Genomic DNA, 144,179 nt, shown 5'->3' on the forward strand with positions numbered 1-144,179 from the left:
ATGTCCCCTATCCTCCCGGCCGGCTCGGTCCTCCCCTCCTGCTCCGTGGCTTGACGACTCACAGAACAGGGCTCCGGGCAGCCGAGCGGAAATGGAGGAAAACTAGACTCCCTGCGGACCTGACATCTTTTCACTCCCTCCTCTCTACATTTTCTTCCTCTGTTTCTGCTGCTAAAGCCACTTTCTACCACTCTAAATTCCAAGCATCTGCCTCTAACCCTAGGAAGCTCTTTGCCACCTTCTCCTCCCTGCTGAATCCTCCTCCCCCTCCCCCCTCCTCCCTCTCTGTGGATGACTTCGTCAACCATTTTGAAAAGAAGGTTGACGACATCCGATCCTCGTTTTTTAAGTGAAATGACACCGCTGGTCCTGCTCACACTGCCCTACCCTATGCTTTGACTTCTTTCTCCCCTCTCTCTCCAGATGAAATCTTGCGACTTGTGACGGCTGGCTGCCCAACAACCTGCCCGCTTGACCCTATCCCCTCCTCTCTTCTCCAGACCATTTCCGGAGACCTTCTCCCTTACCTCACCTCGCTCATCAACTCATCCTTGACCGCTGGCTATGTCCCTTCCGTCTTCAAGAGAGCGAGAGTTGCACCCCTTCTCAAAAAACCTACACTCGATCCCTCCGATGTCAACAACTACAGACCAGTATCCCTTCTTTCTTTTCTCTCCAAAACTCTTGAGCGTGCCATCTTTAGCCAACTCTCTTGCTATCTCTCTCAGAATTACCTTCTTGATCCAAACCAGTCAGGTTTCAAGACTGGTCATTCAACTGAGACTGCTCTTCTCTGTGTCACGGAGGCTCTCCGCACTGCTAAAGCTAACTTTCTCTCCTCTGCTCTCGTCCTTCTAGCCCTATCTGCTGTCTTTGATACTGTGAACCATCAGATCCTTCTCTCCACCCTCTCCGAGTTGGGCATCTCCGGCGCGGCTCACTCTTGGATTGCGTCCTACCTGACAGGTCGCTCCTACCAGGTGGCGTGGCGAGAATCTGTCTCCGCACCACGTGCTCTCACCACTGGTGTCCCCCAGGGCTCAGTTCTAGGCCCTCTCCTATTCTCGCTATACACCAAGTCACTTGGCTCTGTCATATTCTCACATGGCCTCTCCTATCATTGCTACGCAGACGACACACAATTAATCTTCTCCTTTCCCCCTTCTGATAACCAGGTGGCGAATCGCATCTCTGCATGTCTGGCAGACATATCAGTGTGGATGACGGATCACCACCTCAAGCTGAACCTCGGCAAGACGGAGCTGTTCTTCCTCCCGGGGAAGGACTGCCCATTCCATGATCTCGTCATCACGGTTGACAACTCCGTTGTGTCCTCCTCCCAGAGTGCAAAGAGCCTTGGCGTGACCCTGGACAACACCCTTTCGTTCTCCGCTAACATCAAGGCGGTGACCCGATCCTGTAGGTTCATGCTCTACAACATTCGCAGAGTACGACCCTGCCTTACACAGGAAGCGGCACAGGTCCTAATCCAGGCACTTGTCATCTCCCGTCTGGATTACTGCAACTCGCTGTTGGCTGGGCTCCCTGCCTGTGCCATTAAACCCCTACAACTCATCCAGAACGCCGCAGCCCGTCTGGTGTTCAACCTTCCCAAGTTCTCTCACGTCACCCCGCTCCTCCGCACACTCCACTGGCTTCCAGTTGAAGCTTGCATCTGCTACAAGACCATGGTGCTTGCCTACGGAGCTGTGAGGGGAACGGCACCTCCGTACCTTCAGGCTCTGATCAGTCCCTACACCCAAACGAGGGCATTGCGTTCATCCACCTCTGGCCTGCTGGCCCCACTACCTCTGCGGAAGCACAGTTCCCGCTCAGCCCAGTCAAAACTTTTCGCTGCTCTGGCACCCCAATGGTGGAACAAGCTCCCTCACGACGCCAGGACAGCGGAGTCACTCACCACCTTCCGGAGACACTTGAAACCCCACCTCTTTAAGGAATACCTGGGATAGGATAAAGTAATCCTTCTACACCCCCTTACCCCACCCCAAAGAAAATAAGAAATAATAATAATTTAAAAAAGAAAAAAAAAGAAAAAAATCATAAGGTGAATGTACCAATTTGTAAGTCGCTCTGGATAAGAGCGTCTGCTAAATGACGAAAATGTAAATGTAAATGTAATTAGTGGCCTTCTTCTTCTGTGGTTTTTAAATGGCTATTGGCAACCTACTGGTGCATTACCGCCACCAACTAAACAGTCATGAAATTCAGTGGCAGTCGGTGCCGTTTAAGATTAGGGAGGACGATTATTTTTTTAATGAGCATAGCTGTCACGATCGTTGAACGGAATGGACCAAGGCGCAGCGTGATGAGCGAACATACTTTATTATCAAAAGTGATAACACGAACAAAACAATAAACGATAACGTGACGTCCTAGGTTAAACACAACCAACAAGGAACAAACCAGAAGGAACAAGATCCCACAACAACTGTGGGAAAACAGCCTGTTTAAATGTGGTTCCCAATCAGAGACAACCAGCAACAGCTGACACTCGTTGCCTCTGATTGAGAACCACACTGGCCAACATAGAAATGAAACAACTAGAACTACAACACAGAACACAAAACACATAGAATCTACACACCCTGGCTCAACATATAGAGTCCCCAGAGCCAGGGTGTGACAGTACACCCCCCCTCAACATAAACCAAACAGGGGAGGGCTGGGTGGGCATTCCTCCTCGGAGGCGGTTCCGGCTCCGGGCTTGCCCACCACCCTCCAATAATCCCCCCGTAGCGCCCCTGGTCCGGTCTGGCCCCGCTGGCTGGAGCTGGACTGGACATCGTAGGAGCGGATTGCTTAAGCTCCGGTGTGGAGCAGCTGACCGGTACCTGACCAGGCACCGGTGACCCAGGCACGGGTTGTGCCGGACTGACGACGCACACCCCTGGCTTGGTGCGTGAAGCAGGAACGGGCCGGACCGGGCTGACGATGCGCACCCCTGGCTTGGTGCGTGGAGCAGCAACGGGCCGGACCGGGCTGACGACTCGCACCCCTGGCTTGGTGCGTGGAGCAGGAACGGGCCTTACCGGGCTGACGACTCGCACCCCTGGCTTGGTGCGAGTGGCAGGAACAGGCCGGGCCGGGCTGGCGACGCGCACCGTAGGCTTGGTGCGAGGGGCAGGAACAGGCCGGGCCGGGCTGGCGACGCACACCTTAGGCTTAGTGCGAGTGGCAGGAACAGACCGGGCCGGGCTGGCGACGCGCACCGTTAGCTTGGTGCGGGGAGCAGGAACAGGCCGGGCCGGGCTGGCGACGCGCACCGTGAGGCTTGGTGCGAAGGGCAGGAACAGGCCGGGCCGGGCTGGCGACGCACACCGTAGGCTTGGTGCGAGAGCAGGAACAGGCCGGGCCGGGCTGGCGACGCACACCTTAGGCTTAGTGCGAGTGGCAGGAACAGACCGGGCCGGGCTGGCGACGCGCACCGTTAGCTTGGTGCGGGGAGCAGGAACAGGCCGGGCCGGGCTGGCGGCGCGCACTGTAAGCTTGGTGCGAAGGGCAGGAACAGGCCGGGCCGGGCTGGCGACGCGCACCGTAGGCTTGGTGCGAGGGGCAGGAACAGGCCGGGCTGGGCTGGCGACGCGCACCGTAGGCTTGGTGCGAGGAGCAGGAACAGGCCGGGCCGGGCTGTGGAGACGGATAGGAGGCCTGGAGTGAAGAGCTGCCACAACCCGTCCTGGCTGAATGCCTACCTTCACACACTCTGTGTGAGGCATCAGCACAGGACGTACAGGGCTGTGTACCCGTACTGGCATAACAGCACGTGACACTGGCGCAGGATATCCGGGACCGAGGAGAGGCACTGGAGGCCACGAGCGCTGAGCCGGCACACTCCGTCCTGGCTGCATGCCCACCTTCGCACGACACGTGCGGGGTGCTCGCACAGGACGTACCGGACTATGCCGGACCACTCGTGGCACAGTACGCAGCTCCGCATACCCCGGAACCTGCCCAGTCTCATGCTGCCATGCCTGAGTACGGGGAGTTGGCTCTGCTCTCCATCCAGGCTCCGCCAACCTGCCTTCTAGCCCCCCAAACCCGGTGGCCTCCTCTCCTAATCTCCCAATACGCCCTGTGGCAGCCTCCTGCTGCCCCGTCGCCCATGCCGTGTGCCCCCCCCTATTATTGGGGGTGCCTCTCGCCTGTCCGACCACGGCCCGGTTGACGCCGCTTCTCCTCTCCTGCCTGGGTCTCCCCCTTCATAGCCTTCCGGTACCGGACGGCCTCCTCCTCCGTAATCTGCCCCCAACCGAGGAGGACATCCTCTAGAGTTACCTCCTGCGTGTGTTCCTGGACACGCTGCTTGGTCCTGGTGTGGTGGGATCTTCTGTCACGATCGTTGAACGGAATGGACCAAGGCGCAGCGTGATGAGCGAACATACTTTATTATCAAAAGTGATAACACGAACAAAACAATAAACGATAACGTGACGTCCTAGGTTAAACACAACCAACAAGGAACAAACCAAAAGGAACAAGATCCCACAACAACTGTGGGAAAACAGCCTGTTTAAATGTGGTTCCCAATCAGAGACAACCAGCAACAGCTGACACTAGTTGCCTCTGATTGAGAACCACACTGGCCAACATAGAAATGAAACAACTAGAACTACAACACAAAACACATAGAATCTACACACCCTGGCTCAACATATAGAGTCCCCAGAGCCAGGGTGTGACAATAGCCTTATTTCTATTACAGCATATTGGATGACTGTCATTCATATTCCATTCAATGTAACATTGATAGGTTTAGGCAATTACATGATACTCAAATTTTCCCTATATCCATCATGAGGTTGCTACAACCTAGCCTATGAATGAAAGTTAATAACAGGTCGAGAGACAAATTGGAGTAATCAAGGTAACATACAGTGACACATTCTATATCTGCACACTCTTGCCTGCATCTAGCTGATCTAGGGTGTAATCATTAGTCCAAACATTTACATTTACATTTTACATTTTAGCAGACGCTCTTATCCAGAGCGACTTACAGGAGCAATTAGGGTTAAGTGCCTTGCTCAAGGGCACAGACAGATTATTCACCTAGTCGGCTCGGGGATTAGAACCAGCGACCTTTCGGTTACTGGCACTACGCTCTTAACCACTAAGCTACCTGTCACCATAAAGCCCTGAGCTCAAACAGCTTCTATTGGACAAATTCAGGTAGGTTTATCCCCATTTCGTTCCGTTTGCTTCCGTTTAAGAAACGTTGGTAACACTTTACTTGACACCCAGCAAATGGTCATAACCATTTTTTGTAGAAAATATACTTTATGACACTGTCAAGAAACATTATGACCATCATAACCATATAAGCCAGATAGGCCTTTCACGTACATGCCCTTTTGTCAGTCATCAGTCAAAAAGAGGGTGTCTTGTCCTGCTCCTGAAATCTGCTCCTGCATTCATCCCAGTAATCAGCAACAGAGCATTGGGGTAGGTGCATGTATGACATCAATGTGTATGCAATTACAATGATAATTGAATATGTTACATTTCAGAAAATGCTATATAACAAACATACTGATCATTTAATATGTAAAATGTAAGAAAATGTTAAATAGCATAAACATACCGTTGACAAGTAGGCTATGGTGTAATGTAATGTTTTGCCTTGTGAGGTAAGTTGCGTGTTATGACATTATGTCAGCTGTTATGACATATTATGACATGGTTATGACCATGTCATAACGTGTTATGACGCTGGATGTCAAGTAAAGTGTTACCGAAACTTTTTTCAACAGAATCGACGATATGAGTACACCCCTGATGACCCGCACAATTCACTTTCATAGCAGCCACATACAAACAGCATCATCTCTTTGATAGTTGTATAATTCCTTCTCATCTACGTGCTCTCCTCCTCTCACCTTTTCCCTTCACTTAGGGACTTCAGTGGGGAGTAGTGAGTGAGTGCCCACTTCCAGAGGAAGGAGAGATTATTGGGATGGAACCCCTATGATCTCTCTCTCTGAGCTGACTGACCAACACTCAGATGGTGTTATACTCACCCCTACTGGACACTGGGGCAATATTCAGGTTGAGTTTGTAACATATCAACATATACTCGCTTTGAAAAAAGACACCTTTCTGACACAAAACAGGTGAAGTAAAAATCATTCATTAGAGCAGATAAAGAAAATAATTTGCTATCTCCTCATTAGATTACAAAAATAATATATGGATTGGTGGGAGTACAGAAATGCATCTATATGTTTATGTATTTACATGATACACAAGTAGTGGTGTGCATACAGCCTCTTTAAAAAAAACAAGAGACAAGCCACCAGGGGGGAGAATCATACATGCAAAAGCCCTGAGCTCTATCCTTGCCCTGGCATGGCCACACAGATCAAAAAGCTCCATGTGTATATTGGGTTTAGCCAGCCAAACACCTGTCCAGGTGAGAGTATCAGACAGTCTCAGATGTAGATCTCATGTCCCAACTCGGGGGCATACACCTGGTCCTGCTTGGGGAAGTCTAAGGCAGGGACACCTTTGACCTTCATCTTCCAGACCCTCTTCCTCTGTCTGTCCTGGTCCTCCTTGGTCCTATAGCATCCCTCCCCCAGCTGGTTCATCTGGTGGTTCTGGACCCTGAAGTACTCCTCCAGCTGGGTGTCTGTGTGGAGCCTGAAGGCCCCACGCTCCCTGAGTGAATTAATGAATAAATGAACAAATTAATTAATTAATTAATGGATGGATAGATTCATGAACAAATCAAGGAATACTTTAAAATGTCTCATAGGAAAATTAGCTTGGTAACATAAAGGCATACCATCATAGAGATCCTATAATTTATTTGTTCTATGTGTAATTCTATGCATATCATACCTGAATGGGTCTAGAGGGTTGTACTGGCTAATGGTCTTATTGGGCATCTCAAAGTCCACGTGGCGTCCCGACCGCTTGCTCCTCACCTTCATGAACATGCGCTGCGGGGCCTGGACATTCGACTGGGCGGTGGTAGTGAATGCCCCCACCTTACGCACCGCCAGACCCCCTATACCACAGGAGGTCTGGGGCCTCTTGTTCTCTGGCTCGGGGCATGGCTGACGCTGGGTGGAAGCTGCGTGGCTGGTGTGAGGCCGCACCATGGCTGGGGAAGGAATGGTGGAACAGACCTCACGACAGTTGAGGGAGTGCCTCGGGTTGAGGTCCAGAGCGTGGGTCATGAGGGGGACGTAGGTCTTGGTCATGCCATGTTGGAAGACCTGGTGGCTGGGTCCTGCTGGGGCCTTCTGTGACTGACTCTGGGGGCTCTGTTTTGGGGCTGCAGGTGGGAATGGTGAGGCATGGGGCTCTGGATCCATCCCCTGGACAGGTGGAGGTAGAGGTGGAGGGGAGCCCCAGGCGTCTCGTACACGGGCGTTGAGTTTCATGTTGGCCTCGGCCTGGTCGCTTCCCTGGGGCCGGTGGGTGGAGTTGACCTTGAGGAGGACATGCTCAGGGGTGACGGGCCGATGGGGGCCCCTCTTCTTCACTCGGTCTTTCACTGCCTTCTCGCTGCGCCTCAGCACCCACTTAGACGTCACAGACGGCTCCCTCGCTGTGAGAGGCCGCATATACGGTTGATTACAAGGAACAATAGTAAACATGCACTTTGTTATACAGCCATAAGGACTATAGTCTGTCTCGTTTCTGTCTCTCTCAATTACTATTCTATTCTATTACGTTCAACTGTATTCTATTCTATCCTATTCTATCTCACCTGAGCCAGTGGTTTGACTCCTGGGCGTGTGACTGGCCCTGCTGTGGGAGTCTTGGCTGTGTCCGCTGACGGGTCTTCCAGGAGAGATGACCGAGGGGGGCTTGGTGATGAACTCTGGCTGCAGGTCGATGTAGGCCCGGCTCCTACGGTGGCCCTGAAGTGCACTCCACGTGGCCGGCCTCATAGACTCCTGCTGAGCAGCTGTGGAGAGCAGAGAGACCACAGAAATAGAATTAGTACCATGGCAAGTCAGACCATGGCAATTCTATTTCTATGTCAGAGACCATGATAAAGGATAGTCACTGCAGGATGATATTAGCCTAGCCTGGTGGTCCAGTCTGTTTGTGCTTAATCCCATGCTCTATGTTCTGTAGACCACTATTATATGGTTGCTATGCCATACGTACATGAATGAATACAGAGGGGTCTGCAAACGGAATAACACACTGTTTCAGAGCAATATTCAGGGTTTAGTCTGGCCATAGGTGAGAGTGAAGAGAGACACAGGAGATAAATCATGAGGGTAGAGGAAGGTGTCTGGAAAGACAAGGGGTTAATAAAAGCGAGCGATAATGGAGCGATATTCAGGTTGGATTTAAGGCTAATCGGCCACCAGACCCAAAGAAACACTCACCCTGTGCTCGGCGCATGTTGGGAGCTGACAGAGAGCGTGCGTGGTGGGACAGCCCGGGCCTCTCTGGCTTCTTGCTCTCATGGTCGTAGATCTTACGATTGGACGAGCCTATCTTTGTCATGCGCTCAGCCCGCACGTAGGAGTAGGGGTACTTGTTTTTATTGAGCATGCTTTTAAGAGTACCCCTGAACTCGTTAAAGAACTCCCTCTCTGCCAGCACGGAGTAGTCCCAGCGCACCCTGGTGAACTGGTAGACCAGAACACTGGTCCCCGTGTTCACCACCATACTGGGAGAGAGAGACAGAGGGAGGAAAAGAAAGAGAGGAAGAATAACATAAAGTTATGACTATAACTACTGTTCCCTGAAGGAGGGAAATGAGACGTACAACATACTATGGGGAGTCGCACTCTTGCGACTTCGGTTGAAGGATCTCAAATCACGCCTGACAAGGCCATTGAAATCCGCGCCTCGCTGGAAACCCCACCTTCCACAGGTGATAAGCGTGAGACTCGGATTCATTCCTTCAATTTAATACCACTCTTCACCGAGCCCAGGAACAGGTGGTGTGGTTCCAAACATATGTTGTACCTTGTTTCCCTCCTTCAGGGAACAGTAGTTATAGTCATAATGTTCCCTTTCAGTCAGTCAACTTCGGTACAACATACTATGGGGAAATAGAATCACGCCCCATGCCGACTCCAACAGATACTAAATGAAACGGCCCATGGCAGTCCACTCAGACCTGCCCCCACAAGATGTGGCAGTCTGGGTATTGCGCACATGGCGCACTGCCTAGTAACTTTCCCCTGTCCCAGCTGTAAGCACACTGGGAGCAGTGACATCCAAGCGATAAAACCTCACAAAAGTGTGTGGTGATGCCCAACTTGCCGCAGCACAAATATCTACTACATTCAACCCTTTAAATAATGGCCAAAACGCTGGCAGGCCCCTGGTGGAGTGGGCGCGTACACCGCTAGGTAACCCTTGCTGCTATATGCAAGGGAGATAGCCTCCACAATCCAGCTGCTTAAAGAGTGCCCTGCCGTTAGCTGGATTAGCAAAACAGACAAAAAGCTGGTCATATAACCGGATATCCCTGGTCCGTTCAATGTACGTGCATAACGCTAGCACTGGACACAGGGCATGTAACCTCTGTTGCTCTTCAGAAGCAAAAGGAAAATAGCTCAAAAGCTAAGGACCTGTAGGACATAACCATGACGTCAGGGCGAAGGCCGCATTTGGACGCAACGTCACCTTAGAGTCGCCCAGGGCGAACTGAGTACAGAAAGGGTGTACGGATAACACGTGAAGGTCCCCAACACGTTTAGCTGAGGCCAAAACCACGGGCAAGGTTTTACAGGAGATGATATTTAGATCCACAGACTCCAGTGGTTCAAAAGGAGGCCTCACATAGAGCATCCAAATCCAAATAGGCGCAATAGGTTTAGAAACTGGCCTGAGACGGCGCACACCCTTTAGGAACCGCAACGCCTGGACACAAGCCCTGCTGTGGCGCCCTTCAATTCCCACATGACATGCTCAAATAGACACCATGTACACTTTCAAAGTGGAGAATGAATGATCCTGCTCGAAAAAGCTCCTCCCCAGAGCACTCTGAAAAGGAACAATTCCTTTATTTTGGGACCAAAGCAGAGGTCTGTACAGGACTGATTTCTTCCTCCCACTCCCGCCCGCATCTTTTCATACTGCACCCGCCCACACCCGCTGGCTTTCTGTCCAACTACCACGCACGCATACAGCCCCATGAAAAAAAGGTACCCTTGAGGACGAATAGTAGTAATCATGTTCGGAGGTAAACCTCTAGCCGCGAGATTGGACATCTCAGGGGCCAAGTCCACAGACCCCAAATGTCTGGCCGAGGGTGCTAAACCTGCCCGTGCGCCTGGAATAGCTGATCCCTGCGCAGCGGGAGTTACCACGGGACCCTGCCCAATAGGCGGCCGATCTCCGCGAACCATGGTTACTACGAGTAGTCACAAAATTCAACTACAAGCCCTCCAGGCGCACCCTCCCCAACGCTCGGGTCCCTCATCGAGAAAAACAGACGACAATGCGCGTTTTCTCGCGATTCATAAAGATCTACATCGGCCCTGCCGAAAACCACCCATGGGTGTATTCTCCACTCCTGAGAGAGAGGGTGACACCTGGACAAAAGATCTGCACCCGAATTAGAGGCAACCAAGGACATGCATCGCCCAATGGGAGAGCATGTATGCACTGCTCCCCAGCAACAGGGAGTGAGCAAAAGTTAGGAGGGAGAGAGACAGAGTCTCTCCCGGACTGTTGATGCATGCCACCCACTGACATATTGTCGGTTCTGACCAGCACAAGCTGGCCCGACAAAAGCAAGGAGAAGCGCGTGAGCACCAGATACACTGTTAGGACCTCCAGGTAATTGATATGCAGTGCCACCAATCGCCTACAGGGCCCATAACCTGTATCACTAGACACCTCATAGGGACTAATGAGCTACAGGCAGGAATCAGCAATGTTCCCGGGGCCACCCATATGTAAAATGTATGCACGCATGACGGTAAGTCGCTTTGGATAAAAGCGTCTGCTAAATGGCATATGGTGCATTCGGAAAGTATTCAGACCACTTTACTTTTTCCACATTTTGTTACTTTACAGCCTTATTCTAAAATTGATTTGTTTTTTTACTCATCAATCTACACACAATACACCATAATGACAAAGCAAAAACAGGCTTTAGAATTTTGAGCAAATGTATTTAAAAAAATTAACTGAAATATCACATTTACATAAGTATTCAGACCTGTTTACTCAGTACTTTGCTGAAGCACCTTTAGCAGCGATTACAGCCTTGAGTCTTCTTGGGTATGACGCTACAAGCTTAGCACACCTGTATTTGGGGAGTTTCTCCCATTCTTCTCTGTAGATGCTCTCAAGTTCTGTCAGGTTGGATGGGGAGCGTCGTTGCACAGCTATTTTCAGGTCTCTCAAGAGATTTTTGATCGGGTTCAAGTCCGAGCTCTGGCTGGGCCACTCAAGGACGTTCAGAGACTTGTCCCGAAGCCACTCCTGCGTTGTCTTGGCTGTGTGCTTAGGGTCATTGTCCTGTTGGAAGGAGAACCTTCGCCCCAGTCTGAGATCCTGAATGTTCTGGAGCAGGTTTTCATCAAGGATCTCTCTGTACTTTGCTCCGTTCATCTTTCCCTCAAACCTGACTAGTCTCCCAGTCCCTGCCGCTGAAACACATAGCCACAGCATGATGCTGCCACAACCATGCTTCATCTTAGGGATGGTGCCAGGTTTCCTCCAGACGTGATGTTTGGCATTCAGGCCAAAGAGTTCAATCTTGGTTTCATCAGACCAGAGAATCTTGTTTCTCATGGTCTGAGAGTCCTTTAGGTGCCTTTTGGCAAACTCCAAGCGGGCTGTCATGTGCCTTTTACTGAGGAGTCGCTTCCGTCTGGCAACTCTACCATAAAGGCCTGATTGTTGGAGTGCTGCAGAGATGGTTGTCCTTCTGGAAGGTTCTCCCATCTCCAAGGCCCTTCTCCCTTGATTTCTCATCAACTTCTTCCATTAAGAATGATGGAGGCCACTGTGTTCTTGGGGACCTTCAATGCTGCAGAAATTTTTTGGTACCCTTCCCCAGATCTGTGCCTCGACACAATCCTGTCTCGGAGCTCTATGGACAATTCCTTCGACCTCCTGGCTTGGTTTTTGCTTCGACATGCACTGTCACCTGTGGGACCTTATATAGACAGGTGTGTGCCTTTCCAAATCATGTCCAATCAATTGAATTTACCACAGGTTGACTCCAATCAAGTTGTAGAAACATATAAAGGATGATCAATGGAAACAGGATGCACCTGAGCTCAATTTCTTATCTTTCCCTTTTCTCCCCAATTTCGTGGTATCCAATTGTTAGTGACAGTCTTGTCCCATCGCTGCAACTCCCGTACGGACACGGGAGAGGCGAAGGTCGAGAGTCGTGCGTCCTCCGAAACACAACCCAACCTAGCCGCACTGCTTCTTGACACAGTGCCCGCTTAACCCGGAAGCCAGCCGCACCAATGTGCCGGAGGAAACACCGTACATGTGCACTGCGCCCAGCCAGCCACAGGAGTCGCTAGTGCGCGATGGGACAAGAACATCCCTGCAGGCCAAACCCTCCCCTACCCTGGACGGCGCTGGGCCAATTGTGCGCCGCCCCATGGATCTACTGGTCGCGGCCGACTGCAACAGAGCCAGGAATCGAATCAGGATCTCAAGTGGCACAGCTAGCACTGCGATGCAGTGCCTTAGACCACTGCGCCACTCGGGAGGCCCCCCTGAGCTCAATTTCGAGTCTCATAGCAAAGGGTCTGAATACTTATGTAAATAAGGTATTTCTGTATTTTATTTTTTATAAATTTGCAAACATTTCTAAAAACCTGTTTTTGCTTTGTCATTATGGGGTATTGTCTGTCGATTGATGAGGAAAACAAATAATTTAATCCACTTTAGAATAAGGCTGTAACGTAACAAAATGTGGAAAAAGGGAAGGGGTCTGAATACTTTCCGAATGCACTGTATATTATTATATAATATATTATGAGCCACCTATAGGGGAGGGTGCCCCTTGTGGACAGAAAGGGAATTGCCCAACTTATTTTTCCCATCCTGGTAAGATTGATATACCCCCTGAACACCATGAACACAATGGAATGCGGGGTACCAGAGGGGCATTAAACATGGACAAGCTTCCAATACATGAGACTGTATAGCCTGCCTGAAGCCCGGCCCCCTTATGGGCACAGAGGGCTCTGGAAATGGCTGACGTAGTACCCCGTTTGCCATAACAAAACATGGAGGCACTGTCGTCACAGTAATGTGTTTGCGGAGTGGCGCACTGGTCGCTCAGACCCGTGCTAAGGCCCCTCGTTCCGGGGTTACCCAAGCCAGCTGTTCGGTGGCTGCTTCCTCATTGGAGGAGCACGCAAGCCCCGCTTTCTACACTCCCTCCAACTTGAAATTGAAATTAGGAATTGAGACATACAAGACAACAAACGTAAGTATCTCTTTATTTATTTGGGCATGGTCGCGAACCCGAACCCGGCTTAGCCTTCGTCTAGGTTGCATTTTTTGCCATCTTACTAATTGGTATAGCCAGGCCAAGCAATCCGAAGAATAACTAATTGTTCGTGATTAGGAAACTATGAGAACCATACAAACTCCAGCACACAACATCCAGGGAGTGAGCATGCTCTACCACAAAGGGACAGTTTAGTCGGCACAACGTAAGACAGTCTTGTGTTACAATTGTTTGTTTTTTAGTCTGTTAAAAATAATAATTAAAAATAAAAATAGTAGTGAGGTGAAGAGCGTAATAATTTAAGGAATGAATCCGAGCCTCACACTAATCACCTGTGGAAGGCGGGGCTTCTCGCAAGGTGCGGATTTCACTGGCCTTGTCAGGTGTGATTTTACATCCTTCAACCGAAGTCGCGAGAGTGCGACTCCCCATAGTATGTTGTACCGAAGTTGACTGACTGAAAGGGAACCAGGAGGGGCAGAGAAGAGAGGGAGATGTCTTAAAGACATACGCTTCTGGGTAAAATCATGGTTGTCAAAGTAAAAATGAAATGAATGATTACTCACTTGTTGATTTAAGTTAAATTAATTATCACTAACTTGTTACTGTGTGTGTGCAGGGACAGTACAGTACTAACTTGTTGTTGTGTGTGTGCAGGGACTGGATAGCGCTGTGTTGACCCCCAGCCTTGATGACCCTCAGGCAGTCTCCCGTCAGGAAGTTGAAGATACGGATTTTCCCGTCCCCACACCCGGTGATGACACGCAGGAAGAGGTAGATCAGCGCCAAGACCTCCCTAGAGGACGACAAACACACACACACACACACACACACACACACACACCACACACACACACACACACACACACACACACACAGTATTCAAGGAACCTCAAGATAAACCAGTCAAAAACAGTACCAAAAACAAAAGTTTTTTAAATATTTTATTTAAAATGTTTATGCTCACTTTGGATGGCGATAGGTCATCAGGCTCTTCTTTATGTCACAGTTGGTGCTCCAGGCCATGACCTGTCCATCAGAACCACCTGACAGGATGTGCCACTGGTCGAAGAACAGACACTTTACAGAGCTGTGGTGGGCATCGATTACCTGGAAGACAAGACAGAGACTTTGGTGAGGGAGGACAGTGTCACTTTCACTCAAAAAACATTCAAATCGAAACCTACTGAAATGGGAAACCCAGTTCCATGTGCCCTTGTTTGAGTTTACTGTACATCTTTGCTTCTGACCACTAGACCAGACTCCTGAAAATATAGATATGGATGCCTTTTGTGTAAAAGGTCAATGAAGACATTGACATGACAGAGTACAGACCATCTTACCTTGAGGAGTGAGGCGGTCTCCATACCCCACATTTTGACCAGCCCTTTGTCACAGCTGCTCATCACTAGAGCCTTGTCTATCTTCACACACAGAATGGGGTTGTGGTGCTTAAACTTCATCTTCTCATAGCAATGCCCTGTCTGCAGGTTCCACACTGCCGTGGAGGTGAAAGCACACAAAGTTACTAACACACAAAACAAGGTTGCTAAATATTCAAGCAAACTGCCTGACAGCCTGACATGCTGACTACACCGGCCACGAGCGTGCGTCCGTGTGCATCGCACGCATGTTGATTTTGTCCATCCACACCAGACACGATCATGACACGCAGGTTAAAATATCAAAACCAACTGTGAACCAACTACACTGCTCAAAAAAATCAAGGGAACACTAAAATAACACATCCTAGATCTGAATGAATGAAATAATCTTATTAAATACTTTTTTCTTTACATAGTTGAATGTGCTGACAACAAAATCACACAAAAATGATCAATGGAAATCAAATGTATCAACCCATGGAGGTCTGGATTTGGAGTCACCCTCAAAATTAAAGTGGAAAACCACACTACAGGCTGATCCAACTTTGATGTAATGTCCTTAAAACAAGTCAAAATGAGGCTCAGTAGTGTGTGTGGCCTTCACGTGCCTGTATGACCTCCCTACAACGCCTGGGCATGCTCCTGATGAGGTGGCGGATGGTCTCCTGAGGGATCTTCTCCCAGACCTGGACTAAAGCATCCGCCAACTCCTGGACAGTCTGTGGTGCAACGTGGCATTGGTGGATGGAGCGAGACATGATGTCCCAGATGTGCTCAATTGGATTCAGGTCTGGGGAACGGGCGGGCCAGTCCATAGCATCAATGCCTTCCTCTTGCAGGAACTGCTGACACACTCCAGCCACATGAGGTCTAGCATTGTCTTGCATTAGGAGGAACCCAGGGCCAACCGCACCAGCATATGGTCTCACAAGGGGTCTGAGGATCTCATCTCGGTACCTAATGGCAGTCAGGCTACCTCTGGCGAGCACATGGAGGGCTGTGCGGCCCCCCAACAAATGCCACCCCACACCATGACTGACCCACCGCCAAACCGGTCATGCTGGAGGATGTTGCAGGCAGCAGAACGTTCTCCACGGCGTCTCCAGACTCTGTCACGTCTGTCACATGTGCTCAGTGTGAACCTGCTTTCATCTGTGAAGAGCACAGGGCGCCAGTGGCGAATTTGCCAATCTTGGTGTTCTCTGGCAAATGCCAAACGTCCTGCACGGTGTTGGGCTGTAAGCACAACCCCCACCTGTGGACGTCGGGCCCTCATACCACCCTCATGGAGTCTGTTTCTGACCGTTTGAGCAGACACATGCACATTTGTGGCCTGCTGGAGGTCATTTTGCAGGGCTCTGGCAGTGCTCCTCCTGCTCCTCCTTGCACAAAGGCGGAGGTAGCAGTCCTGCTGCTGGGTTGTTGCCCTCCTACGGCCTCCTCCACGTCTCCTGATGTACTGGCCTGTCTCCTGGTAGCGCCTCCATGCTCTGGACACTACGCTGACAGACACAGCAAACCTTCTTGCCACAGCTCGCATTGATGTGCCATCCTGGATGAGCTGCACTACCTGAGCCACTTGTGTGGGTTGTAGACTCCGCCTCATGCTACCACTAGAGTGAAAGCACCGCCAGCATTCAAAAGTGACCAAAACATCAGCCAGGAGGCATAGGAACTGAGAAGTGGTCTGTGGTCACCACCTGCAAAACCAGTCCTTTATTGGGGGTGTCTTGCTAATTGCCTATAATTTCCACCTGTTGTCTATTCCATTTGCACAACAGCATGTGAAATGTATTGTCAATCAGTGTTGCTTCCTAAGTGGACAGTTTGATTTCACAGAAGTGTGATTGACTTGGAGTTACATTGTGTTGTTTAAGTGTTCCCTTTATGTTTTTGAGCAGTGTATATTAATTAGGGGTCGAAACACACATAAAATATTCATGGGCATTTAGCTAGCTAGCTATTGCTAGCTAGTTTGTCCTGGGAGACGAACATTGGGTTGTTATTTTACCTGACATACGTATAGTCTTCTTTTTAGCTGGTTCTTTGCAGAATTTTGACCCAGAGTCATACAAAATCGTGTGTTTCTCTACTCCGAAGATTAATCCACAGATAAAAAGGGAAACCTAGCTAGTTTTTAGTTAGTTATCTTTAGTTAATCTGTCCTCGTTTGTCTTTCAAACATCCACGTGGGTTTGAATCTTCCTGATATCCAATAAGAAGGGAACTTGCAGCACGTGGAGCGTCTCACAACCAACTTCTATTTTAGTGCCTGGCTACGCAGACGCTCGTTCACGCGTGTGAGTGGTGTGGGTGAAATGATTAAATAACATGTATGTGTAAAAAGAATTGCAACACTCACGCACACAACGTGGCTGGTGAGGTTTATGTGTGACACTTACTTACCTTTGACTTTGCAATCATTGGCCCCTGAGACTATACAATTCCCATGCAGGTCCAGGCAGTTGATGGTACCCAAGTGGCCACGGAAGAGCATAAGGCATACGCCTGTTTTCAGATTCCAACACCTATAGTGAATGTACTGTATATATCAAACCAGTCATTCATAAAGATTCAATAAGTATGATCACCTAAATTAACAAGGTACAACTACAACTGACAGTAAATCGCAAGTTTAGCGTTAAAAACAGCATAATTTTTCATCACAGTCATTGCTGGGTTTTCAAACCAAATTCAAAAACCCATAGAATTGAGAAAAACGGGTCCAAACTACCCATTATGGTCTCATTGACTAGAGATACCCATTCTAGTAATTATATTTCTATGCCTTTACCCTCCTCCTACCTGATGCTAAGGTCGTAGCTGGCGCTGATGACCAGTCCTCTCTCCTCACAGAGCAGCAGGGCCCTGATGGAGCCGGCGTGGCCCTGGATCACCGGGGACACCTCCTTCAGTGTCAGCACGTCCAGCAGACGCACCACGCGGTCCTTGGACCCCACGGCCACCAGCTGACCTCCACTGTAGTGCACCACCCTGGAGGGGTCTTCCCTGTTGACCACAACAAAGATACATCAGTTACATCTCAAATGGCCCAAATGCACTACTTCTTTATAGGGCTCTGGTCAAAAGTAGTGCACTATATAGGGAATAGGGTGTCATTTGGGACACACCCCCAGACTTTGAACTATAGGCCTTGTTACTGTATTATTTGTTAGCAGCAGGTGCTACAATGTTACAAAGACACTGTGGTTACCGTTACTGACCTGTCAAGCAGCACCAGAACGTTGTACACTCCACAGTAGACATTCCGCTCTTCCATCTGTATGGCTCGGGTTCTAACGCCAGCATAGATGGCCTCAAAGCCCCTCTCCTGTAGGACAGACAACCACAGATAGCCAGTACAAACATCAGGGGATCATATCCTAGTCAGCAGAATATAGAATATATTGTTTACTGACCATTTCATAAGATATGGAAAATCTTCTTCCGCTTTTCACAAGCCCCAAGAGACACACACACACAAACACACATACGATGAAAGCAGCATCCCCTGGATCAGTTTTGTAATCTGGGATAAGTGGTGACATTGATTTATATGATATTAAGGTAGATACAGTAGATAGTGATTTGTTTACCTGTCTGATTTTGGATAAGATTTCTCCGTGGTGCATGTGCTTCTCATCCTCCCTGATGGGCACTAGGACCTCGCGGACTTTGGCATATGTAGAGCTGACACCTGTAGTGTTGCTCTGAGAAGAGAAAAAAGTCACATGGGTTTATATTAACATGTACTTCAGTCAAATAGCATGCCATGATGATAATGGACAACCTGTCATCTGTGTGATCCCCTAGATTATATTGAGCTACTTTTAAAATCAATCAATCAATATATTTGCTAAGTGGCATAAAAAAATCAAAATCCAAGCACTTGTGTGGGTTTGCAAGTTAAAAAGCCTTTAAAGAGCGACTGCCTTTAAAAAGCAATGAATCCCTTTGAAAATGGCCTATGTGGCATCGGTCTGAGTCAGAAACAGTTATTCTAGTGTCAAAATCTACTACAAAGTGTAAATAGGATAATTTTGGTCATAAAGTCAGTCTCGTCTAAAACGGCGTTTGGAACATCCGCGTGTCACAACGGGTAAATGAAGGTTGGGTTTTGATTTGATGATGTTCATTTACTCACTAAAATGGGGTGAATTGCTGCAGTGATTGCTCTCTATCCAATATCATAGATAGACAGTGAGACAGACCTGCCCAGCAGCTCCTACTTTGTTTACATAAAACAATACGTTGCGCATATATATATATTTTTTAAGTGAAATACTGCACCAAATACCTTAGTTAGATTTAAAATTACGCAACTAAAATATCCTCGGCAAAAACGTCAAAATTCATTGCAGATTTCTTGAGTTATCTTAGATTCATTCTGGGGATTGTGAAATAGGCTTCTGCATCATATCATAATCATATGCCATTTAGCAGACGCTTTTATCCAAAGCGACTTACAGTCATGCGTGCATACATTTTTTTTGTGTATGGGTGGTCCCGGGGATCGAACCCACTACCTTGGCGTTACAAGCGCCGTGCTCTACCAGCTGAGCTACAGAGGACCACATGGCATCTACAGTGTGGGATGGGGGACAAACATCATTAACCAAATGCAGAATTCGTCAGGAAACACACCTCCAAGACTGAAATCTATTTTTCCTAATGAGAAACAGAAAAACACACGTGCCAATCGGCGTGTTCAGTCACTCTTTAATGTGTGGGCTAGTTCATTATTGAAATAGATCCACGTGTTTCATCAAGGTGAAGGCGTTAGCTGAAACGTGTTGGAGTATTTTAATAATGAACTAGCCCACACATGAAAAGCTTTTTAACTTGCAAACCCACACGAGTGCCTGGACTTTTTTTATGTCACTTAGCAAAGATATTGAGTGTTTGATTGATTTTAAAAGTGGCTCAAGATACTCTAGGGATCATACAGATGCACACATTAAATCTAAATCTGGTGGTAAAAAAATGTGGCACTATGTAGGGAATAGAGTGCCATGTTGGACGAAGGTTGGCATTTATTGAGATGACTGCAGAGTGGTCACTAGCTGGCACAGCCATAAAGTCATAAAATCTGATTGGAAACCTAACCCTAAGCTTAACCACACTGCTAACCTTACTATCTAACCCTTACCTTAAATGAAGAGCAAAAAGCAACAAAAAAAACGATATAGCCAATTTTGACTTTGCAGCTGTCCCATCTAGCGGAAACCGCTCAGTTCTGCCTTTAGGGCAAGACACACTTAGCACTTATTTGTAGTTATTATTTTTCCATTTGCTTTTTTAGTACTATTCACCTTCAAGAGCAACTCCTGCTACTTCTTTTTCTTCAACAATCAATATCTTTATTGCCCTGAATTTTTCAAATCTATGTGCCAATGGTGGATCTAGAGTGTTGTATTTTAATAGTTACCATACAGTACCTGCATCAACATAGCTTGTTTCTCCACCATCTTCTTGGCATTAAGGTCCTCCTGAGTGTCTTCCGTCAGGTATCGCCAGTGTTGGGAGACATCCCTGCAGTGGTGCAGAGAGGCCTTGTCTAGAAGACCTGAAACAAACAGCTTCTGCACTTAAATCCTTGAGGGTATGATGACAAGCAGCCATCCCTCAAACGTTACAGCAGTCCATACTGTACATCTAACGGATATGAGGTCCATTGAAGGAGGACTACTTGAGAATATTCATAACAGAATGAGAGAATTTGGATTGAAATTCTATTCCGTCTACACCAAGGAAACCTAAGTGATGTCACAAGGTGTTTTGTGTTTAAAAGCATGGAATGAGAAAATAATTCAGCGATAGTGGTTCAAATATTGAACAGTTGTTGAAAAGGTAAGTGTCTTTTGATTGAAAAATATAAAACTATTACGGTATTTTAAAACTATTCCTGTGATATTTTTTTGATATATGCAAACACATCTCTTTCAAATGTAAATGAAGGCTATATAACGACATGTTAACAACACCTCCAAGGGAATTGTTGTACCGGTTGCTAAGCAAAGGTTTGTTGTTCTTCCATCTCGTAAATATCTAGGGAGACCAGCTCAAGGTATAAAGCGGGAGAGGCATAGAGCTTTAAAAGGGTAGCCTTGCATAACAAAGTCATCACCATGGCATAGCTATTTAGCCATGATATGTTTATCTATGGGGCTGATTCAAGGAAATGTCAACAGGTACTTCAATCTAGACAAAAGGGGACAGTGTAGAGTATACCGCTGTCCCTGAATAGAGCCAGATGAACACTGTGCATATCAGGTGGCATAAGGGGTCGGCGAAGTGCACACGTACAGGTTCACTTCTGCACACACTGAATCTGCAATATGATCGACCATATAAACGACCAACTAGGGAAGGTATGGAGCAATAATAGCTGCTGAGACCAGTATTCTTCATGTAGAATACTGGAGAGGGGGATATGCAGTGATGTAGTAGTAAAAAAATAAATAGGTGCATTAACTGATCGCTGGTCACGGTGAAAAAGGTAATGCTCCCTATACTTTCAATGCATTTTTCAGCAAAACTGTGTTTAGTTGCATTTACCCTCCACTACACCACTGAGTATATTCTCATGTAACACCACAGAGTCCACTGAATGATAGCTTAGACATGTTTTGGGGGGGTAGAGGGTGGGGGGTGCATGGTGTCTCACCTAAAATCCTCTTGGCAAGATGAACAGGGAGACCCCGGATGAAGTCTCTATATCGGCTGACCCCAGACAGAGAGGTGGAGGACTGAGGGACCACCCTCAGAGCAGGGTCGTCTGAACAGGTGGAGTCTGTGTCACTATCCTCCTTCACCACCCCTATACACACACTGCTAAAGCCCTGCAAGCCTTCTGAGGTAGGGCTGGGACCCACCACCACCCATGGAGCTACATGGAGTTGGCAGCTCTTGGCTGAAACACAGTGAGGTAGAAATTCATAGTGGACTGGATATGGTGAACTTTGAAGAGTGCACAAACATTTGACCAACCAAAATGTCAATGATCATTGTAGTCTACTTTGATTATAATAATAATAATTTGGTGGGTGTTTATATTTGTCCTATTAATCAAACATTACATTTTTATCATAACCACTCAGTAACACAGGTACCCCCACTGCAGGAGCGGATTGGGACAAGAATTAGTCCCTGGCATTTTATCCGTATCCACACCAGCCCACATCACTGCGCACGCCGCCAACTCACCATTTTGTTTGCCTCCCTGTTGTGCTGTCCATCAGTCTCAGCATCTTTTCTGCTGTCACTCTGTGCTTCTTCTTGTTCTCTGTCTGTCTGCTTATTAAGCCTTATACGTTATAAAAGCCAAGCTAACTAATTAGGCTATATTGTAAATTAGTGCCTGTCATATGTGTTCCCCTGAATCTACACCTACCCTAAGTGTTAATTAATATTACAGGACTCCTAACCTCATCCCCAGGCTATTGCGCACAGAGCATATAAGCCTGGGATATCAATGACTAAAAGTTGGCCTTGTGGGAGTGACCATAGAATTCTATGGGAGTGACCTACTGACTAAATGATTTGTCATCATTTAATTTGAGTGAATCACATGACTGAGAGGCGGAAGGTGTTGTGGGCGATGATTGGTTGGTAGATTAAGCCGATTAAGCAAGCCAAGGCCTATGCGCCGGGTCTTTCTGTGTTGGCTAACGAAGGCCAAGTTTGATGCGTTGGTCCACAAGACTCTTTCCGCATTTGGGCGGAAGTGTCTGGGAACGTGGTTAACATTTTCCCCTGGTGTCACTAACTTTTGATTCTAATTAAAATCATTCATAGTGCTTTATTAAGAAGTGTAATAAATAGACTACTTAGGTATTCAAGAAATAAGTTGTTTCATCGAACACGTCCAAGCAGGAATGGATGATTCAAGATATTTTGATGTGCTACCTAATCCAGCGATTGTCGTGAATTTTGGGTTGACAATTAGACTATAGTTTTCACTGTCAAAATAGGACTACAGAATGTTCAGATGTTTTTTGTTCCATAGAGATGAATTACATACAGTGGGGAGAACAAGTATTTGATACACTGCAGATTTTGCAGGTTTTCATACTTACAATGCATGTAGAGGTCTGTAATTTTTATCATAGGTACACTTCAACTGTGAGAGACGGAATCTAAAACAAAAATCAAGAAAATCACATTGTATGATTTTTAAGTAATTAATTTGCATTGTATTGCATGACATAAGAATTTGATCACCTACCAACCAGTAAGAATTCCAGCTCTCACAGACCTGTTAGTTTTTCTTGAAGAAGCCCTCCTGTTCTCCACTCATCACCTGTATGAACTGTACCTGTTTGAACTCGTTACCTGTATAAAAGACACCTGTCCACACACTCAATCAAACAGACTCCAACCTCTCCACAATGGCCAAGACCAGAGAGCTGTGTAAGGACATCAGGGATAAAATTGTAGACCTGCACAAGGCTGGGATGGGCTACAGGACAATAGGCAAGCAGCTTGGTGAGAAGGCAACAACTGTTGGCGCAATTATTAGAAAATGGAAGAAGTTCAAGATGACGGTCAATCACCCTCGGTCTGGGGCTCCATGCAATATCTCACCTCGTGGGGCATCAATGATCATGAGGAAGGTGAGGGATCAGCCCAGAACTACACAGCAGGACCTGGTCAATGACCTGAAGAGAGCTGGGACCACAGTCTCAAAGAAAACCATTAGTAACACACTACGCCGTCATGGATTAAAATCCTGCAGCGCAAGAGGTCCCCCTGCTCAAGCCAGCGTATGGCCAGGCCCGTCTGAAGTTTGCCAATGACCATCTGGATGATCCAGAGGAGGAATGGGAGAAGGTCATGTAGTCTGATGAGACAAAAATAGACCTTTTTGGTCTAAACTCTACTCGCCGTGATTGGAGAAAGAAGAAGGATGAGTACAACCCCAAGAACACCATCCCAACCGTGAAGCATGGAGGTGAAAACATCATTCTTTGGGGATGCTTTTCTGCAAAGGGGACAGGACGACTGCACCGTATTGAGGGGAGGATGGATGGGGCCATGTATCGCGAGATCTTGGCCAACAACCTCCTTCCCTCAGTAAGAGCATTGAAGATGGGTCGTGGCTGGGTCTTCCAGCATGACAACGACCCGAAACACACAGCCAGGGCAACTAAGGAGTGGCTCCGTAAGAAGCATCTCAAGGTCCTGGAGTGGCCTAGCCAGTCTCCAGACCTGAACCCAATAGAAAATCTTTGGAGGGAGCTGAAAGTCCGTATTGCCCAGCGACAGCCCCGAAACCTGAAGGATCTGGAGGTCTGTATAGAGGAGTGGGCCAAAATCCCTGCTGCAGTGTGTGCAAACCTGGTCAAGACCTACAGGAAACGTATGATCTCTGTAATTGCAAACAACGGTTTCTGTACCAAATATTAAGTTCTGCTTTTCTGATGTATCAAATACTTATGTCATGCAATAAAATGCTAATTAATTACTTAAAAATCATTCAATGTGATTTTCTGGATTTTTGTTTTAGATTCCGTCTCTCACAGTTGAAGTGTACCTATGATAAGAATTACAGACCTCTACATGCTTTGTAAGTAGGAAAACCTGCAAAATCGGCAGTGTATCAAATACTTGTTCTCCCCACTGTACATATTTATGTGGACTAACTAATATCATAGGCTCATTAATTTGGGGTGCAACACCTGAGGAAGTCGAAACTCAAAACACATTAACTAGATTGTTAACTCTAAATATATAATACCCACTGCTAGAAGCCATGTATTCACTCAACAGTACATTTTATGTAGGCTACAACCCATACGACCTACAGTGAGGGAAAAAAGTATTTGATCCCCTGCTGATTTTGTACGTTTGCCCACTGACAAATACATGATCAGTCTATACTTTTAATGGTAGGTTTAATTGAACAGTGAGAGAGAGAATAACAACAACAAATCCAGAAAAACGCATGTCAAAAATGTTATAAATTGATTTGCATTTTAATGAGGGAAATAAATATTTGACCCCTCTGCAAAACATTACTTAGTACTTGGTGGCAAAACACTTTTTGCCAATCACAGAGGTCAGACGTTTCTTGTAGTTGGCCACCAGGTTTGCACACATCTCAGGAGGGATTTTGTTCCACTCCTCTTTGCAGATCTTCTCCAAGTCATTAAGGTTTCCAGGCTGACGTTTGGCAACTCGAACCTTCCGCTCCCTCCACAGATTTTCTATGGGATTAAGGTCTGGAGACTGGCTAGGCCACTCCAGGACCTTAATGTGCTTCTTCTTGAGCCACTCCTTTGTTGCCTTGGCCGTGTGTTTTGGGTCATTGTCATGCTGGAATACCCATCCACGACCCATTTTCAATGCCCTGGCTGAGGGAAGGAGGTTCTCACCCAAGATTTGACGGTACATGGCACCGTCCATCGTCTCTTTGATGCGGTTAAGTTGTCCTGTCCCCTTAGCAGAAAAACACCCCAAAGCATAATGTTTCCACCTCCATGTTTGACGGTGGGGATGGTGTTCTTGGAGTCATAGGCAGCATTCCTCCTCCTCCAAACACGGCGAGTTGAGTTGATGCCAAAGAGCTCGATTTTGGTCTCATCTAACCACAACACTTTCACCCAGTTCTCCTCAGAATCATTCAGATGTTCATTGGCAAACTTCAGACGGCCCTATATATGTGCTTTCTTGAGCAGGGAGACCTTGCGGGCGCTGCAGGATTTCAGTCCTTCACGGCGTAGTGTGTTACCAATTGTTTTCTTGGTGACTATGGTTCCAGCTGCCTTGAGATCATTGACAAGATCATCCCGTGTAGTTCTGGGCTGATTCCTCACCGTTCTCATGATCATTGCAACTCCACGAGGTTAGAGCTTGCATGGAGCCCCAGGCCGAGGGAGATTGACAGTTATTTTGTGTTTCTTCCATTTGCGAATAATCGCACCAACTGTTGTCACCTTCTCACCAAGCTGCTTGGCGATGGTCTTGTAGCCCATACCAGCCTTGTGTAGGTCTACAATCTTGTCCCTGACATCCTTGGAGAGCTCTTTGATCTTGACCATGGTGTAGAGTTTGGAATCTGATTGATTGATTGCTTCTGTGGACAGGTGTCTTTTATACAGGTAACACACTGAGATTAGGAGCACTCCCTTTAAGAGTGTGCTCCTAATCTCACCCCGTTACCTGTATAAAAGACACCTGGGAGCCAAATACTTATTTCCCTCATTAAAATGCAAATAAATGTATAACATTTTTGACATGCGTTTTTCTGGATTTTTGTTGTTGTTATTCTGTCTCTCACTGTTCAAATAAACCTACCATTAAAATTATAGACTGATCATTTCTTTGTCAGTGCGCAAACGTACAAAATCAGCAGGGGATCAAATACTTTTTTCCCTCACAGTATAGGCCTATGCCCTCGCAACGGCCGGTGCGCATTTCACTCAAACGCCGCTCCATATCTCAAAGCCATATCAAATATCTTGGTTGTAAAAATTGTGTTATTGAGATGAATATTGAGAGTTAAGAAATAATAATATAAATAAAAATGGCTGCTTCAAATAGCTACAGAAAGCTGAGGCCCTCCTCTCTTCCACAAGGACAAGGGGACGAAGCTTCCAAAGATGTGGCTTTCCCGCAATTGCATTTTGAAATGTTATATGATCAGAACGTCTTTTTCTCTTGAGCATATCAAATCAAATCATATTTTATTTGCCACATGTGCCGAATACAACAGGTGTAGACATTACAGTGAAATGCTTACTTACAAGCCCATAACCAACAATGCAGTTTAAGAAAAAAAGTAGGGAGGTTATATACAGGGGGTACCGGTATAGAGTCAATGTGCGGGGGCACCGGTTAGTCTCCTGAGAGGGAATAGGCTTTGTCGTGCCCTCTCACGACTGTCTTGGTGTGTTTGGACCATGATAGTTTTTTGGTATGTGGACACCAAGGAACTTGAAGCTCTCAACCTGTTCCACTACAGCCCCGTCGTTGAAAATGTTAGTGAAGACACTTGCCAGTTGGTCAGCACATGCTCGGAGTACACGTCCTGGTAATCCGTCTGGCCCTGAGGCCTTGTGAATGTTGACCTGCTTAAAAGTCTTACTCACATCGGCTACAGAGAGCTTGATCACATAGTCATCCGGAACAGCTGATGCTCTCATGCATGCTTCAGTGTTGCTTGCCTCGAAGCGAGCATAGAAGTGATTTAGCTCGTCTGGTAGGCTTGTTTCACTGGGCAGCTCGCGGCTGTGCTTCCCTTTGTAGTCTGTAATAGTTTTCAAGCCCTGCCACATCCGACGAGCATCAGAGCCAGTGTAGTACGATTAAATCTTAGTCCTGTATTGACTCTTTGCCTGTTTGATGGCTCGTCGGAGGGCATAGCAGGAGTTCTTATAAGCATCCAGGTTAGAGTCCCGCTCCTTGAAGGCGGCAGTGCTACTCTTTAACTCAGTGCGGATGTTGCCTGTAATCCATGGCTTCTGGTTGGGGTATGAACGTACGGTCACTGTGGGGACGACATCATCAATGCACTTATTGATGATGCCAGTGACTGATGTGGTGTACTCCTCAATGCTATCGGAAGAATCCCGGAACATATTCCAGTTTGTGCTAGCAAAACAGTCCTGTAGCTTAGCATCTGCGTCATCTGACCACTTCCTTATTAACCGAGTCACTGGCGCTTCCTGCTTTAGTTTTTGCTTATAAGCAGGAATCAGGAGGATAGAGTTATGGTTAGATTTGCCAAATGGAGGGCGAGGGAGAGCTTTGTACGCGTCTCTGTGTGTGGAGTAAAGGTGGTCTAGAGTTGTTTTCCCTCTGGTTGCACATTTAACATGCTGGTAGAAATTAGGTAGAACGGATTTAAGTTTCCCTGCATTAAAGTCACTGGCCACTAGGAGCGCTGCCTCTGGATGAGCGTTTTCCTGTTAACGTATGGCCTTTATATAGCTCATTGAGTGCAATCTTAGTGCCTGCATCGGTTTGTGGTGGTAAATAGACAGCTACGAAAAATATAGATGAAAACGCTCTTGGTAAATAGTGTGGTCTACAGCTTATCATGAGATACTCTACCTCAGGCAAGCAAAACCTCGAGACTTCCTTAGTATTAGATTTTATGCACCAGCTGTTGTTTACAAATATACACAGACCGCCACCCCTTGTCTTACCGGAGTCAGCCGTTCTATCCTGCCGATGTAGCGTATATCCCGCCAGCTGTATGTTATCCATGTCGTCATTCAGCCACGACTCAGTGAAACATAAGATATTACAGTTTTTAATGTCCCCTGGTAGGATAACCGTAATCTTAGGTTGTCTAATTTATTTTCAAATGATTGAACATTAATAGGATTGATGGAAGAGGCAGTTTACTCGCTCGCCGTCGGATCCTTACAAGGCACCCCGACCTACGTCCTCAATATCTCCGTCTCTTTCTCATGCGAATAACCGGGATTTGGGCCTTGTCGTGTGTCTATAGAATATCCTTTGCGTGCGACTCGTTGAAAAAAAAATATTTGTCGAATACGAGGTGAATAATCGCTGTCCTGATATCCAGAAGCTCTTTTTGGTCATAAGAGACAGTGGCAGAAACATTATGTACAGAATAAATGACAAATTACGCGAAAAAACACACATAATAGTACAATTGGTTAGAGGGCTGTAAAACGGCTGCCATCTTCTTCGGCACCATTCTATTGACTATGGGGGGAGAGGAGAGTAGGGATGGGCATTTGACTTTTTTTACTGTTTGAGTATTTGCATAATTGTTTTCTCTCGAGTACTCAAAAAAAAAAGAAGCAATTTTTATAATACAAATATGTGTGCATTCATCTATATGCTGATAGTGAGTAACAATACCTAATTTATCATACCCAATAGAGATAATTAATCCTAATTGCTAAATTGCCTCATATACACTACCAGTCAAAAGTTTGGACACACCTACTCATTCAAGGGTTTTTCTTTATTTTTACTATTTTTTACATTGTAGGCTCTCATGAGGACCGCCACAGGAATGGAAGACCCAGACTTACCTCTGCTGCAGAGGATAAGTTCATTAGAGTTATCAGCCTCAGAAATTGCAGCCCAAATAAATACTTCATAGAGTTCAAGTCACAGACACATCTCAACATCAACGGTTCAGAGGGGACTCTTTTAATCAGGCCTTCATGGTAGAATTCCTGCAAAGAAACCACTACTAAAGGACACCAATAATAAGAAGAGACCTGCTTGGGCCAAGTAACACAAGCAATGGACATTAGACTGGAGATTTTTGGTTCCAACCACCGTGTCTTTGTGAGACGCGGTGTAGATGAACGGATGATATCCGCATGTGTGGTTCCCACCGTGAAGCATGGAGGAGGAGGTGTGATGGTGTGGGGGTGCTTTGCTGGTGACACTGTCTGTGATATATTTAGAATTCAAGGCACACTTAACCAGCATGGCTACCACAGCATTCTGCAGCAATACGCCATCCCATCTGGTTTGGGCTTAGTGGGACTATCATTTGTTTTTCAACAGGACAATGACCCAACACACCTCCAGGCTGTGTAAGGGCTATTTTACCAAGAAGGAGAGTGATGGAGTGCTGCATCAGATGACCTGGCCTCCACAATCCCCCAACCTCAACCCTATTGAGATGGTTTGGGATGAGTCGGACGGCAGAGTGAAGGAAAAGCAGCCAAGTGCTCAGCATATGTGGGAACTCCTTCAAGACTGTTGGAAAGCATTCCAGATGAAGCTGGTTGAGAGAATGCCAAGAGTGTGCAAAGCTGTCATCAAGGCAAAGGTTGGCTATTTGAAGAATCTCAAATATAAAATATATTTTGATTTGTTTAACACTTTTTTGGTTACTACATTACTCCATGTGTTATTTCATAGTTTTGATGTCTTCACTATTATTCTACAACGTAGAAAATAAATTAGTAAAAATAAAGAAAAACCCTTGAATGAGTAGGTGTGTCCAAACTTTTGACTGGTACTGTATATTCACTCAATAAAAAAAACAAGTGCCATTTAAGATGCATTTATTGAAACTGTAATATCAACTGGTTATATTATATCGTGGAACACAATCTTCAAAAAGGTAGTAACCTCAGCAGTGTGGCGCTTGTTTGTAGAAGCCTATGGCTATGCAATGGCATAGCCTTGTTTTGTTAATTGAGCAGACAAGACACGCTAATTTCCCAAGCCCTTATCACAGTCAAGACACCTATTTTATAGTAAAAAACATGATGTAATATAACAGAATAAAATAGAACAGAATAGTGTGAAGTGATTCGCATCTTGCATCTGGAACAGTTATTCTCAAAGAGTGAGCATTTGAAATGGATTAACAATTCTACATTGAACACTGCATGGGGATGAATTATGGCCAGTACATCTGTTTGATGAGTAGTGTGAGAGAAAACATGTTTACCTGCTTTGTTTAATATTAATAGTAAGACATTTCTTACTGTTTTTGTAAAGGGATGGTTTCTACTCCAGCCCCCTGCAGCTAATCTAGGTGTGTGGTCAAGGACATGGGTTTTACTGGAGATAGGGGTATCTGGAGCTGACAATTGATTTATGAATGCCTGCATTTTCATAGACTGAATTGGTGTCTGTAAGTTACCAGGGACGAGATCTGTTATGAATAGTTGATAAGAACCTTGTCTTGGGGGCCAAACCCTGTTTCCATACAATGAGAACAGTCTTCATAGCAGATACTGTGAATTATTCATTTATTTCATTCAAATCCTAACCTTTTGACTCATTCCACACATCTGCTGTTTTTCATCTAGAGTGAGAGGGGGTATCGTGCTATAAAATATATTTGTATTGTCTGTATGTCAGAGCTCTCCGCCCAACACTCAAGAGTGTTGGGTCGACCAGCCTCACTTACTACCTTGTTAATACGTTTTGAATAAAGTAATATCCTGATTGGTGATTGACCTTGTCTCTCCTCATTACTGATTAGAATGACCACGACAGTAGGCCTAGGCTTAATGAGTCTGATGAAAATCTGCTCTTTGTCTTTATCAAACTAATGTTTTTGCATATTTTCAGTGTGGAACCTGTCTATGTTTAGGGGGGTAATAGCCTAGGCTAACCAATTCTAAATGCCACTAGCAGTTTGCAAAGTGGGGTCGTCACTAACGTTAGTTACTACATCCACAAAGTCATAAACCCTGACTGTTTCTACAATTTCACTTCTTAAAATCTACACACTATTAACCTAATGCCTAACCTTAAATTAAGACCAAAAAGCAAATTCTTCTTTTCATTAATTTTTACGATACAGCCAATTTTGACTTTGCGGTTGTGGTAACTAGTGACAACAGCAAAGTAGCCTAAGCAGAAAATGACGCAATTATTCCAAAATGAATTGTTGGAACTATACTCTAAAAATCATTCATCGAGGAACCTCCTTAGTTGGTGGGGGTTCTTGCAGGAACCTAACTGCCCAACTGAAACATTTGGATTTGAAAGGACAGCAGGTGCAGGCACTTAACTGAAAAATGTAAAGATCTCCTCAATTTAAGGTAAGGGTTGTCCCTTGTATGATCTAAATTGATATTGTTTTATGATGATACCATCTATCTTTTTATATTTGTGCAAATCTTTCTAAAACAGAAAATGGAAACAATTCAATGGATATCAATCAACAAAGAGGTAAGAATATGTAGGCTTTAAGATTATGTTGAAGGCTAGCTGTATTGGATGCAGATGACTGAACTGCTCACTTTTGTGTCTGTGTCTGCAGGTACAGTGCCTTGCAAAAGTATTCATCCCCCTTGGCGTTTTTCCTATTTTGTTGCATTACAACCTGTCATTTAAATTGATTTTTATTTGGATTTCATGTAACGGACATACACAAAATAGTCCAAATTGGTGAAGTGAAATGAAAAAAATTACTTGTTTCAAAGAATGATACAAAATTAATAACGGAAAAGTGGTGCATGCATATGTATTCACCCTCTTTGCTATGAAGCCCCTAAATAAGATCTGGTGCAACCAATTACCTTCAGAAGTCACATAATTAGTTAAATAAAGTCCACCTGTGTGCAATCTAAGTGTCACATGATCTGTCACATGATCTCATTATATATACACACCTGTTCTGAAAGGCCCCAGAGTCTGCAACACCACTAAGCGAGGGGCACCACCAAGTAAGTGGCACCATGAAGACCAAGCTCTCAAAACAGTTGTTGTCACGCCCTGGCTCTGGGGACGCTGTTATGTTGAGCCAGGGTGTGTAGATCAATGTGTTTTGTGTCTATGGGTGCTATTTCTATGTTGGCCAGAGTGGCTCCCAATCAGAGGCAACGAGTGTCAGGTGTTGCTGGCTGTCTCTGATTGGGAGCCATATTTAAACAGTCTGTGTTTCATTCGTGTTTGTGGGATTTTGTTTCTAGTCTGTTGATGGTAGACCGTGAACTGTCACGTATCGTTTGTTGTTTTGATCGTGTCTCGTAATAAAGAGTATGTTTGCCTGCAACGCTGCGCCTTGGTCCTCATCTGTTCTAGACGATCCTGACAGAAAATCCCACCACAACTGGACCAAGCAGCGAGTCGAGGAGCCATCGCCAGGGAAATCCCTAGCAGATCTCCGTGGCAGCCTCGACTGGGTCAAGCCGAGTGAAGAGCAGAGAGAGTGGACTTGGGAACAATGGAGGAAGAGCTTCGACTGGGTCAAGCCAATTGAGGAGCTGAATAGCGGGAGTTGGAGGCAGAAGAGCGAGAGTTGGGCGAGAACTATAGAGGCCTGGCCCACGGGGAGGAGAGACCCCCAGAACATTTTTAGGGGGGGGGCTCACGACGTCGGGGCAGCAGGAGGCCGCCAGGTTACGGGGGCCACTGGTAGAAGAGGGGATGGAAGGTGTAGAGGCACGGCGAGAGGTACTGGGGTGTGTTACCAGTCCGGTCCGGCCCGTTTCAGATCCCGGTGTAGGGCCAGTGGTGTGTGTCCCCAGTACGGTCCGGTCTGTTCCTGCTCCCCGCACCAAGTCAGTGGTGCGCTTCGTCAGCCCGGCTCGGCCCGTTCCTGCTCCCCGCACCAAGTCAGCGGTGCGCCCGTCAGCCGGCTCGGCCCGTTCCTGCTCCCCGCACCAAGTCAGTGGTGCGCTTCGTCAGCCCGGCTAGGCCCGTTCCTGCTCCCCGCACCAAGTCAGTGGTGCGCTTCGTCAGCCCGGCTCGGCCCGTTCCTGCTCCCCGCACCAAGTCAGTGGTGTGCGTTGTCAGTCCAGCACGGCCCGTGCCTGTTCTCCACACCAAGCCAGTGGCGGGCGTCGTCGGTCCGGCATGGCCCGTGCCTGTTCCACTGGTGCCTGGTTCGGCACTGGTCAGATGTTTGACGCCGGGGCTAGAGAAATCCGCTCCATCAGTGTGCAGTCCAGCTCCGGCCAGCGGGGCCAGACCGGACCAGGGGTACTTTGGGGGGTTGGAGAGGGAGCGGGGATCAGGCCCGGAGCCGGATCCGCCGCCTAGGCGGAGTGCCCACCCGGTCCCTCCCCTGTGGTATTTGGTTGACGCGGTCGGAGTCCGCGCCTTTAGGGGGGGGTACTGTCACGCCCTGGCTCTGGGGACGCTGTTATGTTGAGCCAGGGTGTGTAGATCAATGTGTTTTGTGTCTATGGGTGCTATTTCTATGTTGGCCAGAGTGGCTCCCAATCAGAGGCAACGAGTGTCAGGTGTTGCTGGCTGTCTCTGATTGGGAGCCATATTTAAACAGTCTGTGTTTCATTCGTGTTTGTGGGATTTTGTTTCTAGTCTGTTGATGGTAGACCGTGAACTGTCACGTATCGTTTGTTGTTTTGATCGTGTCTCGTAATAAAGAGTATGTTTGCCTGCAACGCTGCGCCTTGGTCCTCATCTGTTCTAGACGATCCTGACAGTTGTGGAGAAGTACAGATCAGGGTTGGGTTATAAAAAAATATACGAAACTTTGAACATCCCACGGAGCACCATTAAATCCATTATTAAAAAATTTTAAGAATATGGCACTATAACAAACCTGCCAAAAGAGGGCCGCCCACCAAAACTCACGGACAAGGCAAGGAGGGCATTAATCAGAGGCAACAAAGACCAAAGATAACCCTGAAGGAGCTGCAAAGCTCCACAGCGGAGATTGGGCTTTTTGGCCATCAAGGTGATATGACGTGTTTTTCACCTTTATTTAACCAGGTAGGCCAGTTGAGAACAAGTTCTCATTTACAACTGCGATCTGGCCAAGATAAAGCAAAGCAGTGCGATAAAAACAACAACAACACAGAGTTGGGATAAACAAAACATATAGTCAATAACACAATAGAAAATCTATATACAGTGTGTGCAAATGTACTAAGTTATGGAGGTAAGGCAATAAATAGGCCATAGTGCAAAATAATTACAATTTAGTATTAACACTGGAGTGATATATGTGCAGAAGATGATGTGCCAATAGAGATACTGGGGTGCAAATGAGCAAAATAAATAACAATATGGGGATGAGGTAGTTGGGTGGGCTAATTACAGATGGGCCGTGTACAGGTGCAGTGATGGGTAAGCTGCTCTGACAACTGATGCTTAAAGTTTGTGAGGGAGATAAGACTCTCCAGCTTCAGAGATTGTTGCAGTTCGTTCCAGTCATTAGCAGCAGAGAACTGGAAGGAATGGCGGCCAAAGGAGGTGTTGGCTTTGGGGATGACCAGTGAGATATACCTGCCGGAGAGCATACTACGGGTGGGTGTTGCTATGGTGACCAATGAGCTAAAATAAGGCAGGGATTTGCCTAGCAGAGATTTATAGATGACCTGGAGCCAGTGGGATTGGCGACGAATATGTAGTGAGGGCCATCCAACGAGAGCGTACAGGTCACAATGGTGGGTAGTATATGGGGCTTTGGTGACAAAACGGATTGCACTGTGATAGACTACATCCAATTTGCTGAGTAGAGTGTTGGAGGCTATTTTGTAAATGACATCGCCGAAGCCAAGGATCGGTAGGATAGTCCGTTTTACGAGGGCATGTTTGGCAGCATGAGTGAAGGAGGCTTTGTTATTGAAATAGGAAGCCGATTCTAGATTTAACTTTGGATTGGAGATGCTTAATGTGAGTCTGGAAGGAGAGTTTACGGTCTAACCAGACACCTAGGTATTTGTAGTTCTAATTCAGACCCGCCGAGAGTAGTGATTCTAGTCGGGTGTTCGATTGAAGAACGTTTGATTGAAGAGCATGCATTTAGTTTTACTAGCGTTTAAGAGCAGTTGGAGGCTACGGAAGGAGTGTTGTATGGCATTGAAGCTCATTTGGAGGTTTGTTAACAGTGTCCAATGAAGGGCCAGATGTATACAAAATGGTGTTGTCTGTGTAGAGGTGGATCTGAGAGTCACCAGCAGCAAGAGCGACATCATTGATATACACAGAGAATAGAGTCGGCCCGAGAATTTAACCCTGTGGCACCCCCATATAGACTGCCAGAGGTCCAGACAACAGGCCCTCTGATTTGACACATTGCACTCTATCTGAGAAGTACTTGGTGAACCAGGCGAGGCAGTCATTTGAGAAACCAAGGCTATTTAGTCTGCCAATAAGAATGCGGTGGTCGATGAAGCCAGGTCGATGAAGACGGCTGCACAGTACTGTCTTTTATCGATCACGGTTATAATATCGTTTAGGACCTTGAGCGTGTCTGATGTGCACCCATGACCAGCTCGGAAACCATATTGCATAGCGGAGAAGGTACGGTGGGATTCTAAATGGACAGTGATCTGTTTGTTAACTTGGCTTTCAAATACTTTCGAAAGGCAGGGCAGGATGGATATAGGTCTGTAACAGTTTGGATCTAGAGTGTCACCCCCTTTGAAGAGGGGGATGACCGCAGCAGCTTTCCAATCTCTGGGGATCTCAGATGATACGAAAGAGAGGTTGAACAGGCTAGTAACAGGGGTTGCTACAATAACAGGGGTTGCTGCTAATTTTAGAAAGAAAGGGTCCAGCTTGTCTAGCCCAGCTGATTTGTAGGGGTCCAGATTTTGCAGCTCTTTCAGAACATCAGCTATCTGAATTTGGGTGAAGGAGAAGCGGGGGGCATGGGCAAATTGCAGTTGAGGTAGAGCTGGTGGCCGGGGTAGGTGTAGCCAGGTGGAAAGTATGGCCAGCCGTAACAAAATGCTTATTGACATTCTCGATTATCGTAGATTTATCGGTGGTGACAGTGTTTCCTAGCCTCAGTGCAATGGACAGCTGGGAGGAGGTGCTCTTATTCTTCATGGACTACAGTGTCCTAAAACTTTTTGGAGTTAGTGCAACAGGATGCAAATTTCTGTTAGAAAAAGCTAGCCTTTGCTTTCCAAACTGATTGTGTATATTTGTTCCTGACTTCCTTGAAAAGTTGCATATTTAAGATGGAGAGGAAAGCACTTTTAAAGAACAACCAGGCATCCTCTACTGACGGAATGAGGTCAATATCCATCCAGGATACCCAGGCCAGGTCAATTAGAAAGGCCTGCTCGCTGAAGTGTTTTAGGGAGCGTTTGACAGTGATGAGGGTTGGTTGTTTGACCGCGGACCCGTTACGGACGCAGGCAATGAGGCAGTGATCGCTGAGATCCTGGTTGAAGGTGTATTTAGAGGGTAAATTAGTCAGGATGATATCTATGATGGTGCCCATTTGTACAGATTTAGGGTTGTACCTGGTAGGTTCCTTGATAATTTGTGTGAGATTGAGGGCATCTAGTTTAGATTGTAGGACGGCCGGGGTGTTAAGCATATCCCAGTTTAGGTCACCAAGCAGTACGAACTCTGAGGATAGATGGGGGGCAATCAATTCGCATATGGTGTCCAGGGCACAGCTGGGGGCTGAGGGGTGTCTGTAGCAAGCGGCAACAGTGAGAGACTTATTTCTGGAAAGGTGGCTTTTTAGAAGTAGAAGCTCAAACTGTTTGGGCACAGACCTGGATAGGCCTCCTGTAGCTCAATTGGTAGAGCATGGCGCTTGCAACGCTAGGGTTGTGGGTTCGATTCCCACGGGGGGGCAGTATGAAAAATGTATGCACTCACTAACTGTAAGTCGCTCTGGATAAGAGCGTCTGCTAAATGACTAAAATGTCAAATGTATGATAGAGCTCTGCAGGCTATCTCTACAGTAGATTGCAACTCCGCCCCCTTTGGCAGTTGTATCTAGATGGAAAATTTTGTAGTTGGAAATTTCAGAGTTTTTGGTGGCCTTCCTAAGCCAGGATTTAGACACTGCTAGAACATCAGGGTTGGTGGAGTGTGCTAACGCAGTGAATAACTCAAACTTAGGGAGGAGGCTTTTGATGTTAACATGCAAGAAACCAAGGCTTTTACGGTTACAGAAGTCAACAAATGATAGCGCCTGGGGAGTAGGAGTGATACTGGGGGCTACAGGGCCTGGGTTAACCTCTACATCACCAGAGGAACAGAGGAGGAGTAGAATAAGGATACGGCTAAAGGCTTTAAGAACTGGTCTTCTAGTGCGTTGGGTACAGAGAATAAAAGGGGCAGATTTCCGGGCGTTGTAGAATAGATTCAGGGCATTATGTACAGACAAGGATATGGAAGGATATGAGTACAGTCATATCACCATCTGTGTTTGATATTGCGGGTTACATAGGATTTTGAGGATGAGGACATTCCATTTATTTCTGTCACTGGTGGGTGTCAGAAGGTATGCGTGCCAAGGAAGACTGGGTGGCCACTGATGTTACTTTTAGAATGAGTATGTGATGGAATGTCCTGACTAGTGTGCAAGATGATACCATCTAGGGTGATACTATTGTTGTTGGGAGTGACACCCAATAATGGTTGGCAAATATTGGATAGAATTAGCTTGCAAAGCAGTATATAAGCTGAGACATCTTGTATGCCTATCATTCAGATAGCAATGGGCAACTCACGTGTCGTTTGTTATGTGAATCCGGTACCGTAATATTGAATACATGTATCAACTCTCCATCTAAGTGTTAAATATCTTCTTGCATATTGAATTCCTTGATACCAGAGAAACTCATTATAACATAAGGAAAAATATATGCCTGGTGCAAACCCAACACCTCTCATCACCCCGAGAACACCTTCCCCACAGTGAAGCATGGTGGTGGCAGCATCATGCCGTGGGGATGTTTTTCATTGGCAGGGACTGGAAAACTGGTCAGAATTGAAGGAATGATGGATGGCGCTAAATACAGGGAAATTCTTGAGGGAAACCTGTTTCAGTCTTCCAGAGATTTGAGACTGGGACGGAGGTTCACCTTCCAGCAGGACAATGACCCTAAGCATACTGCTAAAGCAACACTTGAGTGGTTTAAGGGGAAACATTTAAATGTCTTGGAATGGCCTAGTCAAAGAACTCAATCCAATTGAAAATCTGTGGTATGACTTAAAGATTGCTGTACACCAGTGGAACCCATCCAACTTGAAGGAGCTGGAGCAGTTTTGCCTTGAAGAATGGCCAAAAATCCCAGTGGCTAGATGTGCCAAGCTTATAGAGACATATCCCAAGAGACTTGCAGCTGTAAATGCTGCAAATGGTGGCTCTACAAAGTATTGACTTTGGGGGGGGTGAAGAGTTATGCACGCTCAAGTTTTCTGTTTTTTTGTCTTATTTTTTGTTTGTTTCACAATTTTGCATCTTCGAAGTGGTAGGCATGTTGTGTAAATCAAATGATACAAACCCCCCAAAAATCAATTTTAATTCCAGGTTGTAAGGCAACAAAATAGGAAAAATGCCAAGGGGGGTGAATACTTTCGCAAGCCACTGTATGTCAATTGGTATTGATATGTTATGCTGATCACATTTATCATCCTCCTCCCTTACCTCTTCAATGAATATCCCATAGGCCTCTACATTATGGACAAGGTATGTGTATGAAAACCATTATCAAAACCGTTTTTTTCACCACAAAAACCAAGATATGAATTCTGTCATGTGCATGTTTTGTTAATCATCTGTATAATTACAATTTTGGGGATTCACAGACTTCACCCTCCCTACACCTCTGATGAATAGAACAGGAAACCTGTTCAATCACCATGCACTGCAAAATCATTCTGGCTATGTATACAGAGAACATCAACACATTAACATCAACACACCAAAGGATATACCCATTGGACTTGGGGCTCTGCTGGGAGTTTACCTCATATTTGGATTTTTAATTCTGCTTTGCCACAAAAATCATTATAAACACTGAGAACTAAAATATGGTGTTATTGTTATTATTGTTATGCGTATTATTATTATTAATAATAATATTATTTATTATAATAATAGTGGGGGGGGGGGCACTTACAAAATTCACCCAAAAGGTTATTTGAGGATCCATTTAAAGGGGTTCTTTGAAGAACTAACTTATAGGGGTTCCCCCACAGTTTGAATTTGAAGAACCCCTAAAGGATACTCCAGGGACCTTTTATTTTTAGAGTGTAGGGCTGTTGCGGTGACCGTATTACTGCCACACCAGCGGTCACGAGTCATGAAGGCAGTCAAATTCCACGTGACCGTTTATTCACAGCATTTCTATAGGTTATGCAATTGCGCAAGAAAACAAAGTGATGGCCTCTACTAAAAAGAGGAGGATCCCATCAGCTTTATATAGGCTAGGCCTACTATATTTATTTCTCAACTTTCCTAATATTAAGCACATTGTTTATCTTTACCACAGGAGTATAGCCTACCTGGCTGGCATGAAAATGAACCACGGGAAAAGCGTCCTCCATTCGCTATTTAAGTGCATAGATAACATGTATTTTTTCCGGCTGCCCCAGTTTCGAGACAGGTGCATGATAATGGTCCATTCTAAATCAAAACAAATTTCACACATATATTATTTTGTATATGTAAAGACAAGATTAAATCAAGAACAGTCTGATGGGTGACAATATTAGCCTATCATTACTTGTGAATGATGCCCAGCATAAGAAACTGCCTTTTTTTTATCATAGTCGCACACCTCATGTAGCCTAGCCCATAAGCCTGCATGTTTTGATAAGGTTTGTATCACAACTAAAGTGGCCAAATAACTTCTTAAAATTAAGCAAATTAATCCGCTTTACAAGGCGTTCAGAGCCTAACAGGCATACATAAGCAGCGTGTGAGTTTCAAGTTCAGGGAAGATAATTTTCACCATAAAAATACACCTTTATAATAAAAGCATTACATGCATAATCGCATTTGCGGTAACGTTTGATAATGGTGATTTCTCGCTAATGGAACATTCGCGCTTATAGCCTACTGCCATGTGCGCATTACTGCGCTTATAATGTGAAGAAATAGCCTAATTGTTTATCAACATTTTAAGCTAAATGTTCTGATCTGTTGCGTCAGCCACATTGCGTAAAAAATGTTGTGGGATCTATTGCATCCCACAACTGTCCCAGACTATGTTTGGAATATTTATTTCTTGCACAGAATAGAATAGGTCGACTTTTGTATTATGGGGGATAGTAGATTGACATAGGCTAGTGCTTTTGCTGTTCGTTAGGCCTAATCATCTTGATGGCTGACGAAAAGTAAATGTGGACAGTTCTTCCAATATCTTTAATATGCACCTCGGCATTGGATAAGGACGCGTGCAGTTGCGTCCCCAATGTGTCGGTCTTCACTTGTAGCCTGTGAGAAAGACCTGATCACGTGATGGAGTGCCATGTGAGTGAGAGGTGCTTAGGAGCGTGCAGCACTCAGGGAGAAGGACACAACACAGCACTCTGGGCCAAGGGCACAACGGCCACTGGCCGCAAAAGGCATGGATTTCTTTAGGGTGCATTACGGCCACAAAGGGGATGCCACCGTGAAATTCGAGGCATTGTCAAGTGCTTGTCAAATTGTGAATGAGAGACTAATGAAGAGTGTACTGCCTGCGCAAAAAACAAAGCAGCTCATGCCTTTCAAGCAACTTTTTTCAAATCATCATTAGAGTCGCATCATGCAGCCTTGTTTTTAAAATCAAAACATATAGCCCAACGTTTGTAGAACAACTAAAGTTACATTAATATCTCAAAATTAAGCATATAGGAGTACCTATTTCTTTGTTAACCGCTCAACACAGAATAGCCGCATGTGCGTACTCCCTTAAAAATCATTTGGAGAAAATATTTATATTTTATTCAGCTTTGTTCAATTGTATTCTTCATACTATAAAATAATATAAAATAATGCCATGGAATTCTAACCAAATCTTGTCTGCTAAATGAACTAGTGTAGCCAACAGCCATTTGGCATAGCCAGATCAGGACCTAACATAAGGACAACTCAGAGTATGCTATTCTGTTCTTCTGAAATAGACTACATTTTCTTCATATCATGCTTCTTAAGACCTGTCTAAAATAAATAATGGATTTATTGTGAAGGTGTAGGCTATATTACATGTATTTATTAGACTTTTTTAAATGTAGATGTTCCAAAGGTCTGCATCAGTGGCTTGTAGGCCATGTGTGGAAGCCAGGAGATGCTAAATGTGTTTATGTTAATTAACGGTCAATTACCGTGAGACCAACAGTTATTTGCTTGACAATCACCGGCTGACGAAATTTCGTGACCGCCACAGCCCTAGTTGGAACACATATTTCCCTACTTCAGTCAACCAGTGCATTTAGAATTTGTGATAAAACTGTCATCATTTGGCAATGAATGTAGCTTCAGCTTGTATATCCCATCAGTTAGATACATCGTTATAGGCATTTATTTCTGGAGGCGCACACAGCACGCGTGTGTAGAGGGAACGGTCGGAACACAATTGAGTGAGTGAGACATGGAGGGGGATTTGGGGAGCAGAACTGTGTGATGCTTGGCTTGGTTAATTTTTTGTTGTGTCCCGTAAATGCACATGTGTAAATGGAACAAAGCAAATTAACATTGCCTTCAAGACTAAATTTCAACCAAATAGTTTTACAGTATTTTAATGTTTTTTATCTCTTGTTAAAGATCTAGATTTGACATTAGTTAGAGTACTCAAGTATTCGATTACTCATTACCATCCCTAGACAAGAATGACTCGCTCATCACAGCAGCAGGCCCCAATAAGGGCACAGGCACAGGAGCTGGGCAGACACTTCCATTACGGGAATCATGAGGTTATAATGCACTTTACTGTTTGATCAAATCATGGTTTTAGCCGCCCAAAGAATAGGACATTTTGAGCGAGGTAACAATGTAGAATAAGTTATTTCTACATTTATGGGCACCCTTTCAATTTTTAAGATCCATGATCTTGGCTCTCTAACTGATGACAGAGTCGGAGCAGGTCTCTTTGCTGATGCCGCGTTTGACTTTGAATGTGAGTTTGTGTGACCTCAGCTCAGCCTATAAGAAGACCAGGCCGTTCATTCTTAGTAGAGGGCCAGCCGTTGCCCACTGATAAGCCAAAGGCACATTATAGATTAGTAGAAAAAATTAATTGAGCAAACATCTGGCCATGTCACCGGTTTAAATGTTTCATTTTTATATACAGTACCAGTCAAAAGTTTGGACACACCTACTCATTCAAGTGTTTGTCTTTATTTTTACTATTTTCTACATTGTAGAATACTAATGAAGACATCAAAACTATGAAATAAAAACATATGGAATCATGTACAGTGGAGGAAAAAAGTGTTTAGTCAGCCACCAATTGTGCAAGTTCTCCCACTTAAAAAGATGAGAGAGGCCTGTAATTTTCATCATAGGTACACGTCAACTATGACAGACAAATTTAGAAAAAAAAATCCAGAAAATCACATTGTAGGATTTGTAATGAATTTATTTGCAAATTATGGTGGAAAATAAGTATTTGGTCACCTACAAACAAGCAAGATTTCTGGCTCTCACAGACCTGTAACTTCTTCTTTAAGAGGCTCCTCTGTCCTCCACTTGTTACCTGTATTAATGGCACCTGTTTGAACTTGTTATCAGTATAAAAGACACCTGTCCACAACCTCAAACAGTCACACTCCAAACTCCACTATGGCCAAGACCAAAGAGCTGTCAAAGGACACCAGAAACAAAATTGTAGACCTGCACCAGGCTGGGAAGACTGAATCTGCAATAGGTAAGCAGCTTGGTTTGATGAAATCAACTGTGGGAGCAATTATTAGGAAATGGAAGACATACAAGACCACTGATAATCTCCCACGATCTGGGGCTCCACGCAAGCTCTCACCCCGTGGGGTCAAAATGATCACAAGAACGGTGAGCAAAAATCCCAGAACCACACGGGGGGACCTAGTGAATGACCTGCAGAGAGCTGGGACCAAAATAACAAAGCCTACCATCAGTAACACACTACGCCGCCAGGGACTCAAATCCTGCAGTGCCAGCCGTGTCCCCCTGCTTAAGCCAGTACATGTCCAGGCCCGTCTGAAGTTTGCTAGAGTGCATTTGGATGATCCAGAAGAGGATTGGGAGAATGTCATATGGTCAGATGAAACCAAAATATAACTTTTTGGTAAAAACTCAACTCGTCGTGTTTGGAGGACAAAGAATGCTGAGTTGCATCCAAAGAACACCATACCTACTGTGAAGCATGGGGGTGGAAACATCATGCTTTGGGGCTGTTTTTCTGCAAAGGGACCAGGACGACTGATCCGTGTAAAGGAAAGAATGAATGGGGCCATGTATCATGAGATTTTGAGTGAAAACCTCCTTCCATCAGCAAGGGCATTGAAGATTAAACGTGGCTGGGTATTTCAGCATGACAATGATCCCAAACACACCGCCCAGGCAACGAAGGAGTGGCTTCGTAAGAAGCATTTCAAGGTCCTGGAGTGGCCTAGCCAGTCTCCAGATCTCAACCCCATAGAAAATCTTTGGAGGGAGTTGAAAGTCCGTGTTGCCCAGCGACAGCCCCAAAACATCACTGCTCTAGAGGAGATCTGCATGGAGGAATGGCCTAAATACCAGCAACAGTGTGTGAAAACCTTGTGAAGACTTACAGAAAACGTTTGACCTGTGTCATTGCCAACAAAGGGTATATAACAAAGTATTGAGAAACTTTTGTTATTGACCAAATATTTATTTTCCACCATAATTTGCAAATAAATTCATTACAAATCCTATAATGTGATTTTCTGGAATAGTTTTTCTCATTTTGTCTGTCATAGTTGACGTGTACCTATGATGAAAATTACAGGCCTCTCTCCTCTTTTTAAGTGGGGGAACTTGCACAATTGGTGGCTGACTAAATACTTTTTTCCCCACTGTAGTAACCAAAAAAGTGTTAAACAAATCAAAATATATTTTATATTTGAGATTCTTCAAAGTAGCCACACTTTGCCTTGATGACAGCTTTGCACACTCTTGGCATTCTCTCAACCAGATTCATGAGGTAGTCACCTGGAATGCATTTCAATTAACAGGTGTGCCATGTTAAAAGTTAATTTGCGGAATTTGTTTCCTTCTTAAAGCGTTTGAGCCAATCAGTTGTGTTGTGACAAGGTAGGGGTGGTATACAGAAGATAGGCCTATTTGGCAAAAGACCAAGTCCATTTCATGGCAAGAACAGCTCAAATAAGCAAAGAGAAATGACAGTCCATCATTACTTTAAGACATGAGCGTCAGCCAATCCGGAACATTTCAAGAACTTTGAATGTTTCTTCAAGTGCAGTCGCAAAACCATCAAGCGCTATGATGAAACTGTCTCTCATGAGGACCGCCACAGGAAAGGAAGACCCAGAGTTACCTCTGCTGCAGAGGAAAAGTTCATTAGAGTTAACTGCACCTCAGATTGCAGCCCAAATAAATGCTTCACAGAGTTCAAGTAACAGACACATCTCAACATCAACTGTTAAGAGGAGACTGCGTGAATCAGGCCTTCATGGTCGAATTGCTGCAAAGAAACCACTACTAAAGGACACCAATAATAAGAAGAGACTTGCTTAAGCCAAGAAACACGAACAATGGACATTAGAGTGGTGGAAATCTGTCCTTTGGTCTGATGAGTACAAATTTTGAGATTTTTGGTTCCAACTGCCGTGTCTTTGTGAGATGCAGGCTAGGTGAACGGATGATATCCGCATGTGTGGTTCCCACCGTGAAGCATGGAGGAGGAGGTGTGATGGTGTGGGGGTGCTTTGCTGGTGACACTGTCAGTGATTCATTTAGAATTTAATACTTAACCAGCATGACTACCACAGCATTCTGCAGCAATACGCCATCCCATCTGTTTTGCGCTTAGTGGGACTATCATTGTTTTTCAACAGGACAATGACCCAACCCACCTGTGTATATATAGTGCATTTGGAAAGTATTCAGACCACTTGACTTTTTCCACATTTTGTTATGTAGCCTTATTCTAAAATGGATGAAGTTGTTGTTTTTCCCTCATCAATCTACACACAATACCCCATAATGACAAAGCAAAAACAGGTTTTTAGAATTTTAGCATATTTATAACAATTATGATAATGAAATATCACATTTACATAAGTATTCAGACCCTTTACACAGTGATTTGTTGAAGTACCTTTGGCAGCGATTACAGCCTCCAGTCTTCTTAAGTATGACGCTACAAGCTTGGCACACCTGTATTTGGGGAGTTTCTCCCATTCTACTCTGCAGATCCTCTCAAGCTCTGTCAGGTTGGATGGGGAGCATCGCTGCACAGCTATTTTCAGGTCTCTCCAGAGATGTTCGATCGGGTTCAAGTCCAGGCTCTGGCTGGGCCACTCAAGGACATTCAGAGACTTGTCACGAAGCCACTCCTGCGTTGTCTTGGCTGTGTGTTTAGGGTCGTTGTCCTGTTTGAAGGTGAACCTTCGCCCCAGTCAGGTCCTGAGCGCTCTGGAGCAGGTTTTCATCAAGGATCTCTCTGTACTTTGCTCCATTAATCTTTCCCTCAACCCTGACTAGTCACCCAGTCCCTGCCGCTGAAAGACATCGCCACAGCATGATGCTGCCACCACTATGCTTCACTGTAGGGTTGGTGCCAGGTTTCCTCCAGACGTGATGCTTTGCATTCAGGCCAAATAGTTCAATCTTGGTTTCATCAGACCAGAGAATCTTGTTTCTCATGGTCTGAGAGTCCTTTAGGTGCCTTTTGGCAAACTCCAAATGAGCTGTCGTGTGCCTTTTACTGAGGAGGGGCTTCCGTCTAGCCACTCTACCATAAAGGCCGGATTGGTGGAGTGCTGCAGAGATGGTTGTCCTTCTGGAAGGTTCTCCCATCTCCACAGAGGAAGTCTGGAGCTCTGTCAGAGTGACCATCAGGTTCTTGGTCACCTCCCTGACCATGGCCCTTCTCCCCCGATTGCTCAGTTTGGCCGGACAGCCAGCTCTAGGAAGTGGTAGACATTTTTTGGTGCCCTTCCCCAGATCTGTGCCCCGATACAATCCTGTCTCGGAGCTCTATGGACAATTCCTTCGACCTCACGGCTTGGTTTTTGCTCTGACGTGCACTGTCAACTGTGGGACCTTATATAAACAGGTGTGTGCCTTTCCAAATCATGTCCAATCAATTGAATTTACCACAGGTGGACTCCAATCAAGTTGTAGAAACATCTCAAGGATGATCAATGGAAACAGGATGCACCTGATCTCAATTTTGAGTCTCATAGGAAAAGGGTCTGAATACTTATGTAAATAAGGTATTTCTGTTTTTTCTGTTTAATAAATTTGCAAAAATTACCTGTTTTTGCTTTGTCATTATGGGGTATTGTGTGTAGATTGATGAGGGAAAAAAACAATTTAATCAATTTTAGAATAAGGCTGTAATCTAACAAAATGTGGAAAAGGGGAAGGGGTCTGAATACTTTCCGAATGCACTGTATATATAAAAACAATGTGTGAATTTCAACCAGCCCACCCAAATAAAAAATGGTCCAGCCCATCTGGCATATGCCAGAATTGCCAATCCGCCCCTGCCCCACTGCCCTTACAGGTTGACCATCGATAGGCCTACAGTTACTGACATTCATTCCTGATGGCAACAAAACACAAAAACATTTCTAACAGCAACACTCACAGAGCTCTGGATCATGGCAAGTCTCCTGGCCTCCATCGATGGTGTCAATGTCAGTCTCATGGTGCATGTTGACAGCCTCATAGAATGAGCTGGCCCGGATGAGGAGTTCCAGGTCTGGATGATCCTCCTGAGAGTTGAAAGAGTAGGTGGATTCTGGGATAGAGGAGGTGTCATCCTCAGGATCATCATCCTCCAGCACTGAAAAGAGAGGTTCAATTATTATAGGTTAAAAATACATCCAGTTTTTCAAATTTGCCTACAATTCATAAAGATAACTTTCATACTTTTGCATGGAATATCATTTCAGGTGTGATCATTATATAGGCTACAAAGATGCTCAAATGAAAATGAACTTAGTGGAGGACGTCAATAAGTTGTCATAACACTAAATCAAATGTTATTTGTCACATGCGCCGAATACTTGCCCTTCCTAACGATGCAGAGTAAATATATATATATATATATATCATAAAAAGAAAAATAGTAATACAAGAAATACAAGTTATTATATTATATTCCAGGTGTTAGCAGTATAAAGAAAAAATCCACCCAAAATCACTCATTCCTATAATTTACAGTGTTGCATAACACTAATATGTGACAACAATATTTTTTGTGAACAAATGTTTAATTTTGTCTTTATAATAAGGTTGGGTAGCAACATGTGAAAATCGTTGCAGCTCAAGTCTGTAAACTGGTCATCTCTGTATACCCCATCGCAAGACCCACTGGCAGGGGCGGTGTGTTCAATAGGGCGATATGGGCGACGCACTGCCAAACGGGAAAAGGAAGGGATTTTTTTTCTAATCAATTATATCACGGCAACAGTAGTTATCAGTGTTGTAATCTAGACGTCTGATCTGCCACAGTGCCACTAAATGTCCAATCAGGCTAAAGTCGTGCTTCAAATGCCCCCCCCCCTTTTGGGGCGATTTCAGTCAGGTTGAAAATCGCCCAGAAGTCTGTCATAGACTCCCATGTAAAATCAATTTTTTTCAAATATCAGAGCTTTCAATACAATCTCTATGGGTTTCTGAGGGCTTGCACTTACGCGCTTTCGTCATACGTAACATATAACCATGAACGTAACTAAGAAAAGAGCGGGTAGCAGCGTCAATCAATTCACTACTTCTATCAAAATGGCTAGGCTTCAGTGCAACTCGATTGTGTCTTTGAAAGAAGTTCCTTTTTGTCGCGAACAAATGAAGATAAATTGGCAACGAAACAATTAGGACCTCCCAGACCAAATTTAATAATTCAACAGGTTTCTACTAAAGGGGGAAGTCCTACACCCGAGGATTTTCCAAAAATTGGTACGAACGAAAAACCTGGCTAGCAGGCTGCGATGTAGCTAATGCAGTCTTCTGCTACCCCCTGCTTACTCTTTCACCCTGAAGGCGGCACGGCAGACAGCACCGCTTGGACAGCGACTGGTGTGTAACGGACATGCACCATCTTTCAGGAAAGATTAAGAAACATGAGCTGTCAAAGACCCACATGGATAGCTGTTTGAGATTGTCTGCTTTGGGGAGAGTGAACATTCCCACTCAACTGGATGAGGGATACAGGCTAGCTGTCCGCCGCCACAACGATGAGGTTAGTGTTGATAATCACAAGTTTACTGGAGAACTGAAACTGACAAGGCTGACAAGATAGGACCCTTTTGTCCATTGTTATTGGATAGGAACAGAACTTATAACCAGCTCCTGACCTAAATAGATCTTAGCACAACATTTTACTCAACATATCATATTCCATATTCACTATAACAAATATATTTACTACGACATTAGCAAGAACCGCCACATCCTCAGCCGGCTAATCCAGTGTGTGAAGTTTTGCGGAGTGTTTGAGTTAGCTTTGCGAGGCAAAGATGAAACTGAGGGCTCCACCAACCCTGGTAAGCCAACACTTTTGAGATCAGTCAATAAATGCTTCTGGTATTGACTTATATGCTGCCCCTGTCTTCATGTTGTTGCTGGACATATCTTTTTTAAAATGTGTGTAGGTCACCTAAATCATCAGAAAAATTGCCCCCCCTGAGAATCTTTTCAGGAGCCGCCACTGCCCACTGGTTGATGCTTATTTATAAAACCTTCTTAGGCCTCACTCCCCCCTATCTGAGATACCTACTGCAGCCCCCATCCTCCACATACAACACCTGTTCTGCCAGTCACGTTCTGTTAAAGGTCACCAAAACACACACATCACTGGGTCGCTCCTCTTTTCAGTTCGCTGCAGCTAGCGACTGGAACGAGCTGCAAAAAACACTCAAACTGGACAGTTTTATCTCCATCTCTTCATTCAATGACTCAATCATGGACACTCTTACTGACAGTTGTGGCTGCTTCGCGTGAAGTATTGTTGTCTCTACCTTCTTGCCTTTGTGCTGTTGTCTGTGCCCAATAATGTTTGTACCATGTTGTGCTGCTGCCATGTTGGTGTTGCTACCATGTTGTTGTCATGTGGTGTTGCTACCATGCTGTGTTGTCATGTGTTGCTGCCATGCTATGTTGTTGTCTTAGGTCTCTCTTTATGTAGTGTTGTGGTGTCTCGTCGTGATGTATTGTAATCCCAGGCCCCGTCCTCGCAGGAGCCCTTTTGCCTTTTGGTAGGGCGTCATTGTAAATAAGATGTTGTTCTTAACTGACTTGCCTAGTTAAATAAAGGTTACATTAAAAAAAAAAATCGACTACAAAACGCACAATGCAATAATCTCTCTATGGGGTGGCTGGCTAGCTACCTAGTACCTAGCGTAGCTACATACACAATAATACCAAAGTCAATACCAGCATGTGTAGTAGCTAGTTAGCTGTAAAATCGCCTACAAACTGCACTATCAATTTAGGAGTCTACAATATCCACATGTTCAACCTGCAGATCGATGTGCCTCAGAGTGGAGTATTATATTCGCAATAGCACCACGCAACGCACCCTGGACTGAAGAGGCAGACAAATTGGAGAAATGTGTTAAACCCTCTGTTAAATTACACATTTCTCGAGGTAGCAATATCGCAAAAACACGATCAATGGCTCATTCGAGAGAAGTCAACCTCTCGCATTATGATATCGACCAGTATTGAAATCTGACATGTATGATACACGTTTTTTCGATCTAAAAGTCGTATTCCTATTAACTTCCAGTGTAGTGAGAAAGGATTTAATACCAATGCTACGTCATTTCGGGCGAATGTCTGCATGCTTGAACGACAATAGCTCACATACACATGAAAACATGAAATGACTCAGGAAATCGTTAGAACATCGCTCACAGATACACAAATATAACATTCAAAATGGGTGAATCTTTACTTTAAGTACCTGTACCGTTATATTGGAGGAAGGCCCGTTTTGCTCTCACTATAAGTACACTTGTCATGTTTCCAAGCATGTGAAGAAGCTCGGTTTCGCAGAGGGAAAGAATTCCTAAAAGATAGTTGTATTTTGTCCAGTGGTGGCTGCGACTGAACCAGTCCCAAGTGTCAACCATCTCCATCCCAAGAAGTTTGGTGTCAAGCGCTCGGTCCTGGCTCCAAGTGGTCATATCTTCTGGAACACTTGGCTTCTGTCGTGACCTGGTATAGGTGAAATCTTTCCCAAATGTCACTTGCAGTACTCTTTGGATGGTTTCGAGAATCTCGACACTTTTGCACCGCACGAGAATGCCAGTGAGGAATCTCCGTTTGGGCGCGTCCCCTGCGCGCGACATCCACTGGGTCGAATCGTGGAGCTTGGAAGTGAAGATGCAAGATTGGCAATTTCCACAGATGTTGAAATCTGCATTCTCCTTCTTGCAACAAAGCTTGTCCATTGTGTCGACTCTATATCCAGACTGTTCTTTTGATCCAAAGCGTTTCATTGGTTAATTAAGCGTAGTTTAATTTCAAATGTTAAAAAAAAAGTTATGTTTCCGACTGGCTGCACTACAACCTGGTTGGAACTTCTTATCGCTGTTGCTTGGTTGTTGCCATGCGACTAGCCCAAGGGTTGCCTGGAAACCTGACGTTGAATTGTATTGAATTCTACGTCGGGCAGGAATAAGCGTTTGAATCTACGTCGGGCAGGAATAAGCTTTTGAATCAGGAAAGTTTCCTCTCACAAGCCAGAATGTTGAATAAATTGATATTTTAACGTAGTCTACCGTTTGTTTGTGCGGTTGGTCCTTTTTTGCGGTAGGAATGTGAGACAATATAGCCACATGTCCGGCCAGGCATACTTTACCGGTTGGCCAACCCCATGGACAACCGGTAAAGTATGTTAAAATATAATTGTATTCAACATTCTGGCTTGTAGAGGTCATGAGAGGAAACTTTCCAGCTGCTGCGGTAAAATGTTGCATATTTTGCTGATGATGACTAAACCAAGTAAACTCATCGCTGTTGTTACAGTGTGTAATCGTGCATTTAATGCACCATCGAAAACAGCACTGCAGTCTTGTGTCAAGATAGCAAAATTAGTGCGCCGCCCGGGAATCGAACCCGGGTCGAAAGAATGGGAATCTTCCATGATACCACTACACCAGCGGCGCTGATGAATATTATTGTAATTTCGGATTATATGAAGAGCTCATGCATCACGTAAGGTCATTTATGAAATTATGTACCTGTATAAATAACTAAAGTCTATGAATAACACTCTAGTCATCAAAGCATAATTGATCATTGTAAAAGGTCACAGTTTAGAGGCGAGCCATCGTTGTGGAAGGTTTTCACTTCCGGGTCATGAAAAAGGGACATCGCTACAAGCTACCCATGAATGGTTGCGACCCGCTATAAAAAAACTTAAAGATGAAGAAGTAGAAGCTTCCCATTAATTTTCTCCTCAAAAGTCAAATCAGTTTTCCAAAATTGACATTCACTAGTACCTAAATGATAACGAAGATTATTACCAAGTAATTACAGGTTTCAGGAAGATCAGGTTGTCCAGGTTTGTCAATAGTATTGTGTAACATTAGCTAGCTACCTTGCAAGATAATGCTAATTCCACATTGCTAGCTAGCATTTTTGTATGTAGCTTGCTAGCTAACAACATTGTGCATTATGACATTTAGATGTTTTATTTTCGTTAGTAGCTAATGCACTGTTAAATTAATTCGTCAGATTGATATAATATCAGGACAAATGGCTATTGCCATAGTTTATCACGCAGTGTGAAGGTTTTGCCCTGATACATGGCTGTTGTGTTGTGCTTGCTAACACTGTCATTGCTACAATACTAACCAACTATAGAGCCTACAGTGATGTCTGAAGAAGTGATCGTCGTGGAGTGGGCAGAGCCTGGTGCATCAGAGGAGGGATACCAAGTGCAACTCATTACAGACAACCCCTCCGCAGGTGTGGTACTCAGGCTACAGTAGCCGAATTCAATCAGAGTTTTAGATTGTGTTTGTCATGTACTCCTGTGTCAGGAATGTTTGTCATATACTCATGTTTCTCACTGGATCTGTGTTGTCACAGTGTTGCCTGACAGCCTCGTCCAGAATATATTGGTGAACACTGTGGTACAAGGCCAAGAGGAGGATCATCCACTACTAGATGACAACGGTAATGACCTCTGTGAGTAAGAACAAATTCTGTGTACTCTATCTTGAATTCCAAGGCCATCAATGGTCTTTGCATGCATCTTTCAAATCATAGTTGCTTAGATCTACACTTAGTAAGTGGAAGGCCTTGTTATATCCAGGTTAGCTTACCACATGATTGTACCATCTTACTTAGGCCTATCACTTTGTATTTCTATTTTTACAGATTGTGAGGAGTGTCATGCCTCCGACAAAGACCAGTGTTATGTCCAAGGTGGTCTATCCTTCATGCTGGACTCTCCCACTCCAATGGGTGTACCCCAGAGGGCCCTCCTCACCCTACCCCATGGGCTGGTGGTAGGCAGGTCCAGTATCCCAGGGGCAGGCCTGGGGGTCCTAAACCAAGGGCCAACGGTGGCCCCAGGAATGCACTTTGGCCCCTGTGAGGGGGAGGTGACTACCAGGGAAAGAGCAGTAGCAAGTGACTACTCCTGGGAGGTGAGTGAGTGCTGATATATTGGGCAATTCTGATATCTAGGGCAATTCAGATGGCTGATTTAGGACCTTTTTACTGAAGAATGTGTTTGTTTCCTATGATTGTGTTTTGTATCTCTGTTTTGCTTTTCGTAGTGATATATGTGTATATTTTTGTATTTGCAGGGCTCATCTGTTAAAGAGACCTTGGTCTCAGCTTGACTCCCTGTCAAAATAAAGGTTAAATAATGTACAAAATACTGTGTCCCAACTGGCGCCCTATTCCCTACTTTTGACCACAGCACTAGGACCCTGGGTGATATTTGGCTGCACCTATAAGCCTATTTCATGGAAATCTTAAGCATTGTGTCTATACTCTATTTATGACTATGTTGTGCCGAGTCAGCTGAGATTATTTGTCATGTTTTTCTATAAAAGCATTGCTCTTTTTTCAGGTCTGGAACAGTAAGAGTGAATCTGAGTACATCGATGCTGCACGAGACACTCATTCCAACTGGATGAGGTAACTTAGGTTGTAGGACGTACCCTCACTTATTTTACACTCCAACTCTGTCTGTTTCTCATGGAGTGCTAAGTCACATTGCGCTCTCTCTCAGGTATGTGAACTGTGCTCGTAGTGAAGAGGAGGGTAATCTCATAGCACTCCAGTACAGGGGGATTGTTTTCTTCCACTGCTGCCGCTCCATCCTCCCAGGAGATGAGTTCCTGTTTTGGCCTGGGGGCAGATTCATCGAAAGGTTCAGGGACCCCTCTGACCAAATCTGGCTCCGAAAGTGCACCCCTTCAGGTACTTATCGTTCCCAGTCTCCTTTTACGAACTTGCTCTGGCACTGGGCGTCTAGAAGGCTCCTGTGAGGGTGCATAAGGAATAATAATAGGGAATATTACAATTCTCAAACTCAAAGTCACTTTAGTAATGTTTAGTAAGACCTAACCTTTTCGTCTTATTTTCTCTCTGTTTCAGAGTTTAGAACAGATTTGTCGTCTCAGGTTTTCCTCTGCTGTCAGTGCCAGCTTTCTTTCACCACCAAGTCCTACCTTCAAAAACATACAGAGAAATCACACTCTCTGGACCTATCGCCTGCGTCTGCATTGAGTGAGCTTGACAGTCACCTTTCTAACGGCAATGTGAAGCCAGACCCTATGTCGTCATCCTCTGTAGGTGAGTTGGCCTACCGGTGCCCTCAGTGTCCTAAGAGCTTTAAGCAGAAGGGCCATGTCCAGAGACACATGCGAAATGTCCACTCCAAGGTGAAACCGTACTGCTGCATCCATTGTAGGAGGTGTTTCGCTCAGCTGTCTTGTCTGGCCAGGCACCAGATACGAGTTCATGGAAAGAAGAAGAAGCAGGGAATAGCAGAGTTTATGTCTGAAGAGGTCAGAGGGAAGAGACAGCCATCCTCTGACAGGACCCAGGAAACTGAGTCCCCCACCTCCGATGCTCCACCTACAGGGGCCTCTGTCTTATTCCCCTGTCCTCATTGCCCATTCTCTTCTACTGTGGAGAGCAGCCTTTGTCAGCACATGAAGAGCCATGACCAAAGGGAAAAGGTCATCAAAATGCAGGCTTCTGTAGAGGTCAGAGGGGAGAGCACCGACAAACCCGAACCCCCAGAACCCCCCTCTGATGCTCTACATACAGAGCCCCAGACAGATGAGTCGGCACAAACAGGTGAAGAGGCCAACAGCTGCTCTCAGTGTGGGAAGAGCTTTAAACAGAAGGGCCACTTCCAAAGACACATGCGAGCTGTCCACTCCAACGTCAGACCCTATTGCTGCCCCCAGTGCAGGAAGTGTTTTGCTCAGGGGTACGACCTGGCGAGGCACCAGCTACGAGTTCACGGAACAAAGAAGAAGCGTGGAGTAGTAGAGGTCAGAGGTGAGGAGGTCAGAGGGGAGAGTCCGCCACCCTCTGACAGCGCCTGGGAACCAGAGCCCCCCTCCTCCAATGATTCACCTACAGAGACCCAGACTGGAAGAGCTCCCTCTCAGAGACTGAGGAACCTCAGGGTAAAGTCCACCAGGACCTCTAATGCTAAAACTAAGGCAAACGCACCAAAACAAAGACAAACCAGTACCAAGAAGAGGTCCCATTCAGATCCTGATTCAGATGCTCTGGACATGGAGGGTGATGCTGTAGGAGATGAGGCCCAGTACAGCTGCACTGAGTGTCAGGGAACCTACGACAATCCAGAGTCTCTCAAATCCCATCAGTGCATCCAGGTCGTGGTGGGGCCGCCGCCGTACTCTTGCTCTACATGTAGGGTTACCTTCAAACGGTACACCACCCTGAAGAAGCACAAGCTCAACAAGCACCCAAAGGAAAATATGCGTTATTGCTGCACCCGCTGTGGAAGGTTCTTCAGTCAGGCTGCCGGTCTACAGCGCCACCTGGAGGCCGAAGTATGTAAGGACATCCAGCTGAGCTCTGAAGCTGTCCCCTGCTCCTACTGCCAATTCTCCTTCACTGAGGAGAGGTACCTCCGGAAGCACGTTAAGAGACACCACCCTGATGAGTATGTCTCTCAGGCCTCAGGCCTGGGCTCAGGCCTCATTCAGCCAGAGCAGAAGGCCGTAGAGGGAGGAGAGGTCCACCTCTGCTTTCAGTGTGGGAAGAGCTACAAGTACGTTAAATGTTTCAAATCTCACAGGTGTTTCCAGTCAGTCACAGCCAAACGGTACTTGTGCAATGACTGTGGGAAAGGTTTCTCTTGTTTCTACAGCCTTAAGCAGCATCAGCGGATTCACACGGGAGAGAAGCCATACCGCTGCTCTAATTGCGAGAAGTGTTTTAGCCACTCTGGACAGCTGAATGTACACCTGAGGATACACACAGGGGAGAAGCCTTTCCTGTGTACTGAGTGTGGAGAGACCTTCCGTCAGTCTGGGGATCTGAAGCGCCATGAGAGAAAACACACAGGGGTGAAACCATGTACCTGTCCTGAATGTGGGAAAAGCTTCAGTCGACCTCAGAGTCTGAAAGCTCACCAGCTGCTGCACAACGGAGAGAAACTGTACAAGTGTGATCAGTGTGTGAAAAGGTTTTCACGAAATTATCACCTGACAAGACACCATGAAAAGATGCACTCATAATTTGGCTGCACCACACACACTGTTGACTATTGGGTTTATTTGAAAACACTTGGTTAAGTTGATATATTACCATTACATTTTACAACAAGTAAAAGCATGTGATTTTTGTTTATTATTCATAATATGCCATTTCCAATTTGGAATAGAATATACACTATATATACAAAGTATGTGGACACCCCTTCAAATGAGTGGATTCGGCTATATCAGCCACACCCGTTGCTGACAGGAATATAAAATCGAGTACACAGCCATGCAATCTCCATAGACAAACATTAGCAGTAGAATGGCCTTACTGAAGAGCTTCCTGGCTTTCAACGTGGCACCGTCATAGGATGCCACCTTTCCAGCAAGTCATCTGTCAAATTGTGCCCTACTAGAGCTGCCCCGGTCAACTGTAAGTGCTGTTATTGTGAAGTGGAAATGTCTAGGAGAAACAACCGCTCAGCCGCGAAGCGGTAGGCCACACAAGCTCACAGAACGGGAGTGCTGAAGCGCGTAGCGCGTAAAAATCGTCTGTCCTGTGTTGCAAAACTCACTACTAAGTTCCAAACTGCCTCTGGAAGCAACGTCAGCACAATAACTGTTCGTCGGGAGCTTCATGAAATGGGTTTCCATGGCCGAGCAGCCGCACACAAGTCTAAGATGACCATGCGCAATGCCAAGCGTCGGCAGGAGTGGTGTAAAGCTTGCCGCCATTGGACTCTGGAGCAGTGGAAACGCTTTCTCTGGAGTGATGAATCACACTTCACCATCTGGCAGTCCGACGGACTAATCTGGGTTTGGCGTATGCCAGGAGAACGCTACCTGCCCCAATGCATAGTGGCAACTGTAAAGTTTGGTGGAGGAGGAATAATGGTCTGGGGATGTTTTTCATGGTTTGGGCTAGGCCCCTTAGTTCCAGTGAAGGGAAATCTTAACGCTACAGCATACAATGACATTCTAGATGATTCTGTGCTTCCAACTTTGTGGCAACAGTTTAGGGAAGGCCCTTTTCTATTTCAGCATGACAATGCATCTGTGCACAAAGCGAGGTCCATACAGAAATGGTTTGTCGAGATCGGTGTGGAAGAACTTGACTGGCCTGCACATATCCCTGGCCTCAATCGCATCAAACACTTTTGGGATGAATTGGAACGCCGACTGCGAGCCAGGCCTAATCGCCCAACATCAGTGCCCGACCTCACTAATGCTCGTGGCTGAATGGAAGCAAGTCCCTGCAGCAATGTTCCAACATCTAGTGGAAAGCCTTCCCAGAAGAGTAGAGGTGGTTATAGCAGCAAAAGGGGGACCAACTCCATATTAATGCCCATGATTTTGGGATGAGATGTTCGATGAGCAGGTGTCCATACTTTTGGTTATGTAGTGTATCTTTATTGTCCCTGGTAATTAAAAAGTAATTAGTAATTTTTTTAAATAAAATGACTGACTTCAGTATCACGGTTCACCATTTATTCCACAAAACATATAATGCAAAGCATGTGCCCTGTACAAGCCTAAAATCTTATGAAAATACGTAAAACATGCTCATGAGATATTTCTTAATTTCATAAAATTATCTAACACTGTCTTTGTGAAATCACCCAGGTCTTGCCTCTGAAATTCAACAAATATCCATTCTAGACCTTTTCTTTCCATCACTCGTATCTTTGCATTGCTTATCTTACCAGCTTTAATCCAATACCTCACATATGGCGTTTACCATATTATAAACATAACTCAAATATTTCAATCATCTTAACTACAGTGAGGGAAAAAAGTATTTGATCCCCTGCTTATTTTGTACATTTGCCCACTGACAAAGAAATGATCAGTCTAGAATTTTAATGGTAGGTTTATTTGAACAGTGAGAGACAGAATAACAACAAAAAAATCCAGAAAAACGCATGTAATAAATGTTATGAATTGATTTGCATTTTAATGAGGGAAATAAGTATTTGACCCCTCTGCAAAACATGACTTAGTACTTGGTGGCAAAACCCTTGTTGGCAATCACAGAGGTCAGACGTTTCTTGTAGTTGGCCACCAGGTTTGCACACATCTCAGGAGGGATTTTGTCCCACTCCTCTTTGCAGATCTTCTCCAAGTCATTAAGGTTTCGAGGCTGACGTTTGGCAACTCGAACCTTCAGCTCCCTCCACAGATATTCTATGGGATTAAGGTCTGGAGACTGGCTAGGCCACTCCAGGACCTTAATGTGCTTCTTCTTGAGCCACTCCTTTGTTGCCTTTGCCGTGTGTTTTGGGTCATTGTCATGCTGGAATACCCATCCACGACCCATTTTCAATGCCCTGGCTGAGGGAAGGAGGTTCTCACCGAAGATTTGACGGTACATGGCCCTGTCCATCGTCCCTTTGATGTGGTGAAGTTGTCCTGTCCCCATAGCAGAAAAACACCCCCAAAGCATAATGTTTCCACCTCCATGTTTGACGGTGGGGATGGTGTTCTTGGGGTCATAGGCAGCATTCCTCCTCCTCCAAACACGGCGAGTTGAGTTGATGTCAAAGAGCTCCATTTTGGTCTCATCTGACCACAACACTTTCACCCAGTTCTCCTCTGAATCATTCAGATGTTCATTGGCAAACTTCAGACGGGCATGTATATGTGCTTTCTTGAGCAGGGGCACCTTGCGGGCGCTGCAGGATTTCAGTCCTTCACGGCGTAGTGTGGTACCAATTGTTTTCTTGGTGACTATGGTCCCAGCTGCCTTGAGATCATTGACAAGATCCTCCCGTGTAGTTCTGGGCTGATTCCTCACCGTTCTCATGATCATTGCAACTCCACGAGGTGAGATCTTGCATGGAGCCCCAGGCCGAGGGAGATTGACAAGTCTTTTGTGTTTCTTCCATTTGCGAATAATCGCACCAACTGTTGTCACCTTCTCACCAAACTGCTTGGCGATGGTCTTATAGCCCATTCCAGTCTTGTGTAGGTCTACAGTCTTGTCCCTGACATCCTTGGAGAGCTCTTTGGTCTTGTCCATGGTGGAGAGTTTGGAATCTGATTGATTGATTGCTTCTGTGGACAGGTGTCTTTTATACAGGTAACAAGCTGAGATTAGGAGCACTCACTTTAAGAGTGTGCTCCCAATCTCAGCTTGTTACCTGTATAAAAGACACCTTTGAGCCAGAAATCTTTCTGATTGAGAGGGGGTCAAATACTTATTTCCCTCATTAAAATGCAAATCAATTTATAACATTTTTGACATGCGTTTTTCTGGATTTTGTTGTTGTTATTCTGTCTCTCACTGTTCAAATAAACCTACCATTAAAATTATAGACTGATCATTTCTTTGTCAGTGGGCAAACGTACAAAATCAGCAGGGGATCAAATACTTTTTTCCCTCACTGTATACAAACACACTGGTATGGGAGTTGACACAAATAGGCTTTTTACAGTAAGGTTCCCTCCAAACTGTGAAGAAGCAGGTGAATACTACCTGGCAGTGATTCCATGTGCTATAGTCAGAGGAATGGGGAGTGCACAATAGCTGCTGGTGATGTTTCATCACCATCGAAGTCCATGGTTGTGTTCATTAGGGTGCACAGCGGACAAGTCCAGTTATTGAACAAGTCCAGATAGGCCTAGTCCTTCCCTGTTTTAGGCAATTTTATTCTGTTTGGTTCTTAATGAACATGAACCAGTTTCCCAACACTTTCCATCACCAGTTCTACTGTCTGCCATTCAGTCAGTGTTGAACACATCTTTGATAACATCCACAGTAAAATTAAAAACAATCAGATTTCAATCTTGTCCATGTCACTTTGTGGCACAGCAGATTTGGAAGCATTCTCTTCTGGTCCTTTTTACAATTAGTTATTTTATGTAGGTTTAGTTACTTAAATAAAAAAGGGGTTATTACTGAAGGTTTACTATGCTCTTTCTAAATCGCATCAGTAGCCATTACTGGGTAGCGGAGTTGACTGACTAACAATACACATACTGTATGGTTGTTAACTCTGAAAGGTAGGCAGCAGTTGACTGAAGTTTGAAGTGCCAAACCCCTGCAAAGGTTGGATTGCTGCTCTAATTGTAGAAGGAGATGGATAGCCTACGGTATCTCCTCTTTTCTCTTACATTCCAGTGAAGCACCAAAACTTTCAATCAATCTATATCTTCTCCAGTGTCGACATTTTACATCTTCCTCAGTCACATAAGTTATCATCTGCACCAACTCTTGGCTCCATTAGTTCATATATGTTAAATGTTATACATATATTAATCAAAAATATATACAAACCAAACTTTGTTTGATAAACCACATACAGTATTACAGCTGTAAAATGACAATCCCAAAAAATAAAACGAACAAAAAACAAGGCAAATAAAAGAAAGAAAAGGAATTTGTTTTGGCAATTGAAATCAAAAGCCTGGTTTTCTAATTCACCCAAACACACTATTTTCTATCAAATGGTCAAATACTGAACACTGGAAAAAAAATTCGGAACAGCAACGGTTAGAGCTCCACAGAAGTTCTTGCCAGTATTTTTTGAATGTTAAGAAAATGGTTGATTAAACTATCAGACAAACCAGTAGCCATTGTCAATATTACCATATGGGAAATATTCACAAAACGAACATCAAAAACAGGATTAAAAGGGTTGTTAGATAAAGAGATTATATGCAGCAATACAAAGCCTGAAGGTACATGTATGCAACCGCAAACCAAGCTAAAGTTTGAGACAAGAAATACAATAACATCCTCGTATTCAATTCTTAATGTTCTTGATGAGACTTAAGAAACAAGGCTTTTATAAAGGTTCAGATTTAAGCTCCTCAACCCTGCATTCCAGATCTGCTACCTGCAAACAAAGTAACACAGAAAGTTATGGTTATGTTTGTGTATTATGATAGACTACTAGAAACTTTACTTGTCACCAAAATACATTCAATCAAGTTTCTCATACACAAATTTGTCTGCAACTGCTTCACCAATGGTCTCCCCAATGGCTGCACACAATGAAATATATAAAATAATATACTAATACATGCCATTAACAGACACTTTTATCTAAAGCGACTGACAGTCATGTGTGCATACATTTTTGGTATTGGTGGCCCCAGTAGGAATCGAACACACAAACCTTTGCGTTGGAGCCACACATCCAGCCATCAGTCTCCACTATTACCTGTTCATGGAGCTGTCCTGACTCCTCCCTCAGTGATGCCTCGGCCCCGTCCTGTACACAGCGCTGAGTCTCCTTCTTCAGGTACTCTATCTCCCTACAGATGAGACATCACAGAGAGACACTAATCACACTCAGTGTTTCCCCTATATTCATTTAGCAGCGGTGGCCCAAATTGTTGCCACCACTGCAAAAATATATTCCTGCCAGGACACGCTTTTATATTTACATTTTAGTCATTTAGCAGACACTTATCCAGAGCGACTTACAGTTAGTGAGTGCATACATTTGTATTTTTTTTCATACTGGCCCCCCGTGGGAATCGAACCCACAACCCTGGCGTTGCAAGCGCCATGCTCTACCAACTGAGCTACACGGGGCCTTTTAAATGGATAGTCATTGGCTCCATGACTGGAAGTCTATGGGAACAGCTAGCATGTCATTGCGCTAACGCTAGTAGCAATGCAACCTCTATGTGTGTATGTGTGTGTGTGGCCCGGCCTTACTTCTGCTGGTACTCCTTGATGAGGCGCTTGGCCTTGCTGTACTTGCGCTCCAGAGCCTGGTACTGGGCCTGGGTCTCCTTCAGGTGCTCGTCCACAGCCTGACACAGACTCTGGGCCTCCATCCAGTAGCCCTCCAGCTTCTCCATGCGCTCCTTGTTCTCCTGTAGGGTTTGCTCCAGCTGGTTCTTGTCCATACGCCAGCGCTGCTTGTCCTGCTCTGCATGGTTCAGCTGGGAGTGTGGAGAAGTACACACACACAGATGCGCGTAAGTACACACACACAGGTACGTAAACGGACTGGCAGGGGACGAAACCGTAAATGCCACTGTATGTTAATTAAGTAGTGGCCGTATTGTACAATTAAACATTAGGACATAATATTTAATAATCACATAATATAACTTAACCTACCTTTCTTTTCAGCTGTTGGATCTCTGCCTGTGTTACAGCATGCTTTATTTGAAGCTGAGGAGAGAGAGAGTTAAGGAAGTTGTTGCAAAATCTGTCCAAAAAGTAGGACACTATATAAGGAAAAGGGTGACGAGCCCTTTGTCTTTAACGGTTTCTCTCACCTCCCGGTACTTATGGGCCAGCTTCTCAGGGTCCGTCTCCAGGGGAGAGATGTCCTCGTTCTCAGCCAGGTCAAACACCTCGATGGCAGAGGGGTACGTGGGGCTGACCTCCTCCTCGTCATCCTCCTCCTCGTCAGTACCATATTCACCTTCCTGGGGGAAGAGGACAGGTGAGCCCGAAGTAACTATTGGATTTGGGGTTTAATTGACCTCCAGGTCTTAATTGAGAGGGCCAAAGTGTCTGCATATTTGAATAGGTTCAATGTGCTTCCATCCATCCCATTTCACAGCATTTTTATAATTGCCTGCAAGGCACATAACCCTAATTGCTCCTGTAAGTCGCTCTGGATAAGAGCGTCTGCTAAATGACAAAAATGTAAAAATGTAAATGTAATGCCTGCGACTGCTGCCACTATAACAGCATCACGGTTGGTTCTCTATTGCTACTGAGATTGGCCACTAGATGGCGTATAACACCATTGAAGAGTATCCCTAGATCAGGGGAGGGAACACAGAACAAAACCTCAACCATTATGACATCATTCTGCATGTCAACATAATAAGATGGAGAACGAAGAATGTCCTGCATCCTCATAAGATTTTGATTGGATAGAGGTAAAAAAAAAAAATCATCCTTGTGATAGGTGATGACCTGAACCAATTTTGGTTCAACCCAGAGAGGAAGAGGCAAAAACATCAGAAACACTAGGGAGTCCTAGGGAGACAGAATGTCATTTATCCTTTTTGGCCTACGCTCTCTAAACTCACCTGTTGGAATGCATCACAAATGGCACCCTATTTCCTATATAGTGCACTACTTTTGACCAGAACCCATAGGAAGAATGGGGTGTCATTTGGGAAGCAGACTTGTGTTTATACTGTCTGGAGGCTATACTAAACAGTAACAGCGTAGCTATGGATACACGCCCATTCAGCTCACTCGATACAGCCACCGGCTTTGTGTCAATTCTGACAAAGATGTGATTGGCACACATACAGTATCTTAATCCTAAAGCTGAGGGGAAAAGAGAACACAGAGGCAAAAATTAATCTAAAAAGCGTAATATTCATTTGAAAAATTCAAATAGTGACCAGGTTTCAGTTTATCTCTAAGCTAGCTGTGTTCAGGGTCATGTTCTTTAGGGCACAGAGTAGCAAAATCTTTTGCAACATAAAGCAAACAAGTTCTGGTAGTAACTCCCTGCTGTCAGGTAGTCTGTCTGTCCATCTGTACTGTACTTCTTGGTTGTCCATGTACTGGCTGTAGACTGGTTGTAGACCTACCTATACTGGTTGTAGACTAGTTGTAGACCGGTTGTAGACTGATTGTAGACTAGTTATAGACCTACCTTTTGGTCATCTATGTACTGGTTGGTTACAGACTGGTTGGACTGGTTGTAGACCTACCTCTTGGTTGTCCATATACTGGCTGTAGCGTTGTTCCATCAGCTCTCTCTGCCAGCGCTCCTGTTCCAGGGTCTGTTGGATCAGCTGGGCCACCTCACTCTGCTCACCCGGCTTCTCTCGACCAATCAGAAACCTGCATACAATTACACAGCTTTTGAAAATGGCTTTCTGGCGTCCCGAGTGGCGCAGTGGTCTAAGGCATTGCATCGCAGTGCTAGCTGTGCCACTAGAGATCCTGGTTCGAGTCCAGGCTCTGTCGCAACCGGCCGCGACCGGGAGACCCATGGGGCGGCGCACAATTGGCCCAGCATCGTCCAGGTTAGGGGACGGTTTGGCCGGCAGGGATGTTCTTGTCCCATCGCGCACTAGCGACTCCTGTGGCGGGCCGGGCGAAGTGCACGCTGACACGGTCGCCAGGTGTACGGTGTTTCCGACACATTGGTACGGCTGGATTCCGGGTTAAGCAGGCTCAGTTCAAGAAGCAGAGCGGCTCGGTTGGGTTGTGTTTTGGAGGATGCACGGCTCTCGACCTTCGCCTCTCCCGTGTCCGTACGGGAGTTGCAGCGATGGGACAGGACTGTAACTACCAATTGGATACCACGAAATTGGGGAGAAAAAGGGACAATAAAAAAAAATATTCAAACAGGAAAATGGCTTTCTATGTGGACTGCAATAAGAGGAACCTCTATGATATGGTCCCTTAGCAAGAGGTTAAATAATCTGAATTATATAACCTCTTTCAACATTTAGATTCTCGACTCAATATGCTCAGAGAGAGATGTTTTTCAGTGTAATACCCTCTTCAGCTATGTAAGAGTAATCTGAGCAGTGCAGTTTAGAATGAGTACCCATAGTCAGTCAGTTATCAAGACAACCACAACAACCTTAGAATTCCCCCCGTTAACTATCAGGTAATTAAATGCTAACCAACACAGTTCCCATCCTCATTCACCCATCCATTCCCCTAGCTGACATTTTAATGAATAGGCCTGATTGACCGCCTGCCTGCCTCAACCCTTCCTTCCCCGTCTACCCTGTTCTATAATGCATGAGCAATCTCTGAAGAGGGCTCTGATCTTTGACAAGTCACACAACACTAACAATTACACACGCACGCACACACACACACACCACACACTAACAATTACCCCCATAGCTCTACTGACCACTAGTTCCAGAATTATGAATGAATGAGCCTGTATACGATAACAAAGGAGTGTTGGGGATTGGGGAACAGGCAGGCGACTCTGGTGGCCCATTCAGTCAACCACAAAAAGACCACTCTGGCATTTCAGAATGATAATTGTGTTGATGCCTGCTGTGAGGATGATGGTGATGTTTTTATGCTCTTCCATGGTCCAAATTTGAGTTTCAACTTTGTCTGTGGTTCTACTGTGGTTCTACTGTGGTTCTGTTGCTATATCTCTGAAGGGACGTTTTCGCTCTTCATCATGTTATCATCATGGCCCTATTTGACTTCTGATGACTGACTACTCTGCATGTCCTGATCTACACAGTATGTATGTGGGAGGATGTAGTCATTTTGCCAGTCTTCTCTAGAGTCTAAAGCCGCTGCAAAACTAAGAACAAAATGTGTACAGAAAACCTTAACGGAGTCTGACGTCACGTTGTACTACAAAGAAAATAAGAGTTGAGATTAGACTTGATGGGCCCAACTTTATACAGGGCCAAGTAATTTAACCTGTCTATATTCAAGTGTTTGAGAGAGATGTCCATCAAGGCAGACTCAGTAGAATTTTTTTTTCAAAGCAGTAGCAGTTGGTGAGGAATAGAGGCCTGCTAAAAAGAAAAGTGTTAGAAGCCTCTGTGACATCAGGGTGTTGCATCAAAGTGTGTATCCCAAATAGCACCCTGTTCCTTATATTGTGCACTATATTTGACCAGAGCACTATGGACCCTAGTCAAAAGTAGGGCACTATTGTCAAAAACGTATCCTCACTTGACGGTGCCTGTGGTGTTCCTGAGGACGGAGGCAGCGAAGGTCTGGGTGACCCCCACCAGACTGGTCCCATCTACCTCCACTATCAGGTCATTCACCTGGATCCTGGATGGATAAACACAAAGCAGCACAACAACCTCAGCTCAGTACCACAGTCTGATAACATGCTTACTTTTTCATTCATTTTAAAAAATTCAACCTTTATACAGCTTTGTCTCTTTGAGATATAAATCTATTTAGCAAGCGAGACCTGCTCACGCAAGGAACCATAATGCGACCGAATTGAATCACTTTGTTATTCCAAACCTATTTGTGGAAAAGCAATAACATATCAAATCAGCAAGCTAGACAGAGATGTGAATACTACTACTAGACACACAAGTTTGGCTCATCTCACATGCTTGATTGCTTCTTAGATGTATTAAATCATGCAGAACCTATTCAGGTAAGTCTGCCAGGAGTATAGATGGAAAAGCCGTAGATGGAGGCCACCATTTTGTGACGTACCTGCCGTCCCGGTGCGCTGCTCCTCCATCGGTGACCGTCTTGACAAAGATGCCCAGTTTCTCCAGGCCCATGTCTGCCCCCGCCCCCATCCCAATGATACTGATACCCAGCCCATCGCCATCTGAGGACAGTGGACAGAGGAGAAATACAGTCTGAACTGTGAGAAGACAATAAAATCATCATAATCCATGATGAAAATGAAAAGCTCTTTTGTTTCATAATAGCTTTTTTAAATCAATGTTGTTTTCCTGTGACATTCCTTTTACCTTAGGTTAACTTCCTGCATTGTCTTTTACAAATAGGTCAATGTAAAGATGGAGTGATTGAGAATTCCCTCTTGGGAGAAGGGAGAACTGAAAGACATCATGATGGAAAAATGATGGATGCGTGCTGATTGAGTGAGGGGATTGATTGTCTGATTGTCTCAAGAGAATGGCGATACAACTCCTCTTTACAGTACTGTGAAGTATAAGTACTGTGAAAATGAGTTTTCTTAAGTGTGCAATCTGGAATGTTCTTTGTTGTTGTTCGAATCCCAGATTGCCACATTAAGGTTATGGGGGTAACTGAGCTGAGGTGTACCTTTCTCCAGCTCGACGGGGAACAGATCGAGCCTCTCCACCCTCTTCTCCAGCTCGTACTCTGCAGACGCAGCCATGGGGTCCACGTCCTCGTTCCGACGATCATAGTCCTCGTTGGGGTAGGTGGCAAACACCTGACAGAGAAAGAGAACACAAAACAGCTTATTACAACTATTTAAACATACTTTTTACTTAGGCTGGGTATGTGTAAAGCACTTTGTGACAACTGCTGATGTAAAAAGGGCTTTATAAAATACATTTTTGATTGATTGATTTACAAATTGAGCAGTAGTTGCAGGTTTACCGTTGAGTATGAGGCTGTTTCTATCCATGTTAGAAAAGGGCTTTAGTTCCATGGTGTTCAGATAGGGTGGATGGAGGTGGGACATAGTGAAAAAGGTGACCACAGTGTTGTCTTTAGTGCATTATACTGACACGTCATTTACCTCTAAAAAATGACAATTTCCATCACCAAATTTGCCTCAGTTAAAGCTTGTTTCAACTACCAAAATGCTATTATATTCAGGTAACAGACCTCAAATGAACCCCAGTATAAAACCCAAGCACCTCTCATAGAATAGATAGTGGCCCATTTCAGAGCAGAGCTTCCCACTTTAGCCCAGCTCCAACAGCATTCTTGCATCCCAAATAGCACCATATTCCCTACATAGTGCACTACTTTTGACCAGAGCCCTATGGATAGTGCACTATATAGGGAATAGGGTGCTATTTGGGACGTAAACCCATGACAGTATACATAAGCACCTTCAGCATGCTAATGCAGGCCTGGCCACTGCAGCTGCTATACACACACGTGTCCTCTCTTTCACGGCCATGGCCACTCTTCTCTCTGGTCTTCCAGGGAGGCTCAGGTCACGCACCACCTCACACGTGCACCTCACATAACCACTCTCCTACTAGGCTACACAGGACCTGCTCTGTGCTTTACCCTCTCTTCTCTTTCCATCTCACTCTTCACCCTCCCATCCGTATCACTCATTCCTCTTCTTTCCCTCCCTCCCTCCTCTCTCCATCCCTAATACCCTCTTCTCTTTTCTCACTCCCCTTTTTTATCTCCCTCTTTTGCCTCTTCTCCTCACTCCCTCAGTTCCCAATATTACCTCTTATCTTTTTATTGTTTCCCTCCAATGAATATCCCTCCTCCCCTCTGTTACAACCGTCTTTATGTTGATACCTTTTGTCATTTCCTTACTCTATATCTGTTTGTGCCTGTCTAAGAGTAGTCAGTACAAACACACCTCTTTGCTTGAACAGTGCCGTCTAAATCACATGGTCTTTGTCTCCGTAGCAACCACACAGTGAAGTGCTTGTCAGATTTGACATTGCCTCTATGATTCAACCAACCTTACCCTGAGAGAAGTAAATGGAGTATTATCTGTGAATTCATACATCATTGAATACTAGGAAGGTTGAGGTGAGGCACATTTCTTTGACTGGGTTAAACTGTATCTAGGTCTGTGCAGCTGGATCAAAGAACACCCAGAAGAGGTCTTTCATCAAAGCAGCCATTGTACAGTACATACACTGTTGATGACACATCCCATGACAACGTAAATGCCAGCTCAGAGCTACAGTTGAAGTCGGAAGTTTACATACACCTAGGATGGAGACATTAAAATTCGTTTTTCAACCACTCCACACATTTCTTGTTAACAAACTATAGTTTTGGCAATTCGGTTAGGACATCTACTTTGTGCATGACACAAGCAATTTTTCCTACAATTGTTTACAGACAGATTATTTCACTTATAATCCACTGTATCACAATTCCAGTGGGTCAGAAGTTTACATACACTACGTTGACTGTGCCTTTAAACAGCTTGGACAATTCCAGAAAATGATGTCATGGCTTTAGACGCTTCTGATAGGCTAATTGAAATCATTTGAGTCAATTGGAGGTGTACCTGTGGATGTATTTCAAGGCCTACCTTCAAACTCAGTGCCTCTTTGCTTGACATCATGTGAAAATCAAAAGAAATCAGCCAAGACCTCAGATAAAAAAAGTTGACTTCCACACATCCTTGGGAGCAATTTCCAAACGCCTGAAGGTACCACATTCATCTGTACAAACAATAGTACGCAAGTATAAACACCATGGGACCACGTAGCCGTCATACCGCTCAGGAAGGAGACGCATTCTGTCTCCTAGAGATGAACGTACTTTGGTGTGAAAAGTGCAAATCAATCCCAGAACAACACCAAAGGACCTTGTGAAGATGCTGGAGGAAACAGGTACAAAAGTATCTATATCCACAGTAAAACGAGTCCTATATCGACATAACCTGTAAGGCCGCTCAGCAAGGAAGAAGCCACTGCTCCAAAACCACCATAAAAAAGCCAGACTACGGTTTGCAACTGCACATGGGGACAAAGATCGTACTTTTTGGAGAAATGTCCTCTGGTCTGATGAAACAAAAATATAACTGTTTGGCCATAAGGACTATCGTTATGTTTGGAGGAAAAAGGGGGTTGCTTGCAAGCCGAAGAACACCATCCCAACCGTGAAGCACGAGGGTGGCAGCATCATGCTGTGGGGGTGCTTTGCTGCAGGAGGGACTGGTGCACTTCACAAAATAGATGGCATCATGAGGAAGGAAAAGTATGTGGATATATTGAAGCAACATCTCAAGACATCAGTCAGGAAGTTAAAGCTTGGTCGCAAATGGGTCTTCCAAATGGACAATGACCCCAAGCATACTTCCAAAGTTGTGGCAAGATGGTCAAGGTATTGGAGTGGCCATCACAAAGCCCTGACCTCAATCCTATAGAAAATATGTGGGCAGAACTGAAAAAGTGTGTGCGAGCAAGGAGGCCTACAAACCTGACTAAGTTACACCAGCTTTGTCAGGAGGAATGGACCAAAATTCACCCAACTTATTGTGGGAAGCTTGTGGAAGGCTACCCGAAACGTTTGACCCAAGTTAAACAATTTAAAGGCATTGCTACCAAATACTTATTGAGTGTATGTAAACTTCTGACCCACTGGGAATGTGATGAAAGAAATAAAAGCTGAAATAAATAATTCTCTCTACTATTAATCTGACATTTCACATTCTTAAAATAAAGTGGTGATCCTAACTCACCTAAAACAGGGAATTATTACTAGGATTAAATGTCAGGAATTGTGAAAAACTGAGTTTAAATGTATTTGGCTAAGGTGTATGTAAACTTCCGACTTCAACTGTATACATTCATGCACACACACACACGTTCTGACACTAGCTAAACCAGTAAACCTCTGACTGGTGTCGACCAATTGCGTGGGTTGGGCATATGGTCTAAATGGGTTGTGTGATTTAGGTTACCTTTGTATTTAGACGGATTAGGAAAATATGGATTATACGCAGACAAAAAATATGTTTCGCCTTCGTGTGAATGGATGTAGCCTGGCATTAGCACATGGCTATTCAAATCTTACCCTATGAGGTCCGGACTACTGCTGGTATTCTGTTCTACCTGATAATTAATTGCACCCACCTGGTGTCCCAGGTCTAAATCAGTCCCTGATTAGAGAATGCAAAAAAAGCAGTGGAACTGGTTTCGAGGTCCAGATTTGAATTTGAGGGCTAGTAGCACATCAACAGTTAAAACAACTGAAAGTGGTCCTCCAAAGCTCTCTTACTCTCTCACTGTGTGCATCCGAAATCACACCCTATTCCCTATATAGGGCACAACTTCTGACCAGAGCCCTATTCTTGTCTATGTATTGTATCTGTGTCTGAAGCACCGCCATAGTGCTAATAAAATTGCCCTAAGGGGACAAATCAAGTTATCTGAATTGATTTGACAAGTAGTGCACTACATAGCGAGTAGGGTGCAATTTGGGATTTAGCCACTGTCTCACATGGCAGTTCGCTCCTTGAGTTTAATGGCCACAGCTGGTGGCCCTTCCTGACCCCATTTCATGGCCTCGTGACCAGAGACCAACTAAAGTTCAGGCAGTATAGAGTGTTAAAACATGTCAAAGGAAACAAGTCCCTTACATCCGGATGTGTCTGTACTCTGTACCACCTGCCTGTGTTGGGCTGGGCTGCATCATCCGCCTGCAGATTCAGCTCTGCACACTGACTGACAAGGCAAAGACACACGCACACACTGACATGGCACACACACACACACACAGGCACAAGGCCAACACTTTCTCCTTCCAAAGTCAAGAGATTTACTTCTTCCTTATATGAGAGTATCCCACTAAGGGCCAGACAGACACTGATCATCTTACATGATGCTCTCATATCCTCCCTGCCTCCCTTCCTCCCTTCTGTACTGTATGCACACACACAGTAGATGAACACTGGCTGAGCTTGGCGGGGCAGATAAGGTGGCATTGTGGCAGTCAATGAGAGAGATGAGTCTGCCTGCCAGCCTTTCCCCCTTTCATAAGACAAACATTGGGATTAAGGTGGGGGGCTGGCAGGGGGAGGCTGGGGCAGGGGAGGGCTGGGGCAGGGGAGGGGGAGGGGGAGGATACATGCTGCTGCTCCAGTTGTGACAGATAGTAGGTCACAGTGGCTAACAGATGGCCAGGAACACCCCTCCCTCCAGCCCTCTCTGCCACCAACCAACTGACTGGGACACCCTACAAAAGCTGTGTGCAGCTAGTAGCTAAACTAAGCTAATGCCTTCTGTTTGTGTCAGAACAGGGAAACCAAACAGGGAAACCACTTGGAATGTATCACATATTAAAATGCCCCAGCAAGTGACAACCACATTTTTGTACAATGTAGTTTGCCTACCCTGAGTGAATGACAAAAACACACAAATGACTAGGTTGGTATTACGGCGGTATATAGAGGTATGCACTCATGCTGGTTTTTTTCTCCAACAATTACCACAATGGTTCCTAGGCTGCACCCTATTCCCTATGGCCCTGGTCAAACGTAGTGATGGGGAAACTAAGCTTCCTGAAGCATTGAGCATTTCCTGCCAATTGTATCAAAACTAGGTTAATTACTTGAGGATTTGATCAACACAGTGTACATTGCCTAAATTCAACATACCTGGTCTTCCAGGCCAGTTAAATCCAAAACATGAAGTTTCTGCAGCACTCCAGGACCAGGGTTGCCTACCCCTGTACTACAGAATAGGGTGACACTTGGTACACAGCCCTTGGCTGGGAGGGATGTGGTTGGCTAACAGTGTGGTCAAGTGGTTACATCCTCCTAGTACAGGTTCTCAAATTCGGTCCTTGGGACCCCAAAGGGTGCATGTTTTGGTTTCTGCCCTAGCACTACACAGCTGATTCAAATAATCAACTAATCATCAAGCTTTGATCATTTGAATCAGCTGTGTAATGTTAGGGCAAAAACCAAAACGTGCACCCCTTGGGGTCCCGAGGACCGAGTTTGGGAAACGCTGTCCTAGTAGAAAGCAGTTTACCCTGTTCCTCCTCTTGTTGCTTTCCCCAAAAACAAATCTGTGTGGATGTGGTGGTGACCGGTGATCATTTCTTACAACAGAAATAGCATGTTCCTTTCCACACAGTCTCTCCACAAGCTCAGCTGCTAACCTATTAACATAACGACTGGGGCGTTTTACACATTTTTATAACACTCTCTTAGTCGCTCTTCCTATTATATTTACTTTTTTACAAGATGTTAGTTTTCACTCTGTATACTATTTGCTCTGAATTGCATTTTCTTGATTCCTTCGCATCCTCTGTGCTGGCCTCCTTCTCAAAACCCATTGGATGAGAAGGTCAGAGATCCCTCCCCTCTGACCTTCTCATCCAATGGGTTTTGACAAGAGAGGATGTGAGGAATCAAGGCAATGCAATTGAGATTCTCCCCATGTCCCATTGAAATGGCACTTTGGTAGTTGAAGAAAGCTCTGACTAAAGTAGAATTATGGGATGGAAAGTGAATCCCATTGGTGAGCTTGGTTGTCCCATTGCTATCTTCGTTCTAGACTGCCTGTTCTGAACTATCTGCTACTTTCAGTCTCAGAGCATTTCATTTCAATGTACCGGATATCTGTTGCAATTAACCCACTATATGTGTGATAAATTGGTTTCCGAGAGCTGGCGTGTGGCTTAATCAAACTGCAGCAGCAACAAGCTCAGCACAGACTTAACGTCCCTCTGAGAATCACTCAGGTGAACCTACCTCCAACAAACACTCAATCTCCCACTAACTGTCCTGACGACAATCAAAACAATCAAACTGCAGCAACAAGCTCAGCACGTATAACAAACAGACTTAACGTCCCTCCGAGAATGATGTAGACGTACCTACAACAAACACTCAATCCCACTTAGTCTCCTAATGATTAAATCACATAAACAAGCTAAATATAAGGAAGGGATACCTCCAACAAACAATCACAGTCGGTTCCAATGCGCTCGCCACCCCTTCCCCTTGCCACTAACATGTCAATGTTTGCAGATCTGAATGGTCTGGAAAGGTATACGCAGTGTAGTGGTGAAGCTTCCACATATAGATCTGCAAACATTGAAGGGCCAAAAGGAAGGGGCAGGGAGTGAATTGGGACCGGACAACAACATGGCTCCAGTCTACACACATAACAGTGTAACAAGGTTAGGCAGTCTGGCCTAAGGGGGGGAGGTGGGTATTATTCCAAAATCCTCATAAAAATTAAAGTTAATCCCAATCCCAGAAGTGAGTCCTGTACTGCCTGGCCCTGCAGCCATGACAGACAGAAAGCTGGGATGCATGTGGCCCTACCATATCTCCTTCCTGTCATCCCTCCATCATGCTATTCTTTCATCCTCTCTATTTTACCATCCTGCCATCCATTCTGCCAACCCTCCATCCTGCCATCCCTCCTCCTGCCAAGAAAATGGATGTGGTGGCAGCTTTGCCTTTGTCATGGTAACTGTTGCGTAGCGTTAGCGAGCAGAGCATGTGTGGTTGGCAGGGCAGGCTTGGTCAGCACCGTGTCACAGTGAGCTTAGCTGAGCCGAGTTGACCCTGGGTGCGCATCAACACAGCATGACAACAAGGTCAGCCACAGAGCTGAATGACACTACGTGTGCGTCTCAAATGGCACCCTATTTCCTATGCAATGAACTTATTTTGTAGTGAACTCCTTCTAAACCCTTTAAGATGGAAAAACCATTCAAACTTTAAAATGTGCAGACAGCTCTGGAATAGGTTGCTTGCATACAACTTTTTGATATCAAAATAGGGCGTTGAATCAAAAATGCATATTTTGACCAATGGGTAATTGTGTAGAAAACCAATGGTCCAAACCTCATGTCTCTATCATAATCCATTCAAAAGTTATTGGAGTTTTTACCCTTGTAGGATGGCCAGAATTAGAAAACTTCTGGAAAATTGCATCACATCCATTAGGCTGGATTCTGTGCAAGAATTAAGGCTACTGGCTGCCTGACAGGCTCACTTTCCGGTTGAACTTGTCATCTTTCTTCTTGAATCCACATGACCTAAAACAATATACAGTGGGGGGAAAAAGTATTTAGTCAGCCACCAATTGTGCAAGTTCTCCCACTTAAAAAGATGAGAGAGGCCTGTAATTTTCATCATAGGTACACGTCAAGAAAATCACATTGTAGGATTTTTTATGAATTTATTTGCAAATTATGGTGGAAAATAAGTATTTGGTCACCTACAAACAAGCAAGATTTCTGGCTCTCACAGACCTGTAACTTCTTCTTTAAGAGGCTCCTCTGTCCTCCACTCGTTACCTGTATTAATGGCACCTGTTTGAACTTCTTATCAGTATAAAAGACACCTGGCCACAACCTCAAACAGTCACACTCCAAACTCCACTATGGCCAAGACCAAAGAGCTGTCAAAGGACACCAGAAACAAAATTGTAGACCTGCACCAGGCTGGGAAGACTGAATCTGCAATAGGTAAGCAGCTTGGTTTGAAGAAATCAACTGTGGGAGCAATTATTAGGAAATGGAAGACATACAAGACCACTGATAATCTCCCACGATCTGGGGCTCCACGCAAGATCTCACCCCGTGGGGTCAAAATTATCACAAGAACGGTGAGCAAAAATCCCAGAACCACACGGGGGGGACCTAGTGAATGACCTGCAGAGAGCTGGGACCAAAGTAACAAAGCCTACCATCAGTAACACACTACGCCGCCAGGGACTCAAATCCTGCAGTGCCAGACGTGTCCCCCTGCTTAAGCCAGTACATGTCCAGGCCCGTCTGAAGTTTCCTAGAGTGCATTTGGATGATCCAGAAGAGGATTGGGAGAATGTCATGTGGTCAGATGAAACCAAAATATAACTTTTTGGTAAAAACTCAACTCGTCGTGTTTGGAGGACAAAGAATGCTGAGTTGCATCCAAAGAACACCATACCTACTGTGAAGCATGGGGGTGGAAACATCATGCTTTGGGGCTGTTTTTCTGCAAAGGGACCAGGACGACTGATCCGTGTAAAGGAAAGAATGAATGGGGCCATGTATCGTGAGATTTTGAGTGAAAACCTCCTTCCATCAGCAAGGGCATTGAAGATGAAACGTGGCTGGGTCTTTCAGCATGACAATGATCCCAAACACACCGCCCTGGCAACGAAGGAGTGGCTTCGTAAGAAGCATTTCAAGGTCCTGGAGTGGCCTAGCCAGTCTCCAGATCTCAACCCCATAGAAAATCTTTGGAGGGAGTTGAAAGTCCGTGTTGCCCAGAGACAGCCCCAAAACATCACTGCTCTAGAGGAGATCTGCATGGAGGAATGGGCCAAAATACCAGCAACAGTGTGTGAAAACCTTGTGAAGACTTACAGAAAACGTTTGACCTGTGTCATTGCCAACAAAGGGTATATAACAAAGTATTGAGAAACTTTTGTTATTGACCAAATACTTATTTTCCACCATAATTTGCAAATAAATTCATAAAAAATCCTACAATGTGATTTTCTGGATTTTTTTCTCTCATTTTGTCTGTCATAGTTGACGTGTACCTATGATGAAAATTACAGGCCTCTCTCATCTTTTTAAGTGGGAGAACTTGCACAATTGGTGGCTGACTAAATACTTTTTTCCCCCACTGTAGAGGTAAGATAGATATCGATTTTGAGACATGACGTAGTATTTTCATATTTTGGTATAAACTTTTCATATTAATTTGAAATTCCTGTTCTTTTTCGAAGATTTCTAACAAAAACAAGTGTATCTCCATGAAATGTCAACGGAGAACTGAGCGTATACCAAACTTATTTTCAAAGCTTTGCTAATTTTGTGACTAGATATTGAAATAGTTGAAAAACCATTTAGCAGGTAGAAATTGTAGTATGTTTGCAAGCATTAGTAAAATGGAGGGGTTTTACTTGGACCACAAGGGAAGCCAGGGAGATGTAATGCATCACAATGTGGCCAGGTATCATAAAACTGTCCTTATCAGTGAATCTATTGGCCAGTCATAATCTCACACCATGTACTATCCAGTGAATCTATTGGCCAGTCATATCTCACACACTGTACTACCCAGTGAATCTATTGGCCAGTCATATCTCACACAATGTACTACCCAGTGAATCTATTTGCCAGTCATATCTCACACAATGTACTACCCAGTGAATCTATTGGCCAGTCATATCTCACACACTGTACTACCCAGTGAATCTATTGGCCAGTCACACATTGCCCATGAGAAGGGGAAGACCAAACAGATTATCAGCAAGGTCATTCTGTCCCACTTTTCTGGCTGCATATTATACAGTCTATGGGCTGCAACATATTATACAGTCTATAGGCTGCACAATATTAAACAGTCTATGGGCTGCACCATATTATACAGTCTATGCCTCTATGGGCTGCACCCCCCAACTTAATGCACACAACAGTACAGTCCTGCTGCATGCAGCCTCTGTGTGTTGTTTTTGTATGTGAAGCTAGGGCTGTGGCGGTCATGACATTTTGTCAGCTGGTGATTGCTATTCATTAGGCCTACTCATCTTGTTGGCTTACGAAAAATAAAATGTGGACAGTTCTTCTAACATCTTCAATATGCGCCTCGGAATTCAATAAGAAGGACACACGCAGTTGCGTCCCCGATGTGCCTGTCTTCACTTGTAGCCTACTTCGGAGCTGAGATACATGCCTGTGGGAAGAACCCAATCATGTGACAGGCATTGGCTAATAAGAATTTAGATATCTGAGAGAGCCATGTGAGTGAGAGGTGCTTCGGAACACGCAGCCAGGAGAAGGGAATTATAACTATTATATTCAGCCCAAGGGCACAACGGCCACTGGCCGCAAAAGGCATGGATATTTTTAGGGGGCATTATGTCCACACTAGGGGGATGCCCCCGGGAAATTCGAGGCATTATCAAGTGCTTGTCAAATTGTGAATGAGAGACTGATGAAGTGTGTGCAGCTTGTGAAAGAAACAAAGCAGAGCTCATGCCTTTCATGCATCTTTTTTTCAAATCATCATTAGTCACATCATGCAGCCTTAGAATGTATTAGAAATCTAAACATATAGTCCAATGTTTGTATCACAACTAAAGTTGCATAAATAACTCTAAATTAAACATATAGGAGTACCTGTTTCTTTGTTAACCGCTCAACACAGAATAGCCTCATTTGGCACTCCCTCAGAAATTGTTTAGAGAAAGCATCCATTCTATTTTATTCAGCTATGTTCAATTGTATTCTTCATACTATAAAATAATGCCACAGAATTCGAAGCAAATCTTGTCTACTAAATGAACTAGTGTAGCCCACAGCAATATGGCATAGCCAGATCAGGGCCTAACATAAGAACAACTCAGACCTAAGATCAAGGTTATCCTACCAACGTGACATTAAAAACTGTAATATCTTATGTTTCACCGAGTCGTGGCTGAACGACGACATGGATAACATACAGCTGGCGGGTTATACGCTACATCGGCAGGATAGAACGGCTGACTCCGGTAAGACAAGGGGTGGCGGTCTGTGTATATTTATAAACAACAGCTGGTGCACGATTTCTAAGGAAGTCTCGAGGTTTTGCTCGCTTGAGGTCGAGTATCTCATGGAAAGCGGTCAACCACACTATTTCGTAGCTGTCTATTTACCACCACAAACTGATGCTGGCACTAATATTGCACTCAATGAGCTGTATAAGGCCATAAGTAAACAGGAAAACGCTCATCCAGAGGCAGTGCTCCTAGTGGCCGGGGACTTTAATGCAAGGAAACTTACATCCGTTCTACCTCATTTCTACCAGCATGTTAAATGTGCAACAAGAGGAAAAAAACATCTAGACCACCTTTACTCCACACACAGAGACACGTACAAAGCAAATCTGACCATAACTCTATCCTCCTGATTCCTGCTTATAAGTAAAAACTAAAGCAGGAAGCACCAGTGACTCGGTTAATAAGGAAGTGGTCAGATGACACAGATGCTACGCTACAGGACTGTTTTGCTAGCACAGACTGGAATATGTTCCGGGATTCTTCCAATAGCATTGAAGAGTACACCACATCAGTCACTGGCTTCATCAATAAGTGCATCAATGACGTCCCCCCCACAGTGACCGTACGTACATATCCCAACCAGAAGCCATGGATTACAGGCAACATCCGCACTGAGATAAAGGGTAGAGCTGCCGCTTTAAAGAAGTGGGACTCTAACCCGGACGCTTATAAGAAATCCCGCTATATCCTCAGACGAACCATCAAACAGGCAAAGAGTCAATACAGGACTAAGATTCAATCGACTACACCGGCTCTGACGCTCGTCGGATGTGGCAGGGCTTGAAAACTATTACAGACTACAAAGGGAGGCACAGCCGCGAGCTGCCCAGTGACACAAGCCTACCAGACGAGCTAAATAACTTCTATGCTTGCTTCGAGGCAAGCAACACTGAAGCATGCATGAGAGCATCAGCTGTTCCGGATGACTATGTGATCACACTCTCCGTAGCCGATGTGAGTAAGACTTTTAAGCAGGTCAACATTCACAAGGCCGCAGGGCCAGACGGATTACCAGGACGTGTACTCTGAGCATGCGCTGACCAACTGGCAAGTGTCTTCACTGACATTTTCAACATGTCCCTGACTGAGTCTGTAATACCAACATGTTTCAAGCAGACCACCATAGTCCCTGTGCCCAAGAACACTAAGATAACCTGCCTTAATGACTACCAACCCGTAGCACTCACGTCTGTACCATGAAGTGCTTTGAAAGGCTGGTCATGGCTCACATCAACAACATTATCCCAGAAACCCTAGACCCACTCCAATTTGCATACTGCCCCAACAGATCCACAGATGATGCAATCTCTATTGCATTCCACACTGCCCTTTCCCACCTGGACAAGAGGAACACCATCACTAAGCTAAGAACCCTGGGACTAAACACCTTCCTTTGCAACTGGATCCTGGACTTCCTGACGGGCCGCCCCCAGGTGGTAAGGGTAGGTAACAACACATCTGCCACGCTGATCCTCAACACAGGGGCCCCTCAAGGGTGCGTGCTCAGTCCCCTCCTGTACTCCCTGTTCACTCATGACTGCATGGCCAGGCACGACTCCAACACCATCATTAAGTTTGCCGACGACACAACAGTGGTAGGCCTGATCACCGACAACGATGAGACAGCCTATAAATCAAATCAAATTTTATTTGACACATGTGCCGAATACAACAGGTGTAGACATTATGGACATTACGGAGGCCGAGCAGTTGCCATTCCACGCGGTGATGCAACCAGTCAGGATGCTCTCGATGGTGCAGCTGTAGAACTTTTTGAGGATCTGAGGACCCATGCCAAATCTTTTCAGTCTCCTGAGTGGGAATAGGCTTTGTCGTGCCCTCTTCACGACTGTCTTGGTGTGTTTGGACCATGATAGTTTGTTGGTGATGTGGACACCAAGGAACTTGAAGCTCTCAACCTGTTCCACTACAGCCCCATCGATGAGAATGGGGGCGTGCTCAGTCCTCTTTTTTTCCCTGTAATCCACAATTATCTCCTTTGTCTTGGTCACGTTGAGGGAGAGGTTGTTATCCTGGCACCACACAGCCAGGTCTTGGACCTCCTCCCTATAGGCTGTCTCATCGTTGTCGGTGATCAGGCCTACCACTGTTGTGTCGTCAGCAAACTTAATGATGGTGTTGGAGTCATGCCTGGCCATGCAGTCATGGGTGAACAGGGAGTACAGGAGGGGACTGAGCACGCACCCCTGAGGGGCCCCCGTGTTGAAGATCAGCGTGGCAGATGTGTTGTTACCTACCCTTACCACCTGGGGGCGGCTCGTCAGGAAGTCCAGGATCCAGTTGCAGAGGGAGGTGTTTAGTCCCAGGATCCTTAGCTTAGTGATGAGCTTTAAGGGCACTATGGTGTTGAACGCTGAGCTGTAGTCAATGAACAGAGCGTCTGCTAAATGACTAAAATGTAAAATGTAAATGTAAACAGCATTCTCACGTAGGTGTTCCTCTTGTCCAGGTGGGAAAGGGCAGTGTGGAGTGCAATAGAGATTGCATCATCTGTGGATCTGTTGGGGTGGTATGCAAATTGGAGTGGGTCTAGGGTTTCTGGGATAATGGTGTTGATGTGAGCCTTTCAAAGCACTTCATGGCTACAGATGTGAGTGCTACGGGTCGGTAGTCATTTAGGCAGGTTATCTTAGTGTCCTTGGGCACAGGGACTATGGTGGGCTGCTTGAAACATGTTGGTATTACAGACTCAGTCAGGGACATGTTGAAAATGTCAGTGAAGACACTTGCCAGTTGGTCATCACATGCTCGGAGTACACGTCCTGGTAATCCGTCTGGCCCTGCGGCCTTGTGAATGTTGACCTGCTTAAAAGTCTTACTCACATCGGCTACAGAGAGCGTGATCATCACATAGTCATCCGGAACAGCTGGTGCTCTCATGCATGCTTCAGTGTTGCTTGCCTCGAAGCGAGCATAGAAGTGATTTAGCTCGTCTGGTAGGCTTGTGTCACTGGGCAGCTCGCGGCTGTGCTTCCTTTTGTAGGGAGGAGGTCAGAGACCTGGCCATGTGGTGCCAGGATAACAACCTCTCCCTCAACGTGATCAAGACAAAAGGAGATGAATGTGGAGTACAGGAAAAAAAAGAGGACTGAGCACGCCCCCATTCTCATCGACGGGGCTGTAGTGGAACAGGTTGAGAGATTCAAGTTCCTTGGTGTCCACATCACCAACAAACTATCATGGTCCAAACACACCAAGACAGTCGTGAAGAGGGCACGACAAAGCCTATTCCCCCTCAGGAGACTTGGCATGGGTCCTCAGATCCTCAAAAAGTTATACAGCTGCACCTTCGAGAGCATCCTGACTGGTTGCATCACCATCTGGTATGGCAACTGCTCGGCCTCCGACCGCAAGGCACTACAGAGGGTAGTGCGTACGGCCCAGTACATCACTGGGGCCAAGCTTCCTTCCATCCAGGACCTCTATATCAGGCAGTGTCAGAGGAAGGCCCTCAAAATTGTCAGAGACTCCAGCCACCCTAGTCATAGACTGTTCTCTCTGCTACCGCATGGTAAGCGGTACCGGACCGCCAAGTCTAGGTCCAAAAGGCTTCTTAACAGCTTCTACCCCCAAGCCATAAGACTCCTGAACAGCTAATCATTGCTACCTGGACTATTTGCATTGCCCCCCGCACTCCACCCCACCCCAACCGCCTCTTTAACGCTGTTTCTACTCTGTTTATTATTTATGCATAGTCACTTTAACTCTACCCACATGTACATATTACCTCAATTGCCTCGACTAACCAGTGCCCCCGCACATTGACTCTGTACCGGTACCCCCTACAGTGAGGGAAAAAAGTATTTGATCCCCTGCTGATTTTGTACGTTTGCCCACTGACAAAGACATGATCAGTCTAAAATTTTAATGGTAGGTTTATTTGAACAGCGAGAGACAGAATAACAACAAAAAAATTCAGAAAAACACATGTCAAAAATGTTATAAATTGATTTGCATTTTAATGAGGGAAATAAGTATTTGACCCCTCTGCAAAACATGACTTAGTACTTGGTGGCAAAACCCTTGTTGGCAATCAGAGGTCAGACGTTTCTTGTACTTGGCCACCAGGTTTGCACACATTTCAGGAGGGATTTTGTCCCACTCCTCTTTGCAGATCTTCTCCAAGTCATTAAGGTTTCGAGGCTGACGTTTGACAACTCAAACCTTCAGCTCCCTCCACAGATTTTCTATGGGATTAAGGTCTGGAGACTGGCTAGGCCACTCCTTTGTTGCCTTGGCCGTGTGTTTTGGGTAATTGTCATGCTGGAATACCCATCCACGACCCATTTTCAATGCCCTGGCTGAGGGAAGGAGGTTCTCACCCAAGATTTGACGGTACATGGCCCCGTCCATCGTCCCTTTGATGCGTGAAGTTGTCCTGTCCCCTTAGCAGAAAAACACCCCCAAAGCATAATGTTTCCACCTCCATTTTGACGGTGGGGATGGTGTTCTTGGGGTCATAGGCAACATTCCTCCTCCTCCAAACACGGTGAGTTTTTGTTGATGCCAAAGAGCTCCATTTTGGTCTCATTTGACCACAACACTTTCACCCAGTTCTCCTCTGAATCATTCAGATGTTCATTGGCAAACTTCAGACGGCCCTGTATATGTGCTTTCTTGAGCAGGGGGACCTTGCGGGCGCTGCAGGATTTCAGTCCTTCACGGCGTAGTGTGTTACCAATTGTTTTCTTGGTGACTATGGTCCCAGCTGCCTTGAGATCATTGACAAGATCCTCCCATGTAGTTCTTGTCTGATTCCTCACCGTTCTCATGATCATTGCAACTCCACGAGGTGAGATCTTGTATGGAGCCCCAGGCCGAGGGAGATTGACAGTTCTTTTGTGTTTCTTCCATTTGCGAATAATCGCACCAACTGTTGTCACCTTCTCACCAAGCTGCTTGGCGATGGTCTTGTAGCCCATTCCAGCCTTGAGAGCTCTTTGGTCTTGGCCATGGTGGAGAGTTTGGAATCTGATTGATTGATTGCTTCTGTGGACAGGTGTCTTTTATACAGGTAACAAACTGAGATTAGGAGCACTCCCTTTAAGAGTGTGCTCCTAATCTCAGCTTGTTACCTGTATAAAAGACACCTGGGAGCCAGAAATCTTTCTGATTGCGAGGGGGTCAAATACTTATTTCCCTCATTAAAATGCAAATCAATTGATAGCATTTTTGACATGCGTTTTTCTGGATTTTGTTGTTGTTATTCTGTCTCTCACTGTTCAAATAAACCTACCATTAAAATTATAGACTGATCATTTCTTTGTCAGTGGGCAAACGTACAAAATCAGCAGGGGATCAAATACTTTTTTCCCTCACTGTATATATATCCTCCCTACTGTTATTCTATTTTTTACTTAACACTTTTTTTATTTTCTTAAAACTGCATTGTTGGTTAAGGGCTTGTAAGTAAGCATTTCACTGTAAGGTCTACACCTGTTGTATTCGGCGCATGTGGCAAATACAATTTGATTTGATTTGCTATTCTGTTCTTCTGAAATATACTACATTTTTGTAGATGTTCCAAAGGTCTGCATCAGTGGCTTGTAGACTATGCGTGGAAGCCAGGAGATGCTAAATGTGTTTATGTTAATTAACGGTCAATTACTGTGAGACCGGCAGTTATTTGCTTGACAATCACCAGCTGACAAAATATCATGACCGCCACAGCCCTAGCTTCACATACAGAAACAACACACAGAGGCTGCATGCAGCAGGACTGTACTGTTGTGTGCATTAAGTTGGGTGGTGCAGCCCATAGAGGCATAGACTGTATAATATGGTGCAGCCCATAGACTGCTTAATATGGTGCAGCCCATAGACTGTATAATATGGTGCAGCCCATAGACTGCATAATATGGTGCAGCCCATAGTCTGTATAATATGGTGCAGCCCATAGACTGTATAATATGGTGCAGCCCATAGACTGTATAATATGGTGCAGCCCATAGACTGTATAATATGGTGCAGCCCATAGACTGTATAATATGGTGCAGCCCATAGACTGTATAATATGGTGCAGCCCATAGACTGTATAATATGGTGCAGCCCATAGACTGTATAATATGGTGCAGCCCAGCCAGAAAAGTGGGACAGAATGACCTTGCTGATAATCTGTCTGGTCCTCCCCTTCTCATGGGCAATGTGTGACTGGCCAATAGATTCACTGGATAGTACAGGGTGTGCGATATGACTGGCCAATAGATTATGATACCTGCCACATTGTGATGCATTACATCTCCGTGGCTTCCCTTGTGGTCCAAATAAAAACCCTCCATTTTACTAATGCTTGCAAACATACTACAATTTCTACCTGCTAAATGGGTTTTCAACCCATTTCAATATCTAGTCAACAAAGTCTACTGGGCTATAATCACATCAAATACTATTTTTGTATTCTTTATTTGCAGACAGTGTAAAAAAAAGCAGATGTGTATTCATGACTGAAGCTAGCTCTGACTATTATGTGCTGTCACTGTGTAGGCTGCAGATATTCATCAGAGAGAGAGGACTGGGGAAGAATGGAGGGACGATAGTTGAATAGGGAGAAAGGTGAATTCTGTCCTTGGTTGAAAGAGTGAAAGATGCAGATTAGTTTTTTCTACACACATGGTACAAATTCAGAGATTATCAAAAATATACACTACCAGTCAAAAGTTTTAGAATGCCTACTCATTCAAGGGTTTTTCTTTATTTTTACTATTTTCTACATTGTAGAATAATATTGAAGATATCAAAACTCTGAAATAACACATATGGAATCATGTAGTAACCAAAAAAGTGTTAAACAAATCAAAATATATTTTATATTTGAGATTATTCAAATAGCCACCCTTTGCCTTGATGACAGCTTTGCACACTCTTGGCATTCTCTCAACCAGCTTCATGAGGTAGTCACCTGGAATGCATTTCAATTAACAGGTGTGCCTTCTTAAATGTTAATTTGTGGAATTTCTTTCCTTCTTAATGCATTTGAGCCAATCAGTTGTGTTGTGACAAGGTAGGGGGGGTATACAGAAGATAGCCCTATTTGGTAAAAGACCAAGTCCATATTATGGCAAGAACAGCTCAAATAAGCAAAGAGAAACGACAGTCCATCATTACTTTAAGACATGAAGATCAGTCAATACGGAACATTTCAAGAACTTTGAAAGTTTCTTCAAGAGCAGTTGCAAAAACCATCAAGCGCTATGATGAAACTGGCTCTCATGAGGACCGCCACAGGAATGGAAGACCCAGAGTTACCTCTGCTGCAGAGGATAAGTTCATTAGAGTTACCAGCCTCAGAAATTGCAGCCCAAATAAATGCTTCACAGAGTTCAAGTACCAGACACATCTCAACATCAACTATTCAGAGGAGACTGTGTGAATCAGGCCTTTATGGTCGAATTGCTGCAAAGAAGCCACTACTAAAGGACACCAATACGAAGAAGAGACTTGCTTGGACCAAGAAACACGAGCAATGGACATTAGACCGGTGGAAATGTGTCCTTTGGTCTTGAGTCAAATTGGAGATTTTTGGTTCCAACCGCTATGTCTTTGTGAGACGCGGTGTGGGTGAACGGATGATCTCCGCATGTGTATTTCCCACCGTAAAGCATGGAGGAGGAGGTGTTATGGTGTGGGGGTGCTTTGCTGGTGACACTGTCTGTGATTTATTTAGAATTCAAGGCACACTTAACCAGTATGGCTACCACAGCATTCTGCAGCGATACGCCATCCCATCTGGTTTGAGCTTATTGGGACTATCATTTGTTTTTCAACAGGACAATGACCCAACACACCCCCAGGCTGTGTAAGGGCTATTTTACCAAGAAGGAGAGTGATGGAGTTCTGCATCAGATGACCTGGCCTCCACAATCACCAGACCTCAACCAAATTGAGATGGTTAGGGATGAGTCGGACTGCAGAGTGACGAAAAAGCAGCCAACAAGTGCTCAGCATATGGGCTCCCGAGTGGCGCAGCGGTCTAAGGCACTGCATCTCAGTGCTTGAGGCGTCACTACAGACCCCCTGGTTCGATTCCAGGCTGTATCACAACCGGCCGTGATTGGGAGTCCCATAGGGCAACGCACAATTGGCCCAGCATCGTCCGGGTTTGGCCGGTGTAGGCCATCATTGTAAATAAGAATTTGTTCTTAACTGACTTGCCTAGTTAAATAAAGGTTAAATAAAAAAAAATATGTGGGAACTCATTCAAGACCATTGGAAAAGCATTCCAGCAGGTTAAGCTGGCTATTTGAAGAATATAAAATATGTTTTTTTGGTTACTACATGATTCCATATGTGTTATTTCATAGTTTTGATGTCTTCACTATTATTTTACAATGTAGAAAATAGTAAAAATAAAGAAAAACCCTTGAATGAGTAGGTGTTCTAAAACTTTTGACCGGTAGTGTGTGTATATATATATATATATATACTAAAATCTCCCAATCAACATTTGGATCAATAATTCAAAGCATCTTGTACCAGGAGAATAGGAGAGAACAGTTATGAAATAGCAGTGATGTAAAAACAGGAAATACAGAGTAAGGACAACCAAATAAGAAATGAGGAGCCGGAGAGCAGGTTCCTGTGTTTAAAACAAGCAGACAGCCCCAAAGGAGAGGCCTGTCTGTGGTGATTACAATGCTGCTATTTTTATCAACTTATCAAAAAAAAGGAGAATGGTGACAGATGGAGAGAGAAAAAAGAGAGGGAGTGAGAGAAAGAGAGAGAAAGGAGGGTGTTAGAAAGAGTGAACAAAGCCAGTAGTGTGAACTGAACTTTACCCCAGCGATGCTGTTTGTGCCAGTTTGAGAAGAGAAAAAAAAAGATACATTTGACACAGACCCCAGCGGCTGTCACCACAACAACTCCTATGTGTGGGCGTCTGGGTGAGAGAGAGAGCGCAGATACGATGAGGGGGAAATATTCACAAAAAAATTGACAAGCACGAGCACTTCCTGTACCATAGAGAGAGAAAGACACACAGAGATAGAGAGACAGTGAGAGAGAGAAACAGCGAGAGAGAGACACAGAGAATGACACAGAGACAGAGATTCAGCAGCAACAACAAAAAAGCTAGTGACAATACTGTGTGACCAAAGTCCTGGCAGTCATTAAACCATGACATTTTAGCCATCAAATAAAGGGCCTTCAATTTCACCTCCCTCCCCCTGACTCCCATGCATACCCACATCAATCTCAATAACAAAAGAGAATATGATACAGTGTGACAGACTGTTTCAGTGTGATGGGAGGGTTTGTTTCAGATGACAGACACTTTTGGGTACAGTAGTAATAGACTGAACGTTTCAAAAAGACTGTGCGACAGTCAGCTACAAAGCGCTTTGAGATCTCTTGAACACAGAGCTGAGCGATATGGACAAAAATCCATATTGCGATAAATTGCCTGAATTGATGTGATAACGACAAATAGAACAATAAATTATAACATTAATGTGCATCAGTTTTTTTATTATCCTTTGAACTACTTCTACTAGTTTGATGGTTGTAGCCATCAATTATTCCATTAACAATCCCCCACATTAGCAAATTTATTTAATTTCAAACTTCACATTTCTCTAGTATAGGCTACTTATCGTAATGAATGATATCAGCAAAATGCCTGCAATAAGTGATCAGTGTCGATCATTTTCGGTTTACCGTCCGAGCTCTAATTGAACATTTCAAAAAGACTGGGAGACAGTCAGCCACAAAGCGCTTTGAGATTTCTTTCTGTTATAAAAAGCGCTATAGAAATGCAATATATTATTATTATTATTACTGTTGGGTACATAAGGCAAGCCCACAGCACAGACCCACTCTGCTCTGTGTTAGGTCTAATGAGCTGTTGCTGCTTTGTCACACCACGCAGATGGCGAGCAAATGTAAAACATGATATTACAGGATGTCACAGTTCCATTCTCTTTTTGATAGTGTCATAGGGTCACAACTTCTTCTACTGGAGTGATCTGGAATTATGGGTTATCATAATACAACATATCTTAAAAAATAGCCTACCCACTGGGCACAGACATCAATTCAACGTCTATTCCACTTTGGTTCAACGTCGTTTCAGTGAAATGACGTGGAAACACCATTGATTCAACCAGTGTGTGCCCAGTGGGTATGCTTCATTGGTCAAACACAATTTGACGATGCACGACTCTGTTCGAGAGAGAGAGAACTTTCAACATGGATGGTCATGATAGCTGCAAGAGCTCTTTCAGTTGCTGCTTGAGCTGGCGCTGCATGTGTGAGTGTAGGACTTAATAGTGTCAACGCACACTTGACTTGGCAGGGCTAGGGCTTCTCTCTCTCTCTCTCTCTCCATGTTAATGCTGGAGACCTCAGGGCAGTGCAGTGAGACTGAACTTGGGTAGCAGAGAACAGGGCTTCGACCCTTAATATCATATAAACACAAATAATGCATGGAAAAATGCGTAGAATTGCAGGAAATCAGCTTTAAAACAGCAACATATTCTCTCCGCCAACAAGAGTTGTGTGAACAGTTTGGGGTCACATGGGTTGCGAGGTGGGGGTTTGTTACTATGCTGATAAATGACAATATCCATCCGGACCTTTGCCACCTAGGAAATTTGTGTGACCGGACCTTCTCAAATAGTACTTGAGTACTCCTGCCCTTTATGGTACACTACTTTTGACCAGAACTCATTCCCTACAGTGCACTATTTTTGACCAGAGCCCTATAGGCCCTTATCAAAAGTAGTATGCTATATAGGGAATAGGTTACCATTTGGGACACAGCTCATGACAGAGCAGTGAGACTGAGCTGGGGTAGCAGAGAATCGTACGCTGCTTCTCGGATCATTACACTTCCCAGTCAGTAGAGACATCTTATTATGGTGTCTACAATAACATACAATACCAGTCAAAAGTTTGGGCACACCTACTCATTTCAGGGATTTTCTTTATTTTTACTATTTTCTACAATGTAGAATAATAGTGAAGACATCAAAACTATGAAATAACACATATGGAATCATGTAGTAACCAAAAAAGTGTTAAACAAATCAAAATATATTTTATATTTGAGATTCTACCTCATGAAGCTGGTTGAGAGAATGCCAAGAGTGTGCAAAGCTGTCATCAAGGCAAAGGGTGGCTACTTTTAAGAATCTCAAATCTCAAATATATTTTGATTTGTTTAACACTTTTTTGGATCTACATGATTCCATATGTGTTATTTCATAGTTTTGATGTCTTCACTATTATTCTACAATGTAGAAAATAGTAAAAATAAAGAAAAACCCTTGAATGAGTAGGTGTGTCCAAACTTTTGACTGGTACTGTATGTCTGTCTATAATAATTTGTGATGGGCACCGACATGGAAAATCTATATCAATATCAGTTGCATTTTTTTATTCAATATCGATATCATATCTGTTTGTAGAAAAGACATTGCAAATGTGTGAATGTTCACTTCTCTGTGAAATCCAGACAACTGTTGCAGATTGACCATTGGGATAGGTGTGAATGTTCTGGTAGCATAAACCTACCTAACGAGTTTGAATAAAATGGGAAGCCCATCTACAGTATATGGTCCATAAGCAGGCAATTAAGTATGCGAAGTCATGATAATGGAGGCTACAGCCATATCAGGGCTACTTCTCTACCATGAGGAGAGAGAAATCATCAATATTACTTCTTCCTCATGTAGTAAAGTACTGTAACTTACTAAAGCACATGGGCATGAACCAACCACCAACCAGCCTAGCTCCCACTGCATTTCAGATAAGGATCTACAGAGTGGTTCTTTCAGGGCCATGTCAGCTGCACAGTGGGAATGGAGGCATGCAGTGGCAACTGGCTGGGGACAGGGCTACTGGCACAGAGGGAGGGGGCAGGGGGGAGAAGAGGCAAGGGGGAAAAATGACTAAGCATATAGTAATGTATGGCGTGAAGGAAATCCGTGGTAGTGCCAAAGTGACACACTACTACATAAGAAATGGTTGTAAAGATGGAAGCCTATGAAGTGTTAAATATAATTGAATGCAGTGCAATGGTGTGTAGCGTGTGTGTGTGTGTGTGTCCATGTGTATTCTATTAGAGTGCGAGCTCACCTTGATAGGCCCTGTGCTGAAGCGGATCTTCCGGCTGGGTGGAGGGTCCTCCTCTTCAGGCAGCCCAGGTTTCTCATGACAGCTGGACTCAGGCTCGTACGGCTCATCTTCATCCTCCTCATCCTCATCCTGCTGGCTCCCTCCAGAGTCCTCCCCCACTGCGCTGTACGTTCTGATATCAACCTGTTCTCCCCCTGACTGATCCTCCTTTACAGTCCTCTCTTCCCCCTCCTCCGCTGTACCCCCCTGTCCCATCTCTCCATCACCACCCTGGCTCCCTCGCTCACTGCTAGTGCCCTTGGGAGAGGTCTCCCTCACCTGGGCCTCACTCTCTGTACTGTTCTCTCCATTCTCCAGAGAGACGTGGTGGATGTCAGCTTTCACTAAGGTGCTGCTGGGCTCCTGGTCACTAGAGTGATCCTCATGCTGGCCTTCAGCTTTGGCCTGGGTCCCAGTCTTATCCCGGACCTCTTTGGGCTCGGGGAGTGTCGGGCCACTGTGGCCTCCATTCTGCCCTCCGTTCAGGCCATCGGAGGTGGAGGAGGATGAGGGGGCAGCCTTAGCCCTGAGGCTTCTGGGAGGCCCATCCAGGTCCCTCTGGCTACGCCCCCCACCACCCTCCTCCTCCTGGCTGGCCGTTGGGAGGGCAGAAGCACGGTTCGCCCTCTTGGAGATGATTTTGGAGTTGAGCTGCACCCCCACCTTGGTGCTGACCCCCCGGGAGGGAAGTGGAGGGGTGGAGGAGAGGCGGTGCAGGTTGTTGCGGAGCTCGGAGGCCCGTTCGAAGACAGCGCTGAGCTGGGAGACGGTGGGGGACACGGCCTCGGTGGTGTCCAGGCTGTCCAGGGACTCTGTGCTGCCGTTGAACCGCGCCACCACGTCCAGCCTGCCATCATGGAAGCCCAGGCCAGAGGTCCGCTCTGTCTTCAGCAGGACCCGGTTGGTGGCAGCGGCCTGATTTTCCAGCTCCAGCTGCTGTGCCGCCTGCTGTTGTTCAAAGATCTTCCGTGTCTCCTGCAGCTTGGAGTAGCTGGGTGATGAGGCTCGGGGAGCCTGCCCGTTCTCCGCTTTGGCATTGGGGTCGAACCGGTTAACCCGCTCTGAGACAGTGGATCCCAGCTTCAGCAAGGCGCTGTGGTCCACATTCTCATTCAGGCTACCGGCTCTGGGAAGGGAGAGACGCACCCTCTCAGTAGTCTTCTCCAGGTCCTCCCCTCCCTCCCCCTCCCTGCCGGGAGATGTGCTCCCTGGGCCTTGCATCTGCTGAAACATGTTCTTGATACGGTGCACGTTGGAGCCGTAGCTCCGGCGGCCGCGGGGGCCTTCCTGCATATAATCGCCATTCGCAGCATTGTCCTTCACAGGCTTCAGCGCCTGCATCCCCGCTTCGTATGCGTTCCGGTGCGGGGATGGGCTCCTCAGCGTCGAACCGGAGCCAGTGCTCTTGGAAGATGAGGTATCGGTCTTCATCATGATCAGTCAAGCTTCACAGCGGCTGCTCAGCAACGGCATTTCTCCCTTTCCCTTCCTCGGTTGTCAGCACAAATCGGTCCGTTCTCACCAACAGTCAATTCTGTTGGGGAGACGGTGAACCTATGTGCCGACTAGAACTGAATAGCAGAAGAGAATAAAAAAACAACGGTTATTGTTTTAGGCCGCGTGCATCCAGTAGCCTAATCCTATGGTGAAAAACGATGCATTCATTAGTCATTAACTCGCTAGTAATTAAAACACCAACCTGTCCAAAAACCCGGAGAAAAATGCCCTGGTTACAAAAACATCACTGCAGAAAACTGGAACAGTAACCCAATGAACACTGGATTTTCCACTGACGACAGATGTATTCAGTTTAATCCCTTTACAAGAGCATCAGCATCATTTTGATCTCTTGATTTTCTGAACTGCTGATTTCTGGGTCCTCCTCGCTCGCGTAAAAGCAGACTGCTGCTGAGGATGGGGCGCAACTGGGTCATAGCACTAGTCGGGTTCACGCTACGTTTTTAGTACTTGAATATTAGCCTAGTGATAATCAATATATGTGTAAGGCCTACTCCATACACAAGTTCTATATAATTACAATTATGATATCAAGTAGACGAGCCAAATAAACAGAAATCTACTTTACACTGAACATTTTGGGCACTTTAGGACCCTGAAGAAATCAAAACACGCATGCATCAGATTACTGCGTCCAATGATGATGTATCCGTTTTATATCGTCGCTTCCTGCATCCACTAGTTCCTGTCTAGCCTAAAAGTTTGATGATAATGTGTTATACAATGTTTTACCAGTAGTCGGTGAGAACCTACATTCTTACATTCTTGTGAGGGCGTAGAGTAGAGTATGCCATTTAGTCTGCATGTAAATAATGCGCTCCATACCGTGTCCGTCCAATGCATTTTCCCTAGCTACGAATAAAGACTGTAAATGAGCTATATCTCAGAATATATAGGCAGATAAAGGTTAACATAACGACCAGGAATGTTTTTATCCGAAATTACAACATATGGAACCAAGAAGCAGAACTCCCATTGAGATAGGCCATGTTATGCATACTCCCTCACGCTGACCTAGTCTACTTTTTTTTTTTTATTATCGGTGATATAGCCTAAGGTTATATAGCCTAAGGTGTAGGCTAGATATAGTAGCATAGCTACATATTTTATTTAATTCATGAAAGCCACTGGAAAGTCAGTGATATCAGTGTGAATGATATAGAAAGGCCCACCAACCAGCAATTACATTTTTAGAGAACATAGAAGATACATTTTCGGGGTGTTTAAGTAGTATAAATTATACAGTAGAGTGACATTAATCTATTTAATAGATGTTCTTATATATATATATATATATATATATATATATATATATATATATATATATATATATATATATATATATATATATATATATATTTATTTTATTTTTTATTTATTTTTTTTATTCTCCCCACATACATTTTGTGGAATCACAATTGCCAGATAATTAAGAGGATTGATTGAACATGATGACTGGCAATCTACACTGAACAAAAATATAAATGCAACATTTAAAGTGTTGGTGCCATGTTTCATGAACTGAAATAAAGATCCCAGACATTTTCCATATGCACAAAAAGCTTATTTCTCTCAAATTTTGTGCACAAATTTGTTTACATCCCTGTTAGTTAGCATTTCTCCTTTCCCAAGATAATCCATCCACCTGACAGGTGTGGCATATCAAGAAGCTGATTAAACAGCATGATTATTACACAGGTGCACCTTGTGCTAGGGCCAATAAAAGGCCATTCTAAAATGTGCCATTTTGTCACACAACACAATGCCACAGATGTCTCAAGTTCTGAGGGAGCGTGCAATTGGCATGCTGACTGCAAGACTGTCCACCAGAGCTGTTGCCAGATAATGTAATGTTAATTTCTCAACCATAACCTGTGGCGGCTTTAGAGAATGTCGTTTTAGAGAATTTGGCAGTATGTCCAACCGGCCTCACAACCGCAGACCACGTGTATGGCATCGTGGGGGCGAGTGGTTTGCTGATGTCAACGTTGTGAACAGAGTGCCCCATGGTGGCGGTGGGGTTATAGTATGGGTAGGCATAAGCTACGGACAATGAACACATTTTATTGATGGCAATTTGAATGCACAGAAATACCGTGACGAGATTCTGAGGCCCATTGTGAGGCCCATTTTTTTGTATGTATCTGTGACCAACAGATGCATATCTGTATTCCCAGTCATGTGAAATCCATAGATTAGGGCCTCATTTATTTATTTAAATTGACTGATTTCCTCATATGAACTTTAACTCAGTAAAATCAATCAAATTGTTGCATGTTGCGTTTATATTTTTGTTGAGTATAGTTTTCTCTACCATTGTATAGGAGGGGTGAAAGACTAGGGGAAAGTGTTAACATGACACATTTAGACATGGAAGGCAGACTACACGGCTAGTGTTTTATTATACCTCAAACCTACAGGCATGCAGGCACACACACACACTCACCCAGACAGACACACAAACACACACACACACACACACACACACACACACACACACACACACACACACACACACACACGTACACACACACTTTAGGAAGTTATTACTGCGTAGTGTGTGGGTCAGAAATAGCCCTGAAGTGCCTGGCTGACTGGGCGCGACCCAGCCCTCCTTTCCTCTTGGCCCTGTCAATCACAGCTCAAAACAAGATGGCAGACTGGACAGGCTGGAGATTTATTTTAACAGGCAAGGTTAAGTATTTGTGACTTTATAATAGTGAATATGACAACATTGACAAGCGGTTTTTTTATTGACAAAGATCACTTCTTCTATTGAAAATATATTTTGTGTTTTATGATGGATATTTTAGAGAACTTACCAGTGATTAAATAGGTGTCTGACAAGAGGAGTCATATTGTGCTGCCAGTATATATACAATTTTGAAGTCATATGACATTATGTGAAATGACAGAAAATATCATTTTAACAGCTATGCCAAGGATTGTGTTGTACGCCAGAAGGCTGCGTAATGGTGTGGACATGGTGTTTAAGTGCAAATCAGTTCACTGTCCAAGTTTCATGTTATTTGTAACCTCATGTAACTTTTCCTTATCAAATAGTGATATCCTTTGGTACTTGTGCTCCTATCTACTTGTACACAGTTTGTGTGGCCAGTGTACTGGTGGTCGAGGCAGACATCAAAGCTTATACCCCTGTGGGACAGCTGTTTGTGTTCGAGCTGCAGAGAGAGACCTTCCAGAATGAATTTGAACCCTTCCTGAAACACTATGGTAAGGCTGAGATTACAGTAAGTCACCTCTTAGTATACAGTATAACTTCCCACTGGGCACACCGCGTCATTTCAACATGGGTAATATTTGGTAGATACATTAATCAATGAGATTCCATCCTATTTTCACCCACTCAAAAAGACAGCCAAAAGTTTGTTGAATTCCAATTTGTTATCATGCTTTCAACCATCTAAAAGCACAACCAAATTCCAATTAAAAAACAATGTCTGATTTTTGGTTTGGTTGTCAATTAAATGTGTTATCACTGTGCTTTCAACCATTTAAAAGCACACTAAAGTTCAAATGGGAATACAATGTCAGGTATTTTGTTTATTTAATACAACAAGCTTAATGTGTTATCACTGAATTGTGTTTGGTTGTCAACATATCTTCTATGTATCTTATACTTCGACAGCTTCATCTGTGCCACTGAGCCTGGTTTTAATTCCAGTTTGTCTACAAATTAAAGAATAGGACTAAATCAAATCAAATCATACTTTAAATACAGTTTGAGTTGATTTAATACTATTATTTAACTTTTATTTTTGGTTAAGATGGAGATGTGAATCCAACATATTTATTATTAACTTGTAGATTCCATTTGAAATCAACCAAAGCTTAAAACCCTAGGCCTATATGTATTGTCTATTTTTAGTTGAATCCTGGGCTGAATTTAAATAATAGCTGTTGATGACTTCCCAAATGCTACAGTATATAGGCCTAAATAGCATAATTGATGATATATGATTGATAAGGTATGTCTTAATTTAATTTGCTCTGTTGAACCTACACATTGGAATGACTTCAATAGCAACAGTGAATCTATTAAGCGGTGATTTCTCAAAAAATATTCCCACGATAGCACATTGGTAATAATCATTGAAAAATATCAAAGCTAAGTAGGGCTTGGTTAAAACCCTGTATGTGAGACTGGAGGGATAACTGTAGATAGATAAACTCTCCAGTAGGAGGTGCTGTCAAGCCTATTGTATTCTTATAGCGGATATTATGTTGAAGATCTGACATGGTTTCAAAAGTACAAATTCAACATAATAAGGTTTGTCTATTTAGAAAATTGGTTACCATGATGACATAATCCTGTGGTTGAAATTTGAACCTCAAAACAACAGTTGATTACTTTTTTTAAATCCAATGTATTTTCCACGTAGATTGACACATCACAATTTAACCAGTCTGTGCCCAGTGGGTTGAAGCTTGTGATTACTAATAGCAATAATCTAACAGAAACAATGGCATAGAAACAATGTAAAGCCTTCCCAAGGAATATATTTAAATGTTGGTTGTTGATTGTAATTTTTCATATTTTTACATTTAAAGCTTCAATACACGTATTGTTATGTCACAACTGACATTCATGCAACAGTCAGCGGGTATCATCAGGTAGGTGTCGCTAAGGCTCAAATGATATACAACCAACAACCGTAATGCGTCTCTCTTCTCTCCCACTCTCCCATTCTGAAAAGCAGGGCGGGTCTACAATGATCCCATGCTGTTTAAGTGCAACATGCAGTCCTTCCCGGACCTGCCTGGCTGGCTTCGATTTACCCAGAGGCACCACTATGATAACGGCTTCCTCTACGGCACCCCACTGGCCCAGGGAAAGAGTATGATAGAGGTACACAGTGCAGACTCATCAACTAGTGGTGCTCTGAGATACACACAGGTAGCGCCCCAAATAGCACCCTATTCCCTACATAGTGCACTACGTTTGACCAGAGATAGGCTGGGGAGTAGGGTGCCATTTGGGACACAGACACACTGCCATGAGGATCTAGTTTATAACTTATCTCGGTTGAAATATGTATGATTCTGCATAGAAAAATGTTAAACATATTTGAAGCATGAATATCAAGGATATTTCTGGGCACAGTATGGAGCTTGTAATGGTCTAAAGATAAGATATTTAATATCTCTCCATTTCTCTTTCCATTTCAGATCACAGTGACTAACAAACGGAGCTATGACACGTTCAGAGACAGACTGATCATAACGATTGACCCTCCAGGTATGTATTCTGTGATGGGAGATAATATATTACACACAACACCATACTATCGAGTCTAAACACAGTGGCTGCATCCAAAATGGCACTACTTTTTTACCAAGGCTCGAAATCATTTACATTTACGTCATTTAGCAGACGCTCTTATCCAGAGCGACTTACAGTTAGTGAGAGCATAGATTATTTCTATTTTTTCATACTGGCCCCCCGTGGGAATCGAACCCACAACCCTGGCGTTGCAAACGCCATGCTCTACCAACTGAGCTACATCCCTGAAATGGCCCCCTATTCCCTATATGGTGTAAATTGTGACGTGGTGTAAATTGCTGTCCCACCCCAAAAAAAGTATCCAAACATAGGACATTACATCATGATATGTTCTAATTTAATCCAAGGCAATAACAAACATGTTGTTCAACTGATATAGTATAAATGAGTTCTTTATACACCTATTTATATTGAGAGGTGGCTGTCCCAAACCCTGACTCCTTTTTATTTTATTTATCTTTACTTAACCTTTATTTAACTAGGCAAGTCAGTTAAGGACAAATTCTTATTTACAATGACGGCCTATCAAAAGGCAAAAGGCCTCCTGCGGGGACGGGGCTGGGATTAAAAAAATATATATATATATATATAGGGCAAAACACACATCACAAGAAGAGAGACACCACAACACGACATAAAGAGAGACCTAAGACAACAACATAACATGGCAGCAACACATGACAACACAGCATGGTTGCAACACAACATGACAACAACATGGTAGCAACACAACATGGCAGCAGCACAACATGGTAGCAGCACAAAACATGGTACAAACATTATTGGGCACAGACAACAGCACAAAGGGCAAGGTAGAGACAACAATACATCACTCCTAAACTTCATGTTTGAAAATAAAGCAATTCATTGTTTATTTTTTTACACTATTATTTCAATAGAACATATTGAGTTGTTCTATTATTACATTGAAAGATACTGATCTTATTTGTTTTGTTTATTTCACAGGAGGTTGGTGGCACCTTAATTGGGGAGAGTGGGCTCCTGTTAATGACTGGAGCGGATTCAATGGAATGGTATCAAACACATGGTGTCCAGGTTTTTGATGCCATTCCATTTGCTTAGTTCTGCCCATTATTATGAGCAGTTCTCCCCTCAGCAGCCTCCTGTGGTTTAGTTTTTTAAATCTTTCTCTGAAAAATGCTGTCCCCACTTTTGATGTCACTACAGAAACACACACTTTAAAAGACTGTAGAATGAATATGCCTTAAGCCACAACCCTACACATATCAGGTGATGGGATTGCACCCCTCTCCACTATGAGAATTTGTGAGCAAGTTGGTAAGTCTTAATGTATTTCTCAAGAAGTGTCACTACCGAACATCTCGTATATCAATAAATATGTAAGGTATGGTTTTGGGACTAAAGTATATGTTTGATGGGATGTACATCTGTCCAAATGAAAGATAGCCAGACATACAATATGTTAGCGATGGGGATTCTTTGAAGTCCAAAATCAGCCAAAATTGTCAGAACTGAAACCATTACAACCGAAACAATTGACACCATAGAGATATACATTGAGGGAAAAAAGTATTTGATCCCCTGCTTATTTTGTACGTTTGCCCACTGACAAAGACATGATCAGTCTATAATTTTAATGGTAGGTTTATTTGAACAGTGAGAGACAGAATAACAACAAAAAAATCCAGAAAAACGCATGTCAAAAATGTTATGAATTGATTTGCATTTTAATGAGGGAAATAAGTATTTGACCCCTCTGCAAAACATGACTTAGTACTTGGTGGCAAAACCCTTGTTGGCAATCACAGAGGTCAGACGTTTCTTGTAGTTGGCCACCAGGTTTGCACACATCTCAGGAGGGATTTTGTCCCACTCCTCTTTGCAGATCTTCTCCAAGTCATTAAGGTTTCGAGGCTGACGTTTGGCAACTCGAACCTTCAGCTCCCTCCACATATTTTCTATGGGATTAAGGTCTGGAGACTGGCTAGGCCACTCCAGGACCTTAATGTGCTTCTTCTTGAGCCACTCCTTTGTTGCCTTGGCCGTGTGTTTGGGTCAATGTCATGCAGGAATACCCATCCACTACCCATTTTCAATGCCCTGGCTGAGGGAAGGAGGTTCTCACCCAAGATTTGACGGTACATGGCCCCGTCCATCGTCCCTTTGATGCGGTGTAGTTGTCCTGTCCCCTTAGCAGAAAAACACCCCCAAAGCATAATGTTTCCACCTCCATGTTTGACAGTGGGGATGGTGTTCTTGGGGTCATAGGCAGCATTCCTCCTCCTCCAAACACGGCGAGTTGAGTTGATGCCAAAGAGCTCCATTTTGGTCTCATCTGACCACAACACTTTCACCCAGTTGTCCTCTGAATCATTCAGATGTTCATTGGCAAACTTCAGACGGGCCTGTATATGTGCTTTTTTGAGCAGGGGGACCTTGCGGGCGCTGCAGGATTTCAGTCCTTCACGGCGTAGTGTGTTACCAATTGTTTTCTTGGTGACTATGGTCCCAGCTGCCTTGAGATCATTGACAAGATCCTCCCGTGTAGTTCTGGGCTGATTCCTCACCATTCTCATGATCATTGCAACTCCACGAGATGAGATCTTGCATGGAGCCCCAGGCCGAGGGAGATTGACAGTTCTTTTGTGTTTCTTCCATTTGCGAATAATCGCACCAACTGTTGTCACCTTCTCACCAAGCTGCTTGGCGATGGTCTTGTAGCCCATTCCAGCCTTTTGTAGGTCTACAATCTTGTCCCTGACATCCTTGGAGAGCTCTTTGGTCTTGGCCATGGTGGAGAGTTTGGAATCTGATTGATTGCTTCTGTGGACAGGTGTCTTTTATACAGGTAACAAGCTGAGATTAGGAGCACTCCCTATAAGAGTGTGCTCCTAATCTCAGCTCGCTACCTGTATAAAAGACACCTGGGAGCCAGAAATCTTTCTGATTGAGAGGGGGTCAAATACGTATTTCTCTCATTAAAATGCTAATCAATTTATAACATTTTTGACGTGTTTTTTATATATATATTTTTTTGTTATTCTGTCTCTCACTGTTCAAATAAACCTACCATTAAAATTATAGACTGATCATTTCTTTGTCAGTGGGCAAACGTACAAAATCAGCAGGGGATCAAATACTTTTTTCCCTCACTGTATAGAGGTCTCATCTTTGTATCTGTGCCATTATGGAGTCTGTGACAGCACGGGCAGCGCCATCGAGGCTATCTCCATTTTAAAGTTGCATGCACTATACTCTACCAACAGAGCTACAGAGGACCACCATGTGGACAAGTGTACACTTCAGGAAAAAGTGAAGAGTATTGAGATGCATAGCCAGCAGGGGGCTTCAACCCTCCAAGAGCCCAAACATTGACATCTATTTGGCCAAAACACAGACGTCTATAATGTGCTATACTGTACTGTACTCTACTGTACTGTACTGTACTCTACTCTACTCTACTGGGCTCTACTGGGTTCTACTGTACTCTACTGTACTGTGCTCTACTGTACTGTGCTGTACTGTACGCTACTGGGCTCTACTGTACTCTACTGTACTGTGCTCTACTATACTGTACTGTACTCTATTGTACTGTACTGTAATCTGCTGTACTGTAACCTACTCTACTGTACCCTACTATACTATGCTCTACTGTACTGTGCTGTACTGTACTGTACTCGAGTTTACTCTACTTGAGTTTCTTACAATTGAAGAAAGGGCCCATGGACTCTTGATCTATTCGATCTTTAACTTGTCATGGTCTCAACTCACTGGGTCTGGGTCTGGATCTTGGGACCAATGTCTTGGTATAAATATTGGTCTTGGCTCCTGGATATTACCTTAGTCTTTGGTTTACAAACCATAGGCAACCCAATTTGAAGAAGACAATGCGCTCTGATCATTGGCTGATCACTCCCAACCCATATGATTTTCCACCCAGTTGACTACTTTTAAATGGTGGAAGCCCTCAATGGCAATGCCTATACCAAAACGAGTTAGTTCCAGCTAGAGCCCTCTATTTATCTCTATGATTGACATTTGACACCAAAACGCCTGTTATTTTGCCAAAATAAAGATAGGTAAATTTAAACATTTTAAAACATAATTAATTAGATACATAAGTAATTCAATCAATTAACAAGTTTCAGATTCATACAATCAAAAATGAACATTTTACAGAGAACAATAGAAATGATATTTCTCTAAATTCAATTTAAAAATCATGTTTTTACTATTTTGTTAATCTATAATAGAAGGTTAATAAAAAAGTATCACTACTGTGCATGGATCTCCCTTTATTGCAACTTTTACACTATGTTTCAGCAGTGACAAATTTAGTGGGGTGGTAAGGAATTCAGGTAAATATTTCAAATATTCAATACAAACAGTGTGTGAGTAGTAGATATGTCTATCTGACATATGTTGGAAGACATGTGTGCTAAAATAGGATACAAATGTGATTTTTTTTTCAACCCCCGATTTACACCACTTCTGTAGAACGACCCATATAGTGCACACTACCTTTGATCAGAGCCCTATGAGGCCTGGTCAAAAGTAGTGCACTATATAGTGAATTGGGTGCCATTTCAGATACACACAGTGACCGTAGTGAATACTGGTTTATTTGTTTCTCCCATTGGCTTTTCTTTCAGTGAAGAGAATGCCCTACCAGGCTGAGTTCTTCATCCCACTGAGGGAGATTGAGAAGGTGCTGCCCTCTACAGTTCAGGAAGAGATCAGGCAGGATATGATGAGGATGTGGAAGACAGACAGGCTGGACTTTGTCAACATCACGTCTGCGTTGGACCGAGGTGGCCGTGTCCCTCTGCCTCTGGCTGGACACTACGAAGGGTAAAGAAGTGTCACATCTCATCTGTCGCTAATTGTCACTTCTACTAACATTCAACAGAGAGCATCCCAGACCAGAAGGAGAAGTACACCATGAATTCACACTATTCATTCCCCAAGTAGGCCTTGTAGCGTACATGTATCTGAACAAAAATAGTCAAATCATGCAACATAAGATTTCATTTAAATGATCAGAAAACAACCAGCATTTTTAATATCACATTTATTTTCAGGAAGAAAGAGGTCAAACTCAAACTGAAATTTAAATCAAGGGAATATTTTATTGAAGTTTTTAGTACATGATACATTACAGAATATTCAGTAGGTACAGTACAGTCATTGTTAACTAAGCCAGTGTCATGTATTGGGTCCCAGGGTGTATGTGAAGGTTGGTTCAGACCAGTACTTCTCTGAGTGCTTGTTGAGGCTCCAGACTGCTGAACACAGGAGACAGTGTGAGGCCGGGGGCAGGGCCAAGATCCCTGGGGACTGCAAGGTCTGCTCCTACCCAGGCAACTGTGTCACCTGGTGCAAGTCCACACTGGTGAGTCCACAAGCACTGGTATATCCAAAACATCTGTTTTCTTGTCATTAGATTACTTTGGGGGAAACATAACATTACCAACATTGACATTTATCTGAATGAACAATGAAATGAATCAGCTGCAGGTATTATGTCAAATTCTTGTAAAGAGAGTGAGTTAATAAAATGTGATTGTCTACACACATCCAAAGCCATTGCCAACATGTTTTTTGCAATTCATTCTCAAGGTGTAGATTGGTGGGAACAAACATTTTAATCATTTAAATAACATTAAATAGTATATCAACATGGTCACCACCCTATATTCCCTCCCTCCTAAATATGAATCCTACTCTACCGTCCCTGTGTCTACTGTACATAGATTGATCTGTCCGGACCGGTGGTCCTCCCTCCTGCCCCCACCATGGGCCCAGGTATCCTGGATGCTGGGGGGGTCTATGACCCTCCTGAGTCCCCCCCTCCCAGAGACTTCCTGCCAGACTACATTGTGACTGTGATCGTCCCCCTGGCTCTGGCCATCATCCTGTGTCTCCTACTGGCCTACATCATGTGCTGCAGACGAGAGGGAGTGTATGCTTTTTTTTGTACTCCACTGAGATTGGCATTAGTCCGCTAATGTTGTTAAGTAATAACAACCAGCTATAACTTATTACTGAAAACCTTATTGAATACGTTCAAATGCAGCAACCTTCAATTATGAAATATCTTTCAATTTAGCAACTTTGTATTACTATTCATTGTTATGTAACATGTTTTGTTTTTTATTTGCAGTGAGAGAAGAGATGCAAAGACACCAGAGTGCGTACCTTTCCATACCACATATCTAAACCCAAGTTGAAACACATGAATGTATTACATTCTTTACATTTACTGAAGATGTATTACATCACACCATCAAGAAGATTAAGGAAGATAGACAAAGACATTGTCTTATGAATTAAACATCATGTCTATTCTTTTATACTATGATACTTGCCAAGGATAAGCTTAGTATTACCCCCACACTGGACTAATGTATATAAACCTTCCTCCCCTCTGTCTGTTCCTTTAGTATCCAGCTCTACCACCACCACACCATCCATGGTAACACCAGTGAGCTGCGGAGCATGGCTGGGGGTCGTGGGGTCCCCCCTCCCCTCTCCACCCTGTCCATGTTCAACGTTCGCACCGGGGAGACGGCCCCACCATTCCAGACTGACAGCACCAGCATCCCCCTCATCCTGGCCCAGCAGTGAGTAGTCTACTGTTACTACTATTAGTAGAGTGTTCACTGCAGTAGCTCAACCCTAGCCTGGTGGTCTAGTTTGTTTGTGCTTTAGCTAGATATTGGCTACAGCAGAGAGAGAGAGAGAGAGAGAGAGAGAGAGAGAGAGAGAGAGAGAGAGAGAGAGAGAGAGAGAGAGAGAGAGAGAGAGAGAGAGAGAGAGAGAGAGAGAGAGAGAGAGAGAGAGAGAGAGAGAGAGAGAGAGAGAGAGAGAGAGAGAGAGAGAGAGAGAGAGAGAGAGAGAGAGAGAGAGAGAGAGAGAGAGAGAGAGAGAGAGAGAAATTTGGTGTAAACTATACCACCACCTAGTGGAGCAACTTCAAAGTTAACCACTAAATTCCAAATCAGACATAAAGGTGCTTAATATTGGGGTTGATGGTTAATATTGCCATACAATTTAGTTTTTATTTTATTCAACACATGTATGTTATAAACACATTATTACTTTAGTTAAACTAGTAATAAACGGTTTAGGACACCAAAAAAAAAAGCAAAATCATTGCTATTAAATTGAACCATAACGTTCAATTCTTCATTTGTTTTTTCAGGGAAATCAACACTGACACACTACCCAGGTAACACAGTGGAATAAATGTGTCTGAATAAATGAGTAAAACTGTACAGCAAGAAGAAAATAACGATTATGAAATACATACATGGATTATTTTTTACAATATTGTTTTTGTTCCAACAGGAAATGAAGCCATCCAAACAAGACATACTGTACTTCCACTGAATGTATTATGGGTTTGCTGCTGGTTTTCTGTGGGATTTGAGTTGTTTTCTTTTCACATGATAATTTCTTTATCCTCTTTCTTTATCACATTATCCTTTGAAAAACCACATGAATTTCACGTGAACACTTGAAGTGTTCCAAAAACACATGTTTTCATGTGATCTTATGTGAAGTTAATGTGATAACATATGACAACATGTAAAGCAACATGTGATAACATGAAATTAAACGTGATCACAGTGTTCCATAAACACAGTTTTCATATGATTTCACATGTGAAATTTATTGTGAAATCATGTGATTTTCCACATGTGAAATCATGTGATTTTCCACATGTGAAATCATGTGGTTTTTCTGTAAGAGTGAGTGTTGAGTGACTGTTACCTCTGAATTTGTGTTAAACATATTTTATGCATTACTAAATTTGAGTAATTCTGCCATAGATTTGGATTAATGTATTTTTTGAAAAACCAAATCCTTGGTAGATATATAGCCTACATGTCGAGGTAGAATTCATATATTGAATGTTTTTCCTTAATAAAACCCCTAACCAACTGCATTATTGTTTTAATGGTCAGCGCCATCACCAAATACCCTGTGCAATAATTATGTAATTACCATTTAACAACATTGGTCCATTGATTGCTTAATCAGAGGAGTGCTGCCAAGACATGCCCAGTACTTACCATAATACTATCAAAGAGAAGCAAATTAGGAACACAATAAAAACAGCAAAGTGAACCACACAGAGGACCATCGACTATTCCATTTGATCCAAATCATCTTTAGGAAGACAAATCCTCTTTTAAAAATATATATATTAACAGAATCAAAACTCCACTTGTCATCTGGGCTTCATATTCAAAACAAAAATGCAGATTATCCATAAAACGGCATTGTAGTAGAATAGCATCCACAAAATCCACACGTTTCAGCATGTCTCCGTTTTGTGAGCGGACTTGTGAACGTGTACTGTCAAGGCCATGCCACGCCGCACTCTGGTTTGGAGGATTATGTTAAAACGGCTTTCCATAGTAGACGGACAGTAACCCACACAGTAGCCTGCCGTACTCCATCGTAATTTTAGAACTGTTCCGTGGAATTCCACCAGGTGTCAGTACAAAGCTACATTGCTAATTCTAGGACCCAACAAGGCTCAGAAGCTTCAATCAAAAATGTGTGGCTGACTATGCAGATAGTCATGTATATTATGGTCAACTAATATGTATTATTGCGTAATTATTGTGTCGTTGCAAATTCGGAGCACTAGAGATTTAGAAAATTGTTAGTTTGTTTCAATCAAAACAACTATGCCTAATAGCGCTTCACTTTTAATCGAAATTGCTCCTTACCGTTCTGCATCTACTGTATGTCCTGCAACTCACATTCATCAGGGTTCGATGAGAAGGAATGAATAGTCTATCAAGTCATTGTGACAACTAGGGCTACAGTTAATTCCTTAATATTATGTTTCTCAAGAAAGGGGTCAACATGGGCTTTTTGACTATAAACCTAGAATATCAGATTTCAGGATTTTAAGGAAAGTTACACTTTAAGCTATTTGGGAGATTATTTTACCAACAGCCAAAAATAACCTATATAAAATATTACATCTGTATAATCTATCAGCCACTGTCACTGGATTGTCTGTTGCTGGTTTGATTTAGGTTTGATGTGAGATGAATGGAGAAAACCAAGGTGACATGTCAAACATTGAGTAGACCACTTCACATGCTTTATTCAGTATCCAAATAATTAAAAACATCTTGATTTATTATACACGTACAACATCAGTACAGATTCTCTTTTTTCAAAACCATGGAAGTGTGTCTGCTTCTCAGATTTTTTTTACTCTTTTCTTTTTTTAGAAATCCTATTTTTTTTCAACAAACAAAACACAAACAAAAGGATGGGGGGTTGAGTGGTGCAGTAATAGGGTCAATCGGAAGGTTAAGGCACACATAAAGGGTTGACACTTAAACATCAGGTGGGGGCAGGGGAAATGAAATATAACTAAAAACAAAACCATTTGCTTAAATCTGCACCAGACACCATAGCATGAATTATATCCACAGTAAATCATATTCCGGAACTGTTAATTAACCAACACTTGACAAAGAAAACAATTGAACTACATTATCAACAAGGAAGACATTGTGTTGATTTGTTAGCACCAAAGATCCAATGGTTGTTACCTAATTATGACAGGAAAGGATTTCTCTATCAAATACCAATAACTGGACCTCATGAGTTGATATTAAAGCACCTCTGACAGTTGTTTTCTTTCTAATAATAGTCCTGTAGTGTAAAATCTGCCCTAGGGTTCATGAAACATTTTGGGTAACATGGACTTCTTTTCTGAGGTAGCCATTAAGGTATTTAAAGTGAAGGTGAACTTTCAGATGTTTTTTTTGTCATTAATTTAGAAGACACTCGGTTTTTAAGATTGATTTAATACCAGAAAATGGTACATCGCATTTGTTGCTTTCATTGTCCTTCCGCAGTGGTAAAAAAGTCACCTGTATCTCATTGTGTTTCTCCAGGGGAGATTTTACACTTTACAACTTAAAATGATTTTCTTGTTGCCAGTGGAAACAAAATATTATTTTTTAAGTGTCCATGCTTGTTGTAGGTTTCAGTTGAAGTAGCAGTCCCCTCAAACAAATTATTCAGAATCAAAAACACGCAAACGACGTCTTCAGCAGAGTAGTTTCAAGCTTGTGGAACTGTTTGGCAGCCGAATGAGTTTGTAGGTAATGTATAGAAAATAGAATTAGAGATGACTGCTAGAAAACAAAACAATTTCATGTCCACATTTATTTTTGTTTTTATACGAAGCAGACGGGGCCAACTTCGACGCCAAACTCCTGATCAGGTGCACCAACGTCCATAGGAGCGATGTCAATGATGGGCAGGCGAGATGTTTTTGATGTCTTGTAGTCGATGACTGTCTTGCCCCATGTGCCGGTATGTGACTGTGGAGTGGTGAGAGAGGAGAGAGCATGGGTCAGAATCAAAAACCAGTCCTGGTAAAGGGGATTGATAACACACTAACTTCTACATAACCTCTCTTTTATTTAGTCACTTCATCTATATTTAGTTCCATAACATGGATTTCACACTATCTTATCTCAAAATGAAGCCAATGCACCACCACCTCATGTGATAGCAGATGAACGACACAAAAAAGAGAGAAGAGATATAAAGACCACAGAGTAGAAGAGAGGAGAGGAGAGTAGAAGAGGGGTAGAAGACAGTTAAATACGAGAGTAGAAGAGAGAAGAGAATAGCAGCAGAGTGGAAGAGCGCAGAAGGGAGTTGAAAGATGATAGAAGAGAGTAGAGGACAGTAAAAGTAAACAGTAGTAGTAAGCGTCTCACCGTGCAGCCGTCCTCGCTGACGGTGTATGTGAAGCGGCTGTTGCCCTCGGCTCTGATCTCGATCTCGTTGGCTCCCTGGAGCAGCAGGGCCTTCTTCAGGTTGCCCGTGGCCTCATCCATGTAGGCGATGCTGTTCTTGCAGTGGTACGTGACGTTCTGGGACGCTTCGTTGGACATCAGGCGCATGAAGGTCAGCTGGATGTTGACGTCCTCTGGGTTGGAGCCCTCGCTACCATAGTGGAACTGGAGAGGAGAGGAGAGAGGAGGAGGGTTAGTATCATGAAGGTAGTGTTGTAGTGAAGGCAGGTCACTAAACCTCAAGTCCAAGTCGAGTCCCATGTCCCTAGCAATCCAGGTTTGAGTGTTAGTCCAAGTCATTTCTATCCAAGCTTTTGATTGGAGTACTTGTCATCTGGTTACGCTGAATGGTCCTTACCTGGAAGCCATTGTCCATAGACTCTGAGAACCAGATGTGCTTCTTCTCCCTGATGTTCTTGCTGGTGTACCAGTTCTTCATGGGGACGGTATCCTGGGATGGGTAGACACAGGTCTCTCCGGTTTCCATGTTGCAGTAGACCTGGACAGCATCCAGAGGAGACCCCTGGTTTGGGTCCACCCAGTACTGGCCTGTGGGTTAAAGAAAGAACAGAAGATAAGCCATCAAGGTGCTTAAGGTGAAAATGAAAGTCAAATAAAATAGACGTTATTGTATTATCTTTGAGTTTTTTATGTAGGCTGCTAGATCTTTGATGTTTTTGGCTGTTTATGTTTTGAGTATCTTATAAATCCAACCAACCAACCAATCAATCGCAGATCACAGCATGCCTAGTCCATGACCAGTGTCTGTCTGGAGCGTGAGCTGGACTGAGCCTGGAACTTACCGCTCTTCCACTCGGGGTGGCACATCCTGATGTCACGGCACATGCGGGCGGGGTTCTTCTGGGATCCCTCAGGGCTGCGGATGTTCTCCACCTTCTGGCTGATGCTCTTCAGGGTGGTGTCCACCTCCATGTCACGGTCGTTCATCATGTCAGGCTCATCAGCGCGGTAGTGGTATCCTCCTCCACGCATGGGGTCAGGTCCCTTCTCCTGGTTGTAGATCGGTGCGACATGGAAGCCGCCGCCAGCGGGACCTGGGGGTCCAGGCAGACCAGGAGAACCAGGAGCACCCTGGGTAGGAAAGAAGAGGATAGAAAGGGGTCAAATCTGGCCTCAAAGGCTGTGTGTGCTTGTGGAGGAAAGGAAGAGGTCAGTGTGAGACTTACAGCAGCTCCCATCTCTCCATTGCGACCACGGGGTCCGGGGGGTCCGATAGGTCCAGGCAGACCGTTCATGCCATCTTTTCCGGGGGAGCCAGAAGAACCGTGGGGTCCCTGTATGACAGAGACAACAACTCTTTTAGAAGTCATATTCCTTGACAAGGAAAAGGCACAACACTCGCTCACCATTATTTATTTAAACAACTATTAACAACTTGACATTTCAGCCTTCATCAATGGCCTTCATCAGTGGTCCTATTCCTTCCATTCCACAAGCAACATTACTTTAATAAAGGAATAGATAGGAAATCCCTGCGTAATCTGGTGTGTGTAATCTTGTTGTTATGGTAAAGACACAACATGACATATGTATATTATATTATCAGCCATGATTCATGTTCTATTGATGGGCTTGAAGTGGGTGTCATACTCACTCGAGGTCCAGAAGGTCCGTTAAGTCCAGCAGGCCCAGACTCACCAGGGGAACCCTAGAACCAGATACATCACATTAATCACACATTATATTAGCCATGGTAAAGCATAGAGAACAACAGATCTCCAACCCAGAGACAATGTGCATGCTTCCTTATTGCCTCAAATCAAATAAACACAACTTTTAAAATGGCAGTACATAACCATAAAGAGTGGTACCTTACTGTAAGATATGATGCATTAGATTAGTCAGTAGTTGTATGATATAATAAGCCTGGTATACTCACAGCGGGTCCAGGAAGACCGGGCATGCCATTTAAACCTCTGTGTCCCTTGTGGCCTCTCTCTCCACCCTCTCCAGCCTCTCCCTTGTCTCCACGAGCACCAGCAGGTCCCTGCAGAGATAGGCCAAGGGGTCAAACAGGTATTCAACACTGTCAATAAATATCGGACATCCTTACAATGCATTAGGTTAAGGTGTATGGATGTCAAAATGCTGACAGCAAACTTACAAGACCACCACGAGAACCAGCAGGACCGTTAGGGCCAGCGGGACCAGCAGGACCCTGAGAGAGAGAGCGAGAGAGAGAGAGAGAGAGAGAGAGAGAGAGAGAGAGAGAGAGAGAGAAAGAGAGAGAAAGAGAGAGAATCAAGGATAATGTGTATAGAATAACTGCATATACTAAAAATGATCAATAATACCTGAATGAATGGTGATTCACTAATCTGGTCATATACTGCATATTGACGTATCACAGGGTATGTCAGGGTAACATTGACATATCACAAGGTATGTCAGGGTAACATTGACGTATCACAGGGTATGTATCACAGGGTATGTCAGGGTAACATTGATATATCACAGGGTATGTATCACAGGGTATGTCAGGGTAACATTGACATATCACAGGGTATGTCAGGGTAACATTGCGAGCTAGTCCAACAAATGTCCAAAACGTCAAAAATGTTTCTAAGGCCTTCGGCCTGAAAGTTACAGAGATACTATAGTCGACCCCTAAATTGATGAGAAGAGGTACTTACAGTCTCTCCGCGGCTACCTGTCTTGCCAGAAGCACCAGAGGGACCGGGGGCACCGGGAGGTCCAGGAGCACCAGGGGAACCAGCATGACCATTCTCACCACGGTCACCCTGCAATGAACACACACACACACACACGGACAAACACACACACACAGACAAAGAGCCATCAGGTTAATGTCACCAGTGATGGGGACAAGTGTTGGTGGATGAGGTGAGTTTCCAGTTGGTGGATGAGGTGAGTTTCCTCCCTTACATTGTAAAGCGCTTTGATAATGGCTTACCTTGGAGCCGGGGGGTCCATCGCGACCGGAAACACCATCGTGACCAGTGGAACCCTCACGACCAGCTTCACCGGGCGCACCAGAAAGTCCAGGGGGTCCCATGGGGCCAGGGGAGCCACGCTCACCGACGGGGCCGCCAGGTCCCTGCTTACCGGGCTCTCCCTGAAAGAGGACAAGGGACAGGTCAAGGGTTAAGTGTCAAGTGTGAAGGCTTTGGGAGTAGAGACAAAGCTAAGACTAAAGTAATTCTTTTTGTGAGTTAATACTTTTGATAGCGGTTAAGAGTAATATGTTCGGTGTTTTGGGGGGTTGCTGTTGATGGAACACTCACAGCTGGTCCTGGTGTTCCTGCATTACCAGAGGGTCCCCTTCCTCCGGGGCCCCCCACAATACCACGCTGTCCAGCAATACCTCCAGGTCCGGGGGTTCCTGGGGCTCCCTGGAGAAAAATGACAGACAGAGGCAAAGATGACAAGTTATTCACTGCAGCAGGGAGAACCAGAACAAGCCTTTAAAAAGAGATTCATCAACATTGTTTGAATTTGACTACATATGATACAAATAAAGTAGCATTATATATTTTGATTTGTATTTTTTTCTCTGTTTTATTGTCATCTGGTTCATTTTATTTTGTGATGCTTTGCCTAACATCCCTTCATCCCTTTAGTATTTGATGTGTTGTTCTGTTTACTACTTTGTTTATTGCTGCTGTTGTTGTTTATATATGTTTACTTTACTTTACTTACCATCGGACCATCGTTACCCTTAGCTCCAGAGGGTCCTGAGGATCCTGGAGGTCCGGCGGCTCCAGCCTCACCGGGGCGACCAGCATTACCAGTTTCACCACGTCCACCCCTCTGTCCCTCTTTACCAGCGGGGCCGGGGGGGCCTGCGGGTCCGGGGGCTCCCTGAAAATATTTAGGAGATGAGGGGAGTTTGTTCAGAGCACATTTTTTAAAGGATAACAGTATGTGAGTTAAAGATGTTTAACTCAAAAAGCCAAACTTGATATTTTTCAGTCTGCATGAATGGGACTGTTTGATAGATTGTTGAGAAGATGGAGGACCTTGGTTATCTGAACTTACACTTCCACCAGGAGGTCCAACTCTTCCACCGGGACCAGGCATACCAGAAGCACCCTACGGACACACACACACACACACACACACACCCGAGATAACAGAATAGCTTTCACAAAAAAACACATACTTTACAATTCTTTGTTTTGTATATATTTCTGTTCAGTTTAAAGCAATTAAAAGTGTTGTTATGAATGATTTAAGGAGAAGTTTGAGGTTCTTACAGGGGATCCAGGTGCACCACGAGCTCCTTTAGTACCAGAATTACCAGCGGGACCCTGAGGACACAAACAGCAGGGAGTTAGGCCATAAAAACAATAAATAGGACACAGGATAATAAATATTTGCACTGAACATTACTATATTATTTAGGACAGGAACACAGGACACACTAACAGTCACATCACCTATTCAGTCCTCAGCACCTTCTCCTAATGGTGAGAGACTATTTCAATCGGTAACTGTATTACAGTACATTTAAGGATATATATGTTGTACAAGGGTGCCCTGTTAGCTAAAAGTAACTTGTCCTGTATATTTGAAAACTGTTCCTGAATTGGTTGATTCAGGAAAAAACTGCAAAATGAAAAATGCTATTTCTATCTATCTTGGAAATTTGAGCTTGTAGTTCAAACAAATTATAAGTTTGCATGAGTTGGACACATTATAAAATGTTCTAGTTGGTGGGGAGGGTCTGGAGGGTCAGGAGTTAAAGCTGATTGGACAGCAACAGACAGCCATACCTGAGGTCCGGGAGCACCAACAGGTCCACCGGGCCCGGGAGCACCAGCATCACCCTTGGGGCCGTTGTTACCGGTCTCTCCCTTGTTGCCAGGCTGACCATCAGCACCCTGAAGTGGGAAGAGAGAAGTGGAAAGGACTGGTCATTACTGGTCATTACTGGGTTATGGGATTCCACCTGGAAACAGAACTGTGACCAGCTTCAGAGTGTTGTGGACTGGACCAGACAGGGTGATGATGCTACTCACAGGGGGTCCAGCGAATCCAGCTGGTCCAGGGGCACCATGCTCACCACGCTCGCCCTAGACGATTATGGGTAGAAAACACACAGGGTCAGAGGTTGGGAAAGAAAAACGTATACATAAACACTTTTTTCTTTCTTCTTAATAACGGATCATACACAGGCATTTCAGCAATGTGCCATATTCAGTGTGATAAAGAGAAATGGCGTGCCATTATTCGGCGTATTACACCACTGTCATAAGCAGGTGAAGATGTAGTGTGTCATTGGAAGATACTCACAGGGGAACCGCGACCTCCAGTGGGGCCAGGGGGGCCACCGAGACCTCCCTCACCCTAAACACAGAGAGAGAAAGAGTGGGAGAGTGGCAATCAGGTGAGATTAGAACTATCTCATATTTGTCTCAATGAAATACTTATTTTATTCGGAGATAAGACTAGATTTTTACTGTTATACAACAAGGCTGTAACTACACAATCGTTTTTCAACTAATTCTATTGCATCGTTTACTGAGTAATCAAACTGTTTAATCCAAACAGCACTTTGCTCTTACCTTCTCTCCATGAGCACCAGGGGGTCCGGGGGGTCCGATGGGTCCAGTCATACCACGCATGCCGTCTTTTCCTGGGCCACCGTCGGCTCCCTTGGGGCCACCATCACCTCTATCTCCCTTGGTCCCGGGGTTGCCACCTGAGCCACGCTCTCCAGGCATTCCCTGCAGACCTGGAGCTCCCATACCACCAGGGGCACCAGCAGCACCAGTCTCACCCTGGACAGAGATGGTAGACAGAGACACATACATTAAAACTCCTTTCACATTATGACAAAATAATATATCAACAGAAATGTTACATCCACAAAAATATTTGTTGCGGTGCAAAAATAAATAAGAAAACCACTAATGATATGGTTGTATGGGGCCTAATGTAATTCTCAGTCCTTGGGTCAACATAAGGACCAACTGAATGATTTAATCAATGATGTAATCTGTATCTGTGTTCTCCAGTGTTCTCTTACCCTAGCACCATCGTTACCAGGAGAACCATTGGCTCCACGAGGTCCTGCGGGGCCAACAGATCCGGTGCCACCACGCTCGCCTGGGAAACCTCTTTCACCCTGAGGAGGTGGAGGAGAGGGGAGGAGAAGAGGAGGAGAAGAGGGGAGGAGAGGGGAGAAGATCTGTGAACATCATGTTTGTAATGGAACAGCTACTGAAGCAGGCAGCTTATAGATAGATGGCAGCTTCTGGGGGCTCAGATCCTATCCAGAGCTGCTGTAATGTACTGTACGTACTCTGGATCCACTGGGGCCGGGACCTCCAACCTCACCGGGCACACCCTGTGGAGCGACAGAGGAGAGGGGATCAATCAATCCAATGTATTTATAGCCCTTTTTAGTTGCCACATAATGAAATGCATTGCTAAATAGTGGCTGATTAGACTTCAACAACTACATTTGGGTAAAAACTTGCTTTCCAGGAGTATATAGGGTCTAATTTTCCATCAATTCAATACGTCATGGAGGGCATAGAATTGCATATAGAACCTACTGGATCTCTGTGATGGAGGGTACTACTTACCTGGTCACCAGCCTTTCCAGGCTCACCAGTAGCTCCCTGGGTTCCAGGCAGACCCTATAGGGATGATGGGAGTGGTATGGTTGAGATTTCAGGTCAACATGTAACATTATTGGTTGGAAATTTGAATATCGAGACAAGTAATGATTGTGGAGGTTAGGATTGTGAATGGTAACCTACTTGGAATCCATTAGGTCCGGCAGGGCCACCCTCTCCTTTCTCTCCTTGAGCACCCTGGAACACAAGGGAACTATATCAGCGCACAGTTTAAGTATGGTTTCTGGGTGGATTCATACAAAGGTGTCTCAGTGTGTTAAGAGACAATCCAATATTGAAGGAGACAATGTACTGTAGATGTGTGAGGCTAAATGTACCATTAATTCTAAGAAAGATATTTGTGAACACTTACAGCAGGGCCTTGGGGTCCAGGAGCACCAGAGTCACCATCTTTACCAGGAGCACCCTAGACAGAAACAAGATGGAGTCTATTACAAACCCAAGAAAGGACACACTGGCCTATAGACAAAGGGCCCTATTCTGACTTGATATAAGTTGACAACATGGACTTCAGTCAAAAATTGGGCCCATATAGCATAAAGGATACAGTATGAATGATTGATCCTATCTGTTTCAGGTCTAAGTATAGCTTTACTTACAACACCACCAACAGCTCCGGCTTCACCTCTCTCACCGGGCTTGCCGTTGTCACCCTATATGGAAGAGACAGACAACATTTACTATATATTCATATACTATACAGTGTGTCAGAAAACACACTGAATACACCACCCCTACCATTCATCTACATTTGCTCAGTATATGAAATAGTACTGTGAAAATAATTAGTTTGTAAAAACTATTTAGGAGGGAAATGAATGTTTATTTGTTGGTATGTTTGTTAGCTTGGTTGTTTACTAACAGCAGGTCCTTTGGGTCCGGGGAATCCCATGACTCCAGGCTGACCTCTGGCTCCAGAGGAGCCTGGGGGTCCGGAGCGACCATCGTTTCCAGTGATACCCTACAGTACATCAGGAGAAGAGAAGGATCACACAGGTTATCAAAGGGTTCGGTGCCCTCCAGACTGAACAAATGAAATGACTACCACATGCATTATGACTAAGGGACGTGGAGGTTAAAACGTGTTAAATCCTCTCGATAATGTCCTCTTGCCAATATAGTTTATTATATATCATAATAATAATATAGTAATTAAGTATGCATTGAGTTTGTGGTGAATAGGTCAGTAGTACTTACAGCAGGGCCAACTTTCCCATCGGGTCCAGGGCTGCCAGGGCTACCAGTCATACCCTTAAGCAGGTAGGGAGAGAACAGCACACATTAGATGACATTCTACCTGGGAATACAGGTTACAATACTCAAAAACTACAAGTCTGTACAAAATCTATGTGAATGATATAATATATAATGTACTAAACTGTGCATGCTCTTACAGTAAAGTTAAAGGTCACATGGTGAATTGATGGTTGGTTTTTACAATGCTCCACTATTTTACACCAGTCTTAGCACAGTATCTTATCAGAGAGAGAGAGAGAGAGAGAGAGAGAGAAGGTTAGAGAGAGAGAAAGAAAGAGAAGGAGAGAGAAAGAAAGAGAGAGAGATGTGGACAGGTGACACTCACCTTGGATCCGGGCATGCCAGGCTCGCCAGGACGACCAGCCTCACCAGTGGCACCTTGGGCTCCCATTGGTCCATTGGCTCCACGCTCACCAGGGCCACCCTATCACATGGGAAGGTCAATTGGTGATGTCTGCGTCAAGTTTTGATAGGTAAGCAGTACAGTAAGCTTCAGAGCTCAGAGATGAAATAGTGCTCTATGAGGGTAACCATCAGGACACATACAGCCAGCATATTTAAGGATAAGGATATTTTAGCTTATGTGCTGAATAAAATGAGGCTATAGGTTTAATACAATGTTCTGCTATGACGCTTACAGTGCTCCTTCATTTAATGTATGACCAAACATGGTGCTTCACTCTACACCAGGTGTCATGTTTCTTAGACATGGATTTATAGTTTATTAACTATAAAAATAAAATCAAAGTGTATTGGTTGTGTACACAATGTACACATATTATTATGGTATTATATTATAATAATTATTATATTTGACTATTGACTCACCTTGCCACCGGCAGCTCCATCAGAGCCGGGGAAACCACGCATACCAGGCATACCCTGTTGGAAGAAACAGAACCGACATTACACATGGGAACATACACATGGGACCATGGCACAGGCACACCATATCACAAAGTCAGGGCTCCCAACTGACAAACACTGTCCCCTGGGAATTCAACGTATTCTACAGTATGCAGATGGTTTGTGGGCTTAAGTAATATAGACTGGTGGCTGAGGCTCTAAGTAGTATAGCCTGGTGGCTGAGGCTCTAAGTAGTATAGCCTGGTGGCTGAGGCTCTAAGTAGTATAGCCTGGTGGCTGAGGCTCTAAGTAGTATAGCCTGGTGGCTGAGGCTCTAAGTAGTATAGACTGGTGGCTGAGGCTCTAAGTAGTATAGACTGGTGGCTGAGGCTCTAAGTAGTATAGACTGGTGGCTGAGGCTCTAAGTAGTATAGCCTGGTGGCTGAGGCTCTAAGTAGTATAGCCTGGTGGCTGAGGCTCTAAGTAGTATAGCCTGGTGGCTGAGGCTCTAAGTAGTATAGCCTGGTGGCTGAGGCTCTAAGTAGTATAGACTGGTGGCTGAGGCTCTAAGTAGTATAGCCTGGTGGCTGAGGCTCTAAGTAGTATAGACTGGTGGCTGAGGCTCTAAGTAGTATAGCCTGGTGGCTGAGGCTCTAAGTAGTATAGACTGGTGGCTGAGGCTCTAAGTAGTATAGACTGGTGGCTGAGGCTCTAAGTAGTATAGACTGGTGGCTGAGGCTCTAAGTAGTATAGCCTGGTGGCTGAGGCTCTAAGTAGTATAGACTGGTGGCTGAGGCTCTAAGTAGTATAGACTGGTGGCTGAGGCTCTAAGTAGTATAGCCTGGTGGCTGAGGCTCTAAGTAGTATAGCCTGGTGGCTGAGGCTCTAAGTAGTATAGCCTGGTGGCTGAGGCTCTAAGTAGTATAGACTGGTGGCTGAGGCTCTAAGTAGTATAGACTGGTGGCTGAGGCTCTAAGTAGTATAGCCTGGTGGCTGAGGCTCTAAGTAGTATAGACTGGTGGCTGAGGCTCTAAGTAGTATAGCCTGGTGGCTGAGGCTCTAAGTAGTATAGCCTGGTGGCTGAGGCTCTAAGTAGTATAGACTGGTGGCTGAGGCTCTAAGTAGTATAGACTGGTGGCTGAGGCTCTAAGTAGTATAGACTGGTGGCTGAGGCTCTAAGTAGTATAGCCTGGTGGCTGAGGCTCTAAGTAGTATAGACTGGTGGCTGAGGCTCTAAGTAGTATAGACTGGTGGCTGAGGCTCTAAGTAGTATAGACTGGTGGCTGAGGCTCTAAGTAGTATAGACTGGTGGCTGAGGCTCTAAGTAGTATAGACTGGTGGCTGAGGCTCTAAGTAGTATAGACTGGTGGCTGAGGCTCTAAGTAGTATAGCCTGGTGGCTGAGGCTCTAAGTAGTATAGCCTGGTGGCTGAGGCTCTAAGTAGTATAGCCTGGTGGCTGAGGCTCTAAGTAGTATAGACTGGTGGCTGAGGCTCTAAGTAGTATAGACTGGTGGCTGAGGCTCTAAGTAGTATAGCCTGGTGGCTGAGGCTCTAAGTAGTATAGACTGGTGGCTGAGGCTCTAAGTAGTATAGCCTGGTGGCTGAGGCTCTAAGTAGTATAGACTGGTGGCTGAGGTTCTGATGGTTGGTTGATGGTTTTTCAAATCCCCCCCCTCCCCCAATTTTAATTTACTGTAATCATATGGAGAAAACAAAATACAACGTTAAAATGAATCTGTCTGTGTAGACACATTTCTTTTGAGTAGGGGCACTTCAGGGAAGGGTTATCTGACATGGGAGAAGGGGGCTGAGGAGTCAGAGGTGGTTAACGTACACGCTCTCCAGGGGGTCCAACACCACCAGCTCCACCGGGCTCACCACGGGCGCCTCTCTTTCCCTCCTCACCAGAGGGTCCAGGGGGTCCCCCAGGACCAGCGGAACCCTGGTTGGAGAAAGAGGCGGAAAGGACAGAGGGGTCAGATATGAGACCAGACCCATAGTACAGTAAACTCACCTGTCCAACAATACCTTCAGAAGAAACAGGTGTATACACCTGGGTTAGAGACCGCTTTCCCAGACACAGATTAAGCATAATCCTGGACAAAAAAGCTATATTAATTGTGATTCTCTAGTGAAGATGCTTTTTGGTCCAGTACTGGGCTTGCTTAATCTGTGTCCCGGATACCGGCTCTAAATGTATTGAGACATGGTAAGCTGCTTGCTAAATACAGTGTGCAAGATTGTGTTTCCATAGGTGATATATCATTGAGTTCATTGCAAACTTACAGGCTCTCCCTTTACACCGGGCTCTCCCTTGGAACCTTGGGCTCCGTGCTCACCCTGTAAGGGAAAACAAACAAACAAATCCCATCAGGTAACACACCACTACTTCCTGGTCAATATTACACATCACAAAATGGAGTGAAGTGCTACAAATGTTTAATCGTTTTTATACCCCATAGAGATGCATTAAATGACTGCGTTCTATTGAATTTTGTGTTGTACCAATTTACAAAGCAATACTCGCCACGACTGCTTGATCAAAATAGCACATAACAAAATAATGCAGTACAGCGAACGCATACATTAAATGCTATTTGACCAATATACAAAATAGTGATCGTAACAGTGGTACTCACCTGGTTACCCTTGGGGCCGGGGCTACCACCAGATCCGGGTGGTCCAGCGGGGCCACGAGTTCCTGGGAAACCAGGAGCACCAGAGATACCAGCAGCACCCTATGGGACGGACAAGAGGAGACACGTTAGTGCACCAGTACCAGTATGTACTATACTATACTGTTAGTTGTTTTGCATAAAAGCATCTGCTAAGTGGCATATATTATCATTTGTATATTAAGTATTAATTTGAACATAATCAATCACAGATCATCTGAACAATCAGTTTGATGTATCCACATGGCTCATACTTACAGTGGCACCCTTGCCTCCTGTTTGGCCATCACTTCCGGGGGCACCCTGTTTGGTTAGAGGAGAAGAGAAGAAAAGAGAGGAAGAGAGAGGGGAAGAGAGGGGGGGGGGGAGATATTATATTACAGTAAACTTCAGGGGTCAGAGGTTAGATGGTGCACTATGAGGTCAACCATTAGCATTTACACATATACAGTATATAAGGATCTACAGTTGTAAGATAAGGACATATAAGCATATCAGGCCAACCATACGTCATGCACAACAGTACTCACAGAGGGTCCAGCAGCACCAGCGGGTCCGGGGTTACCGGGCTCTCCTCGAGATCCTTGGGGTCCGTCTGAGCCACGTCCTCCTTGAGGACCAGTCTCTCCCTAAGAGGGGCACCGGAGAGGGAATTAGGAGGGCGTATAGATACTGGATGTTTACAGTCTTTGTGACTGATGTTACCGGTGTGTGTGTGTGTGTAGAGGGATGGAGAGGGAGGCTGTGTGTGTTTGTTTGTGTGTGTGTGTGTGTGTGTGCGTGTGTGTGTGTGCAGGTGTGTATTTGTGGGTGGGTGGGTGGGTGTGCATAGGAATGTAGGAAGATAATTAATCATTTGTTGTTTTTATGTCATTCATATTCTGTACGATTTCATCCTCTAACTCTATACAGTAGCCTACAGTAAGAGGACAGAACCACATGAGGTGTACATATGCCATCTGGTGGCCACTGCCTATATCAGCTCAGGTTCTCAATCTGGTTCCCAATTCTCTCCCCTTCTGCCTTAAGAGTGTACTTGTTCACTTTCCTTCATGGATTTGAGAGGAAAGGCCTGGTGTAAGAAATATGGGTGAAACTGCCTCTATCCAATGCTTTCAAAATGCATGGTGAGGATTGTACAAGGGCACACTTTCTGAGAATTGGGACGCAACAAGTGGGTTAGGGTTAGGGGTTAGGGGTGGAGGGTATGACATACCTTAGCTCCAGCACCTCCGGGGAATCCAGGGGCACCAGATGGGCCAGTGGGTCCCTGGAAAGATAAAATAAACATTTGTTAAATTCACATAGTCAGGACCAACACATGACACTGAGTGGGGTAATCTGAATTGCTTTGACAGGTTGACAGGTTAGTCACCAGTAATAAAGATACTTACAGGGGATCCAGCAGGACCAGAGTTACCATCGTTACCACGAGCACCCTAGAGGAAGAAGTAGGGGGGAATTATTATTAATTCAGTTTATTTCTGGTTCTGATAAGAACAAGAAAAAGCATATTGGCCAGGTGAACAAGGGTAAGCATACTGCACATTATAGACAGGAGTTGATATTTAGGGGTATTGCAGCAATACATCAACATGAAAAGTCTCAAGTCTCAGACTTTTCTGTGTCATTTGAGATAGTGTCTAAGGTTTTGCTGCGATTCATGTGATCAATCAATCTATCAATCAAATGAACAGTGAAGGCAGTGAAGTGTGGTACTTACAGAAGAGCCAGCGGGTCCGGGGCGGCCTCTCTCACCAGGAAGACCACGAGCACCCTGGGGAGACAAGAGGGGGGAAGCAGAGGGAGTTCAGTAATGCTAGATAGTACAGTAATGACTAAACAATGTCTGTGGCTGGCTACTTTCACTGAGCCATAACATTTTGTTAAAAAAACGGACATTATTCAGTCTTTGCTATTACTGGAAGGCAGGTTGATATCTTTAAAGTTCCTGAGAGTTAAAGGCCTCTGATATGTTTATTGAGACGAGCGCTTTACTTCAATTAAATCAATGTGTATTTGTCATATGAACAGGATACTCACCATAGCACCGGGGTTACCGTTGGATCCAGGGGCACCACCCTCTCCCTGTGGTCAGAGGGATAGAGAGAAAAAGAGTAACAAAACACCGGGGGACAGATGAGTTCTCCAGAACAGGTAATGATAGACTCACATGGTGATAGATATCATTAGATAGACCTCTAACCTTGGGGCCAGCTGGGCCACCGTCTCCCTTGGCTCCATCCATACCGTTGAAACCCTGAGGAGGAAATCAAAGAGCATTTTTTAGGTCTGGTGTCATTCTGTATGGTTAGGAGTGTAATGTAGGAAAGTGGTAGTGTCATGGCCGTCATATCATCATGGGAGTAGGGTGAAGTTGCCCCAAGTCGCTGTTCTTGGGTCAGTTATACATTTCCCATACTAATGGTTAGGGATAGGATTTGGGGAGGGAAAGGCTGATCCTAGATCTGTATCTAGGGGAAACTTCACCCTGGAGCATCCTCATGTCCCTCCTCCTCCTTATATTACTCACTCTGTGTCCCTTGATGCCGGGGAGGCCAGGAGTTCCGGGGGTTCCACGACCACCCTGTAGGAAAGGAGAAGAAAACATGTTGTGGACATAAAGCAAATAGTCTTCATTCTTCATGTATGCCTTTTCAGTGCTGAAACTAACCTCTCTTTGTATTAGTGGTTATGTACTTTTACCGTAGTCTATTAGAATGGTTCTCATCAAACACACATTGGGTATGATTATGGTCAAAGGAAAACTGCCCTGTAGGTCCTTTACTGATATGAACCAGGTCTGTTTTGACAGGAGCATCTGATCCTTGACCTATAGGGTTAGAGGGCCACTCACCTGAGGGCCAGCGGAGCCACGCTCACCGGGGCGACCAGACCTGCCAGGCTCACCCTGTAGAGTAGAGAGGAGAGATGGAGACAGATGTTAATGGAGAGACACAGAGACAGAGATGTCCTCTCCCTGTAAACAATTCTGCCGCTAATGGCAAACAGTGAAAATAATGTGGCATAAAAAACTGCATAAAAAAGGGATGATACAATTATTATGATTATATTATATATATTATTAAAATGTATGTAATGATGTAATGATAACATGTCAATATACAGTGGGGGAAAATATTGTGGTGTAAGTTGCAAACGGGGAAAACTAGAAAAGTCTATGTTGAGTTCTGTGTTTACTGTGTTAACAAATGAACATGGTTTTTCGAGCTACAGATCTGACAAATGGAATGAAATAGAAGGAAAGTTGAGATTGTGCGAAAAACATAACGTACATTATCTCCGTTCTTGCCAAGGGGGCCCATTGGACCACGTTCACCCATGGGACCCTACAGGGAACAAACAAAGATGAGTGGATGTATGTGTCCTTTCAAAATTGATGATTTTGTGTGTTGATGTTGCTTTGCAAAGGTTGCTAGTGCATATTTTTTGGGGTTATGGGCAGGTTGCTACTACAACTGTTGGTGATGGACAGGAAGTGGTGCGTTCCGAATGTGTGAATGTGTGTCAGTTGATATTTAAATCAACAGGAAGTTGTCATTTTTGTATACTCACAGAACCACCAGGCTCACCGGGCTCGCCAGGGGGACCATGGTGACCGGGGGGACCCTGGTGGAGACAGGAACACAGATCCGACCATGTGACACGGGTTATATGCACTTTTGTTATAAGAAATATGGCCCGGTTTTCCTGGACTGAAAAACATGCTCAATGAAGAATCTCCATTGAAATATATTTTTTGTCCAGGATCAAGGTTAATCTGTCCGGGAATCTGGCCATATAAGAAGTATTGTTATAAGATATAAATTACTTAAGACAAATATAAATACACTACACTGTATACTATATAAATGTATGTACAAAAAAATTTATAACTGGGATGATTTTCACATCAATAGACATATTATGTTCAGAGGGAACTGATGACATGAGAACTTACCTGGTATAGTAAACAGAGATGCAAATAAATGTTTCATTATTTTTCTTATAAACATGAAATGAGTGAGGTTGTTGTTGTTGACAATACATGAAAGGATACTTACAGTGTTGCCTGGTGGGCCAGGGAGACCACGGGGACCCATTGGGCCCTGATGGAAAACACAACAACCAATTAGTCAATTAATCAATTATTCCATTTGTAGCAGTACTTTACCTCCTTTGATTGAGATAAAGTGAATATGTGAGGTATTGTAATCTAAAGGATAAAAGACACAGCTGATCATTGTGAGCAATCACTATCAGAGGACTACTGCAAACCTAAAAGCATCGTACTGTATAAGCACTAGCTTAGTATAAACTACACTGCATAGGCAATCGTTACCTAACTATGACAGGATCCATGATCTTCAAAAACAGCAATACCATGCAGCTAGAGTCGATGTGCGCGCACCCGCGGAAACCTAATCAGTATAATAAAGAAATTGAAAGGTGGTTTTGCTCTACAACCCCCACAAGCTTCACGGGACTTGTCTGAAGTCGGTACAGCTGATGTGTCAACTTCTGTCTGTAGCGTCCAAATGGTTTTGTATGTAGTTCAACTAGTAATTAAACCTTTTTTGTGTTTAATAGGCTAAATTACACATTCTGTTAACATCTGACTCCAGAGTGATCTGACCTTGCAATATGTAGTCTATGACATTTCAGATTTAGATATGATATTTTTTCACGAAGTAGTTTGGATGTAGTGAAATACTTTTTCAAAGTAACTATAGAACTATATATTTTTTTGTTGCGTAGCTTAACTTCTTCCATTGTGAAGTATTTGGTAGCTTAAACTATATAGCTTAAACACTGCTCTGAAGACTGCTTTTGTAGAGGTTTGGTAATAGACCACATACATAATGGTTGTGCATTTCTGAATCCAGACAACAGAAATGTACAGTTCACAATGGTACTCTGATACTGCCTGAGACCAGACCTCTTAGTTCAATTTAGCCTGGAAATGTGGCTCCACTTTGATCACTAAAACAGCACAGAGGAAGACAGGAAGAGGACATTCATACCATTGGTCCCTGTTGGGCCTGGCCACCGCTGGATTTCTGGTCATAACCATGGTGCATCTGAGGAGAGAAGTTCTGCAGGAAAGGAAAGAAATAATCATATTTTTTCTAAAAGTTGTAAGTTTTACATAGGGAATAGGGTGCCATTTGGGATGCACCTTAGTCAGAGGGTGAAATAACAGCTTGATAGATTAAACAATGAATCATACAATGTGGCTATTCACTACTATCATCACCATTAATAAGGAGGAATAGTCTCCCTCTACTACTAACTGCCTCAACAATCATAACAGTTTATTGTGTGCCTCTGTATTCTGTCTCTAGTCTAACTCCTCCATAAGCTAGACTTAGAGCAGCGAACCAGGGAGCTGTCCACACACCGCTGGTGCTGAAAGGAGCAGGGAGCTACACTCACCACTCTCTAACTTAGATATCTATTGATATTTCCTCTCAGGCGTACTAAAAAGCATGGATACGGATAACTCTGGTACTAGACTGGTAGTGACTGGTAAATATCCACAGGAAATAGCCTTTGGATATTATTTTGTCATGTAGGTAACTTACTCCGCCACCAAGGCCAGGAGGTCCAGGGGGGCCTGGGGGGCCGGGCAGGCCAGGCTGGCCATCCATGCCATCGTTACCTGGAACACCCTCAGGACCCTGGAGAGATGGACAGACAGACAGATACACAGCTTCTTAGTAACAAAGACAGAGAGATCGACAGACAGGCAGATACACAGCTAGTCAGAGATGGACTGGCAGTTACTCAGTAAGAGCTCAGCCTTCAACAACCCATGACTGGGTTAGTTAGATAAATACAGTTCTGTAAGCACTGCTTTAGACAAATACAGTTATATCTAATGCACTGTATTAGATAAATGCAGGACTATTTCCATTGGTATAGACCTAAAAGTGGTGATTGAGGTGAAGAAGTGGTGCATGCCATGAATAGCAGTTCTGGCTCTGCTGTTTTCCCCACAAAAAAAATTCTCAAATGATTGAATCTGGGGCTCCATGTGCTAGAAAGCTACATCTGGATTGTACCACCCACAGGAGCACTTGACCTGTGACCTGTGATGCAAAGGTCAAAGTTGAACCAAAGGTCGATAGGTCAATAGGTCAAACCCTTGAAAAATACATACCAGTCACTAGAAACTAATGTCAATCCTTATTTTGAAAGATTGGTGTAAGTTAAGAAGTTATAAGGACATAGTATTAACTCTACTGCAAAATAGCTTTTCTGTGCTGAGGTGCTTAAATCTGTACTGAATAGAAACAGCAGATAAGTCAAAGCCTTTGCCTAAACCCCAGCTCCTCCCCTTCCGAAATGCCCACCTGTGTTTACAATATTTTACAATTGAAATCTCAACCTCCACTTCAAGCACCACTTCCACAAAGCCATGATTCGTCAAAAGAATCAGTGACACTAATACACCGTGATTTTTACCCCTATGTCTCTCATGGAAAAACTGTACCCTTAGTAAATATATGAATAAGTATATACATGTATGTATAATATACATGTACATATGTATGTATATATATAAATATATGATTTCATTTCATTTCAGAAAATAAACAGTTTATAACTTACATCATCACCAGTGGGGCCAACGCCTCCCTGTGGTCCCTGTGGATGTACAACAACAGGAAGAGAATCAGGTGTGCTGCAGTGCTCCTTTCACTGCACTTCAATGAGAGTGGTGTAGGCCTACTGAGCTATGACCTACTAGAGTCAGTACACATGTACAGTAGGCCTAGCATAAATTAAGGCATTGAACCTTTGGTGGAGGGTTAAATGGTAGGCCTACAGCATATTTGAAAGGTATCACAGTTTGAATAAACATGAACCATAATGAACATATGGGCTTATTTATGATGCCTGTAAGAAGGCCAGAGCTCAATCATTATTCAATAATATTAAAACTGTCATGCATTGATAATATGATTTTTCACTGACATAGTAACACAATAACACATGTGTTATAACACATATAAAACATGACATAATAACATAATTAACACAATCAATACTAGTGGTAAAATGTACATAAATACCTCTGGCTCAGGCACCTCTGGTACCTGGGGACCTATGAAAGCAATTAAGAGGAAGAGATCATACTATTATTACCCCTTATAAACTCATATCAAACATGAACTTGGTAGTAAAAGCTCTGGATAAGAGTGTCTGCTAAATGATGTAAATGTAAAAAACGTATCCTATAAAACAATGATTCTCAATGTACAATAATACTGTGTTGACAATTAATGTATTGCTGGATCCCATATAGCAGTGTGTGAAGGCATCACAGGCCTAATGCTGATTAGGCCTATATATGAGAAGATGTGAGTGTAAAGTTAATCTGCACATCCACATCTCCAGCATTGAACAGGGTTAATCCATTCATAAAGAAGGTGGGGGGGGGGGGGAAAGAAAAGCAATAGTAATATCCAAGGTGATTTTTTTAATGCTTATCCTCAATAAGGTATCCACAGTCCATTCTAAGTTATGGCCAGCGTTCAAGGCTGTGTAAAGCCCGCCCGGTTCCCTTTGTTCCCCTCTGTCTATAACTGGAAACGTTGCAGCCTACTGGTGCCACTGGGGGCGCCAGAACGCTACCAAAGGCACAGGTGTAAGTGGTCATCAAAGGTAGGCTACCCTCGCTTTCGGGGCAGATAGGACAGCATTCGCCGTCGGGGATGATAGGGTCGGCGCAGTCGGTTGTGTCCTCGCAAATCACTTCGTCGCACATAACGGTTCCGCTGTCGCAGACGCAGATCTGGCAGGGTTCTGGTTTCCATACATCCTTATCGTTGTACTGTTGGCCGTCCAACGAGCAGCTGCCGAATCCGCCTGCAAAGATTGAGATTTTTGGAGACGCAAGATAAGTCACATGGCAATTGAATAGACCTATCAGAAGTGAGCATTTCAAAAGCAAACTATGTCTGATAAAAGTGGCCGCAGGTAGCTTAGTGGTTAAGAGCATTGTGCCAGTCCCCGAGCCGACTAGGTGAAAAATATGTCGATGTGCCCTTGAGCAAGGCACTTAACCCTAAGCACTTAACCCTAATTGGTCCTGTAAGTCGCTCTGGATAAGAGCATCTGCTAAATGACTAAAAATAAAAATAAAAATAAAAATGATACATTATTTCAACAGAACAAACTGTGTAGGCATACTGCTACTAAGATGTAGGCTAGACCCAAACTTATTTGAATAAGAATGACACAATGCAGGAAAATTTCTAAAATAGCAAACCAGTCATGACTGTGAAACTCGGAGTCCTGCCACAGGTAGGCCTAATGTAGGATCCTAGGAGGCCACTCTCAATTAATGACATAGGCCTAAGATTGGTAAGACCTACCAACATCCCAAGGGCCTACTAGAAAATCTCTTAGATATTTCTTAGATTTAGAGAATTCTTAACAGAAAGTAGCCTACAGAGACAGGGTTTTCCCTTCATTGTTTTCCAAACTATAGTCATAAATTAACTGAATGTCCTATTGTGTTGCACTGGTTGTTGCCTTTGCAGTAGACCAGCATTGGCCAAAGGCCATGGGGATGTCTAATGGGAGTTGTAAAGTGGTCGGTGAAAATGGGGGAGCCGCCCCTGCGAAACATAAAAAAGTTTCCAAATGACATGAAATGCTTTGTGGCATGCCTAATGTGTAATGACAATTACCAAGGCCTATGTTTGAACTTTGAACCACAAGCGAAATAATATGAAGTAGGCCTAGGCCTATAGCTAACATCAGAAAGGCCTGTAGCCTACAGTGGGCCTACAATAAAGGCCCACTGGCAAGGGGTCATGTGGGGATTTGGGCAGTCGGCCCAGGCTTGTCTTGTCATTCTGGTGATGAGGCCTACATTTCCAATATCTGCCACAGAGCTGCGCTCCAAGCCTGTACAATGACATTATAATCCACCGACACACCGCCCTAACTATACCCACCCAATCTGATAAATTGATGTCTAGACAATTCCACTGAAGACGTCATAGTACAACTATTTTCACTTAATTAGCCTCCCAGGTTTAAAGTTATTATAAACCAAGCAATGGAAACGTCTTATTGTAGATGCCATGAAGTTTATTAAATAGGCTACAAACTTCCATTTATACTAGTAGGCTAATGGGGAATAAGGCTTGGCTTTCCTATTGCCTAAACTTTCAGGAGCTTGATCCAGTCCTGGCACAATTCGTTGTTGCTATTGTACATAATATAATTCCTAGATTTGGGTGATATGAGAACGAGAATAATATTTTGTTCTGAGTTTTTTTTCTGAAAAACATTTCCTTATTGCTTATTTTGATTTAACATAAGTAATATAATTGTTTCAAGTGGTTTGTATATTTGTATTGTATTCCAATTCCATCTTAACATCATGTCATCATTGCGCATCCAAGCTTTTGCAGCAGCTAGAATTTCCCTTGCCGGAGGACATGAAATAGCGCGTGAACAGCGAGCGCAGGGGTTCACTGAACATGTGTCTGCACGCCAGGGAACGCTCAGCCATGGAAGCAGAAACATATACAATCCTTGTTCAATGCATCGAGCTTCGGAGCTCCAAAAGCAATAGTATAACCCTTTTGATGATGTTTGCTGACAATTTAACGTCAGGTGTGCCACAGGGTAGGTAAGCGTCATTATATCGTCCCAAACATAATAGAAAGGTGCGCAACATCCATTTACGCGCTATCCATTGTTCTTGCGAGCGTCCCTGTGTCCCATAATCTCATATAAAGTGATACTTACTATCGTCCTCTCCTTGACCTCTTGCCAATAGCACTGTTGCGCTTAGCAACAGCGCTAACCGAATATCCACAAAGCTGAACATGTCTAAATATTAGACATGTAGACTCTTTGAGGCAAGGGGAATCCTGTTTTTACTCCTCAGACTCCAACCATAAAAAGTAGGGTCCGGTTCTTTGTTACTCCAATCCAGACCCAGACAGAACCTCCCTACTGCCTAAACAAATGAATAATCTGGGCTTTTATATGCCAAACTTTTGGGGAGGTCCTGGGCGCAGAAGATAACTTGTACAAGTGAAAGGAGTCCCTCCTTCACAAGAGGGGGGGGGGGTGTCAAACAAGTTCACATTTTGGGTAAAACGTGGACGTTCAAACACCGGTGCGCTTTTTTTCTTTTTGTATAGGATACATCATCTTCAAACGGTTAACCGTCAAACGGTTAACCGACCCCGTGGATGTTCTTTGCTCAAACATCCACTTTCGTTGGTCTTTAAAACTTGACAGTGGCCTATTCAACTTGAGGCAAGGTGTGGAGAACGCTCCATCTTTTTTATCAACACTTTGGAACATACTATATTGCCTGCTGTATATCTGCAGTGTTGGGGAAGTTACTCTGCAAATATAGTTTACCAAGCTAACAATTATTTTACACTGGAAGAAGTTCAGCTAAACTAAAGCTACCCTTAATTCATAAAATATAGTTTACTTAACTTAAGTTCGTTTGGAAAAGTAGTTCACTACTTCTAAACTACTTTGTGATATATTATCATATCTAAATCTGAAATGTCATAGACTACCAATTGCAAGAACATATCACTCTGGAGTCAGATGTTAATAGAATGCGTAATTTAGCCTAGTAGACACAAAAACTATGTTTCAAGTGAGAATTGGGCAGGTCTGATGCTGAAAAGGAAAGGAAATTATTGCCTTCTTCACCCATATTTTATTTGGCAAAAAAAGTAGTGTGTAGTTCCAGTAGTTAGCTACATTGCTACATAGCAAAAAATTAACTAACTACTGAAAACATTACCAACATTTGAATTTAGTTCAACTACCACCAAGCTACTGCAAAATGTAGTTACATTACTAGTTGAACTACATGTAGTTCACTACTCCCCAACACTGTAAATCTGATAGATGCAATTAAGTGTTTTATTGTTCAAATGTATTTATGTGGTATAACAGCTGGGTTTGGGTTGTGAATCTTGAGATGTTGTTGGATGGGGATGTTTTTCAGCACTGTGTCATGAAATGCAAGCATCAGAATAATTATCTGATTGCACAGAAAGTAACCAGTGTTTCCAGATTTCGATGAAATATGACCTACAATTAATAACAATTATTTGTGAAATAGTTTTCCTTCTAAAAAAAGTATGTTAAAAAGCAGCTTTTCTGTGTTGGAATGGTGTGGGTGTACTCCTAAAACAGAATGGTGTGGGTGTAAACCAGTCATAAAAAATATTCAGTAGACCGCTGATTGGCCAGCTCATCCTCCTCAGGAGGATGACATCATCCTCTATGAGGAAATAGCAAGCATTTTTGAAACAGTCTGTTTGAGATACAGCTATGAGGTGGGATTTTTCAAGTGTTTGTTTTTTTCCTCCAATTTATGCTTTGGCCACAAATATGAGTATAGGACATTATTTGGGTATGAGTGAACAGAATATTAACTTTTAAAAGTGAGATTTTCACTGGACAGTTACTTTAAGCGTTGATTGACTTATATGCACAAACTTTTACACACAGAGATGTTAATTGTTTATGCAAGGCTGGCTAGGGAACCCTTCATCTCTCATGGGTCAGGGGTCTCATGTCATTTTATTGAATGATAGCACCGATGTTAACATTATTGAATCATATGTTATCAGGATGAGATTAGACATAGCCTATATGGTTTGGAAATCAATCACCCTTGACAATAATTGGAAAAGTGACATGTGAGTGGCCTAGTTATATATTACTTATATAAATGCCCTGGGGGGAGCTTGAGATACTGATATTTTGAACGATGTGTGCTATGAGTTTATAAAGTTGTTGAGATGATTTTGAAATTAATAGATTACTTGTATACACGCTCATTCAAGTGTTTACTATTAAACAAAACTTCTATTAAATTCAATCCCTAAAACGTGCATCCAACATTCTGTTTTTATTCTCAGGAGTTAGAGGACTCATTCATTTTGTGATTTTGTTTCACTCATCACATGCAGTATATGGTTGACACAAATTTGACAAAGACAATTGAATGGCATACAATCAAGCACAACAATCACTGCTGGCATTGAATGCACTGTATTTGCATGATGGAGCTTATCCAAATCTGAGTTGCCAATCTCATGTGTACGATGATGCTAGAGAAGAAGAAGAGAAGAAAATGTGGCAGTATTACAAAGCACTCTCATTGCACTCAGTGAGAGGACACGTTGCAGCTTCTATAAACGTGGCCATATCTGACCTCATTCCTTCTCCCATTTGTTTTTTTCTACTGTATTTTTTTAAAATTTTAGTCATTTTAGCAGACGCTCTTATCCAGAGCGACTCACAGGAGCAATTAGGGTTAAGTGCCTTGCTTAAGGGCACATCGACAGATATTTAACCTAGTCGGCTCGGGGATGTCACTAAGGGCATTCAACCTAGAAACATATCTGACTTTCTTATTACAATGAATAAACATATCAGAGGGAACAATGAAATGTTTTGCACCATTATTATTACAACTTTATTGAGCTACTCTTGTAAAACGAAAGATAGACTCTGTGGGCCGGTATCCTGGACACAGGTTAAGCCTTGTAGAACATATAAATTATATTTCAGAAATGATTCAACATGTATCCATACAGTTACAGTACTTTGTGTTTTTTCTGTCCTTTGTCTTTCTGTCCTTCCTACACCTGCTGGTGGTTTGTCCATTATTTCCATATGCAGGGCCATGTTTACAGCCTTCTGCAGGTACCATTTTGTAGCTCTAAACAGGTTTTCTCTACTGTCTGTTATGTTAACAACCAAATGAAAGTTGAGGAGAAGGACTGTCTGTTCTAACAATTGATTAGGAGACAGACAGCTGTCAATAACCTAATTCTCAACTCCATTAACACTTCTAAACAATTTCTGAACATGTGTTGAGCTGTACTATTACTTGAATTATATCACCTATTTAATCAAATCTTATGTCACCTATTTAAGATCAATTGTGCTGACTGTCATTGTGGCTCTGTGGTTAAGAAAGTAATGGTATTGTACAGTGTCCTGATAATATTGTGAATAATCTTTATAAGCAGTGTATTACACATTTATAACTTCATTTTTAACGTGCTTCACAATTCACTGCAACAGGCCTACTGTATAAAACCATTGTTTACGTTGGACACATAATAACCCATGAAGATGGTTCATGGTGCCCTAAGGCAGAAGGTTCAAGTCACAACACAAGCAAACTCACTTCCTGAATCTCCTTTGATAAGAGAGAGGATGTTAGGGATAACTACAATTAAAGATGCAGACACACAATCTTGCCCTCTCTCTTTCCAGCCGTCCCACAGTGTTTGTGTCTGCCCTTCAGTCCTCTGTAATCATGAATGTGTCCTGTGAAAATAGGGATATCTGGTTATTGCAGTGCCACTGTCACTATCTTTGAGTAGAAATCAGGCTTGTTCAAACTACTCAATGTCTGGCTCAACTAACAAATTCAATTTGAGGAAAATGTGTACTAGTTATACAGTGATATCAAGCAGCTGTTGTTAGTTTAAATCACTCACTAAGTTTAGAATTTTAGGACCAGAGCAATGGGAAAGGTCTTGCTTTCAGTTGGAACGGAAGTTAATGGAGTGACAACAGTGAGTTTAAAACACTTAATCAGAACGTCAATGTTTTATGTAAGTGTGTTGGATATCAAAGCTATACTACAGTAAATGGAAAGACAACTCAAATGCATGATGAGCTTGTGATGGTCTATCCCTGCTGTTTTAGTTGATTCTGTAACATTCATAGTCGTTAAAGACGCTAAGACACTGCCGTTCCAGCGAAACGAGGAGGAAGCCTGCAGGATGGAGTTATAAGCAGAACTTGTGATTTTGGTGTTTATGTTGGGCTGAAATGACAGTAATCTATATTTCTGCGGTCTCAGTGTCAAGGTTCAGGCTGGTGGTTAGTGTGGAAACAGACTGGATGAGAGTGTGGCGTTTCAGCAGTCTGTATGGTCTCCTGGGACAACCTTTTTCTCACAAGTACTGCTAAAATAACTGCCTCACAAACTGCCAGAAGGATTTTAGATAAAAGTCTACAGTATTTGGTAGGAAGACGTCTTTATGACTGTCTTATGGTAATGTTATCATTCAAAGATGAAGACCGCCTTAACATCTTTAAAAATGATTATTAAAAGTGTGACAATAGGATTTGGGAGAAGGATGTCTTTATGACTGTCTTACAGTAATATTATCAGCAATGGAGACGTATAGCCTCCACATCTGAAAGAAAGGAGGAACAGGAAACCCCCTTTTTGAATTAGATGCCCAGAATCCTTACAACTCTGGGAAGAAAAAGGAAATCCCAATATTTTCATTGGCCCATAGAAGTCATAACCAAAGAGTAACTTTGTGAGAGAGAAGGCGTTATGCCACAGTGGCAACTGCTACAGTCTACTCTGACATTACTTACTGTTTTCCACAATGAAATCCAATACTCATCCCTTACAGTGAATACGCTAGGTTGAGAGTGGTGGCCAAGACACTATTGTCAAAACACTTCTCACTCTTGATATAAGACAACAGAAAATCAGCCAGGACCTGAATGTAATAAAATTGTGTTCTCAAAAAAGCACCTTGAAGACTTTTAGTACTGTAATATGAACCTAATATCTGAACTAAAGCCTAAAGCCTATTATGCATTGGAGCATTGTAGCAGGCATAGTTTTAAAGGAAATATAAATGGCAGAAAACGGAGCATTCCTCTCCAAGCCTCTGAGCTATACACTGTAGCAAGCAGCAACACAGCATCTGGCTTTGTCCACGTGTTTCTACTTGAAACGGATGGAGCTTATGCTAGATTTGCTCCAAATGCTTGTGATGCCAAAATCTGGTTAGTACTATCAATCATTGTAAAGACAAGGTTTTATTTATAACCCTGAAAGGTTAATCTATAGCTAGAGGCATGGAAGAGTCCACAGATGTATCAGTTGAATAAAACATGATTAATAATGGCATAATGATTACTACGTAATGGCATTATTCCGTTGTCTAAATTATGATTTTGGAGTTTTGGAGCCCAAGTTTTGGGTAAACCTGGCTCCAGGTAGACATTTTATGTCCTCTATAATGAAGGCACTCATATTTTGTGATCCCAACCATTCCAGACAAATTGTAGGTTAGGAATGGGTGAATTGTATTTGGGATATGATTGCCTGAAATTTTAACTTTTAAATGTTAATGTCTGTTATTAAGTAAAATAAAACGTATTATTGCCATAATATATCTGAAGTAGCTCAGATCTTTATTCTTTCTGAAGTCAGAAGCGATACAAGTGTAAAAACATTAAGTAATGTTATCCTGATAACACTCCAACTTTTTCTTTAGATACTGTGCAACTTGCCACAAACTGACATATTTCAGAATCTCTGCAGTTATTTTTCCAAGCCACCCTACAAGCAGATATGTTCTGTGTAAACATAGATTAATACAACACCCTCAGGAGTAAGAGAAGTGTATAGAAGTGTTCTTGATGCACTGGTATGTAGGCTCTGAATAAAGTCACTCTTTCCTAAAGTTTGCCCCAATGACTGAAATGTTCATCTACCCCAAGTAGGCACAGGCCTTCTTCTTCACTTTCAACTCATATATTCCTATACCTTATCAGCCTTATGGGGTGTGTGGTAGATTTCTTCAGGCCTATGTCATGTTAAAATTAGTCATGGAATCTAATAAGGAAACCCTAAGAGACCTCGAGCAGCGCTGTCCTGCACTCTCTAGCCAGCCAGACAGCTATAGCTAATTTCTGCTCCGAGTTCAGTCTTTTCTCTCTCTCTCTCTCTCTCTCTCTCTCTCTCTCTCTCTCTCTCTCTCTCTCTCTCTCTCTCTCTCTCTCTCTCTCTCTCTCTCTCTCTCTCTCTCTCTCTCTCTCTCTCTCTCTCTCTCTCTCTCTCTCTCTCTCTCACTCTCTCTCTCACTCTCTCTCTTCATCTCTCTCTCTTCATCAAATATGTGGTGTTTTAGTAGAGTGTCCACACACACATGTCTAATGCTTCTGTGAAAATAAACCTTCAAGCTCTGTGCTAGACTTTCAGTGTGTTCAAAGTGAGAGTCTAATATTAGCAGGAGGGACTTCTATCCGCAGAATATGGGAAAAGCTCAATAACATTTATTACAGGGTGGATGCTCCTCACCTAACCCAATCCACCTCACTTAACCTGGGGCTGGCTGTGTTGCCAGTGGTGTCGTAATGGACTGTAATCATGTAAATCCCATGGGTTTGGCCTCTGGGGACCATGCTTGCTAGTGGAGCACCACTCTTGTCGTCTCCATACTAGTCATTTTCATCCAAGGTGGTAGTTTTCTGCTTAAGCTGGGGATGGAATGTTGGAAGAGGACTGTATCATACTGTAGGAGTATATATTTGGACAGACTCATGAATACCAGTGGTGGGGCTTCTATTGTATTTTGGGATAACCAGATTGCCATGAATTTCACCTCATGGTGGTGGTGGATCCATGTAGTTAGTGGGTGTTGGAATGACTTATCTCTTAGCTTTTTATTTAATGAGAGCTTTCTGCATTGACAGATAATTGAATCACTGAGATTTACCATCAATGAATGTATAAAAATGGAAACAAATGAAAAAAACAATAACTTGAAGACTTTATGCTGTTATTTAAATAAGAGCCTATAAAGAAAGAGGTACCCTATTCCCCTTTTAATGAATCTCCTTGTGGTACTACCTCCCCATCAGGCCATGAGAAAAGTAGTGAGGAATCCAAACCTTAAACCTCTGTGGTCTTCATCCTTAATAAGCCATCAAGACAACACTCAGACACAACCATCATTTCATTACAATATTAGGTTAAGTTGCCTCTAAACCAAGGGAGAAGATTTTGTCAGATTTGATGAAGAATGTTCAGGTGTTTAGGAAGACATTACACATACTGGTAAAACATCTGGAGAGCATTGTGTTTTCTGTCTTCAACTCAGCCTGAACACAAATTGTAGCAAAGGTATTTTTCCTCTATGTCTTGGTCCAGTTTTCTTCTCCTTCTCTGGAACTTGCCATCGCCGGAGACCTCCCTCTCTCCCTCCATCCCTCTCTCCCTCCCTTTGTGTTCTCCACTTATCCCACTCCCGCTCCACCACCACTCAGACATACAGAGTCAGACACACTGAGTAGATGGAAAATATGACTGAATTCTTCCCTGACTTCAGATAATGTGCAAGGCTGGTGCTTCTGTTGCTGCTGCTGGTGCTCTGCTGGCAGGCATGACACAACTAAACCAAGGGGGAAAGAAAGCATACCAGACAGTGAGCAGTTTCTCTGGGGGTGTGGTGCTGTTCTGGACGCAGTGTGACACATTCATCCATTGAAACCTTCAAAGCTGGGCAATGGTGGAACTTGTTCATACTTAATGTCTATGGCAGAGCTAAGAGATTTTATAACTTGTTCATATTTTCTATGGCTGTACATGCAGCTGATTATTCTTTATTTAAAAAAGGTTCTGGGAGAGTTAAGGACTTTTTGTATGAAAAGGTGAGATATTGTATCTAATGCCTCCACTCCACTGCTATAAGGGAACCAACCGATGGTTCAACTAGTTAATTTGTCATAGAGAGAAGTTAGAGCACAAAGTATGAAGACAGCCGTTATGGAGAAAACTCCCTTTTAGACACGTTCATAGATCAGATTCTACAGAGCAATAATTCCGAGAGCTGTATTTCACAACACCTCTAAACGAGCTTCTCTTCTGACGTTGAGTGCATGTTAGCACAATGACAGAAGCCACAAGACACAACCCAAGGTCCTGACAGACTCATCTGGGAAACATAGTTCCCACCCACAAAACCCCAAACAGAGGGAGAGACTATTGTGTCGGAGAATAGGGGGAGTCTGGCTTTGGGTGGGGTTGAGCATTTGGGAGAAAATATTTTTTTTTGCATGTGAGGTGTTCAAATTTAAATCTTATGCTGAGTGCTTTTCCGATATGACCGCCCCTAAACTGTAATATCAAGCTTTGCTGTGTGGCATTCCGAGTCTGGCATTCAGACTCTCCTCAAGAGTGCTGACTCTATCATGTATCTTTTACATTTGATAAAATGGATTACGCCAATAAAATCGATTATGCAGTCACTGTTATACATGGCAAAGGGATTCAGGGTTTGGAAATATGCAGAGGAACTCAGAAACTGTTCGACATAAGCCATAATTTCCAGTCGCCCTGGCACGCTGTCCATCTCCATCTTGGTTCCAGGCCAGAGAAACATCTGGGGAAAAGGGGCTTCATGGCTTTTCACAGTTTATTTCTAACTCCTTTTATCTTTTGTTGTTCCCCTTTATTCCTTCAAAACATCTTGATTGATGCTGTCTTGCTGTCCAGCTAGCTTTAAAGATCATGAAAAAAGTATGAGTCCTGCATGAGGTCAGTTAGTTGAAAACTTATATGAAAGCTATAAAGATCTCGCCTTGAAATACAGACTGAATTACACTACGTTCCACCATTTTTTCAACAAACTTGAAAAATAGTTTAAATTAAGTCTGAATTTCTAGACTGAATTCAGATTGTCTTCAACTGCAAACCCTAACTTATAGTACTGTGTACAGGCTGGGGGAAAAACGTCTCAGACGAGGTACATTACGCCAAGGCCAAACATTACACCGAGGCCCATGTCAACAGGTGAGTATGTGAAAATGATTGGGGGAAATGAGCTCATAAAGAGACTGGTCTGGAAATCTCTTCAGTTACCCTGGTTACCTGACGCCCCAGCGTAAAGCAAGCACTCGTTAATACGGAGGAGGCTCTAGAGAGACGTTCATAGTCTGAGAGAAGGGGAAAGAAGAGGGAAGGCAGAGGCAAGAAAAGGAAAGGGAGAGAGAGAAAAAGGGACAGAGGGAGAAAGGGTGAGAGAGAGAGAACGAGAGAAAGAAAGAAAAAGTAGCGAGAGACAGAGAGAAAGAAAGGGAGAGGAAGAAGGAGGGGGAAACCTCAGCCTTGACTCAGCCAGGATGGGAAGTGGAGAAGATTGGAACCCTGGGAGGAAAATGTGCACATCTTACGGATGACTCACGCTCTCCCCTCATACTAAAACTAAACTCACCACAACCTTTTAAGACCTCATTTTGTGCAGGGATACTTTTAAGTCTGAGACACGCAATTCATATGAAGGATTTTGTTTCCTCTCTTTGTGAAATGACGTAAATGTGTTAGCGCTGCACAAAAGTAGGTGGAATTGGAATTTACCATGAGGAAAGTTCAATTCACTGACTGCTACCATGTTTGAATACTATATATAAATTAAAACACCTCTACCTCAGCAGAGGCATGTGGTTTAGTCTGATTCAGAACAGGCTACTGAGAAGAAGTCCCAAAAACAAGCATGTAATCACCTCACACGGCAGCCACAGTCAGCATACTTTATCCTCCCTATCCTCTGCTTTTCCCATATTTCTCCTGACTTCCAAACAGAAACAGCGTGTTATCATACTGTAGCACATGGCAGCCAAAGTTAGAATACTTTTTTTTCTCACTCCCCTCTCTGCTTTCCCGTATTCCCTCTCCATATTCTGCCCTATATTCTCTGCTTCTCAATAGAACAGCAGGTAAATCCATCGGTCCACCTGCGTGACGGTTCCTCAGACACATCTGTCCCAGTATCTAAGCCAACGCACATTGGAGGGGGACTCTTTTCCCATTGAGATTGGCTCAACTAAACAGTGTTCCTTGTAATGTAAAAAAAACAGCACATTCAAAAACATGTTACAGATCTACCATATCACATTGATGCTTAAAATAATTGATGCATTAATAAGAAACATAAACTACCAATGAACAAGTAAATTAATTCCTGAATCAAAAATGTTTCTGTCATTGTAATAGCAGCCTTAGTTTAACAGGTCTATTTTCCTGTTGTGAAAATATGGTTTGTATATACTCTGATCTGTCTTGTAAAACTTTCAACAGCAATCAGAGTGAACTTATAAAAACCTAAATAGCATTCACTCACAAGTAAACATCCTCACAATAAATCCGTATTAGAATTCAAAACAAGTATTGAAAGAACTCGGGAGTGCTTTTTGCAATTACATAACTTCACATGGTGGGATTCATGGAAATGAGCATAAACAATGACAAACAATGTAAAAAGTTCACCAGCATAATAAGAGCTGTCTATACTGTTTATACTGGTATGTACTGTGTAAGATGGAATCACAGGAGGTTCGTGGCACCTTAATTGGGGAGGACGGGCTTGAGGTATTGGCTGGAGCTGAATTAGTGGAATGGTATCAAATACATCAAACACATGGTTTCCATGTGTTTAATGCCATTCCATTTGCTCTGTTCCGGCCATTATTATGAGCTGTCCTCCCCTCACCAGCCTCCTGTGGATGGAATATCACCCATCTAAATAATGTTGTGCATCACCAGTTTTGCAGTGTGGTGGTAGCCTACAGTATACCTCTCTGTCCCGATGTCTAAAGTCCAAAGGTTAAAGTCCAAAGGTTGAACTTCAAAGGTTAAAGTTCAAAGGGTAGTCTCTATTCACTCCCAACTTGTTTTTACAGAGCCCATAACGCCCATAAAGATTTACATGACATCAGCGAGAGGCAGTTAATGAATGATGAGAAAAGGCCTGCCCCTTGACTGTGTTGTGTTGGTGGTATTCACTCTAAAGCAGGAAGTGTGGGGAATGAACCACTTGCCATGCACAGCAAATTGGCCAGTGTTGATTTTTCATTGTAAAATGTCTAGTGTTGATTCAGGAGGTACCCCTTTCCTGCGGTCAAATGACCAAATCACCCTCTAGTGGCCTCATGGGTGGAATGTTATTAATATTTTTTCATAATTAATAAACATTACTTCGGTGTTTCTATGTCATCTGACCAGAGAATCTTGTTTCTTATGGTCTGAGAGTCCTTTAGGTGCCTTTTGGCAAACTCCAAGCTGGCTGTCATGTGCCTTTTACTGAGGAGTGGCTTCCGTCTGGCCACTCAACCATAAAGGCCTGATTGGTGGAGTGCTGCAGAGATGGTTGTCCTTCTGGAAGGTTCTCCCATCTCCACAGAGGAACTCTGGAGCTCTGTGATCTTCTCCCCCGATTGCTCAGTTTTGCCGGGTCCAGTCTTGGTGGGTCCAATCTTCTTCCATTTAAGAATGATGGAGGCCACTGTGTTCTTGGGGACCTTCAATGCTGCAGAAATGTTTGGGTACCCTTCCCCAGATCTGTGCCTTGACACAATCCTGTCTCGGCGCTCTACCGACAATTCCTTCGACTTCATGGCTTGGTTTTTGCTCTGACATGCACTGTCAACTGTGGGACCTTATATAGACAGGTGTGTGCCTTTCCAAATCATGTCCAATCAATTGAATTGACCACAGGTGGACTCCAATCAAGTTGTAGAAACATCTCAAGGATGATCAATGGAAACAGGATGCACCTGAGCTCAATTTCAAGTCTCATAGCAAAGGGTTTGAAAATGTATGTAAATAAGGTATTTCTGTTTTCTTTTTGAATAAATTTCTAAAAACCTGTTTTCAATTTGTCATTATGGGGTATTGTGTGTAGATTGATGAGGAAAATGTTTCATTTAATCAATTTTAGAATAAGGCTTTAACTTAACAAAATGTCGAAAAAGTCAAGGGGTCTGAATACTTTCCGAATGCACTGTATATAAAGTGTAATATTGGGATGCAAACTCAAAATTGAATACATTTCAACTCTATATCTGTTATGGTACAGGTGTCTTCTTTTTTTAAGCCCATAACCATGTGTGTGAGGTGTATACTTTTGTTTCAAAGGCTACCAAGAAACACTCTGTGTGACTGTCACGGTTTCGGCCGAGGCTGCTCCTCCTCCTGGTTCGGGCAGGCTTCGGTGGTCGTCGTCCCCGGAGTACTAGCTGCCACCGATCTATGTTTCATGTTCGTTTGGTTTTGTCTTGATGTTGTACACCTGTGTCTTGTTAGTCCTCGTTAGTGTCCTATTTAGTTCTCGTTGTGTGTGTTTGTCTTTGTGTGTGATTGCTCTTCTGTTTTGTGTTGGAGCTACGTACTTCCCTCCAGTGTTTTGGAGAGGTTTTTCGCACATGTTAGTGCGCCGTTAGTTTGACGCCTGTGTGCGCCGTTATTTCGCCTTCGGGCTTATTGTGCTTATTTTCTACGTGAATATTGCACTAAAGTCTTTTGGACTGAGCTTCCGTCCTGCGCTTGAGTCATGCACCACACCCACCTTCAGCACCCCTTGACAGAATCACACACCAAAATGGAATCAGCAGGATCTGCAGTTACGCCTGAGTCAGCTCGAGGAGCATGTTCGCGGCCAAGATGACCAGATACGACAACTGGGGACCGCTCTACAGGACGTCATCAACACCCTGCACCGATGGGAGGCCAGCGGGGTACCCACACCTCCACCTACCCTGCCAACCCCATCGGCCGGTCCACCAGTCCCAGGTCTGGAACCCAGGGGGATTCGGCTCTCGCTCCCGGGCGTATGACGGAACAGCTGCCGGGTGTCAGGGGTTCCTCCTGCAGGTGGAGCTCTACCTGGCCACTGTACACCCGGTGCCCTCGGGACACGAGAGCGTTTCCGCCCTCATCTCCTGTCTCACGGGCAAGGCGTTGGAGTGGGCTAACGCCGAGTGGAGGAAGATGGACGCCAACACCATCTCCTACGCCGAGTTCACCCGCCGCTTCAAGGCCGTGTTCGACCATCCACCTGAGGGCAAGCGGCGGGGAGCGTCTAGTCCACCTAAGACAGTGGAGGAGGAGCGCACAGGCGTTTGCTCTAGAGTTCCGGACTCTAGCGGCGGACGCAGGGTGGAATGAACGGGCCCTCATCGACCATTTTCGAGTGTAGCCTACGGGAGGACGTTCAACGTGAGTTGGCCTGCAGGGATACCCATCTCACCTTCGACCAGTTGGTCGATATGTCCATCCGTCTGGACACCCTGCTGGCCACCCGTGGACGTCCCGAGGGGGTCCGTCCATTCCGCCCTCCGGCACCTCCGAGCCGAGCCCTATGGAGCTCGGGGTGCCGCGCTAGAAAAGGAGGAGGAGGAGCCCGAGGGGGCCTGTCTCCTGCACCAAGTGCGGTCGTGGAGGGCACACTGCGGCCAGGTGCTGGGGAGGGTTCTCCGGGGAGAAGACAACAGGCCACGCACTGGGGGGCCTCCCAGGTGAGTAGACGTCCCACTTACCCAGAGCTTTCTGTTGCGCACTTTTGTATACCTGTGTGTTTTCCACAGGTTGCACCTCATTCCCAGCATAAGGCGCTAGTAGATTCAGGCGCAGCTGGGAATTTTGTTGATCGGAAGTTTTGTTTAGATTTAGGGATCCCTCTCCTACCTGTTGACAAACCTTTTCCCGTTCATGCCTTAGATAGCCGCCCGTTGGGGTCGGGGGTTGATTAGGGGAGATCACAGCACCACTTAGGATGTGTGCGCAGGGGGTCATGAAGAGACTATACAGCTGTATCTGATCGACTCTCCTGCGTACCCAGTGGTGCTGGGAATTCCCTGGTTAAGCACCCATAACCCTGCTATTTCGTGGCATCAGAGGGCTCTCGATGGGTGGTCTGCTCAGTGCGGGGGCGATGTCTGGGTGTTTCCGTGGGGGGCGACTTCGGTGGAAAGTCCAAACCAAGTGCCCGCACTGCACATTCCGCCTGAATATGGGGATTTAGCTCTCGTGTTTAGTAAAACTAGGGCGACGCAATTGCCTCCTCATAGACAGGGGGATTGTGCGATTGATCTCCAGGCAGGAGCAGCGCTCGCACGGAGCCACGTGTATCCCTTGTCTCAAGAGGAGAGAAAAGCTATGGAGACTTACATAGCCGAATCTTTGAGATAGGGATACATTCGGCCCTCCACTTCTCCCGCCTCCTCAAGTTTCTTTTTTGTGAAGAAGAAAGATGGAGGGTTGCGCCCGTGCATTGATTACCGTGGTCTCAATCAGATTACTGTGAAATACAGTTATCCACTCCCCTCTGATTGCGACCATGACAGAGTCATTGCATGGAGCACGGTTTTCACGAAATTGGATCTCAGGAGGCGCGTATAACTTGAGTGCGCATTAGGGAGGGCGACGAATGGAAGACAGCGTTTAGTACCACGTCAGGTCATTTCGAATATCTCGTCATGCCATATGGGTTGATGAATGCTCCATCAGTCTTCCAATCCTTCGTAGATGACATTTTCCGGGATATGCAGGGACAAGGGGGTGAGTGGCGTGTACATTGATGACATTCTGGTGTACTCGTCTACCCGAGCCGAGCATATAACCCTGGTGCGTCGTGTATTGAGGAGGCTGTTTGAGCACGACCTATATGTCAAGGCAGAGAAATGTCTGTTTTTTCCAGGAGTCGGTCTCCTTTTTTGGGTTATCGGTTGTCCGCGTCAGGGGTGAGAATGGAGGTGGATCGTGTGTCCGCTGTGCGTAATTGGCAAACTCCAACCACTGTAAAAGAGGTGCAGCAGTTCTTGGGCTTTGCGAATTACTACCGGAGGTTTATCCGGGGTTTTGGACAGGTGGCAGCTCCCATTACGGCCCTTCTGAAAGGGGGTCCGGTGCGCCTGCAGTGGTCAGCTGATGCAGACAGGGCCTTTAGGAGACTGAAGGACCTGTTTACGTCGGCTCCGGTGCTGGCGCATCCGGATCCCGCATCACCCTTTCAGGTTGAGGTAGACGCGTCTGAGGCTGGTATAGGGGCCGTTCTCTCTCAACGGTCCGGCACGCCACCTAAACTCCGCCCCTGTGCTTTTTACTCAAAAAAGCTCAGCCCGGCGGAGCGTAACTATGACGTTGGGGACAGGGAGCTGTTAGCTGTAGTTCAAGCCCTTAAGGTGTGGAGGCATTGGCTTGAGGGGGCTCAACACCCTTTCCTCATTTTGACTGGCCATCGGAACCTGGAGTACATCCGGGAAGCGAGGAGACTGAACCCTCGCCAGGCTCGATGGAGTATGTTTCTCACCAGGTTCGTATTTAAAATCACGTACATCCCTGGGTCCCAGAATGGTAAGGCAGATGCGCTGTCCCGGCGGTATGACACGGAGGAGAGGTCCGTTGAGCCTACTCCCATACTACCGGAGTCTTGCCTTGTGGCACCGGTGGTGTGGGAGGTCGATGCGAAATCGAGCGAGCGTTGCGTGCCGACCCCAGCCCTCCACAGTGTCCTGAGGGTCGAAAGTACGTTCCGCTCGAGGTCGGGATCGACTCATTTACTGGGCTCACACGTCACCCTCCTCTGGACATCCGGGTATTGGCCGGACAGTGCATTGCCTTAGCACTAAATACTGGTGGCCTACTTTGGCTAGGGGATGTGAGGGTTTATGTCTCCTCCTGCTCGGTGTGCACCCAGTGTAAGGCGCCCCGACATCTGCCCAGGGGTAAGTTACAACCCCTGCCCGTTCCACAACGACCATGGTCCCACCTCTCGGTGGATTTTGTGACAGACCTTCCCCCTCTCTCAGGGGAATACCACCATCCTGGTCGTTGTGGACCGGTTCTCTAAGGCCTGTCGTCTTCTCCCTATGTCGGGTCTTCCTACTGCCCTACAGACCGCTGAGGCCCTATTTACCCACGTCTTCCGGCATTACGGGGTACCCGAGGAT

At 44.2% G+C, this 144,179-nt stretch overlaps 5 protein-coding genes and 1 non-coding gene across 11 annotated transcripts; 2 read left to right on the plus strand and 4 right to left on the minus strand.

Moving 5' to 3' along the window:
- Positions 1-5,434: 5,434 nt before the first annotated feature.
- Positions 5,435-50,635, minus strand: fbxw10 (F-box and WD repeat domain containing 10). 2 transcript variants are annotated; one of them, XM_041858922.1, is made up of 15 exons: positions 50,049-50,635; positions 46,722-46,919; positions 21,491-21,736; positions 20,262-20,389; positions 18,420-18,533; positions 18,048-18,154; positions 17,629-17,832; positions 17,230-17,351; positions 14,782-14,936; positions 14,406-14,548; positions 14,076-14,234; positions 8,373-8,659; positions 7,739-7,939; positions 6,862-7,576; positions 5,435-6,678 (listed from the first exon to the last, which is right to left on the minus strand). In XM_041858922.1, the coding sequence occupies exons 1-15, from the start codon at positions 50,578-50,580 to the stop codon at positions 6,450-6,452; spliced, it is 3,540 nt and encodes a 1,179-aa protein (XP_041714856.1). In that variant the 5' UTR covers positions 50,581-50,635; the 3' UTR covers positions 5,435-6,449. The 2 variants fall into 2 exon arrangements, with proteins under 2 accessions (XP_041714856.1, XP_041714855.1); XM_041858921.1 differs by having other exon boundaries at positions 50,043-50,635.
- Positions 50,636-51,178: 543 nt separating this feature from the next.
- On the minus strand, positions 51,179-51,249 carry trnag-ccc. Its single transcript has one exon. It is a non-coding gene; the product is annotated as a tRNA-Gly (tRNA).
- Positions 51,250-51,432: 183 nt separating this feature from the next.
- LOC121547581 (histone-lysine N-methyltransferase PRDM9) lies at positions 51,433-56,051 on the plus strand. 3 transcript variants are annotated; one of them, XM_041858923.1, is made up of 7 exons: positions 51,433-51,647; positions 51,950-52,054; positions 52,178-52,276; positions 52,469-52,740; positions 53,172-53,239; positions 53,334-53,524; positions 53,702-56,051. In XM_041858923.1, exons 2-7 carry the CDS (start codon positions 51,961-51,963, stop codon positions 55,828-55,830), a joined length of 2,853 nt encoding a protein of 950 aa, XP_041714857.1. In that variant the 5' UTR covers positions 51,433-51,647; positions 51,950-51,960; the 3' UTR covers positions 55,831-56,051. The 3 variants fall into 3 exon arrangements, with proteins under 3 accessions (XP_041714857.1, XP_041714858.1, XP_041714859.1); XM_041858924.1 differs by having other exon boundaries at positions 52,178-52,264; XM_041858925.1 differs by lacking the exons at positions 51,433-51,647; positions 51,950-52,054 and having other exon boundaries at positions 52,207-52,280.
- Positions 56,052-59,115: 3,064 nt separating this feature from the next.
- Positions 59,116-91,438, minus strand: LOC121547582 (neurabin-2). The gene is made up of 11 exons (XM_041858926.1): positions 91,247-91,438; positions 89,509-91,118; positions 66,491-66,623; positions 65,909-66,029; positions 65,402-65,506; positions 63,442-63,574; positions 62,035-62,187; positions 61,874-61,927; positions 61,463-61,692; positions 60,960-61,053; positions 59,116-60,632 (listed from the first exon to the last, which is right to left on the minus strand). The coding sequence occupies exons 2-11, from the start codon at positions 90,979-90,981 to the stop codon at positions 60,582-60,584; spliced, it is 2,547 nt and encodes an 848-aa protein (XP_041714860.1). The 5' UTR covers positions 90,982-91,118; positions 91,247-91,438; the 3' UTR covers positions 59,116-60,581.
- A 2,241-nt stretch (positions 91,439-93,679) lies between these two features.
- Positions 93,680-104,301, plus strand: sgca (sarcoglycan, alpha). Of its 3 annotated transcripts, none has more exons than XM_041858928.1 (11): positions 93,680-93,754; positions 94,171-94,299; positions 95,784-95,935; positions 96,256-96,325; positions 101,005-101,203; positions 101,576-101,744; positions 102,106-102,314; positions 102,516-102,542; positions 102,796-102,975; positions 103,557-103,583; positions 103,703-104,301. In XM_041858928.1, exons 1-11 carry the CDS (start codon positions 93,718-93,720, stop codon positions 103,707-103,709), a joined length of 1,206 nt encoding a protein of 401 aa, XP_041714862.1. In that variant the 5' UTR covers positions 93,680-93,717; the 3' UTR covers positions 103,710-104,301. The 3 variants fall into 3 exon arrangements, with proteins under 3 accessions (XP_041714862.1, XP_041714863.1, XP_041714864.1); XM_041858929.1 differs by having other exon boundaries at positions 95,787-95,935; XM_041858930.1 differs by lacking the exon at positions 103,557-103,583.
- A 1,156-nt stretch (positions 104,302-105,457) lies between these two features.
- Positions 105,458-128,603, minus strand: col1a1b (collagen, type I, alpha 1b). The gene is made up of 49 exons (XM_041858927.2): positions 128,385-128,603; positions 126,291-126,485; positions 125,690-125,721; positions 125,226-125,261; positions 124,196-124,291; positions 123,635-123,706; positions 122,675-122,719; positions 122,187-122,240; positions 121,907-121,960; positions 121,468-121,521; positions 121,144-121,197; positions 120,817-120,870; positions 120,654-120,698; positions 120,334-120,387; positions 120,005-120,049; positions 119,827-119,880; positions 119,141-119,239; positions 118,869-118,913; positions 118,575-118,673; positions 118,222-118,275; positions 117,770-117,877; positions 115,917-115,970; positions 115,414-115,512; positions 115,029-115,082; positions 114,694-114,792; positions 114,431-114,484; positions 114,184-114,237; positions 113,955-114,008; positions 113,778-113,831; positions 113,492-113,536; positions 113,216-113,314; positions 112,752-112,967; positions 112,480-112,533; positions 112,206-112,259; positions 111,960-112,067; positions 111,441-111,494; positions 111,223-111,276; positions 110,884-111,045; positions 110,469-110,576; positions 110,138-110,299; positions 109,857-109,964; positions 109,328-109,381; positions 109,103-109,210; positions 108,818-108,871; positions 108,390-108,497; positions 108,006-108,294; positions 107,561-107,751; positions 107,125-107,367; positions 105,458-106,719 (listed from the first exon to the last, which is right to left on the minus strand). Exons 1-49 carry the CDS (start codon positions 128,464-128,466, stop codon positions 106,573-106,575), a joined length of 4,371 nt encoding a protein of 1,456 aa, XP_041714861.1. The 5' UTR covers positions 128,467-128,603; the 3' UTR covers positions 105,458-106,572.
- Between the last annotated feature and the right edge of the window lie 15,576 nt (positions 128,604-144,179).

This window comes from Coregonus clupeaformis, chromosome 31, assembly GCF_020615455.1.
Source record: "Coregonus clupeaformis isolate EN_2021a chromosome 31, ASM2061545v1, whole genome shotgun sequence".
Lineage (NCBI taxonomy): Eukaryota > Metazoa > Chordata > Actinopteri > Salmoniformes > Salmonidae > Coregonus > Coregonus clupeaformis.

Bases quoted from the DNA above. Each gene is read 5' to 3' on its own strand.
- col1a1b (XM_041858927.2), bottom strand. From the start codon at position 128,466: ATGTTCAGCTTTGTGGATATTCGGTTAGCGCTGTTGCTAAGCGCAACA. The intron at 114,238-114,430 runs GTAAGTAAAGCT...GTTTCTGTCTAG, and splicing joins CCGGAGCTGTTGGTGGTGTT to GGTGCTCCTGGTAAAGATGG. The intron at 109,965-110,137 runs GTAAGCCATTAT...TGTTCATTGCAG, and splicing joins ATGGACCCCCCGGCTCCAAG to GGTGACCGTGGTGAGAATGG.
- LOC121547581 (XM_041858923.1), top strand. From the start codon at position 51,961: ATGTCTGAAGAAGTGATCGTCGTGGAGTGGGCAGAGCCTGGTGCATCA. The intron at 52,741-53,171 runs GTGAGTGAGTGC...CTCTTTTTTCAG, and splicing joins CAAGTGACTACTCCTGGGAG to GTCTGGAACAGTAAGAGTGA. The intron at 53,525-53,701 runs GTACTTATCGTT...TCTCTGTTTCAG, and splicing joins CCGAAAGTGCACCCCTTCAG to AGTTTAGAACAGATTTGTCG.
- LOC121547582 (XM_041858926.1), bottom strand. From the start codon at position 90,981: ATGATGAAGACCGATACCTCATCTTCCAAGAGCACTGGCTCCGGTTCG. The intron at 65,507-65,908 runs GTACGTCACAAA...TTATCCATCCAG, and splicing joins GCAGCGCACCGGGACGGCAG to GATCCAGGTGAATGACCTGA. The intron at 60,633-60,959 runs GTAATAGTGGAG...CTTTGTTTGCAG, and splicing joins CAGGACAGCTCCATGAACAG to GTAGCAGATCTGGAATGCAG.
- sgca (XM_041858928.1), top strand. From the start codon at position 93,718: ATGGCAGACTGGACAGGCTGGAGATTTATTTTAACAG. The intron at 93,755-94,170 runs GCAAGGTTAAGT...ACTTGTACACAG, and splicing joins CTGGAGATTTATTTTAACAG to TTTGTGTGGCCAGTGTACTG. The intron at 95,936-96,255 runs GTACACAGTGCA...TTTCCATTTCAG, and splicing joins AGGGAAAGAGTATGATAGAG to ATCACAGTGACTAACAAACG.
- fbxw10 (XM_041858921.1), bottom strand. From the start codon at position 50,580: ATGAAACGCTTTGGATCAAAAGAACAGTCTGGATATAGAGTCGACACA. The intron at 17,833-18,047 runs GTCAGTAACGGT...TGTGGTCAACAG, and splicing joins GTTCTGGTGCTGCTTGACAG to GGAAGACCCCTCCAGGGTGG. The intron at 8,660-14,075 runs GTTAGTACTGTA...TCTCTCTCCCAG, and splicing joins CTGCACACACACAACAACAA to TATGGTGGTGAACACGGGGA.